Source organism: Syngnathus floridae, chromosome 7 (assembly GCF_059516105.1).
Source record: "Syngnathus floridae isolate MCC-2025c chromosome 7, RoL_Sflo_1.0, whole genome shotgun sequence".
Taxonomy (NCBI): Eukaryota; Metazoa; Chordata; class Actinopteri; order Syngnathiformes; family Syngnathidae; genus Syngnathus; species Syngnathus floridae.
This window is the reverse complement of record NC_142419.1, coordinates 6953054-7093220: the sequence shown is the minus strand read 5'-3', so window position 1 is coordinate 7093220 and position 140167 is coordinate 6953054. Positions and strand designations below refer to the sequence as shown.

Genomic DNA, 140167 nt, shown 5'->3' with positions numbered 1-140167 from the left:
AAGCCTATAAGGACCTGTAGGTTTCGCCAAACTAATTTTTCCAGAAAATGTTGGTTGAAATCCAAATTATTGCAGATTGTGACTATTGAGATTCCATTCTACTAATCACAAAATACTTTTTTGTAAATTGCTTCAAATTGGAAGACCTAATGCAGAAAAAAACAGCTAAAAGCTTGATTTTGAAAGACAATAAGTGTCCATAATTCTGAAGCTGTGTTCTCTTGGTGTTTTTTGTGGTGCAGTTTTCCTTTCGATTACCAGTCTCTATCAAATTCTGTGCCAGAGACATTAGTAAAGCTATGATAAAGTATTAGCGTGTACATGAGCACAATACAATATTTCATCTTACTATTCTTCTTTCTCACCATTCTGTAGAGTTGTTTTTTTATACGGGGAACAAAAAGTTGCCACATTTCTCGAGCAGCCATGCTCTTCTCACAGAGCTGTTGCTAAGAAACTGTTGGAACTGTGCCTGCTTACGAGCATAATGTTGCAATGTTTGACAAGTCTCCATAGTAATGTTTCAATGGGCATGGTTAAATATTTGCAAACAATCACTTATTAGAGCAGTCAAACAGTAAATCTCGGTTGGGAAGGGGGAAAGGCAGGTCATAGAAGGGTTGTGTATTTGAAACGTTAAAAAAAGTTGGGGGGGGTTGTAAATACTGTTGTTGAGATTATGATTATTTTTAGTCACGACCATAATCTTTGTCTTCATCCAACTATATTTCTGTCTCTGGACTATTTTACCATTGTTGTTGTTGACATCACTTTACAGTCATCACAAGTGACTAACACAACACAGTGACTAACTCCAGGATGAGTTGGCCTTTGGGATTTCGTTTTGACATCTAAACACTTCTTTAGCCTGGACTTCAGAAGGATGATGAAAATATGAGACTCATTTCTTTCTAAGGAAATACGTAACAGGGTGATAATCACTGCTAGAGTACTTGCACGTTGAGAAAGAGGACAACACATATATGAAAAAGGAAAATAACAATGAGAGGATGATGTTTGGAAATATCATGAGCAAAAAAACAGTAATCACTACCTTTTATTTTTTGTAAAGTAAATTAAAAACAATTATACTTAATACTTTTATTTATTGACTCCATATTGTCTTCTTGAATTGTGCTATAAATGACTCTTAAGACTTAAGTAACCCAAATGGGTTGATAAAGTTATGATAAACTGGGTCCAAAAGGTCCCTGATGTCCATGTCCACAGTCATAAATCACGGAGCCATTCAATCACCACCATCTTCTTCTAATTGGAATGGTGCATTAAGTTTACCTTATGTGGTTTGTGGAAATTCTGGAATTAAAATTGCTTACTCATCTAGGAAAGTATTCAACTATCTGGCAACAGATAGGTAAGTACCTATGTGTGCGCGTGCATGCGCCCATGCATGTGTGTCGGCCCCTCCCTGTTTGGGTGTAACTGACGCACATTGCATAACAGAAACAAGTAGGGCGAGGTAACCACTAACACGCATGGGCACAGAAATACACATGACATACTACAAACATACGCGCCGCTTCACCACAAACTTCCCGACTTGTGTTCATTTGGTTCCACACCCAGCATCATACTACAGTTACAGAGAGTCCAATGCTGTAAGGTTGAGATTTTGCCATGCTATTTATATCTTGCGACAGTTCTAAATTGGTAGACATGAGGGGCCTGTCTGGCCTCTGTCAGTATGCCCGTCTGTCCATAGGACTGCAAAAAAGACCAATGAGTTACAAGCAAACACTTGTTTAAAACGTATAGAGAAAGGACCTCATACAATTTAGTACTGCATAATCTCAAATCCGAAAAATTACGTGGTAAAATGTTAAATTAGTGATTATGGCAATTCACAAATTTGCCTCAAAATAAATAACTGCTTCAGAAAGAATCACAACTTAAGCAGTTGTATTTGTGGCTTCGTTCAAATTTGTGAGTTACTGTTTGTCATTTTTAACATTTTTTAAAAAAATGATGAAGCGAAAAAACTCTTTCAAAACTATCTTTAATTGCGCACCAATCACACTTGATTCTTTTTTTGCTGACCTTGGATGACTAATCTACCAAAAGGTTCATTTAAATGAGACTGTTCTGGAAGTATGGCTGCTTACTGTAACTGCAACTGAATAAATATGTTGTTTGTTGTTGTAGGGTTACTGAGCTAATTCTGGAAATGATGAACATAGTACATTATGTGTATGCGGTAACCATTTACAAAATGATCAGATAAGAGAAAAACCACAAACATAGTTTAGAAGTAGAATTGTCTACTGAGGGAACTGCTGTCACTTCCCAAAAATGATCTGAGAAGCTACAGAAAAATATCTTTGGTAGTTGTCTCTGCTTTGAAACTGGCAATTAAAAAGCATACACATAGCAAAGAAACCCACTCACCATGATAACAATAATCTTCTGGTAAAGATCTTCAGCTTGAGGGGTGTTTGTTTGTTTTTTTTATTCTTTTTTTTTTTCAGTTTTTTCTAAACAGTCAAAGAAAACAGACCACAGGTTTATTTCCACTTGGCCCATGAAGTTAAATGGGATGCAAATCCTCAACCAAAATACCCTCAAAAATGTCCTCATTGTGGTTCAGTGTGAACAATAAAGAAGCCAAAGTTTTTCTTCTCTGGCTTTTTTTTTTTTTTTTTTTTTTTACCAAATGCTTTAAACATCTGCAAATCAATAGGTGTGTTTGCATACCTCCTGGACTCATTCTGTTGAAATATTCATGATGTGCGGTAATCGTAACAGAAACTGAAATTTGGGGGGGAAATATTAACCAATCTATTCTCGTAAGATTCAACTTTTTCAGCTGAGTGGGTAAGAACACTCAGAAACTATACAGTAAGTGGTCACCTACACACAATGATTTATGACACTTCCTGGTACCCTATGATTAGTCATGAAAAAAACATGCTCAAATGTATCATTACGCTTCTCTGTCAGGGCTTTTGCAATGAAAGTTGTTTTGACTTACTGAAAGTTCAAAATGGCAAAAAGCAAATGCTGCTTAGTTTTATTTGCTTTTTCACATCTGGGTGCTTAAGATGGTGAAAAAATTCACATGGTTGAATCGTCTTATCGCACTCTCGGGAGAACCTCTTATAATTTGTAGGGATTGCCATACAGAATAGGGAGAGATAGTGCACATTCATTGGAAAAACAAATACGCTCCCATTGGACAGCAGGCTAGAAGGGATTTTATTTCAAACAACCACAAAACTGACACAGTTCACGCAGCTACAGTTATCTCGCACGTGTGTGCGTGTGCGTGTGTGTGTGTGTGTGTGTGTGTGTGTGTGTGTGTGTGTGTGTGTGTGTGTGTGTGTGTGTGTGTGTGTGTGCGTGTGTGTGTGTGTGTGTGTTTGCGCGCACATATATACGTGTATATGTTCTGTCTCTTTTGTAAAAACGCCCAACCCTGACCTCACATGAAACTTGAGGTGGAGGGAGGGACATCCGGGAACATAGCAGCGGAAACTCCTCCCAATTTGGGGAGGAGTTTCTAAGTCAGTCATAAAAAGTGCAGCACACCAGTGGACCTCAGCATACTTGGCTCTGGACACAGGTATCAAACAGTGAACAGAGGATCTGAGTTAACTCTCCCGGCCTAAAGGGTACAGCATGTCTGAAATGCATGACAATATTTTGACAAAGGTGAGTTGCTTGTTTCCAGATTACTATTTTGAATTATCTTCTGTCATTTTGGCCTTGGGAAGGTGGCTGTTGTATTACCAAGCTAGTGATATGACATTTTGTTTCAGTTAACTAACCAACTGAGCAATTTAGGGTGTGTTTGAGTTATGTCTTACAGTCATATCTTAAAGTTAAAGACTAAGAATGTTCAGTCGGTACTTTTGGTGTTCCTTTCGTATCTGAAATCTGTACACTCTAGAAAAGAGCAAAGAGCAACCATTGCTGAAAGAAAGTATGCCTTGAGCTTTATTTCCTGTTTTTAACAAATCAATCCATCTGCAACAGAACCTTTTGAACCTGGCGCTTGATGATGCCTTGCTCCCAAGACCGTCTCAGCTCAAAGTCCCAGGACAGGGTCGACTGAACCGATCCACCTCATTCTTCGCGCCGCCCTCCCCACCTCTCTCCGCCAATCTCAGTTTCAGCACTGAGCATATCACTGACGATGACAGCGGCAGCTCGCTTTGGTCATCAAACATCTGGAGCCAGGCCCCCAGTGTCCAAACTAAAGCATCCGCTCTGCAAGGACGCTCCATGAGCCTAACTGAGTCCAGCATCTCCCTACTCTCTTCCTTTGGACAATTCAAGAACCTGGAAGCTTTCCCTTCAGGACCGGTCACAGCTGTGGCTCCTCCACCAGGCTTCCCTCCAGCATCCAACCTACCTGCCCAGGTGCCACCCATGCTATCCTCCAACCGTTACAAGACTGAGCTCTGCCGTGGCTTCCAGGAGACAGGCAGCTGTAAATATGGCAACAAGTGCCAATTTGCCCACGGTGAAGCAGAGCTGCGTGGAATGTACCGCCACCCAAAGTACAAGACAGAGCACTGCAGAACCTTCTACAACTTTGGCTACTGCCCATATGGATCTCGCTGCCACTTTATCCACGAGGAAAAAATCAGTGAAGGCCAACTATCATCTGGCAAATTCCAGACTACGCGCCAACCAACTCCCAACACAACCAATGGTCAGAATCCACGCCACCAACTCCGCCAGAGTGTGAGCTTTGCAGGGTTCCTGGGCTCGTCACGGACCTCCCCGCCGCCTTCATTCCCAATGTCCTTTACTGATCCAAACCTAGGCTTCAGCAGGGCTGCCTCAGTGTCTCCACCTCCACCAGATCTCATGTCCCCAGTGTTTGGTGACTCCCTCACGCGGGAAGTACCAACATTCCACTTTGGCAACCATCAAACCCGCGCCAGCTCTGGTGACATCCACAACATTCCTCTCATAGTGGAGCCAAAAGCCTCGCGCTGCATGTGTGGCCACGGGAACGACTTCTCTGTTTTGCACAGCAACAGCGGCAGAGGCTTTACCAAGGCGACAGATGGAAACCAGCAGGACAGCAATGCTTTATTTGTAGCTTCCAACCTCGGTGGATCGATGAAGCACGCTAGTCTGCAGCGCTTCTCCTCTGAGGACTCCCTGGAAGACAGCTACAGCAGCAGCAGTGGAGGTTCCAGCGGGTCTGAGTCTCCCATCTTTGATGCCTCAGCCACCAAGAGGCTCACTGTCTTTGAACGCCTGTCCTTGTCCGACTAAGGGAAATAACAGAAGAAAACTGTGTCTAGTCTTTCTTCGGAACCAGAACTGATTAGGACAAGTCAATTTGTCCAATCTGAACTTCTCTTGGACAAATTGTCACGATCAGTGTAGCAAATGAGACTTTCTTATTTGGTCGTCTATAGATTTTGACCATACCAGCAATTTGGCTGGTTTGCAAATTTACACTTGTAGTGATCAAAATGGCTCATCGGTTGAGACAATCAATGGTATCGTGCCTTAAATATTCTCCCTGCCTAACAAGCCAGTGCTCCGCAGTGCCAAGAACAGTATGTTTGATTCCGTGGCCTTCATGAGAAAGACCTCATGTGTTTAATTGATGCCATTTTATCTGTGACAAGCACTTTACAGCAAATTTAAGAGGGAGAATATCGTCTCCCGGTAGCATTCAACCAAAGCTTCACTCTTCACTCTACTTTGTGCGTGTGCGTGTGTGGGCCTGTGAGATTGTGTGCGTGTAACCATCGCTTATTTCTGAGACCAGGGGTGCAAGCGGATGCAAGATCAAAGTGTGCAACAGAAAATTATATGTCAAATGTAAATACATGACCCACTTTACCATTTTGTAATCTTTGATGGTTTCTTCATGTCACCCTCCTGTACACCCCCTTTTACGGTCCCCTGTTTGATTGACAGCCTGGTTCAGGGACTTGAACACAGTATTCTTTTGGTTATTGGTTGCCTCGCATTGTTTAACTTAAAGTAATATATTTATTATGATATTTATTGCTGTTTACATAAAAATATGTATTTTGTACTTTATTTATGAAGAATTATTCCAAGGTCTGTGAATTACCAATGTGATAAAAGGGAGTTAAAAAAAAAAGAATCTTATATTTTTAATCGTCCAAAAGTGTCTAAATAAATTTCTGAATAAGAAAACGGGTTTGTGTTCTGTTTTTGTCTTTGGTTGTTCTTGCAAACAATATGTGAGATAAAACACATATAATACACACATTCATTTTAATTTGCATTTTATCTTGCACATAGATATTTCAGTTTGTTTGTTCTTACTAAACGAATAAAAACTAGTACGCAGGGAAATGAAAATTGCTAACTAGCTGATTTTGGCTGAAAGGGGGACGGGGGTTCTCAATGTTACAAGCATACAGTATAAGATTACAGCTGAATATAGGAAATGTCGTCTCTGACTCGTATAAAGTTGACTGATAGAACAGTCCATTTACATTATGAGAGACTAATGGGATGTTTTAGGCATAATGGGCATAAATAGTTCCACATGTGTGACTAAAATACCTATTGTGTACATCAATTAAATAGAACATCATATAATTTCCAAAAGTATTTGTTGATGTTAATGCTAACTGTTTATTATACTGAGGGTTAAACAGAATCATCTGAAATTACTGTAATGTGTCTTTTACACGGCACAATTCTTCACTGGACCTTCTTCCTGTGAATAGTGACATTCAGTTTTTATGTAACAGAGCTGCTACAGATTTGCTGGTACAATACAATAGAAATGGGGCATAAGACTTTAGAATTTTGTTTTAAAACATTTCACTTCTCCTAAAATCAGCAGTGTTATTTGCTTTGCTTGCTTTTCAACCATATGAATCACTGCTTCTGTCTGATCTGTATTGCAATTGTCAGCAAAATCAATCACGTCTCTAGGTTTGGTGTTGAAATTTCATGACAATCCTGTGTTGAAATTTCCGCTTAAAAACTCCCAGTTTGGCCTTGTATTGAGCAAACCATCTCCAAAGCAAAAACCCCAGTTAGATATTGTCAAAGCATTCGACTCTTTGTGCTACATTTTATAAAAACAGGCATAATATCATGTTTATGCCAGTCCTACATCTTGTGCCCATACTCATTTGACAATTTGGTAACTGCGCTCGGCATAAAAACAGGCACATTGTCATTTTCATGCCAGGGCAATGGTCTGGTTCCATGTGTTTAGGAATTTGATAAACACACTACTTGGCTGGATGTACCCTGCCTACTGCATGAAAGCGTTCTGCCTTAGTAAAGTACAATGGTATTATGGGAGTTGTGACCATTACTTTTAGCTAGAATTGGAGAGTCTCATCAATCATCTTTCTGATGTATGTGATAATACCACAGCTTAACTCCAATGTAAGAACACCCAGAATCAAACCTGTGGACCTGGGCTATGGTTGCTAGTATGTGTTGTCTTGACCAAAAGTAAACCCAGTTCCTCTTTGTAATGAAGGCAGGATGTGTTACCATGACAATCAACAATGTGTAGTCCACAATGTGTAAACAGTAAAGGCTGAAAGAATGGATCAGCGCCTGAGTGTTTGTAAGAGCGTTCACTTAGAGCTGTAGATTGTAACAGCAAGTAGAATGGTTAAAGTTCACCAAACTGTGTTCGCACAAGAAGCAATGTTTAGCTCAGCAGTCATTTATAATGTATTATATACACTTTTGACATATTGATTTTTCATCAGGGTTCATCTCAGTTTGTTCAAGGTCGCCTGTACTTTTCATAAGGAAATTTTTCTAACATGCTCTTGTGGCAAGGAAAAAGATTAGAAATGTTAGCGAACAACTGTGAAACTGTTTACGACCTTGAACAAATCCTGACATGAAAGCACATTTGCTACCTTCGCCACGACTCACAAACCTTAGCCAATCTCTCTAGTAAGGGCTCGGTTCTTCCCTCTCAAAATACAAAATTTCATATACTGTAATTAAGGCTACATATCTTTTTGTATATTCCTTCCTTGCTTCATACTACATTATCTAAACCCTGCACCTTATCAACACAGTGCAAAGATTACCAACAGCCGCCGTGGAGCTGTTAATAATCAACCGCAAAGCTGTTACTGTCGAAACCTTTCACCCATGTCAGCTGATCCTTCACGTCTCCACCTACACCCGCACACACATACACAGGCACACACGTATACACACACACACACACACACACGCACGCACGCACGCACGCACGCACACACACGTACACATCTACCAATCAGAAAAACACTAGATATGGTACAAGATATACACAAGTAGAAATGAATGCAATGTCTAATACCCTGAACACGTCTACTGACGATGAAAACAATGATTTACCTTTGAAAACTACGTGGTTAAAATCATGTTAAAAATAGTGAGTCGAATCCACAGAAGTAGCTGAGCCCCACTGTGGTGTCAGAAAATATCAAAAGTGTTTGACAAGGCGGATTAAAGGTACAAGAAAAGGAGATTAGAAAAGGTGAAAGTACACCAAGTCCCCTGGGAAAAAAGCATTCAAGCGTAGAAGAGCATGACTTTGTACGTGCCACCAGGTGAGAGTTCCTCTCAGGAATTCTGTTGAAGCTTTTCCACCCGAGGCAACGAGAAACAGAAGTTGTAAATCGTTTGGGCTTGTGTGTGCCTGTACACATCTGTGTTTTATTAATTTATTGTAGTTAATAACAATATAGCTCGAACACTCCCCTCAAAACATCGTCACGGTTTCTGGATGGGCATAAATGATTGAGCAATTAATCGTCTACTGCCGTCAAACCTTCAGGGAATGACAAAAGAACTTAGGTAACTTTTCCTTTACTCACGAGGTCATCAGACATCAGTTACCTACCATTATTTACTCCAACATATTAAACAAGCGGGAGGTTAATGCACCGAGCACAGTACCTTGCACTTTGACAGTCCCTTTCCCCCTATGTTATTATGTTGCCTCTGCATTTCCATGAAACATGCTTCAGTTCATTCCTTGCTTTCTTCTTGACTGTAATTGGATCATAAGCTGAATTTCACATCCATTGTGCTCTGCATAGTATTTTTAAAAGACCCAGTTTTGCGTAGTTGACTACTTATTTAGAGAAAGATGATGATGTGAGCCAAAATTAAGAAAAAATTAGAAAGAAAGTGCTATGTCAACAAGTTGGAATGGTGGGGAAGGAAGAAGGAAATGTTTGAGAAGTGACATCACAGCAGCAGCAGAGTGGAAGTGCGATCCTTTTTTAGCCATGTTCGCTCCCTCTGCCACATTCCTCGCCACAGGCCTGAGCTCGTCCCGCCTCCTGCTCTCTTCTCTTCGACCTCACTCCTGCGCCAGAGCTGCTGCTGTGACGCAAACCCAGGGAACAGTGGGAGGAGACTATGGGGGAGAGTGGGGAGTGTAAGGGGGGGGAGGGGGGGGTGTTGAGCCGTGAAGTGTAAAGCAGTAAAAATCCCTGAACTCTCCCTTGTTGACGGCTTCACTTTTTTATTTGTGCAGTTTTAACGCTCACTTCCCGGTGCAATTTATGAGATTCCATAAAACAAAACAAAAATCCTTATTATTTTACACCTCTCTACATAACTGGAAACTACACATTTATTGAGAATGTGGTGAGCCATCTGGGCCAGGAAGGTCGTCCCTGCTGGTCTCAAAACAAGTATCACGACCAACATTTACAACCTAATTCTAATATGAGTACCATTAAATTGCGTTAATTTATTCGTAACAGTGAATGCTTATATGTGTATGTGGATGTTGGATTTCTTCTGTCCAGATTTCAGACTCAAAGAGTTACCGTGTCAATCTAATCTGCCCAAGGCCTTCAGTTTAAGCATTGCTGTCGAGTGAAAGTTAAATGATAGCAATCAGATATCAAATTCTTCTCAGAGGGTCCAGTCAATGGCCCATAGCATTCTTCCATCCTTTGATTGGATGAAGTCAAGTCTGTAGCGATTGGCACACAATACCTTTTATAATCAGCATTTGTGGTGGGTATGATTTATTTGATATAACTGTTTATGTGTTTGTCATGTTATATATAATGATTCAGAAGTCTCCACAGATTGCTTGCGTTCTTCCTATTTTGCAGAATGGGAAGTGAAAATAGATGAGAAAGCGCTGTGTAAAAAGCATTACAGCATTTGATATACTTTGCTAGTGTGTCTGTAGTGCAATGAGATTTTGGTGAACTCGATTTGATAGAACTAGATCAAGGTGCAGGCAAACAGATTCTGAGTTTAATGGCTAGGTGTGGTGGATGTCATCATTGTTTGTAAATATGACAGAAGCGTGCAACCCTCTGAATCATTGTGGGAATCAATTCATTGAATGCAAGCATTTTCTTGGGGGTCACTATATCATTTCGAAAATGAATTGAATAAGAATTTAATAATTTTTTTAACTTCTGATTTCAAAATGTATGTAATCATATGTTGGAGTGGTACATTTATATGGTTTCACAGTCATAAAGGCCCTCTGAGGTAAGCCATAACTATACGGCCTCAAAAAATCTTTGACACCCCTGACTTAAGTGGGTGGTTAAGTGACAGGTTTGCACTCCTAAAAAGTACTGGTGTACTTTCAGCTCCTTCACAACCAGTGCTACTTTTTAGAATTCATACACCTTATGGCCTGACCCTCCACGTGTTTGTTTTGACTGCACTTAATTGACTTGTTTACACATTAATTCCACTCCACATCCTTCAGCTTAAGGCTGTCTTTGAAAATGAACTGGATTTAAATATGAGAAAGTTGTTGAGTTGTAACAGAACAGACAAACTAATCAATTTTATCTTTAGTGTGGTCACTTGCAAGTTTGCTGTTGAGCAGCAAAAGAAAGTCCCTTCAGGCTATTTCACAGCTGTTTGCGTTATTAAAGCAGCTCTTTCACAATGGGCCCATACATGTTCACTGCACGCTTCCTGTTCCCCCTCACACTCTGTGCATGCTTCTGCTTTTAGACTTCATGCTTCCTGTTTTTATGTACTTTTCGTAACTTGGTATGAAAATAAATTATTCCCGTGTCGCTACGCTTATTACAAACAGATGTGTGAGAAGGCACATGGGAACACGCCGTTCTGTGCTGACAGCAAAATAACATTCAATATAAACTATGAGGAGATCATCTTATTACAAAATGTTTTAAACTCGGATTAAAAAAAGTCAACGTGTGGCTGCGTGCAGAGATCCTCACCAATGAATGAAATTTACATCCATTAGTCGAGGGTGTGAACTTGTCTGAAAATGCGTCATTTGTGGACTTGAAAATGATTCACAACCCTTTAACAAACTTTACATAACTGATTTAGAAATTACAAACCTCATATCACAGTTAAACAACAAATTAAATGATGCACTCTAGTTAAAAAAAAAAATCCAAAAGTGCAACTGAAAAGAATCCTTATAATGTCACTTTCCAATTGTAGAACTTAAAATTTAAGAGAGTAATTTCTAATCAAAATGCTGAGAGGATGAAATTCAGAGAATTTTAACAATTCTAAATTAAACTACATCTAAAAACAATTAATCTATTAATAAATAGAGAAATAGATAATAAAGGTGTTTTTTTTTTTATCCCATATATATCTATATTCAGTCAAACGTACAGTAGTATTTCTTGTATTGTGATATACAGTATGTTCTTATCCCAACAAAGCCAGACTGCTGAAGCCGTAGTAGCTCAGCTGCTTCCTTTCAAAGAGTTTGTTAATTCAGGTCCACTGCATACGTTTTACGCTAAAATCAGATCTTGTGACTGCCAAGCCAACTCATGACACAGCACACACGTCTTAACCTGGCGGACAATAGACCCCTCTGTTAGGGATCGTTCTCTCACACACACACACGCACACACGCACACGCACACACACACACACACATGAACGTATTGTACACACACAGCTATGTTTAAACAGGTGGATTGAAAATTGAGTGGTTAAAGGTCTGCATGTGTGTGTGTCCGTGTGTGTGTTTGTGTGTGTGCGTGTGCGTGCGTGTGTGCGTATGTGTGCACGCAGTTATGGGGAGAAAAGGAATGACTTTAGAGTATGTGTATTCTTGGCTGTGATCCCAGGAATACAAAGTGACACCAGCACAGTGCAGAGTGAAGCAGAATTCCTTCTCATAAATATAAGCATCATGGAAAAGAAGAGGAGAGCCACATGAGCCAACTTGCCGGCTGTACCTTGTCACACTCAATGGAAGGAGGCAGCTCGGTCAGCAACAATCACATCAGTTGTCTTTTCAAACTTCATATGATGTAAGTCTTCAAAGTCAATGCATTCATTGTACCGTCAAGAGTTTTCATTTGCACCTTGAGATTGTGGTTTGCATTTGTTCACAGATTGCACAGAGGGGCCTTGGTGATATTCTGGTGACAAACTCGTGAGTGATAAATGTTTCCAGGTCTCTAACTGAAGTACCAAGATGGTAATTTCATTAAGTAAATGATTTATAAGGTCTTGCTCTGTCCTAGCCGTCACTCACAATGCTGAACATGAGATGTTGCAAAAGTAACTCATTTCTGACCGATGAATTCAAACTGTGTCGATGAAACAGTTTTGGGGTTTTTGTGGTTTATTTGTTTGAAACATTACAAAGGTTCACTGGAAAGGGCTTTTCAAAATCATTTATCAGTTGTTTAGGCAATATTGTTTTCTTAAATATCATCAGTATATGAAAGTTTACCTTCCAGATTGCAGTTGGGTTGGTCAAAGAAACTCAAAATATATTATAAGAATTATATAATTTATGACAAATTGTCATATGTGTAATAAATCAATTTATTTTAAATGTCGTTTGGCTTAAGACATAATATATAGATTTTGTTGGATGAAAAACATTGATCTGACTAAAAAAAAATATATTCAGTCCAAGTGTTTTATTTATAGATGTCTGTTCATCAGTTATACCCACCGTGGCAGACATTGTTTGGTCACTACTTTTTTTTTTCCTTTGGAGCACTTGTATTTTGGGACTTTAATTGCAGGGTCACCATATGGGTCAAATTTCATGTGAAGTATTTTCAGGTTTCACGGTTTTTGCTCAAGGTAATTGCACTGTATTGCACAGCTATCCAGGACGTTGTTTTCCTCTTTGTGTGTATGGCAAATAACACAGAATCAAAAATTCACATTCACAACCTAATATTTTGTTTCTCATGCTGCTTGAACCTTATTTCATCTGGTGCCCTCAAGATAAGACTGTCCAATAGTACTCCAATTATACACGATATAGGCAAATGTTTGAATTAATCAATCAGATGTGGGGTTGGATTTATTTGTTGCCTGTGTCAATTATTTCCAATTGGTGCACACAGTTTGGAGCATGTTTCTTTCTTCATCATGACTCTGTCCCAACACACAAAGCAAAGTTCATAAAGACAAGCACGGATGACTATATTGTGAAATAACTTCACTGGAATGTGGTCTCAAGCTAATTAAAACACTTTGGAATGAATGACACAGTGGCCTCTGACTTCACAAATGTTACTGGGGATAAAAGGACAAAAATTCCCATAGACACGCTTAAAAACCTTGTAGAAAGTCTTCCCCAAAAGATGGAAGCTGTTATATGTAGTTCCATATCTGTTTTTTCAGTTTTCACTTCTTAAATGTGTTGTGGATGTGTGTCTCAATATATATATTTTTTTTTGTAGGTTAGGGTGGCAGTAAAAGTGGCCTGGAAATGATGGAAACAAAATGTGGTCGCAAAGCAGCATTTTCTGAATTGCCACACTTCATATGGGAAGTGTTTTTTTTAGCGTGATGCTGGTTGTGAGGTACTAACGACTGTAAGAAAGAGGAAGCTGCTTGACGTAGGATCGTTGTTTGGCTTAGTGGTCAAACAATATGTCAACAAGCAAGATAACATTAGTAGTTTGGTTGTTGTTTTTTACGTCCTGCTTGCTTACCCCATTTTGCCAGCGAACAGCACAATGAAGCGCAGTCATCGAGCATGTTGTTTTTTTACGCACACAGTCATCTTTCACAACCACCTAATGTTTGCACTGCAACAGCTAAAGCACAACGCTGAGAAAAACAAACCGGTGACGCCTAAATATATGCAATCGTGTTTTTGAGTTTCCAAGTAAAATAACTTGAACTGTTGGCCTATCCCTGTTGCAAATAGACTAGATAATGTTGGGGGCGTGACTGTATAGTTCCTTTTTTCATGTTAATAGAGATACAATGTTCTGCAGAGGTGTGTTTATAACAATTATTAGACAAGATAATATTTATACTCGTGCTGGAGAGTAGGAGCAGAAAATACTTCTTCCTGGAGGATGTAACAAAAAAAATTGAGAATCACTCACTTACACTGTAGTTGCATTGGTAGAATTGTGTCATTTGAACCATCCATCCATCCATGTTCTATACCACTCATCCTTTTCAAGATAAAAAAGAGGTGGAGCCAAACTCAGCTGACTTTGGGTGAAATGGGGAATTCACCCTGGCCTGGTAGCATGTCAATCATATGGCACAAAGAGACAAATAACTAGTCATAGTCATGTTTACACCATTACAGCAACTGTCCCTAGAACTATGCAGTAGAAAACCATTTGAAAAGGAGGTTTTCGGTGGAGGTAAACAGGTCAGTGAGGCCCACCCAGTCTGAGAAAAAAACTGGCAGCTACACACGTTAATTAAACGTTGCCAAGTCACCGTCCGGTGAAGTAAAAGCCCCACATTCATCAATATACGTCTGATCAAACAGTGATCAATATTATGAATGGTTGCTTAGATACAGTTACATGAGGACAGTGTGTGAATATACACACTGGGAATTGTCGTTTGGCACACACAACTCACTTTATCATACGAAACCCTATTTTCCATCAGAGCTCAGCAGATAAAATATTGTTTAAAGCATTTTTTTCTCCCCAATAAGTAGCAAAATACCCTCCCACGCACAGGTGCATGAATAGATGATAGAAGGAAAAGTAAGGTAGTGATTAAAACTGATTAAAGCTTTCATGGCCAACACGTACAAGGGTTTGAATCTGGTAGGAGTAAAATAGATTTTTGCAAACTTGGTAAACATTCATTGCAGCAGAAAGTTCACTCCCAAACTTCCTGGCTCACTTTTCTCAGGACAAGGACAGGGTCAAACAGTGATAAACATGTGCACGCAAATATGTATTCAGGACGTACTTATGTTGACTGTGTTCTTTTTAATAGTAGAACAGTGCTATTACTCATGTAAAATGTAAAATATGAGTATCTAGCAGCCTTGGTTGCTATATTTCACAAGGAAAACAAACAGATGAATCTTTTATGCCTATTTTTGAAGAGACATGTTTTCACAGTTCCAAGGTCTCTGACATTCATCTGTCAACAAAAGATGAAGAATTATAGTTTTGTACACTTAACATCCACCCTAGTTGATATTCTTCTTCTTGTGGGGGGGCACCGATTTTTACTTGTGGAGCCAACACGCCATCACCATCATAACACTTTTACCTAATGCTAATGCTGCTGATCCGCTTTCTTTGTGGCTTTGACATGCTTTTGTGCAGTCTGGCAGTCGGACTATGGACATTTCTTGGAAATGGCAGATCTTCACCCAGCCTAGCGTCCAGGGCATGGGCTTTGAATCTCTGCTTTTTGTTTCTAAACAATTTAATATAAATAAAAACACATTGTGGCACCTCTACTGTATTTTGCTACCCAAATGTTTTCAATCCCTTCACTTATTTATGATACTGTTACTTCTCTTGAGTCAGTGTTCTTTCTCAATGCAAAACAAATCTGTTTTTGTCCCAATCCTGATTACAGGCAAAAATACAGGGGAGTTGGATGAAGATTGTGTTACTGTTACTGTGCATATTATTTATTAGTTCCTGAGCTGGTTATATGCCTGGTTGTGTAACATGGTCACTCATTAAGTAGACAGAAATCTACATCAGGCTAAGTAGACATAAACCTACAGTGCTATTGGCCTGTTATTGAAACAAAGATTTGTCCATTTGTTTTGTTTTGGGTTTAGAACAGTTCTAAAGGACTGGTTGCTTGAATGACACAAGTTGTATAGCTCACTCCCAAGGACAAGGCTTGTGGAAGTTGTTTGAAAAAAAAATTAGATTCTGACTCCCTTTCATTAACCTCACAGCATGCACTTTTTGAATGTGTTTTGCATTGGACAGACATAAAGAGCTACACTTACACAACCCGGGGCAGGATTTAAATTCACGTTTTAATCTAATCAAATAAAAACGCGTATAGAAATGGGGCAACAGCTCCCCCTGTCATTCATTTAAAACAAAAACTATATTCACTCTTGCCTGCTGAGACGTAAATAAAGTCTCATTGTTAGTTTGTTCACGCAAGTAAATGTATAAGATAATGGTTATTTAATTGGCAATCATAATTCTTTTGTTTTTTTCAATTTTTTCTAATCCTCTTTATTTATTTACTTACTTATTTATTCATTAACTGTTTGTGGGATGAGACTGCAATATAAAATAAACCAACTGAAAGTCAGTGTTGCGATGAAATGACTAGTCCATGGGAGCGCATCATACAAGGCTAGTGTAAATTGTTAAAACAATCATAATAATAACAATCACGTGTCCTTCATGTTCCAGCAGAGGGCAGTATAACACTCTTGCGTGATCTTGTGAACCTTCATTCATGGAATGGCCATCTCAGTCCCATGACCTGAATATTATTGAAAATCTGTGGTGTGATTTAGAGCGTGCTGTCCATGCTCGGAAATCATCAAACCTGACTGAACTGGAGATATTTTGTCAAGAAGAATGGTCAAAAATACCTTCAACCAGAATCCAGACTCTCGTTGGAAGCTATAGGAAGTGTTCAGAGGCTGTTATTTCTGCAAGAGGAGCATCTACTAAATATTTATATCAATTTTCTGTTGGGGTGCCCAAATATATGCACCTGCCTACTTTTGTTCAAGTAATGATTGCACACTTTCTGTAAATCCTATAAATTTCATTTCACTTCTCAAATACGTATCACTGTTTTTGTCTGCTACATGATATATTCAACTGAAATTGCTGATCCGAACAACCAATGATTTATAAAGGAAAATCATGAAAATTATCAGGGGTGCCCAAACTTTTGCATACGACTGTATTTATATTTAGATTTTGCATTATAGTCGTTTCGCATGCATCTGCTGTGGTAGCCTGCAGGTCTGATGATCCCTCCAACAAAACAGATTCCTCCTTTGCTTCTATCCACCCAAACAAATGAGTGATTGGACACCCAGACACACACACCCTTCTCTCGAAAATGCTGCTTCCCTTTTCCACGCCAGTCTCCGTGTTGACATTTGTTGATGTTATCATGGTTTGAAAGCTTCTTTTAACTTCTCTCTTGCTCTCCTCCACTCTCACCTTCTAACCAAATCCACAGGAGAAAATTCCAGTGAACAGCAGAGAATGGGGAAGGAGGGAATGATGTCAGAGGTTAAAGGTTAGGTTGTGAACTTTGCACCAGGAGTAGAAACCTACGGTGCGTCGTTTGTCGGTGTGCCTTATGTGCTTGCAAACAAAAACAAGAGGGAGTCATATACTTAACTTATATTTCTTAACCTGGGTTCGGTGAGTCGGCAGAGCCTCCACTGTGGAGGTCCGAACATACCTGATGTATCGTGTAAATTTGTGATGACGCATATCTGAACTGGTCTCGCAAAGGCAACAGCAGTAGTCACATTGATTTGCAGGTGTGTAATTTGTTGAGTTCATAAATTGTGTTGGTTTTGTTTCTGCACGGCTCATTTTGTGCACCAGTTAAAAACATTGATGTCTTAAATTTGAAAAACATAATTTATTTTTCACTAAAGAGGGGTTCGGTGAATGCGCATATGAAACGAGTGGGGTTCGGTACCTCCAACAAGGTTAAGAACCACTGGTATATATATTTGCCGCGCTTCTAATGACCCCCAGTAGTGCATGTGCCAAATCGAAAAAGTTGTTGAATATGTTTTCATAGTGGGAAAAGTAAAATAAAACAAGAGGTTTTAGAATGATTAATGTACTGTACAAGACAATAAGAGGTCAAAAAGATGTTTGATCCGATGACAGAAAATACAGTAGAACGCATGCTAGGCCAACTGTTGGCAGAATTTTACTGCTTTTCCTCCCAGGTCTCATACAAAAGAGTATTTTCTTTTCATTCTTGGTCATAAGTGAAGGGAAACTGAAGCTTCAAAACTTACTTTGTGAAACAGTTGTATTTTTAACTCCTCTAGATGGCACTGATGGTTTGAAGAGAGAAATGAAGAAATGGCAAGTCCGTGTGCTTTCAGCCTTAGATTGAACAGTGCCATCTAAAGGAGCCTGAAAAAATAACAGCATTACAGCAATATACTAGACTGCTGTGACTTTTTAGTAGTGGCACAATTAGATTAAAAGAATGATATAAAGTACAAAGTTAGCAAACTCTAAATTTTGGGATTTTCAGGCATCAAAATGTGCTACTTTTTTAAATGTGTATTTAGTTCTAAAGTCTGCATAGCCCCTCAAATCCAAAGGCTCTCTGCAAGAAGGAACACTCACACATTGGTGGTTCATTATTGAAAGTTAGGGGGGGTGAAGGGTGGGGGTAGGGGAAAGGAAAAAAGGAGCAGATGTTCATCAGGTCTACTGAAAACCGCCCCACCCCATCCCAACACATGGACCCGACCCCCCCCCCCTCCAGCCACCCTCTTTATTATGTCATTGGTTATACTAGCCTCTTATCTCAAGAATCATTCGTGGGTCTGCAGAGGAATTCCTTCACTTACACACAAAATAATTATTTGGCTGTGAGTTAAACTCAGGAAAGATAACAACTCTGACTCATTTATACATCAGTAACTAATGTTTTTGTCATCAATTTGTGTTCTCAATCCCCAAAGCAGCATTTCAATGTGTCTTTTCCCTACAGGGAAGGAATGCTACAGTGATTAGTGAAAAAAATATTGGGAATATTCCTTCATCATTTCTTCAAACATGATGTCAAAATGAGGCACCCCGCTGCCAGAGATTCGTCTACATCACAGTCACGTCTCCTCTCATCTCTTCTTATACCAAGCAGATGTCAAATAGTCAAGCGCCTCTCAAACAACAACCCGGTTAATCATTTCATGGAAAAGAAGCTAGACAAAGAATACTAATGTACATATCTACTGACACATGTATGTACATCTGCCTGATTCACTCAATATCTACTGCAAAATACTTAATGATGCTTTCCGTTAATTGTAGTCCTTGCGTTCATGATTCCTCTATAAACTGTCCATTCCACAACTCTCTCCTCACAATCTATAGCTCCAAACAATCCCTCTTCTCTCCCATTCACTCATCTGTGTTAGGCCCACTATGTCTGTGCGTGCGTGTGTGTGTGTGTGTGTGTGTGTGTGTGTGTGTGTGTGTGTGTGTGTGTGTGTGTGTGTGTGTGTGTGTGTGTGTGTGTGTGCGTGTGTGTACGTGTGTGTGCGTGCGTGTGTGCGTGCGTGAGTGCGTGCGTGAGTGCGTGTGTGTGTAGGGCTAGCATGGTGGAAGGCGGGCCATTAGTTTGTTATTTGGTTCTGCAGCTCATTGAGCTCATTGTGCACCAAAGGTACTCTCGCCCAGCTGGACTCGACAAGAAGCAAAACTCCCTTTCAGGATTTCTCCTACTTTGTCACCCTCCCCCTCTTCTTTCAGATGCCTCCTATGTACCCAGTAATCCCAAAATAACCCAAAGAGATTTGTTTATAGAATTAAACTCAACTTGCCGACCAAATAGCTTATTTGCAGATAACGTTTGTTTACCTAAGCACATCAGCAGAAGAGCCACTTTCCTCAAGGCACTTAATGTTGTTGACTTTTTGTTAATTGTACATTGCTTGTTAACAGTGTGGTCTTAATCTGAGGCTAAATGCAGAGAAAATGGCTTTGGACTCTGAACTAATTACAGCAGTTTGTTGTTGCCTAACATAATTAGCTGTTGTTCACACAGCGTTTCTTATTGTAATTGTGGTGTAGTGTACAACTACAATGCATCATATTGAGAGCTGGCTACTATTCTAGTTCCCTCATATTTACTCTCGTGAAGGGAATGAAATATTAGAAACACATTTTAGCTCGAGGCAGTGCACTTCTACACCCCTGTAACAATTATAATAAATGTGTGACCTTCCCATGTCTGGATGAAAACAACCATATGCAGCAGTTGCTCTATCTTGGAGTTTTATCAATCCTTTAACTTTTTTTTGTGGGAGAGGGGGGTTGTAAAAACAGATTTGTTTCTCATTGTGTGTCCCTTATTTTGTTACCAAAGTCTACTCACATTTCAACTTTGGAAGAGTAACTTTAGAACAAACTTACATACAAATCCTACACCTGTTGTCCTGTTGGGTCAGACCGCCTAGTGTGAACTTTGTACAACTACATCAATACAATCGTGCGTGTGTATGCGTGCGTGCGTGTGTGTGTGTGTGTAGGAGTGGGGCAATCCCCTCATCGAATACAAAAGCACACATAATAATAATTACACACACGCACGCATGGAGACAATTCCACTAGAACTCTTTGGACTCTACTTTTGTGCCGGACGCAAGTACAATTTAGTGTAATGGCGTTTGCGCCTTTGTGCACCATTGTGGAGTGAAAGTAGACTTTTCCCAGCCAATGCTCATGGCATCTCTCATTTGCATCAAACAGTGTGGTCATAGCACACACCCAAGTATCCTTTGGTTTTGTTTATTTTTGTTTTAACATCTATGATGCTTGCTGGTGAGTATGTGATAAGAGAAACACAGTCAACTCAGATACTGTATTGTCATGGCTCTTTTCTGCAGTGGAATGTTTCACACATTTACTACCTTTGAAATCAAAGACCTCACTCCTCCCAGTCTGTGTCATAGGGATAGGCTGTCTCCAAGTCGTCCCTTCAATCCATATGTTTCTGTCTCACCATTATCTTTCTGTGCTTTGGGCTCTACATTTGCATTTTCAAGCAGTATATTTGTACATCGTCTCCATGCACCCTGCCTAGAAAGTAAAAAGAATACCGCTCATGAGAAGATTTCAAACATCGGTGTCATTCAATATACAGATGCATTTAAATTTACACATAGTTTTGACTGAATTTTTTTTCATAGAGACAACCCATCACTGCAAATTGAGTAAATGTGTAAAGATGCTTAGAAAATTCATGGAGAACAACAAAATTATTTTAGCAACAAAATATAATCTCATTGAAATATATTTTACATGGTGTCTGTTGTATTAATAATTACAAAAACATTTGAAACATTTGGGCAAATAGAGAAGAAAGGTTGCTGATGAAAAGTGACCATTCTCCTATACAAAAAAAGGAGCTCCAAACATCCAAACCCACTTGTGAAGTGCTTTTATTGGCATCATAAACATTTATTTCCATACACTACATGTAATGTCGCATTGGCTCAACTTTTATGCTATCACAATGTGTTCCTGTGGTTTCTTGTGAACTAATATAACAAAAAATGCTACATTAGCAACTGAAAAAAACATGTTTCAACTTCCCCTCCTCTCCTCAGATTAGATGGGAGTATTTTTTAAATTCTCAAATTAGGAATTTATTTTTTACACCATTTCAGGATAACACAATAAGAGACAAATTGTTTTTGTAGTCTAATTTTCTTACCGATGGGGAATACCTTGCGTCTCAATTTTGGGAACTCATCATGAATGGTCCTTGTCTCACGTTCCTGTATGTCACTGCTCTCTGTTTTTATGTTCTCCCCCCCCCCCCCCATTTATTTATTTATTTATTTATTTATTTATTTATTTATTTATTTATTTATTTATTTATTTATTTATTTATTTATTTGTGCTTTTGTAAGACTCCAAGAACTCAATGAGTGAATATTTCAATCAAGGTTTATCATACCTCTTACCTCGGAAAAATACATTCGCGCAAACTCTAGTAACAAAGCACCTTTGCGCATTGCAATTTCCCACCACTGCACGGAAGGCTATCAGAACAAACTTTTTCAGTTCGACTGAAGCGCGTTTACTCGTGAGAGCGATGCATGCAGGGTGTTTCCTTTGCTGCGACGCTCATATATCGTGGAGGTAATTGTAGATGCGTGTCCATTTTGTTGAAGTTAACTTCAAAAGGAGGTGTAGGACTGCCAGACATAGGGTGAACGAAATTTTTGGGCTGGCTGAGGAGTGAATGGACGGCGTGGGAGTGGCCTGCAGCAACCGTGTCCGCTTTTAAACCCACACGTGGTCGGTGTCTTGAGCTTGTTTCGCACTCCACTCACTTACTAGAAACTTCTGATCGACTCATGCCACACACTGGGTCGCGTCCATCGCTGCGGGAGTGGGCAGCAGCACACTGAGAGCTGTGCACGCATCATGCTGTCTTACCAACTCGACCAGTTCACTGGCCTGGACGAGATGATGTGCAAGGTAAAAGACGCACCGACAACAACAATCAATCGAAAGAGGAAGGTTGTGCGTGCAATGGCTGTTTTTGCCATGGCTACTGTTAGCCTTCCACAACTTTGCTATTTTATGTATGTCGGCTTGTTCGGGGTAACTTTATTATCAAGTTGGTAAGAATGTGACTATTGCATAGCGCCAGAATTAGCCAGGCATGAAGCTAACTTATTGTATGTGGTTGCTGGTAAACTGCTCGTTTGCTGGATTTAAACGTAAATATTTTGCACTGGTGCGCAACATCTTTAACGTGTGGGAATTGATGTCAATGTCAAACTTAAATCATGCACCCTATGTTCAAATTTAAGATACTAAACTGTTGATCATGTGTTTAGGGGGCTCTATTTATGTAGTTAGATTGGTCTGAAAATTATTTACAATACTTAAAATATTGCGTGCAGAATAATGTAATTATCGTGCATTAGATAGCATTAGATTATCCTATTTTTTTTCTAATGTAATATTTGGGTCTTTGTGCGACAAAGAGATTTTAAACTTAATTGGTCCAAAATGAATTATTACTCAATAAGAAGATAGTTGAGGGTGTCATTGTAAAAATGTAATTTTGGACTACTTTTTTTTTTTTATTATTTGTAGATTTTGGAAAAAAGGTGATGTTTTTTGTATGAGACTCTTGCTAGTCAGCTGATTGTATGCAAATCCCACAAGGGGGTGAGAGAATGAGTTAGTGCGACAGCTTTAAGTGCACTTTCAATGAAGTAAACATCAACTGGTGTATGGAAAATGGTTTTGCTATATGAAGTTAAGTCGGGCAAATAGAAATATTCTTTCATGACAATGGTGCAATTTTTTTATTCTTTGTGCAGCAATTCCAGAGTCTTGACCTGAGAGGAAAGGACAGTCAGTCGTCAGCCCTCAGCTTAGCCATGAAGACACCAGGGTACATTGGACGGCAACGTAGCTGTGATACGTCCTTGTCTCTCTGCACCGCTCCTCTAGACAATGACGATCTGTCCACCACTATTTGGGGGCAGCGACCAGAGAGCAACCAGGCTTCCCTTCTTCTTAATTCCACCCAATGGCGAAAGCAGCGCTTCCTATCTCAGCGCTCAGTCAGCATGGTAGAGACTTCCAGTATCACAGCAGCAAGTTTTGGCTGGCCTGATTCAGATATGAAGGACCCTCAAGAAGGCATCAGCTCCACACTGCTGAACCCCAGCATGTCTTCATCCACTTCCTCCACCACGACCCGTTACAAGACAGAACTGTGTCGTTCCTTCACAGAGAACGGTACATGCAAGTATGGCGGCAAATGCCAGTTCGCCCATGGCGCTGAGGAGCTGCGGGACCTCAGCAGGCATCCGAAATACAAAACTGAACCCTGCCGCACCTTCCACACCATCGGCTTCTGCCCTTATGGTATCCGCTGCCACTTTGTTCACAACAATGAGGAGGAAAAAAATCATATGGCTCGCTCCTCTTCTTCCTCAAGCTTTGCACCGCTGTCTCTTCCCTCGGCACACTCCCATAGAGTCCCACTGATCAGACAGAGCGTCAGCTTTGCAGGATTTCCCTCTGCTCCCCAACAAAGCCTTCCTCCTCCTCATCCTCCCCCTGCCTCTTTCTCACGAGCGCCATCTATCTCACCTCCTTGTGCCGATATCACCAATCTTCTCTCTAACGTCTTCTTGGAGATGGAGTCTACTACCTTTGAGGCCTCCCCTACCCCCCAGTATCAACCCTTCACTGCTGCAAATCCACGCTCTCCCTTCCTGCCTTCCCCAGACTCCGGCTGTTCCCCGTCTGGGTTATCTCCATCTGCATCTCCATCCCTGAGGGAGAGCCCCGGTGCGTCTGCATTCTTTTCGCGGTCGCTCGGCACAAGATCCCTGTCCTATACCTCCCTTTCAGATCAGGAACAGGACGGGAGCAACTCTCCCAGCTCGCTGAATGGAGCGGAGTCCTGCAGCGGGATCAATGACGGAAAACGCCTCGCCGTGTTCAGTCAGCTCTCAGTTCCTGAGGATACTACTGGACTCAGCCTTTAGGCTGTATCACAAAACACACACACACAAACACATTTAACACAGGCATACCCAGATTTTCCCCTTACTTCCATAAAAATGTTACACTAAGTGCCATATTGCAGAAAGGTCTTCCTAAGGGCTACGAAAACATAGCAAAGACAGATGGGACAAAAGTGCTAGCTAGAAGTCCCATTGAGATTATTTTGTATGTGTGTAAAACCAAAGACCTTACATTTTGTAGTTGAATTTTGTGTGGCAGAATCAGGACCACTATGTGGCCTGATGTTTAAGAAGCACTGTACCGTATTGTTTTATAAGCTGCTCTTTCCATCTAACTGTGCAGTCTGGGGTTATGGTGCGGTTACCGGCCTCAGATCAGAGGCTTTAAAACTCATTATTGTGTTTTTAAACAACTTAAGTACCTGTAGTGTTGCAGGTCATGTTGAACAGCTAGGTGGTTTGTTCCAGAGAGGAGTGTTCAATGCATCTTTTTTTGGGGGGAGGGAGGGGGGGGGGTTGGCTTGAAATATAGATTGCAAACATTCCCAGATTTTTTTTTTTCTTGCTTTTTTGTGTGACTGGCGCACTGTTTTGATGAGCACATCGTCTTATTTCCACTCATTCAGTATTCTCACCGTTATGGCTTTTTGTATTGTAATGATTCTGTAGCTTTTTCCCCCCCATCACTTAAGCTACAAACGAAAGCTAAACCTTTTAGAGATGTCATTAGCTTCTTCTTGTGTGTTAAAGGTAATTAGCGCAACAATGTGATCATCTATTTAAAAGGGTGTTTTCATCAATGTATTTTGAGGCCTTTTTAGTGTTGTAGGTGATACTCTTTAGTAAATTTATTTAATTTATTTTAACCTATTTATAGATGACCAAGTTGTTAATGCTTGTATCAAGTTTAATATATTTGATTTTTTTCATTTTTGTTCTTGAAATAAAGTCAGTTTAAAATAAACTGAGTCTGATGTAATTGAGTTGTAACCAGCCAATGGTGTGTCCCAAATTTAGCTGGAATAGGCTCCACCTCACTCACGAGTCGTAACAAACGAGGACAAGTGTTATGTAAAATTGATAGCCGAATAAATATATTCAAATAAAATTTAATGAATTGGATAGAGTTTGACACTACTCTGTTTTCATTGACACTATTAGATGCATCATTTTAATGTTTTGTAGTTTATGGTCAGTCAAAAACTACTGTATCATACTGAGGGGATATTTGTATTTAGGTAATGCAATTACTAAACATTGATAAAAATGTTACAACTAAACAGTGACTGTCAATCAAAGATGAGCACAAGTCAAACTTATTTTGAATCTTGTTAACTATGCCAACAGTATTTGAGATAACATAATTTTTCAATGAGGTTATAAAACCTAGTAGATTCAGTGTTACTCAGATGATACCTAAATAGGAAGTTAAAGTTACAACAAAGCTGACCTTAGAAGTAATTGTGTTGTTTACGGTACATGTACAGTGCCATTAACAACTGGAAGATGCCCAAGGGAATCCGTTTATGGTCTGAGTGCATTTTGATAAAGCTCCTGTTGTTCACCAGTGATTATATTTAAATCTATGTGACAGCTCTGTTCACATGCGGAAAGTTTGCCAAAAATGAATAGAAGAAACGAACATTCCCCAAGGCCTGCTGGAGCCTGTGTGACAGCAGCATGCTGCCATGGAGATCTCATGCGGAGATAAGAAGTCTTTTGTTTGCGAGTTTAATCTTACAGAGCTTGGTCTCCCACCCATTTCCTTTCTCTCTTAACTCGCCACCAAGACAGTCCAACCCCCCACCCCTTCGTCTTCCCTTTCTTTATTCCAATCCTTCAGTGATGTCCCCCTCACATTGTAGTCTGAGTAGTTTATAGGGCTATTGGGAGCTATTGGCTTCATTAGCACAACACTGCTTACATTATAATGTATTACTGGACTTTATACCCATGGGCGATTCTCTTTTCAGAATTTTTGTTTCATTCTTCATGCATTACATATAGTAGACACAGTGGTCCAATCCACACACATGCACATCTTGGACAAGAAGGAGGGTGCCTTGCTCAAGACACTAAAACAATGCTTCTCTCTACTTTGTTGATCCGCTAAGCAGTGACTGGAAAATAAGCTTGGGATATAACAGTACATTTTTTAAAGAATATCTTCTCGGCAAACATTAACTATATAGTTAAAATGCCCCCCAAAAAATGCAGATACACCAACAGCAGTTTACTGATAACTGCCAGCTATAAATTACTTTCATCCACACTCATTCAAGAACAATTATCACGTCACTTTTAACATGAGGGGTGTCTGAGAATGATTCGTGGCTGTAAAGGGGTTAAAGGCATGTGTGTGTGTCGTGTGAGTGTGTGTGTTGTATTGTATCTTATAGACATTCTCCCACACTCTTGCCCTGTGGGGCATAGGAAAAGGCAGGCAGATGGCCGTATTCAGGTCCACCACGGGTCAACATATGGCCCATAGAGACAAAGTTTGTGCTTGTGTGTGAGAGTGGGAGACTCATTCTCAGTATGCATGAGCGAAGGAGGTTGAATGACAAGGCTAAGGCGGAAAGAAGTCATCTCAAAAGTAAGGGTAAAAAAAAAATGAAGCTATGGAGCGTGAGTGGCATCCCATGAGATCGTTCACACACAAAAAAAGATAGCAACAAAACACAATAACACAATCCTGGGACTCTAAACCTTCCTTTTATTAAGTTTTCAGAAAATGTTGATCAACCAAGATGTTTTGGATTGAGTACGTAAACTTTGGAGTGAGTATGTAAACTCTTGCATGATAGATTATAAATCTGTGCGCATGTTTAGTGAACTTGCGCAATTAAACAAAACATTTGTTTTATGTTGATGCTAATAAAAATTTTGCATGGCACAAGGTACACGTGTCAGCACTTAATTTGTTAAGTGTATATTTTTTTCTTCTTCTTCCTACAGGACATCAATTACATTTTGTCCCCAATTTCCATATAAAGTATGGCGGGAAAATGGAAAGGGTGTTTCAACTTCAGGAGATTCTGACCATGAGGCAATGAAGGTAAATATTAAGGGGCAGATTCAGTTGACTTCCTATTTTCAAATTGCCCTCTCTTAATTCTCACCATCTTTGTTTTTTTCAAGCCTAGCCTGCTCCCTACCACCAACTCCTACCATCTCTTGTGAACTCCCCTTTTTTACATTTCATTTCCTTCATTTCCTGTAGTGGTTTCTAAATCTCTCCAACTCAAGTCTCCTTCTCTCTACCTAATTTCTACAACTCTTGCCCCTGCCTCCATCTCGTTGGCTCTCTCTCTAATCCTGCCTCCAGACATGTTTTATTTTCTGAGGGGATTTGTCTTCTCACGTTTTCAGTGGGTTACAGTTATTTCTGATTTGTTTCAATCAACGTAGTTTATTTTGAAAGTGTTAATTGCTGTTGTTCCACTCATATGACACGGGATGACTTCAACTTGACTTAGATCTCAGAATACTCTTGTTTCAAGGGCTTTAACTCTGTTTTTGCACAATTACAAGCAGAATGTAAACAGGCAATTAAAAACTAAAGTGAGAATCCCAACAATTCACCCGTTTTCCCTGGCAACATTTAATAATACCAGTAAATTGTATTAGGCAGTTTAACATTTTGAATAAAATGATGAGTATAATTATTCTATTGGCTCACAGAAGACTGGATTGACTTTGAATATTCAGGAGTCACATAATTAGTTGTAGTCATAATAACACATTTGTGAATCAAAAACAACGTACTAACATTGGAACATAAAGGAATGAGCTTGAATTAAACTCAGAAAATTGTGATCTTTGACTTGTAAAAGGATCATGTAATCAGGAAGTTGTTCTCGACACACCAGTTATATGAGATGACTTGTATTTTTATAGCTCTTAAAAGGGAGGCCAAGAATACATTACAGACTTTTCCTGGTTACAAGATGAATAACAATATTACTACGAGAACAAATTACTAGTTTGTCATTGTTCAAATGTTTGAAAACAGACTGAATGAATGTACAGAAATTAAGGTTGAGGTTTGTGAGGGCGATATAGATCTGAACAGCATCTGCAGTGCAAGGCTTACATCAGAATAACAGCGCTGTACTTCCCTCTAGTGGTGGCAATGACAATATCCACAATGAGATTCATTGCATTACGGTAGTAAAACGTTTTATGTTTTGTTTTCTTGTTCTGACAAAAACAGACAAAACGATGCACTCAAATGATACAACTTGCACCGACTACTTGTAGCTTTTTATACAGACCATTTGCTGCCCTCAGAGGAGCACATAATTATGTGATTTTTCTTTCATTCGACACATATCTTCCAATGCTAAGCCACATTATTAGACAGTCTGTGATGAAAAGACCATCCAGCATCATTAAGTACTTTAATAAGGACTTCTTCAATTTCAGCGAGCTGCTGGGATTTTACCATTTTGTTTTTAAACCCGAATTTGAGCCACCTGGCTGTCTCATAAGTCAAATATGAATCAAGCATAACATTCAACCCCAAAACCACAGTTTCTGAACAGTTTTAGTAGGTACAGAAATGGATGGAATTTACTGAAAGCATTTTTGAAATTTACTTGTAAACATGATTATGTGGCACAAGCATATCAACCAAACTGAATCCCGTGGTCAGTCAGCTTAGTTCCATGTATTTTCATACAGTAGAAGAAGAATTATTTTGACAAGATTCATCATGTCTTCGTAATGCTATACTTTTATTCAGACAATGAAAATTTTAGTTGTTACCTGCTGACAGTTTCGACTGCTACTCCAGTCTTCCTGCTCTGAGGAAGCTGAAGAAACTGTCAGCAGGGAACAACTAGAATTTTCATTGTCTGAACAAAAGAATCTGTGTATAGAAGAAAAAAATGTTTGTATACAGAATGAGAAAGTCATCAAGGAGAAACTCTACACCTGTATCTGAATTGTTCAAGATAAAATGTAGAAACCCCTTTTAGTCCTACGACTATGGGCATCAGAACATGCTGTGGGCACCTTGGGAACTATTTGATTCTTTGTGGTGTATATGAATCGGATAAGACAATGGCAGCCACTTTACTTTTTGGTAACATCAGACCTTGATGTGAAGGTCAAGGATGCTTGAACTCAGTAGTAAGGTAGGACTTTGTCATAATTTTTGGATGACCACTTGAAATTTACCTGCAAAGATAACAGCACAGTTAATCATTTGTTTTCATTTACTTTTCATTTCATTTACTTAAATCACTTTCATTCCTCACATGAACAGTAACAGTTTGGCTTCCAAGACCTTTTGAAGGCAAATAAACTGAATACTTTTCAATCATCAATTTACCAGCCAGATCTCAACCCAAATACTTCTGGACATAAATATAAATCTTTATGCAACTTCAGAGGGATATTTTTTTAGAAGTTTGCAATTTTGCATTGAATTCAAAATGATAGGTTTCATTGAATTTTCTATGATATACATTAAGTCTGTTGGGACTTACATGAAGGCATGACAGAGACCTCAGCTGTAACGACACTTTCAAGACCTAAATTCGACAGAGCTCCTCTCACCACACCACATGAAAAGGCGAGATACTGAGGGTGGGGACCGGAACACACATTAAAATTAGACATGTTAATCATTTATGAAGGAGGGGAAAGAAAATCATACAAAATGTGTGCCCTGACCTTAGGTGCTTGATCCAGGTACTGTTTACCATTAGAGAGCTGCGTCAGCATATTAAATTTGTTATCCTGCAATACATAGGTGCCCTAAAAAAATGATATAAAGAAACATACGATGTGACACCTCAGAAGTGAACATGAATAAAACAGTTTGGTTTAATTATCACCTGATGGTTTGTTCTGAGATTGTCCACCTGCCTCCTGAAAACCTTTGTCCAGAAGTCTTTACAAATGAATTTCATTACATCCAACTCATCTTTGAAGCAGGGGGAATCCCTCGTCAATCTAGAAGTACAAAAAAGTACAACATAAATATAAAGATAAGATACTGCAAAAAAATAGTAATGACCTACCTCTCAATGAGTCCTTGTCCCACTCTGTAGCCCATCCCCTCCAAAATAGAAACACGGGAGGCTCTGTCCTATATGGAACACATAATACTGACAGTGTCATATGCATGGCTAAAAGTGACTTTAATCATAAAAAAAAAGAAGAAAAAAGTCATACGAATTCTTGACTAGAATAACCAGTGTACACAAACCTTGTTGTCAGTCTCTCCTTTAATGGATTGCAGATCCCTGTATACGTGTGCCACAATCTCCATATGGAGAAACTCAAAGAGAGCGTCGTCTGCCATCCCTGACAACCACAAAATGAGAAACAGAACGAAAGCCATGAGAAACCTTGACAAACGTGTAAGTTGTTGTTATTGAGATTCGGAACTAAAATCATTGATGGAAGCCATAACAACAAGCAGCGAGCCTAGCTTGAGCTAGCTTAGTTATTAGCTGTCACCAAGCATCCCCTTTTCATTGTGCGTTTAGGTTAGTTGACTTTAAATGTGACGCAGATTAAACTGGGGCACATTTTAATTAATTTAAATGTTATCTTAAATTCAACCGAGACAGATGACACGGGTAAAGTAAATTGTTAAACCTACCCAAGATGAATGGCAACTACGAAGGTAAACAGAGACACTTCCGGGGTTTGCTCGTAATTATATTCACAAGCAGTCCGCGAGTACAAATACTCAACTGAATATGGCACAACCTACATTAAAGGGGTGATACAATACAGCGATTCTACTACAGTAAAGAAATATATTACTAGACTTCTATTTGTGTCCAATTTTGTTTGTGTTTTTTAAGCAGAAAGCATGTAGGGGTGAACATCCACGCCAACTCTGCGGTGTACGCCAACAAATTAAGCGTTCACTTTTACTGTCAGGTGACAGCCTCCTGCCGGATTGGAGCGCCGTTTACCACGTGACATACATACTGCATTTTGATTGGACTTTAGTAACAAACTATTTCCTGTCTGCTCATGTGATCGGACACCATTTGAATTGGCTGTTGACAATCTGGGGTTTGTTTTACCTTCTTTTATATTGCATCATTTGGTATTTAATTTCAATGAGACAATATGTGTCCATGTGACAGACACGTTTGACATTTTATCTGGATTAAAATGTGATATGCTCTAATCCAAGTGCTGGTTTTTTGCTCTTATGTGTACAGTGGTCATGTCCAGCAGATACCCGATAGTGGTGCAGGGCGAGGCATCCGAAACAGACTCGGATGATGAAGTTTACATTACCTCCCTGCCAACTTCCCAGACGGCCATTGTAGGAGCCAAGGTAGTTTTGTTGTCTGCGGACATCAAACATAGGTAAACCTCCACCTCTTTCAGAAATCTTGTTGCTTTCCCCAGGTTCAAGGGGAAGCTTCTGAAACAGAGAGCGAGGATGAAGTGGAGACGTCGACCCGAGGTTCTGCATTGAGTCACAAAAGTGCTAAGATACTCAAAAGAGATCTACCTCCGCTTATTGTCGTAAGAGATCACCCAAATATACAATCTGTTGTGGAAGACAGACCAAGTCCTACACATAAGCCTTTTGGTGAGTAATGCCAAATATCAATACCTGCACTGTACTAAATGAAATTGTCATTGTCATGACATTAACCAAAATAATGACTGGACTGTTTTATTCTGGGTGGACTAACCATTTTGACCAAATCCATACTATGTAATTGGTGCTTCACTAATTTATTGTGTTGAATTTCTAGGTGATACATTATTGCAGCAGAAATTGCAGGAGTCAAACAGCCGGCTCTATTCCAATGTGGGGCAAATGCTACGACACGTTTATGGCACTGCCAGCAAGGAGGTACTGCACACTAATTCAAATGAAAACAAAGTGTCCATAACGTATATGACCGGTAACATGCGGTAATGGCATCCAGCACAAGAGCTTGAGCATAGTCTACCTTTTAAAAGATAATCATGTTCTGTTCTGATTGACATTGTCTGACAGGTTTCCGTTTCCAGTATATTATTGTGGCTGTTGTTGCAGTGGTCTAAAACCACACTGCATCATACTAAAAGCTTTTTTTAATGTTTCCTTGTCTGTTCCTTTTAATGTAGCTAAACAAGGTAACAAACATCACCATCTAGATGTGTTATGCTGTTTTACACTACAATCAACCACAATACTAAGATTAAACTAATTCCCCACTGACAAGCACAAATTCACAACTGTGCACTATTTTTTTTGCAAAGGAAGAATTTTATTATAATATAGTAAATGTCATTAGATGCATGCGCGATGGTCATAATAGTCTACTTGGTGTATTATATGTATGACTTAAAGAAAAGACAATTTTTAGCCAGCACGGAGGTATTTGAATTGATAATGTAAAGGGAAGTTAAAACTGATTGAGGCACTTATGATATTAGGCTAATGATATACTGTATGCTCTCAATTCAATCCTTTTAGACTGTTCATTAATTTACCTTATGCATATGTTTCAATGTAGGAAAAAATATTGAAACTCTTTCATTGTGACTAAATGTTGTTTTCAAAGGTGCGCAGTACAACGGCACAGCTTAACACATCACAGAGCGCTATCATCAACGCTTCTCATAGCATCCGGCTGATTTTGGATGACTTGAAGGCTGTGTCTGAGAAGATCGACATCATCACCAGTTGTCAGATATTACCTGACATCAAGTTGAATGATTCAGAGGAAAATAACACTCCTGTATCCCAAAGAAAAGAAGCATAGGTATTATGGATATTAGCAAGTGAAAATATTTTGCAACTTCATTTGCAACAGCTAATATTTATTACTCTCATTTGATATGAATTGATTATTGGAATGTTTATTTAATAATGTTCTTTTGTTCCATCTCTTTTAAATATCAAATCAGACTTGAACTGCAGATTTTTCTCAATGTACATTTTTAAATGTTTTATTCTATGTATCATTCTATATTATTTTACAATGTAAATTTACAATTCAAACCAATTTATAAACCGTGTAAATAGAGGCTCGTAGTGATGTAGTGACCAGTCTTACCACACGATGGCGGCAACAGTACACAAATTCCAACTACAGTGCTTTAGGTTGCAGTACTCTATTACAGTTTGCTTTATACACCATTCGAGCCATATTAATTTTTTGTTCTTACAGATAATTGCTGTATTTGTAGATTATCAGCAAAAAGTGTGTCTCAATAACATCCTTTGCAGCCTTTTCTTGATGTTGATAACTAGAGTTGCACTGTTGCATTGCATTGTTGAACAAGTCCTCATGATAAAAGGAGACTCCACATGTGGCTTTTTGGTTCTGTGTCATATTTATCCTATTTATATCAAGTCATAATCTTGCAAAGCAGCCCTGATCCCCACATGCCCCCACTGTTTAGTGTCACCAAGAGTAAAGAGACATTGATTTCTCTGTGGTGACATGTTTGTTTAAGTCTTGTAATCATCACTTTGTCCATTTGTGTGTGATGGATGGGATTTGACTCTGTTTTTCAGAAAGTGATTCACTCCTTGATGGAGCTGTGGAAAAGTCCCTGGTGATTAGTTCACTGTATGGACACATATACTATCCAGTTTTTTGCCAAGGCACTTTGCTCCTTCTCATTGTGTTTGAAGCAGAGTTGCAGTCAGAATCACAGGAGACCAAAATACTATGTGATACGTGACCCCTTGCTACGATATGTAAATGAGCGTTAATTGATTTAAAAGTCATTCATTCTATCAGATTCTGCGTCGTCAACATCTTTGTATATTTGCATTTCGCAGACATGATTACACATCTCTCATCCTTGGTTTAAGTTTCTTTCAGGGGATAGAAGCACAGCAGAAAGTGAGTAAAGACCTCATTAATGCATTGATCAGTTTCTATGTGATACAGATTGCATGAGTATAATGAGACCTCAGGGACACTGAGGATTCTGGGATCTTAATTGGAGAGATCAGCGTTTCAGCTAAAGAAGCATTTCTCATATCCCATGGTATCTATTATCTCTCTTTTAATGAGAATCTACTACCAGCACGTGTGTGATAATCATCCCTGCAGTGCTGAATGTGTGCCAGGATTCAATTTTCACATGTGGAATTTGGGGGATGGGCACGTGCCAATATAAATGAACTGGATACATCTGGCTATGCGGTAGCTTTTATGCAAAATTGGCATGGTGGTGAACAACATCACGTGTATTGGAGATAGCAGCTCGCATTGTGAAATTCCCACCATGTTGGCCAGGAATATCTCCAATGATGTTTCTTCCTCTTCTTCTGGTCTTTATCAGCAGCCTTATGAATGTCATTTTGGTATGAAATCGGACAAAATTGTAAGAACAGAAAACATACAAAAGTCTGTGAATCACTGAAGATTTTCTTTTAAGGCTAAGTTGATGTCGGAGGGGGTCTGCTCTTAATGCTCAACAGGCTAAAAGGACATTAATTATATTTCAGTTTACATAAAACATATTTCCTTCTTTCAGTGACAGCGCCTTGGGGCTCAAAGCTAAAATTGAGGTTCATGCTTGAGCTGACCTGCGAATGAAAGGCTAAAAAGGAACTCTTCAAAATGAAAGAAAGCACTGAGCAGAAAACATAACATAATGTTAGTGGTGTACAAAGGAACGATACATGAAAGTGTGTTGCTCCCCTGAATTAACAGAGCAATTTTGTCAGATCTGTGCTTCGAAAGACTGATGCGGGTGCGTGTTGTTTGCTTGTGAGAATGTACGTGTTTCTGTGTGTGAGTGCGCGTGAGCTCATGTGTGTGTCTGGGAGAAGGGCATTCACCCACATTAGCCAGGTCATTGGCTGTCTCATGGAGTGCCTGAGGATACACTCTTAGTTTATCTGGCTGGCTGAGCATGGGTGCACACAACAGCACAGGTCTTCCAGAGCAATGGTACTCGGGTGGGGGGACGGGGACTGACGCTCTGTGACTAATACTCTTAGTGCATTCACGAAAGCACTGAATTAAGAAGCATCGCAGAGGTAATATCTAGAAAGGTAACATCTTCTCTATACTTGTTACGTAAGGTCAAATGCAATACTGAGGAAGCTCTAAGGTTAAAAAAAAGTGTGTTCTAGAATGCTGGTCAAACTCTGAATTGTCAGACTAGAAGCAGGGGTGTCAAACTCATTGTAGTCATAGCTTCTTTCGGAGGGCCATTATGACTGTCAACCCAAATAAATGTATGAGCACCTCATATTATATACAGTAAAAGATACAAAACAAACTGACAAATAACTTGTTTTCAAATCAGATGAGTAAAAACTGGACAAATATTTAAAAAGAAAAAAGATATTATTAAAAGTGAAGACAATTTGCAATTCTAGTAATGACACACGAATTTGATGCACAATTTGTCTTCGTGGGCCACATAAAATGATGTGGCGGGCCGTATCTGGCCCCCGGGCCTTGAGTTTGACACCTGTGGACTAGAGGAATCTTTTTCCTCAAAGGAACCAATGACAATTTAATTCAACGTCATACACACTTTATTGACTGTAAAGTTTTAAATAAGGATTGAATAGTCATTGTAGTGTAACGACTGTTAAAACAATACAAATGTTGATATCCTCAGTTTTATTTGTTACTGTATTATGTTTTTTAAAAAAAAAATCCACAGTTGACTAATGTCAAATTGCGGTGTCTTTGAATCGGTAAGAAACAGATGAGAAGATCTGGTGGAAACAACAACAAAAAGAGATTGTGACATCTTACAGAGTAATGAAATAGAAAAAAATGTGCATATGTAATTTTGTCTCATAATTATTATAATTGAGAAAGTGTCTTGTCTGTTTGACTTTGTCTTTTTGTGTTCCTTTCAGTTCCTTCTATCCTTTCTGTTCTGCTATGGATGGCAGCTTGCCAAGTAAACATCATTCATGAGCACCCCTTATATGAATGCTGCCTAGTCAAGTGGCTCGGCAAATATGTGAAGTGAGTATCTGTATCTTTGTCTCTTTATCTTTGTCGTTTAGTAAAGTACTGAAAGATTTTTCTTTTGAGTTCAAAAACACTTATCAAAGTCAATTTGGCATCAAATCAAAGAAATTATCACACTAATATGCATGAAGAGCATAAACAGGAAACATAAAATTCATTATGATGTGAAAAAATATCTATAGATGACAGATGATAGATGATAGATTTCTTACACAATATAACTTATTAATAATGGCTGAGGAAAAGCATGGCCACAATTTTACCCCGTTAGCACCACTGTAAACATGTTAAAAAAAAAAAACTCTGGATCATACTCATGGTTACTTTCTGTCTGAAAGTGTTTTTAAATAGGTTTGTGAATAGCCATTTTATTTTAAAAAGTCAACAACTTTTATATTTTCCTTTTGTCGGAATTCACCAAAACCAAATATTGCCTATATGCGTATTGGTATTTAATTTTTATCTCGCAATGACTTATTTCACTGCAATATTCATTAACAATTACAATATTTCCAGCACTCCCTTTTGCAGATTCTTTTTTCCTCTTCCGTCTCAGGCAGGCTTAGTCCAAGATGCTCTCTCAGGCTGAAAATCAATTCATATCTCATAAATCATCATAAAAAAAGTGAAAATCTAATTATATAGTCATGGCAGGCTCAAACTTGGAATGAACATTTCAGAATACAGATGCAGAATGTGGAAACGGTTTTATATTAATATTTATTCTTGCGCGTGCAGTCCAAGATATGCGCATCTGTTTTTCCTGTGGCAACAAAGGCGCTTTCCATTAGTGGTGTGAACACAAATTCATTTGTAAAAAAAAATAGGCACCAACAAGAACACACGGCAAAAAACATTATTTTAAATTTAAAGTGTGTGTGTGAGTGTGTGTGTGTGTGTGTGTGTCTGTGTGTGTGTGCGTGCATGCGTGTGTGTGTGTGTGTGTGTGTGTGTGTGTACAATGACAGGGTGGCTCTGGGTGTCTGTGGGCACAGCAGATGGCCTGGACCCGTCCGCCGGGCTTTCTGCTTTTATCAAGATTGAGTCTGCAATTTTTTCTCAACCAAATTTAACCAAACTTAAAGTAATCTCAAATTCATGCAGAATATAGGAGTAATATATTTCTAACATACTTAAATTGCAGACCCTGAAACATTGTACTTAGTCATAAAAAAATCATAAAATAAAATACAAATTGTTAATAAATAATATTGATTTTGGCCATGTAACCATTGGCAACAAGAACATCATGGCAATTGCTGTTATTTTATTGTTCTTATTTTAGACTTGTTATATAGGTTCTTCTGGGGCTAATCATCCATCACTGACAACATTGGTGATAAATATCATAGCATTTGAAAGTGAAAATTCTTAGGTTCAAAAAATATTTAATTAGCTTATTTCTAAAAATATATACGTGAACAGTTGTTGTTGTTTAGTGAGAGGTGATTTTTGAAAAGTCACATTGGTAAGAACGCCGCCTGAGCTGGTTAAATGCTTTTCTGTATTTGTTTTTCACAATTCAAGAGGACTTAATTAACCTGTAAGGTATAATACATTAAAGTGACTTTACTGTTGTAACCTTCATTTCTTGAAGCATAGATGTCTACACGCTGACGCTTTTCTTTTCTTATAAGATGTATGAGGATATCATTACAGTTAATGAAGAGTGATGCAATTACAGTATCTGCACTCAGTCGTTTTGTCTTTGTAAGGACCAGCTGAGTGAGGGTATTTGCATGAAACACATCTTGATTTTTATAGATATGAATACATTTATGCTAAGGGTAATTAAGATCGCAATTAACAGTTTAGCAAGCTATCGTTACTTAATATATCTTAGCATTATGCTTGGCAAGTAATGACCATGACAATGTCTGTTAAATCTAAAAAGGGAAAAAAAGACGGACGGCAGTGTAAACGCACAATTAAAGACAGTTTGGGTAATGCTAATTGATTCTCACAACTGAATGGCAGCATTGGTTAATTGGTTGAATGAGAATATAAGTAACTATTTAGTGCCACTGTCTTCAAACACATACCTTGCAGAATTTAGGCTACACAATGTTACAGGTATGTGCGGCACGGAACACAGCAGTGGTTGAGGACCACTTAGCTAAATGACAAATTACAAATGTTTTGCTAGTCAGTCCCCTTGTCTCAAGTTGAATTCTTTCTGTATAAACTTTAAGTAACTACAAATAGAATGTGAAATGTACACACATCTGGCATATTGTCATTTTAATAGATGAACTCCCCCAAAAACTTTTAAGCCTTATTTAAACAAAATTTAATGTCCCAAGCAATAAAAAGGCTAAAGCTGAGATATCCAAATGCTTTTGGAATGTAATGTGACGTGATTTTCAAGGGTCTTGTCAGTCCATCAGCAAGATGCTTCTAAAATAGCATTTGTGTAACATATACAACATATAATTGTCTCTTTTGCTTGAAAAATATGAATAAAATATTATCATGCTATCAGAAGATTTATGACTTCTTGTTTGTCTAGAGATTTGTGTTTGTTTGTTTGTTTGTTTGTTTGTTTGTTTGTTTGTTTGTTTGTACACATACATGTATATTTGAACACATTTTCAATAATGCAGATATGCACAACTGTACAATGATTCTTTCACTGTATTGATGAAAAACTCTTAAAAAAACTTTGAACAAGCCAAAAAGGAAAATTAGGTTGGTTCTGTGATTCATTGTCAGCTTGTCCTCAAAATTTGGATATACTGATTGCAATATAAAAGTGATGTGCTTTACAGTAGAGAGTCATATGGGTCCATTTGACATTATGTCTTCTCTGGTTTAAGCTTGTTGGTAGAGAAGAGAATGATGAAGATCAGATGAAGATTCAGATCTGTCCTTGCTGCTTTCTTAGCCTGTGCATTGTATCCACGCTGGCATGGGCCTCCAGTGGAAAAGCTGGAACCCACTTTCAGATAGTTTTTGGTATAATTCCATGATAAGAAACCACAGCTAGATGATTGAGGCTCTTTTATGTCAAATAATCCCCACTGGTTCAGATCATCTCTTCTGCAAACATCCTGCACCTGTAAATCGTGTTGCAGCATCACACGGTCTTGATTTGTGTGACATTGTCTCATTTTCAAACCTTCACACCTCTGACAGTGCTCCGCGACTGACTCACTAATCCGATTAAAAAGACATGGCAAGAGGAAATAAACTATTATTCTATGACACTGAGCGGGATCTTTGCACTTATGATGAACTGCTGCGTACGCTGACTTGTCAGCACCCTCTCGTTCCATCTTTTTGTGTTTGATGGTTTGAACACGAAAAGGCATAAAGCGCAAACAACATTAATTCAATTACATCTGTCAGCTTGATTAGCACATAACTAAGATCACAAAGCAAGTTTAAATAAACATGTCTCGATGTTCATCTCAACTGGGGTAGATTTATACAATACAACCTGAAGGGTGCAAAACTTCAGTCAAAATATGAGATATGTTGAGAGGATATGAATATCTCATTTTGAGATATGCAGCATAGATTGTTAAACTCAGTGTTAGCTGAAGGATATTTACATGCTTCCATGATATCTGCCATATGCTTAGTATTACATTTTCTGACAGTGTGTTTGAATGAGCCGTTTCTCAACTGGATGTGTATATGTAGACAAAGGCGAGCAGCAAAAGATTGAGCATGATGCCGATGACCCCGAGCACTGCCAGGAATCTCTCCTCTGGTGTGCTCAGGTATGGACACGTTAGGTCCATGGAAATGTTTTTCTAAATCCCACTTAATACAGCAATTGATATTATGCAATAAGATGAGTCCATTAAGTTGCAACTTTTAAGGAGCGGCACAAAGGCCCTTCAGTCGATAGTTCCTAGTAACCTTTTCGTCAGTCTCCTACTTCTGTTTGGGTGAATATTCATCTGGCAATGAAACAAACCTCACCTTATGAACAGAAACACTTACAGAAGCTTATTTTATAGTCTCGTATTAAAAACAGCACATTAAAATCCACCATCGGATAAAATCCCATTTTCATAAAAATGCCAAGTCATGAGTATAGGCAGTGACTGTCAGCAATGATTTGGCAAGTTTTCTTGAAATGACAAGTTCAATATAAGCAGGAAGGGAGAGAAGATGTCTCATGGAACTCCTTTCTGTCGTGACATTTGGCAGGAGTCCGCTGGAAATGGCGAGGGACTATTCTTACGGCAGTGAATTGATACACTTGCAGTTGGCCACAATTCAGGCTGTACACTGCCAAGAATCTTTCTATCTTAGCACATAATGATCTAACCCTCAACGCACATAAATACTTGAAGAGATGTATGGCGGGAGGGATGTTGGGTGGGCGCCAGTCATTCTTATTTTAGCCTATCTCAAGGTCTTAGGTGACAGAAGTGTAGATGTAGACGAAGATGACCACTAAAAGATTGAGAATGGTTCCGATGATGCCCAGCACGGCTAAAATTCTCTCCTCTCGATCGTTCGTGGAGTTGTCCTCTCTTGCATGAGTGCTGCAGATATAGTGGCTGCCGGGGATCATGGTTACCATCACAGAACCCCACAGCCACAGGGCACCACGCCTGGATAAGACACAACATATATGCGGCTGAGAAATCCAATCAGATTTATGAAACGATTTCATGTCTGAAAGGTGCCAACAATCACGCGGTGTATAAACACACACGCACACTCACCCTCACACACAATAGCATACAGTTGCTGTCTCAGGACCAGCAAAGCAGTTCATGAATACAAATGTTTGCTTTGGACAGCTTCAGCACGAGGTGTGACAATCAATGTTTTCACAGGCAACGTTGTGTGTTATATAAAAGAAAAAGTCTTCTAAAAAAGCGTTTATGGAATATGGGAGAAAGCCAGCATACCCTGAGCAAACCTACTCAAGCGAAGGGAAGGACATTTAAATTTGACAAAAGACAGGTGTTGGAACCCTTGATGTGACCCCCTAACCTTGTGCAGAACTTTAATTTACGAATCTCTTGTCCTCTATACTGCCATAAACCCACAGTATTGTCAAAGTTAAATTCATTTCCCCCTTCTGTGTTTTTGAGTGACTTTAAATTGCCTATAGCTGAGTGAGTGAGTGAGTGTCAATGGCTGTCCATGTGATTGACTGGTAATCTGTCTTGGGTGTCATACGCCTCCAGCTTTCAAATGCTGTCGTCCCCCAATTTCCTGCACAGGATAAAGTGCATAAATTATAGATAGATTGAAGAATGGATAGATTTCAATCAAAACATCTAGTCTTGGAAGCATTCTTATTGTCCTCTTTTATTTGTTTGTCTCCTCTTTCCTCTGTCACTAAGCTATGGAGTGACGGAAGATCAGTTTAGCATTGGTTAAAAAATTAACAAATCTCGATGCCGATGAGGGAATCACATGCAGTCTCCAGCGACAGTTTAGGTGTGAATGGGAGAAAAGAAGATTAAGGATAAGGTGTGTGTGTGTGCGTGCGTGTGTGTGTGCGTGTGCGTGCGTGCGTCAGCTGAGATAAGAATGACTTCCAGGCATAGAAAGGCGGATTGTATTGAGCTGTCGCATAAGATCCACTGGTCAATTGCCTCTCCCAGTTCCGTCAATATTGCAGCCACTCTTGATACACTGACTGACTAATGCAGACTTTTACACACAGTGTGCATAATTACAAGGCAATTCATGATCCTATTGTCGTACAAGTACATGGCAGTCAAAATCAGTCACGCAAGCATATAATACAAAAATGATCAGACATGCAAACCACATAAAAATAATATTTCATTTAAAAATGACAGCTGCCCACCTTCCTTTCCAATGATTTCAGCGACGATTTCATTTATTGTGTCTTCTTTGATCCCTTCCGTTTACATAGACTGTTGTAGTAAGTTGTTTACTCGGTTTTCCCTTCCCTTCTCAATGCAGGCTTTTAATAGCTAGCCACTGGTGTCAGGTTAAGTATTTGATCCATAGTTTCTCTCCTGACTCAAAGGCAACACATAGCGGCACACGCTCTCTGCGTTACTGGTCCATCATTATCATTTGTACACACTTTTTAACATTATAGTAGAAATAATTTTTTGACTTATGCATTCATTTATAAAATTACATCGTGCATATGCATAAAAAACATGCAGTTTTCATTTTTTTTTAACCCTGATGATGAATATTGCCTAACTTTAGAGTCCCTGGTGATAACCTTTCGGAATGGCTGTTGCATATACAGCTACTATCTGACAAGTAATCATCGGATTTTTATGTTTGTTTATTTGTGTTTGGTCCACTTGAGCTAACTTAGTGAGGATTCATTTGATTTCTCTTAAGTTTCTTAACAAACCAAACAAATATGTGAATGCTTAAAATGGACCAAAGGTGTGGAGTATGCACAGGGGCAGAGCCTTGTCTTTTGATGCAGCTTAGTCGTTCAGCAGTGTAATTTGATTATTTCCAACCCAATTAAGAAAAATGCAACACGCACCTTAAAACTCACTGGAAGAATAAGTGCATTGATTTTTAAAATGTAATAATATGACACTCACGGGAAATTGGTAGTACGTAGTGATATGAAGCATAAACAATAGCATTGTACATTAATTATACCTTTATAAAAGTAATCCAAAATGTGCGTGGTGCACTGTTTACATTTCATCTTACAGTATGTGCATGCATATTTATTCCATATGTGTAAAAGGAAATTTAGTGAGTCAGTCACTGCACTTGCTTTAGAATGATTAATCACATTGATGCAAAGCCTGCTATCCAAATTAATCACTATCAATAAATTTCCAAGAACAAGTTCTCACTCATAGTGTCCACTCCCTCACCCCTCTCCCCTGCTCACCCTCTTCAAAGTCATACATCTTAATGAGAGGAAGCTGCTCAAGCATAAAGTCAATTCAAATTAACATTTGAATGCAACCCTTCCATTTTAGCAATGTCGTATGTCATTAAAGCACAGCAATACACATCAGAAAAATAGAATGTGATGGTCTTAATAACCGTAATACATTTTTGGGTTGTTTGGTTCTGCATCAAATGATATTACGTAAAACACTGGCATGATTTTAATCCCAAACTGTTGGAAGTATAGTGTGAACAGATTTTATCGATGCCCCCATATATGGTGCCATATAAAAGATTAAACACTTCATGCAAAAGCATATATTCATGGTATCTGATTGATCAAATAGTGTGCTAAGTGCAAACCAAAAAGACATTTTCCCACTGAACGAGCAATGTAAGGTCTGATTAAACTCATGCTTAATATTCATCAGTACAACTGACGATTGCTTCTCTGCTTAGTTCACTGTCAAATTAATTCATAAAGGCCGTGATATGAATTCCCCGCAGATGGTGCATCCGCAATGAAGCGTGCAGTACAGTCAAAGTCAGAATCACTTTCAAGTTAATCTCACAGTCATATCAACACAGAAATAGGAGCCTCTGAGATTCACATCCAGTACATGCAAGGACGAAGAAAATGCTGGCTCCCAGCTGACAAGCTTAAATACACAAAAAAGCGCTATCACTCCTGACAAACAAGGACATGCAGTAAACAAATGAAAGAGTTTTATTATGGACTAATGATAATTGTGAATTTACATGAGTATTGCCTCAATGGCACACTACTGGAATCCAAACACCCACAACTATTTGTTACACCAAAAATCCTCCATGTGATGTAGTAACCTATTTCCAATTCAGAAGAGCCGTCCACCCTCAAAGAAAGGTGGCCTAATTTTTGGGAGTTGCTGACTCTTATCATATTTCAGTGTGCTGAAAAAGACCTCACACACTCCTCCTCATCCCCAATTAAGAGAATGCGTTCCGGAACTCCCCAAAGTAGTGACCTTGTAACAATTGATCGTCCTAACACCTACTGGGAACATGCTGGACGTGATGCCGAGCATACAGACACGGCTCTCTTCTTGATTAAAGAGGTTGACAATAGCTTATTCCAGCACCCCATAACTCATCCACCCTTATCAGCATATGACATTGAGACATTTCCATCAACTATCCCAGCAAATGCTCACACAAAGTTATATTACGTACTACAGTCTAGTTTGTGTTAATTGGAGCCCAATGCCTATGTGGGTTTGTTTTTGTCTGCCTTTAACATGCAGCTGACTTCACATCTACCGTATTTTCCGCACTATAAGTCGCACCTAAAAACCTCCAATTTTCTCAAAAGCCAACAGTGCGCCTTATAATCCGGTGCACCTTATATATGGACCAATATGGATTCATGGATGAGGACTAATTTATTAAAGTAAACTTTACGTGTTTATTTTGTGTGTTGTGTGATATTAACGCTTGAGCAACATTGAGTTATTGATATATTGTTATTATTTTCACTATTTCGAGTGTTACTATATTGTGATTGCATTAACGTTTGAGCAAAGTTGAGTTATTTATCCTATGCGCCTTATAAAATGGGCCATTCATTGGAGGTGCACCTTATAATCCGGTGCGCGTTATAGTGCGGAAAATACGTTACTTCAAATCAAATACGAGAGCATTGCTGTATAATGAAATGCAAGTATAGTATAGTTTCCCCCCCCCCCCCCCCCCCCCCGCTTTAACAGTTATTTACAAGGATCCTGACATTGGCTGCCATTGACAAGGTTCTGCTTTGTGAAGAACAGCTTGTATTTCCCAATCTTGAAAGCCAATATCTTCAACTGCTTTCCTGTTTCTCTACTTGATCGATGGTTGAACGAGAATGACAGATGCAACATTAACAAGAGCTTTACTGTGGAGGACTGGGCTGTGTCTGGTAGCAGGTCATTCTGTAGCGATTGTGGGGGAAAAGTGTATAAAGAAATTGATTGACAATGTCATTGATGACATAATTTGGGGGGAATTTCTCTACATTATTATAGTTTGTGCAGGAATCAATGATGCAAGCTGACAAGCACATCAATATTTTTCTATTGTTTTAGCTTAAGGGTTTATTATTCTTTAGAAGAGGCATAGCATTATATATAAAAAGATCAACATTATATTATCTCATTGCGCAGCTACTATGACACACAGAGTGATGGTGTGGGGACCATATCCGTATGCAACTTAGAACGTCCAACAATCTCATTATGAGCACAACAAGCCAACGCTGCTAGAGTACGAGGCCGGCGGCCATGAAGGGACTGTCACATTTCCTCAGCCACAACTCAGCTTGGCTCCCATGTTAGTGTGCATGTGTGTGTGTGTGTGTCTGTGTGTGTGCGTGTGTGTGTGCGCATGTTGTTACAGTGAGAGTATGAAAGAGAGCATGAGAGGATGAACGAGAATGACAGAGTGAGTATACTTGTATGTACTGTTTGTGTTTCAACAGAAGAGGCGAGATGTTATGTTTGTTTGCAACCAGTCACTTGCTACCAGTCCGTACGTTTAGATTTTTAATGATTGATGTGACAAAATTGACCTTATAACCTGAGTCCTAATTTCAGATGCGCCATTGTTTAATTTTGAACAGCGTAACAGCCCCAATTTTTTTATCTGGAAGTGTCATATTTGGCTACGGTGCAAAACACAATGGATACACGAACATATTGCCTGTAACAAGAGCAGAAGAAAAAGCCACTGAGGCCAAAGTTCAGGAATGGCATGTGTCTGTGTCCATATTGTTGGAAAACTGGAAGCAACATCATGACCTTTGCAAAATGACATATCAGGTACACACTGAACCTTCATTGATATTATTAGCATTGCAGTGCAAAGCACCTAATTTTGATATCGGACAACATCTGGTTAGGAAGCAAATTGATTATTGTGGTTGTTTGCAGTGGTGTAAAAAAGCACCACTACTTCATACTGCGTGGTATTTTTAATCTTTTGTCTGCTTTGTTTAGCTAAGAGTGATTGATAAAATATTACAAATGCCTCTCAGCAGGCTGCAACAGGCTACGACAACAATCAATATAGAATTAATGGAACCTTTCTGGCAGCATTCATTGTGTTGTGGACATGCATTAAGTGAACATTGATGTCAAAGCACTCGCTTTCACCTTCGACTTACCCTTTGACCAACATCCTGAGGCAATGTTGTCGTTCACGTGTCTCTCTCACACACACGCGAACAAACACACTCACATGCGCACTCGTGTGTACTCACCACACATTGCAGCCGGAAACTCTTTTCTTTCTTCTGTTTATCCGAGCATGCTGTCAGTGTTTTCCCATCCTTGCGCCTGTTAATTTCTTTCTCCTTCCTATTCTCCTCCTCCCAGTGCCCCCACTCACCACTGCTGTTCAGGTCCAGCTCTGTTGCTGGTGGGCAGAATCCAGGCAACACATGCAGCCATGGGTGTCATTTGGGGGGGGGGGGGGGGGGGGGGGGGGTTCAGACAGCTGGCTTCAAAGCTTGGCTGGCACACACACGTTTACAACATCACTCAAGCGTGTATAGCAGAGCTCCTCGATAGTCCTGCAAACATTCGTGAAGAACAAGCCAGTCTTTCTTGGGTTCAAGACTGTTTGCTGTCTTGATTTCTTGATGGGATGTTTTGAAGAATCAGATATTCAGGTTAGAACTTGATGACATAAAAACCATCAAAACTGAAATTGTCCATCAGCAGTGATTATTCAGCCATGGAGAAAAAAAAAAGCATTCAAAATTCTTCTGAAGAAAATAAAACCACTGTTGTGCTTCCTCAAGCTTTAAAAGCAGTCTAACTTGGAGCAAATTTAAAAAATCAGACCATTTTTTTCCAGAGCAACTCGGAAAGGTTATATTCAGTTCAAGAAGAAATACAAAATGATGGATCTGACTGGAGTTAGTAACTCTAAGTGAATTTCAAAGCTGATTATACAATATGCAATTGTCTTTAGAAGCCAAGGATTAGCTCACATAGAATAAATAAACCCTATGTCATTTCAACTGTCTCACAAATGTTTATTTCTTCCCCCTTGACAGTCAGAGCTTCATGTCTTCTGCCCGTCGTCATTCCCCTCTCCTCACGCTTGGCTGAGCACCTCCACGAGGCCACGTCCTGGCTAGCGTGACGTGCTCCTGTCTCAATTTGCTGCAAGATGTCAGCATAACCTGACACACTCGCCAACTTGTCTAGTGTAAAAATCCCTCATGATGAAAGCAGTGTTCTTCCCTCTGTAGAGGAGGAAGCAAGTTGTGTCCAGAGTGGCCTGTCAGCATGAATATTTAACAGCAAACTCTTGCTGTGTTGTCACAGTTAAAGTTTCCATGCTGTCCCCGGCTTGGTGCACAGACTGACATGTTTTCTCATCTGCAGCATTTCTATTTTAGTCCGTTTTTTTGCTCAGTGGCTTGAATTCTTTCCCCTTATGTCACAGTTTTAGTCAAATGAAAAACTTCAACATACGATCATCCAGTCTTTGCCTCCTGCAAAACAGTCTTAAGTACCTTTTAACCCATCCAGTTCTGTTCCCAGTGTCCATCAGGCATCAAATCTTGATGAAACTTCCCTCATGCTATCCCCGCCACTTCCTCAAGTCTTGTCCACCTTTCACCTTCTTCACCCTCCAGCTCGGTGATTCACACGACCCAGTGTCTCAAAGTCACTGGCTCTTTCTTGCGTATTCTTTCTTCATCCCTCTCTGACGACTGTTAAGGTCTGCTCTATTTCTTTCCCCGTGTCTCTCTCGTTTCTCCTCTATCTCTCTCGAGCCCCCCTCATGCATACAAAACACACAGTCTTTGAGCCGCTGTGAGTCATACTGCTCTCTCCTCCCTTTTTCTTCCAGGAGCTAATAACTGCCCAATTTTAGAGTCTCCTCCCGAGAACTTGCCCTCAATGCTCAGTATGTTTTTTCATCCCATGAGTGACAACAATGCATTTGTATCCTGCCAAACCATAAGAATTGAGTTTTGGAGGTATGTCTTTCTCTCTGTCTTCTCAACGTTGTTTTGAAGCCTGTAAGGCACATTACAAGTGGTCTCCTCTGTAATCCACCTTGAGTGTGTGTTCAGTAATACAAGCAATCCATCAGGGCCACTTCACTCTTGGGGAAAACAGAGAAAAAGATAGAGCAGTGATCAGCACTCTGTGAACAGTACAGCAGGGAGACTCTAAGAATATAAGACTTGAAGGATGTAGAGATGAATAAAAGAAAATAGAGAGATGCCCTCAGGATCTGTGGAAGTGACTCTATGAGATATGGAAGGGAGGGAGAATTCAAGAGTGCAGGAGGCATGCTCGTGTGGGTGGAATGTTGAGGAGATTGTAAAATGGATATGGAGAGAAGAGAGAGAAGGAGCTTTCCTGGCAATGGAATGAGAGCGATGGATAGATGGGAGAAGGAGAGATGAAGACATATGCACAGAGTTATGGATGGATAGCTGGCTGCTTTTATGAGATCCAAGCAAATCCAGAAAATAACTCCTCAGGTCTTTACTAGTATTCAGCTAGTTTTATATTGGATCAATTTGTTGAATATTTTACCTGAATGGGAGTCCTGCTGCTCTCTTTCGTCATTGCTTCTCTCCATCCTTCTGCCCGCTCTTGCAGCCCCAGTCTGTGCTATCTCTGAAACGCAGCATCGCTCTCCCTGCCTCTGCTGCCCACCCTCTTCTCAACATGTCCCCCTCCCTCGCTCTCAACCCCACACATCCCATATTTGCCCCCCTCTGCCTTTATTTTTTCTCGCCTCCATCCATCCGTTCTCCATCACCCTTTTTTTCCTTCCTCTGTTCCTCTTTCATCACAAGTTCACAACAGAGCCTCAACCGGTCTATATATGTACACCCTTTTGGCTTGATTATTCCACCCGCCCCTCCCTGTGAAGCAAGGAAGCTTCCAGAACAGTGGCGACAAGCTCAGAAAGTGGAAAGCTTTGTGAACATGGGAACACCATTCACAATCCTGCCACATGACTTCAACACTCCCAATACATTGTAGATTATGCATGACTGTGCTGAGTCAACACAAGGTGACAGGCGCTTGCTTCATCTGGCAGTCAAAAACACAAACATTGCAGAAAAATGGGAATGTGGCAAGTGAAGTGTTTGTATGCATACCTGAGCAACATGTATCCCTCCGACACTGTGACGGGCAGCATCGCTAATATACTGTAAGAGGCTTTCCTGCAGCGCGAGACCGCAGCTGTAAATCATTGAAAGAATAAACCAGGACACATAGACCCCATGTCGTATGCTATTATGGGACGCACACAGAGACAGAGTCAAACACATACGACAGTGAAGAGGAAATATTCTCATTTAAAATGAAATGTTGGACAAAGATTGACTGGATCATTGAACCGAGATATGAAATATCGGCTACATTTATGATCTTTGACCAGAGAGTGTGTGTGTCTTTGTGTATGCGTGCATATGCTTGAGTGCTTTTGTATATCTGTGTTTGCATTGGGTATTCTCGTGTGTTGGTTAGAGCGGAACCACTAGCCTCAAGCATCATTCAAGACTACCATCTGTGCAGCCACCCAACCAGTGAGTGAGTGAGTGAGTGAGTGAGTGAGTGAGTGAGTGAGTGAGTGAGTGAGTGAGTGAGTGAGTGAGTGAGTGAGTGAGTGAGTGAGTGAGTGAGTGAGTGAGTGAGTGAGTGAGTGAGTGAGTGAGTGAGTGAGTGAGTGAGTGAGTGAGTGAATGGTGGGGGTGAGGGAGCGAGAGAGAAAGAGAGAGAGAGAGAGAGAGAGAGAGAGAGAGAGAGAGAGAGAGAGAGAGAGAGAGAGAGAGAGAGAGAGAGAGAGAGAGAGAGAGAGAGAGAGAGAGAGAGAGACTAGAAGCAACATGTGCAGCTGGGCTTAGACGCAAGGACACTCCGCACCGGAACCCCTCAGGCCTATGTACTTTCCTCCCGGGTCTTCACTCCATACCTTAACAGCTGCACCTCGGGACATCAGTCGGAAAAAACTATCAAGTTTGCACACGATGGCTGATGCCCTCTTGCAATTCACCTGCATCGTGGAGTCCTTCCTCTTCCTTTGTGTGCGTGTCATCTGCTTCTCTCCATATAGTGGATATAAAAGTCTAAAAGTCCACAGAACACATCCCTGTTCAAATGTCAGATTTTATGTGATGAGACCAAAATGAACTATGTCAAAAAAATCCTCCATTAACATCACCTATAAACTGCATAACCGATTGGAACAATAAAGCCATTGAACTGAGATAAAAAAAAGAGATAAAGTGCATGTTCACACCTTTACTTAAATGTTATTGTATTCTGAATCAAAGAACCATCATGTAAAAGACACAGTTTATTAGACTACTCAACGTCTTACTCTTTCTTCTCCATCCTCCATCTAACTGTAACCTAGTAAATAAATAAAAATACCAACCAGCTGGAATTGTTCAGTGCAACGATTGCATGCTCAAAGCCTGGGAAATTAATTCTAAAATCAAACATGCATCTCTGTGAATGTCCATTCACAGAACAAACCAAGTAGGAATCTGGGTCAAGACGCACTCATGCACAGTTCACAAATGACTGAACAGTGTTGTAGCTCTCCCAAGCGTTGCTGTCTGGGACTGCAAGATGTTGGCTCATGGGGAATATATGCTTCATGTAGTGGTTAGTGGTTCCATGTGGGATGTATTTTGCTGTACTGTGGAAACTATGCAGGGCATGCTTATGTGAAGCATTTGACTCAGCAGAAGTTTATAAGCAGCTCTTGTATTGAGTAATCTCATTATACCCTATGATGCAAGTGGTCATGATTTTATTACAGGTTTGGGTGAATCTAAATGTTACATTTCAGATAGTAAATAAGAATCCACAGTGATGATTTTGACCTGAAGAATCCACAGTGATGATTTTGACCATGATCATGTCAGGTATTTTAGCAGAAATGTAAGGGTTAATTTATTAACTGCATTTGAGCAAGCACACGTTATTATTTATCACTCTCTCTCTTTATTACTTTATGTGCCTTAGTTCTGTCAGGATCTGTCTTTGTTCATTTGGTGTTCATATTTTTTGTCATGTTTTGCCAAGTGTCCCTTTGTTATTGTCTATCCCAGATTATTAGGACGACCTGTACTTATCACCAGGGTCCCTTGTGTCTTCCAGATGGGTCCCTCAACCTTTTGTTTCTTGTCAAGGTTTTCCTCATTGGCTCGTCATTTTGTTCCCTATTTCCCTCTAGTGACTGCCATTCGTTCTGATTCTACTGCTTTAAATTGTATTTTTTATACCAATTTAAAACAATTTAGAATAAACAAACATAGGACAGAAAGAGATACATTTTGCTGTAGTCTTTATTAACATCATAACCACTCTTTGTTCAGAGTGGAAATTACATTCAAAATACAGAATGTCCAGCATTTTCATTTTCCTTGAACTTTGTGTAGTACATTCAATATAACATCTGAAAATCTGCAAAAGATAGACCTGCTGAAAATATACCGTAAAACAAACAAAATAAAAAAAGATATCATCTCAGAAAACAATTGACTGTAAACCAATGGTGGACTTTTTCCAATCTGCAAAGATCAAACTCTCTATATATATCTAGCTGGTGGTTAAAAACGAACTTATTGCATTTTACTGATTCCTACAATTATTGGTAACATATTCGTTATCAGTATGGTATGAAATGCCCTTGGAGCCCTTTCCAGCCAGTGGTGAGCAGTCAGGGGAAATAAGTCCGTCTCTGTTCGCCCCAGAAGCCCTGACCTCCATCCATCCATCCGTTTTTTATACCGCTTGTCCCCACGGGGGTCGCGGGTGTGCTGGAGCCTATCCCAGCCGTCATCGGGCAGTAGGCGGGGGACACCCTGAACCGGTTGCCAGTCGATCGCAGGGCACACAGAGACAAACAACCATCCACACTCGCACTCACACTTGGGGGCAATTTGGAGTGCTTAATTGGCCTACCAAGCATGTTTTTGGGATGTGGGAGGAAACCGGAGTGCCCAGAGAAAACCCACGCGGGCACGGGGGGAATATGCAAACTCCGCACAGTCTGCAGTGGAATCGGACCCGCACCCTCCTAACTGTGAGGCGGACGTGCTAACCAGTGTTCCACCGAGCCCTGACCTACATTCATATAAATTAATTCTAATATTTTTTCACATATTGCAAATAATTCCCAAATAACTTATTCCCAATAAACTATTCCCTTTATTTAATAGTGCTTCTCTGGGCTCCACTGCTTTTAATATATCTACTATTTGGAAGTAGGAGTTTCTCTTCAATAAGATTTGAGCATCTATCAGCTCATAAACAATATTAGCAAAGAGGCTGTTTCGTTAACCAATCAGATTTCAAATTTGATCTCACAGCGCCAACTAGCTGGCTCTTGAAGACGTCAGCATTCTCCCATTCTGATTGGTTGACGAGTAAAATGTGTCGGAAGTGATACATGCACAGTAATAATCAGAATTTCTGGCAAGTATGATGGATTTTTTTTAAATGTTTTGTCATGATATTCGAGGAATAAACATTGTGAATTCCTTAAGATAACGTACATAGCATTGCATAGTATTAATAATTTCTGTAATTGCGATCTGATAGTGGTGGTATTAGGAGGTGCATCAGTCCGGAAAGTCCCCATTGAAGACCCAGGTACCACATGCATGGCCCGTTCAACACAAATATGCAACTACCAATAAAGAATAAAGTGTGACAGTTGTGACAACCTCTATAATATCCACGGCAGTTTTTGACTCAACAGTACTTTTCTCCGGCCAGGTCTCTGTCCTGAGGCTAACCACAGATCACCCCCACATCCTCTGCGTGCGAACAGTTGTGCTTCCCAACTCTGGACCGCTTGCACTCTAGCAGCGACTTCTCCCCGCCCTCACACTCCACGTCATCCAAGTAGATCCTGACGCTGCGATCCGCCTGGCCTAGCGCTGCCCTTTTCATAACAGCGAGCGCCGTGCTGAAGCCCAGCTGTCGACACACTACCGTACCCGCCTTAGTGGTGAAAAGGTCGTCGCACACTGTGCCCCACTCTCCACGGATAAAGATCTCAATTCGGCCTCGGTCCGACAGACCATCTGGGCTTACCAAACGAACCGAGCCAACACGCATCCTTCCACCCGCTCTTACTCTTTTGTAATCGTAACCCCTGCTTCCTCCCCTGGGCCTCTTATTCACTTGGTTACCTTCATACCCTTCTGTGTTGTCTGTCTTCTGTACTAACCCAAGCTTCCCTTCTTCTGTTTTTGTCTGAGTGGTATATATTGGCGGTCTCTGAGGCTTATAGGATGTGGGCTTCGGGGTCCAATAAGATGGCCGCGGCGTTGTCCACCTCCTTGGATAACGTCCAGTGGTCAAAGCCGTGTAGGTTTGCTTTGTGGACAGAGGAGGAGGAGGCCGTAGCAAGGTTAATGTTCGGGAAGCGGTAGTAGGATGGGCTTGAGGGGGTCTCATATATCTTCTTGTCGAAGTGGCCATTGGGGTTTGAGTCCGTGAGTAGGCTGCAGTGTAGAGAGCCGAGCGATAACCTGAGGGAGAGACAGAATCACCCTCTTTACTTTAATACCTCACTGAAGCCATTCAAAGTAGTATAGCTGAAGGGAACAGGTAAAGACAGACACACAAGGATCATTGTCTGATGCAGAAACATTTATTCCAAATAAATAATGCCAAAGTAACGGATTTCAATTAAAGTAGTGCAAATGTTAACATAAAAAAGGCACAAGGTATACAACTTGCTTAAGACTCGTGTACCAGCCAAAGACAGTTAAGTGGCATTTCCACTACAACCGAATTCAATCATAGCAAAACCTTTATCAACATGCACGACATCCACTACAATACCTGACGTTTATAATGAGAACATACAGTAAGTGGAAAACTGCTGAAATTTAATAAATAATTTTAATTTTAATAAAACACTTAAAAATAATTGCGTAAAACTTAATATTTCTGACTACTTAACATTAAAACATTTTAATAATGGAAATACAAGTAGTGTCTGCTGTTTAGCAGAATTACCTATGTGATTGTCTTGAGTTGTGTGCAAAGAAAAAGTGTCAATTAAGTACTGTATTTTTTAAGACCCTGTAAGGAGAATTGAGATATTTGCTACTGTTGGAGTAAAAGAATTTGATTGCCACTTGAGTAGGGTGTGGTTTAGGGGGCAGACAGCAGACCTGCCCATCGTGCCTCAGAAATTAAAGACCAGCTTCATTTTCCATGATTTTGAAGCCTAATTTTATGTTTGATTTTTTTTTTTTTTTTAAAGGCTTGTTAATAACACTTTTCTGAGGGGTTGATTTGCACTTTACTAATTTTAAAATCCATCATTCTACATTACGACATATCAGTTCAACTGAGAGAAATTTAAATCATTAAATTATAGTATATACTGTACAGTAAAACATAAAACTCAAGTTCATTGTACAGAACAAATATTTAACATTCTGTGCAATGTGAACTAAGCATCTGGTATAATTAATCAGATTTCACTCATGATTACTTTAAATATACCCTGAAACACATTAAATTACAAGCAAAAGTAGTAAGCAAAAATAAGGTAGGAAAGGGCCCAATAAATGTATAATTGAAAGAAAATCAGCTGTTACGTAGCTTTAAATAATATCAATCTATTTATAGTAATGCATAATTTACTTTTGAAAAATATCCATGGAATAGGCGTCTGAGATTTGTCTTTCAGTTATTTGTTAGCAAGACATAGCAGCTCGGCTGCAATTGCAAACCCATGTTAAATAACTAGTAATTGCGTATTAAAATGAAAAATAAATTTAGAGTGGTGCCGAAGAAAACGCCCGGTGTGACACTCAGGTGCACGGCTCGACTGGTGGATTGAATGTTGGTCCTAACAATGGACTTGTTTTGATAGAAGGGTGTACCAGTAAGCCTACCGGTGGGTGTAGCTTTGACCAAGGTGGTGCGAGCCTTTGTTGATGGTGTTGTTCTTATTGTTGGTGGAGGTGTCCTTTTGTGTTTTCTCGTAGGTGCAGGTGTTGGTGGTTGGGGCAAGGGTTGTCTTGTTCTTGGTGGCAGTATTGTAATTCTTCTTCTTGTTGTTCTGGTTGGTGGGATTTTTCTTGGGGTTGTCGTGGGCACCGGTGTGGTCGTCGGCTTCTTATCGATCACAAATTCTGACAAAGATTTTAAAAAATATAGATTAAAATTAAATTAAAAGTATCGACTGACCAGTAAATTATACTTTTATATATGCATTAACTGATAAATACACAATTTAGCTTATTAAGATCTGTAGACAAAAGGTTCCAAATCCAGGAATCATACCAGATCAAGAAGAGACATATAATAAAAAAAAAATTCAAATCCAGAAAAGAAATGCAAGACGAAGCAGTGCAACAAATTCAGCATTAAGTTTTCCTATTTAATGAACTACAGAGTAACATGGAAGAAGGCAGACAATTTTGATATCCATCAACTAATTAATAGATTGATCGCAGTGTGCCGAGATTTGCCTTCTTCTGCAACCAACACCAAATTAATTGGTTACTAAAAAGTGGCACGCTTTTAATTTAACCAGTAACAAGTAGGCTGCCGGGACTCTTTTGGAATGTACCTCAATAAAATCAAAAGATAGTTTGGTGAAAAAAAGCAAGGAAGGTGTTTGTGGAGACAAGGGTACAGAAAGGGTGTTGTAGGTTTAGCTTACCTTCTTTGGGATAGAAGTGAAACAATTTCCCCTTTATCTTTACTGGCGAGGGCTTGATGGCACATCGACCTGGTGGAGCTCGCCTATGAGAAAGATCATCATCATATAAACTATTTAGAATGTTTGAGCTTTTGCTCTGTGTTTTTTATCATATTAATTTAGTCGATGTGGTTAAACCTATCACTGAAATTAACAGAGGCTTTATTGTTTTATTTAGTTTTTGTTTTATTTATTTTTTGTTCCTTTTTAAGCACATATTTCAGATTAAAAAAAAAAACATTTGATTTTAATACCATGAACATGATATGCACTGAATGTGCTCGCACAGACTCACAGCTGATCTCTTGATGAAACAAACAACGGCAACAAATGCACTCCATAAGCCTGAAAGTAGAATGGAAGATGTGTGACAGTACTCACCTGGAGGGATCCACTATTTTATAAATAATCCCTGCTCTGGCTGTTGCACTTGGAGCACCCGTGGCAAGAAAGTACAATTCACCTTAATGGATTGAAAAGAAAGAGACAAAATGAGATAAAACATTCCAAGATGAAAAATAAACTCAACCCTAAAATGTATTTACTGTTTGTGTCAATGGTGTTGAATAAGTGATTTACCGAACCACTAAAATTTACTATGACCCAAAATGTTACGTATTTATTTATGAACTAAAGCATGAATTCAGATGCTGATATACAGTATAGAAAATGATAAGACAGATGTAAAATACATCTGAGTCCTTACCCGCCTCATCCTCTGCAAAAGAAATGATGTATTTATAGTAGCTGTTGATGAGTTTGGGGAACATGCAGGTCTGGTCTCTTCCCATACAGATCTCGTTGTACTGCCATTCACCTGTTGCCTCATTCTCCTTCAAGGACATCAGACGCCTGCGGAGCAGTACATTTAACTCATACAGTAGCATATACACATTCAAATGGCTGCACAGACGTTTCGACATGAAAGCACGACAGAAGTGCGCACCCGCTCATGAAGTCCCCGAAGATGTAGAGTCCATTAAGGTTGGGCATCTGGCAACCTCTGTAGATGTATCCCCCCGTCACTGATTTGCCCAACTTGTGGGGGTAGGCAAAGATGGGCAAGATGTCATCTATGTAACATAGAGCACATCTGTCATTAGACAACAGAGTACAATGTATTCAATTATACACAAAAACCAAAAGCGTTAGATAGAAGCAGCATGGCACAGTCTGGACTGGTTGCCATTCAATTGCATTGCAAGCTGGCTGAGTTGAACAATTCTGAGTGCAACTGGACATGTTTTACAGCACCATATATTTGGTAACAATAGAAAACCTCTCATTAGTTTGCGGCAATTTTCTGTGCAGCACTATTCAAGTAAACAACATAAAAAGTGAAATAAAGTCGCCTCACCCAGCGAAGAGTTACGACAGAGTTTGCGATCGTAGCAGCTGAAGCCTTCTTTTGCTCTCCATCCATAATTGCCTCCTTAAAAAACATGGTACTGTCAGTGGAACCAATTCTATAAAATGACAGCTCAAAAGTGACGTTAAATAATGAAACAAATCGGTCAGATTTACAACATAATCATAGGAGCACGTTTTCACACAGATGACTGTTACCTATTTGTCTCGCAAGATCCATCATAAATGCAGAGTGTTACATTTTTAGACAGCCCTCAGAATTTTTCCAAGGTTTTTACATAGGGATGTATCACTCGTATAAAAATGACCGAGGGAACTCTTTCATTGAATATGTTGGTCTGCTAAATTTCTTAAGAACTGTATACATCCACATTTTTTGGAAAGAGATGTGACTTGGATTTCAATGTACCTTTAAGTATGATGTCTATTTCCTCAAATTTGTTCTGCCCTACATCACCACAAAACATTCTGCCTCGACCAACGCCTGTCTTCGGATCTCCACGGTCAATCGAGCAACGCCACATGTTGCGCACGCCGTAAGCATAAATCTCTGCAAGGAGACGTTTACATCAATTAAATCATCGGATATGTTTGCAAAATGAGTATAAGACTGTTGTGCATGTACCTGGGAAGCTACCCTTCTCTCCGACAAATGGGTTGTCTGAAGGGATGCTGTACGGGGCACCATCATCATTATTGTTTATGTCAATCCGTAGCACCTTTCCAAGAAGAGTTGACCTACAAAAGTAAAGTGAGAAAATACAGAATGTGTCTTTGTGATGATTTTGTTTTCCTTATGCTAACTCTACCTTGAGCCACCCTAGCAACAATCAACCCAGGCAAACGGACACATCTCTTCAATTGAATTATCAAATCAATTTCAGTAGATTGTAGCTACCGCTTTTCTCTCTCCCCAAACTCCCCTCCTCACAACCTTCCAAATACCGAAGTGTGGCAGCCCGCAATCTTAGTGTCAATATTGGACTTGGCCAAGTGTATCCTCCTTCATTCCCAACAGAGTTAAACTGCGTGTCAACACAACCACTCAGAGACAGCGAAACTGTAGCTGTCTGAAGAGGTTTTCAGGTCACAATCACCGAACCACTAAAAAGATGCTATATTAATGTCTTTCATGCGAGGGTTTCATGAGACAGATTAGTAATAAAGGAAAATTATACTGCACAAAGATGAAATACGTCTATTTATTTCAAACTCGTATAATTTCAAAAGTAATTCATGACACATACTTATTTTTCTTGCTATTTATGATAAAGCTGTTATGCGACATTAATCTTTGAATACAAACAAATAAGTCATAGCCGCAATGCCCGCTTTTGCTTGGAGAACTAAATGGGAGTGAATGATGACATTTAATAGCATTGGTTTTTAAATTGCATACTGTAACTTAAAGAAATAAAAATAACGAGTCGAATAAAGCACAAGTATTTACCACTTGTACCTACAATAAATATTTCACAAACGCAAATAAATATGTCTCGAAAGTACTTGTGAGAGCTATATTGATACACACGATTTGATACTACTCACTTATTCTGTGAGTTGCCAAATTTTCCAAAAGGGTCCCCGGCCCGACCACCATCACCAATGAAGATGTACAAATATCCGTCATGGCCAAATAAAAGCTGCCCCCCGTTATGATTGGATGCGGGTTCTCTCAGCTCCAAGAGGGTTCTACAGTGAGGGGCAAAAACAAGAGCATGAGTTTAATTTAGAATGGTGCATGTGCAGTCAGCACTCAGTGTATCAATATTGCCCAAAATGATCCTCCTTCTCACCTCTCTGAGTTGTGGTCAAGTTGGTTGTCATCATGTACCGACAGTGTGAACTCGCTGATGCGTATCCTCTCCTCCTTCTTGACGGACACCGAGTAGTAAACATAAGCTTTTCTCACAGTGGTGAACCTGCAAGCAAGCAGATACGCAATCAGGAAGTCTTCTATGGTGTGAGGAAGTTATAATTTTTTTCAACTGTCAGAACTTGAATGATGTGCATAAAAACGTCAGCGTACCAACCTTGGATGCAAGGCGATGCACAGAAATCCCCTCTCGTCTCCAGCCCAAGGTGATGTCAGGACAGCCCGAGTGAGGTTGAGGAATGGCCGATCTATCCTGGAGCCGTTGGGCAGGTAGACCCACACGTAGCCCAGCTGCTCAGCCACAAAGAAACGATGTGTTCCGTCATCTGCGTGGATCATAGCCACCGGGTTCCGGAGCCCGTTTGCAACTTCCTGCAGGCATATCTCTAGACAGCCCTCGGCGTCCTCTCGAACCAAACCCAGGTTAGCGTTTAGTTCTGCAACACAAAAGTGGTGTCAAGCTGTCAACAAAGTGTGTGTATCACAAAGATATTTGGAGATATGTACATCCAAGAAAGTTTTTTAACATCATGAAACAATTGTACTCATTTCGTTAGGAGGCCTTTTAATTCACTGCGCTTTGCTTGTGATTACACTGCGGGAATGTGACAAGATACGTGTTCTGGCATGTCCTCATTCAGTTTCCACAATTCATGTAAGTCAAAACATCCTTGTGTTTGTGTAGCCCTACCTGCATTTGTCAAGACATTCGGGTAGCAGTACTGATTGTCTTTCAGCTCCAGAAATTCACAGAAGAGTCTGTGATTTTCTTCGAGAGTGGCGGACAGATTTGCATACTGCCCAGGGTACCCCTTGTCGTCCAGGAGAAGACTCAGTGTGTATCTACACTGGTTCCAGTAGTCATTGCAGTAGTTGCCACACAGTCCGGGCAAAATGCGCATGGGTGTGTTAGCATCTTCTGCGTCGTACAGGTGGGCAGCATATGGTGAACACTCCTGCACAGGGTGAACAATTTATTATTGCAGTCAGACTTTGACAGCATTTGTCATCGATTTAACTCAATGAATCAACTTATGGACCAAAACAAATAATTCCACGAGAGGTTCACCGACGGCAAACAGACTTTTCGGCTGTTTTTCCGCTAACTCAATGATGTCATCAGTTTGCATCAGAAAACTTGGCTTCATGCTACAAAAACAATGACTGAATGAATGACTTTATTATGCTATTTATATTAAATTGGGCAAACAGATCACTGCAAACAGCTGTGGCAGAGAAATTCCTAAATGTTGATTTTGGATGTTTTCTTTCCACTCGACTGAACGAGGACGCACAAAAAAACGCCAACTCTCAAACTTGAACGAGACATTAAGCACATTTTCGTGTCTTAATGTGGTCAAAGATGATTTCCTTAATTCCCTGAAGAAAAAAAAAATCATATAAATACAATCTGGACACCTTTGTTAGCACAAAAAAATAAGCATGGCAATCGTTTGTAACATACATAAATAGAGGACGTGTGTGTTTATTGCCCTGCAGCTGCCTCATCAAAGTCCAGCCAGGCTTTGGTTATACAGTTGTGCATGTGTGTGTGTATGCGTGTGTGTGTGTAGCATGATATAAATGGATCCAAGACAAGGTTCAGCCGGTTATTAAGTCAAAACCACTCTTTCTACCACACCCAGAAGGGTGAAATAAAGGGACACAAAATCCAAACCATGGTGTGGTTGAGGCTGTGAAGTGAACTTGCCTTTCTGACAAGAAAAGACTATATTTCACGGTTGTTCATCTTGATAGCTGACGCTTATGGTTAAGTGTTTTATCGTATTTATTAGTTCATGGAAAAACTACATTGTATCATCGTCAGAGTGAATTTACCTCCCCAGTTAATTTTTTTCTTCAAGGCAAATGACATCATTGTACTGATGGAATGGGTTGATGTTTGTTTCAAGGATTTTTTTTTGGCAGCACATGACATATAACGGTTTTGTTTGGAACATCTCTGTTTTTAGATTTAGATGTTTTAAGAGTACCAATGTTCTCACATTTTATCAACAATCTGCCCTCTGTTGCTATATAAGTGATACGTGACTGAGTAACTCGACTGCAACTCAGCTAGATGCAGTGGTGATGCAGTAAATGAACACTTTGGTGGGGAATCTAATTTCACAGCAGGCTATGTTGGACAATTACAGTACACCATTTTTATTGTGACATGCTCCGACCAAACAAATAACAGCTAATAACTATTTTCCATGATCACAAACAATGGGGTTTAAGCATTTACTAGATATAATAATCATAATAAAAAAACAGTTTGTGTTTCTATGATACATGCAGTAACTCTGAATGCACCAATCCTTTTAATTTCAGGGTTGGTCGTTTTAAACACACAAACACATGCACACATTCATCCCACCACAAAAGAAAGTTTCTATTTCCGTTGTATCAACATGAGTTTATCTCCTGTGCAGTGTATCTGTTATCTAAGTCAAAATCTTTTCTTTGATTTCTTCTTCATCTCTTGCAGAGGAAATTAAAATATCCTGTCCCCTGGCCAGAAGAGGATGTGGATGTTTGTTTGGTCCGGTTAAGTTTGCGGGGGGATCTCACTCACACTCTTACTGATATCAGTGCCAGGAGACTCCCAGTTTTGCTCTCAGTGCAGTGCCTTCATCAAAAGAAATGTATTCAGGGAGTGGTCAAACTTCAGTTTCCATTGATAACTGAGACAAATGTGGAAAAGAAGTATGCTGTTAATTTGAGCTGCCTTCTTTCTGTGCTGATTTGAGAGCACCCCTGTAGACTGTAATTACTGTAGTGCTAGAAACCTATACTTTGGAAGTCAGAAGATATGTCATTGTCTTGACATCGTGCATTTTTTATGTTCCGTTAAGTCCTATCAGAGTTTTATGAGTCAATCTTTAGCTGCGCTAGGCACCTTTTAATTCACGCTTACGTAGTTACAGTTCTAAGTTGCACAACCAGGATTCAATTATGCAATCGGCAGGCGGGACTAGCTTTAAGGCTCGCTGCCTGTGCCAGGAAGCGAATCGTGGGAGTTTTGAGTGCCAGCGAGGACCGCTGAGCGTAGAAAAGAGACCTAAATGTAGCGAAGCGGAAATGGACAGCTGTTTATTAGGTTTGGAAGTCCTCTGCGAAAAAAGTGCAGCAGACTGGTGCAGTGTGAGTCATTGTTTTCAAAATAGCTTTAAGTGCTACTTATTCAGACCACGTCTGCTGCCTCAGAAGTTCGAGTAGCGTGCATCTTAATGTGGTCATTCCATCCTCTAATGAGAATGAACACTCTTGAAAGGTATTATATTAATACATTATATAAGACACCAAAAGTGTATAATGTGGTTTCTTTCATATAACAATGAAAAGTTACACTCAACTTTATTTAGCTCCTTTGAAAGCTGAAGCGCGGTTAGTTTTGCTTTGATACATTGTAAGTGATGTGTGTTATGTGTGCGTGCATGTGTGTCTATTGTCTATTTTTTTTTTATGTAGTGTGATCGTAGAGCCTATCAGTCAAATCATCTATTCACTAGTCAACAATCACAATATATCAAATTCTTACCTGGCAGAGGATGCTGCGTATGTACCTTCCGCAGGTGACATAACCAGAATGATCAAAGTGCTCCATGATCGTGTAAAACCGGACTGACATCTGATGATCCTGTTCGTCATCACAGCATCCGAATTTGGCGTACTCTTTGCAGAAGAGCAGTGGCTTCTGGGGCTCGAACGGTGGCTTGTAATCTAAACACTGAGGATGACAGCCCCCCCACCCCATCTGGGTGAGCAGCAGCAGGATGGTAAGAAGGAGATGCGGTGGAAAGTCCCATCCTGAGATCTGATGTTGGTTCATGGTGCATTTTGGCATGGTCATTTTTTAAATACAATTCAGTAGGGTTTGACTTAACTTGCTAGTAAAGTGCAGCTTGTGAAAGCTGTGTATGTGATGTGAAGTTAGATGTAAATAAAAACAAAATAGTGTTGTGAATAGGCGTCATGGGAGAATATGCATATTCAACACCATGATTAAATTTATATGAAATAACGTCTGATTGTGAAGCGGTGATGATGTTCCAGGAGTTTAGTGTGTGTACATCAAACACACTGACTGCTCATCACACCTGTTTGCAAAATTGTCCGACAGCTCACTTAGGGTAATTTTGAACAGTCCACCCGCATATCACACCCGCATGACAAGCTTTTGTAAGAGTAACAAAAGAAAAACAAAGAAAAAAAGTTCCAGTGATCCAGGTCCAGTGCTTTCTTTGAGAAAACTGCAGCGCATCTGCTCAGGTGATACGTTGATGTTTCCGCTGCAGTCCTCAATGTCTCCCTAGAATGTGTCAATCCTTGATCCTCAATCTTGAAAAAAGTTCTGAATCCTCATGCCTGTCACATGACAAATTGCCCAAAACATTTGTAGGATGCTGAGCAATCCTTACGAAAGCAGCCACATGGTAAAGATGCAACCCAGCCTCCCCAGAGGTGCAAAGCACTAAAAAATAAAAAAGGAAATGAACGCCCAACGTTGCTTTCTGTCTGTCCCGTTTTGTTTTCTCAGGACATGTGCTCGCTAGCTACGGTGATCGGACAGCTTAAATCTAGACAGCAGGGGAGAGAAAGCTCCTTTCATTTCATTCCGACATGCAACGAGCCACGCTGCAGCTCACTCGAGGTCCCTCCCTCTTTGCGTCTTTCCTCCACCTCCTGTCCGCGTCTCGCTTCTATGCCTTTACTCGCCTCCAAACACACAAGCATTCCATGTGGTCTACGTTGCCCTGGAGTTGCAACTTTCCAACTCCCCCTCCCCATCTCTACCCATTTCTACCCTCCTCAGCATTCCCAGACCACCTCTCTTGTCTCTGTCGTTCCCAGACAGACGCATTCACATAAATGCTTGCGTGACTGCGTACGTGCGTGCGTCGTGCGTGTGCGCGTGTGCGTGTGTCGGGTTGATGAATCAGGACGTGTCTTGGGAGGAGAGGCCTATGGAGTCTTTTCTGCATTAGTTTTGTGTTTTTATCGGGGAAGACTACCATAACAGTTTTACTTTTAAAAGTCGGCTCTTTTCTAACTGCTGCATGGGGTGTGACATTTGTTAGAATTGACAATATTGTAGTTGTGTCTACGGTTTACCATGTTTAACAATATGCATTTGTGTTCAACATGAACTAAAAAATCCTGATTATGTGCAGCTCAGAATCAGAATTTTTTAGTTTTGCAAGACAAAACAGCGTATGAATGCAACTATCATCTGTAGCCTACCTTGAGTGTTGCACTTTCTAGATCAGAGCTAAGAGAATTTATTGGTGTGTGGATATGGCGGGGCCATCTGGGTCTCATTAAGTCACCCCTTAGCATGGGACCCCCATCGTCACCCACCTTCATCTGACAGGATGACAGCCAGACACCTTATCAGTTTGCAGTCGAAAAGCTACTTAATCCACATCTTGGCGGTGACTACATTCAACCGTTCTTCCATGAAGTAAAACTGCATACACCCACAGTTCTAATGAGCTCATCCTTAGTCAGACTGAGCTGCTGAGTAAGTGTTTTGGAAAAACGTAATACGCAAAATACAGCTTAAAAGCAATTGTCGTTGATTTACCGCTGTGATGAATCCACATGAATGTTGCATAGTCATTAGGTTACTAAACTCAGGAGGTTGTGCAATAAATAGTCTTGCCTACTTGAACATTTACAAAACGGCTTGTTAACATCTAATAGAGTGGTCATGGTCATTAATAGACTATTGAATCAATGTAAGTGGATTACTATAATAAATGTTTTTAGAGTGTGATCAGCCACTAACAGTGGAATGGGTAACTGAACTTCATTTCATGCAGCTATTCTCATTCTCATATTGGTTACAGTACCATTAGATTGCAATAGTGGCCGATAACGCACGGTTGGTCCTAATCCTGCATAAAACAAAAACGGATGTGTTGCATTACAAAGTACTTTTTGCTCTAAAATTATCCCCCCCAAAACTAATTTGAATGAGTCTCTGGGGCGACCTCTTGCTAGCACAAGCTGAAAGTCATAACAATAAGATTGCACATTTATTTCAGTCTCGAGGTTTCAAAATCGTCCTTCATTTTGTGTTTCATATCTGCACCTGCCTGGCATTACAACCTTGAATGCAAATTGTTGCGTCTTCAAGATAGCGCAAATAGTTTGTGACAGCTACAGCCTGCTCACGGTCATCAGCTGCTGTTTGGAGTACATTTCTTGATGTTTGTTACCAATGGGGTCCTGCTACCTCTTTACATTGAGGGGAGAAATTGTAATTACTATCTTGAAAGTGGTGTTATCCAGATACACACGTTATTGTACTTTTTTCATGTTCAACTTTATTGTCCAAAAAAATAATCTGGCTAAAATGCAGTTGAAATTTATTTCAATTCACTTGTCAGAAATATTTTGACTTTGTTGGCCTGATAGCTAAAATATTTAGTCTACAGCCATGTGGGAATGCCGGAATAAGAAAAAAAAAAAGAATAGAAAAACTATTAATTGTATAATTCCAGATAACAGCAGTTTCGAACCTTAAATTTTCTCTTCCATTTTGGTCATTTCCCTTTCTGTTGATCACTTCGACCCCTAAAGAGTGAATAAAGGAATAAAACAAAATTCCATTTTGCTTAAGGGATGTCGTGTACTTCACAAATTAGTCTTGTTTGTCCTTCTTTGTTATCTATTCTAGATTTATGTTTTACTCACCTGTGGGGACACAAAAACATGCACATAATTCAATGCAAGACAAAAGACCATCTCGTCTTACCTTGTTATTTTAATTAAGTTATTTTCAGTGATTCACAAAGTGCGTTGTCAGTAGAAAGAAATCTCAAGGTTAAAGCCCCCCCCTCCGCAAAAGTTTGATAATCATGCATATTAAATGAAATGCAATAAATGCATTATATTAGTAAAAAAAAATACATTGTCACAAATTACGTAATATACATTAACATTTAGGGTGGCTCGGTGGCGCACTGGTTAGCACGTCCGCCTCACATTTAGGAGGGTGCCAGTTCGATTCCACCTCCGACCCTCCCTGTGTGGAGTTTGCATGTCCTCCCCGTGCCCGCGTGTGTTTTCTCCGGGCACTCCGGTTTCCTCCCACATCCCAAAAACATGCTTGGTAGGCCAATTGAGCACTCCAAATAGCTCCTAGGTGTGAGTGTGAGTCCGGATGGTTGTTCGTCTGTGTGTGCCCTGCGATTGGCTGGCAACCGGTTCAGGGTGTCCCCCGCCTACTGCCCAATGACTGCCGGGATAGGCTCCAGCATGCCCGCGACCCCCGTGGGGACAAGCGGTATAGAAAATGAATGGATGGAGATTAACATTTACTGTATATTTAAAATAGTTTAATAGTTTGTGCGGCTCAATTGTGCAATGATGCTGCTGTCAGGGTTTTTTTTTTTTCGTGAACGCGATTCAGCCATTTGAAGAAAAATGTTGTTTCTTGTTGTACTGCCAGATGACAATGTGTTCCTTGTTCCATCTCATTTAAAGGGGTAAAAATATGTCTATGGTCCCAAATAGTTCTGTGAGGAGTTGTTGACACCATGCTCAGACCAACTTCATGCATGGAGTCATTCTTTGTCAAGACCTTTTTGCTGGATATCTGTTAAATAAGGGAACAAGATAATGATGCTCAGTTAGTCCCATTAGGAAAGTATTCATTGTTGAGTTTTGCTAGCTGAAAATACAAAATGTTTGTACATAGTTTTTGTTACAATGCGGACAATGACATTTGTTAAAAGGTAAAATAAAAAGTAAGTGATACATTATTTGATGTACGTTTAATGTTCTGAAGATCAAACTGACAAAATTCCTTATGAGTGTTCAAGCGTAAGAGAAGAACCGATTAACTCCCACTGCTCCCCTGTCAGCTTGAGTCATTCAACTTGTTATGCTGCCATCTTGAGTTGACATCCACTCTGGATCTTCACTTTTCTACTGACATTCTGCATGTGATCTTTGGCATTGGGACGTCTTTGTATTCACGAAGAAATGATATGACATGCAACACTTTATCATAAATCTAGTTTGTCACACCGTCAAAAGACAATCGTGTTACAGAGAGGCCACCATAAATTAAGTCACTAAAGATGTTCTCATCTTCATCAATACATTAATACCAACACTGAAGAGAAACTAGAACAAGTCACTGACCATGGAATGGTTCACTCACCAGACTTGTGTTCATTTCCCACCCAGATGATTGTAACTGTGAAAGGTTGTCTGTCACTCTGTGCCCAATGATTTACTGGCAGTGGCAACCAATCCATGGTTTCAACAACCCCTTGTCCAAATCAACCCCGGTAGGCTGCCGCTTTCCGCACCACCCCTGAAGCGATATAGAAAATGGACGAATGAATGGATAAAACAGAACATGCAGGAATGAAAATGCATATACAGTTAGTGTTCACTTGTCATGTATTTATAGTGGCAAATCCTGTGAGCCTTTACTGAGAAAATCAACTCACGTTTCTTTGTGCGTAGGTCGGCCTGGTGCTGTCTTTCGTCAAAAGATAGTTAATAGTTTTGGAATTTTGAGGTGGGTGTAATGTCCCCAAAATTCAGTTTTATCCATTGACGTCCGTGTGCTCTTCTTTGTGGAATCCACAGGGCTGGAAGTTCTACACAACACTTGACTTGACACTGACTGACAGGCAGGTCATGGACAATGGCCTGACCTTTGAATAATCACAAAGCTACAAAGTCACTGTCCAAGGCCCGTTGTGCATTTATAAAGTAAAGGAAAGCCGAACTATTAATAGGCTCTAGAGTAGGGCCAGTGCCTGCGGAGCTGCCTGGTTGCTCAGAGGACTGCTACAAATATTGTGTAACAATACAAACAAACCCTTTTGATCAACTCTGAGAAATACAGAGGGAAAAACAACGTTAAAACTCTTTTCTTGAGGCATCATCTAGCAAATTCCTGCTCTCCAACATGTCATATCGTATTCCATCATCTTTTTCACGTGTTTCTCCTTCTGACCTGCCTTCTTATGCCTCAACTTCGAAGTGATTACCGACTGACAGTCTGTCAGTCATTCGTCACGCGTGTTGAACTCATCATCCCTCTCTTTTTCTTAATTGCCCCTTTTCCAGGATGATTGCAACCTCATCTCAGCCCATTTCCTTTTACTGCCAGCTCATTTTTTTCTTTGAAGCAAGCTTGGTTCAATTCAGTCTGCAAACTCATCCAAGACTAACATCAATGAGACAAGTTCAAATCCTCTCTAATGGGCTCCACGGGGAGTCTTCCCTCGAGCACACTACAGGAGGGAGAGATGGAGAATAAAACAACATCAGAAACTGAAGATCCGAGAATAAGAGCCATGCAACAGATTATTACGCTGTAGAGAGCTGACAGGATACTGGCAGAGTTTACACAGAGTTTCAACTCAACTGAGTTGGATGTCTAAGCACATAGCCACGCTGTGCATAGTCAATTTACATTAAATTATACCAGAATGATGCAGGAAATTGCTTATGATTTTAATCTTGGCAAATATTCTGGCCTGAGTAAGTGTTTATACAGTATTAACCACTGAAAATTTTTTCCTCTTTTAAATTTTCTTTCTACAGTATTTGTCCTTTGTCATTAAATGACAAATACGTTAATTTACAATCACTTACCGACATCTAGAGGTCATAACTACTGTGGCCACTAGAGGTCCACATACACAGAGTCAAAAAGACTATAACGTGACATTTGATTCTGTTTGGGGAGACAAACTGAGAGAGATGTGAAGTATATGTTTAACTTGGATTATCTTTTGTTGCTGTAAATTTCAATGACCACCCTCATTTTCGGACCTCCGACCTACAACTGACATAAAATTCGACCTTGGTATTTGTGACGACTGTATTTTTTAAATTATTCATTTGTGGAAAAACAGATTTGAATTATGCAATATAGAAGTACACTTCTATTCGGGATACAACATTTTATAGCCAAACCTGCAGCTCACAGGCAATGCTTTTTCATTTTTTTTGGTATTGTGTGTATTACATTTGAGTTGATCCAAGGGTTTGCTTTAAATTTTAGTCAAGAGAGAACCATGTGTGACATTTGCTGCAGCCCAAAGTGAGTTTCATTTCATATCCAGTTTTCTAAAAATATACCTACAGGAGAAAAAAAAAATCCAGAATGTTTGTCACTGTGGAAAAAAAGTAAGGCTATTATTTCTCATTCTAGAAAAAAAAAATCTCAATTATATTCAGGATGTGCAAGACTCCCCGTCCTGGAAAATTCTTGCTCCGCCATCCCATCTTGTCAGAAGGCACAGGCACAAACAACAGCCACCACCACTATGTTGCCGATGGTTGCCAGGACAGCAACCCACAGCCAAATTGTGTCACTGGATACTTTGCCATCATCTTCCGTCTCTGAGGGTCGGGAGTAGCCGGCATTGAGGTTGGACGTCGACGTCTGCAAAGACGTGTTGCCATTATAGGGAGAATCCATGAAGGCACCACTCACAGCCGGGAAATGCTGTCAGGACAAGAAGAAGGGAAATTTAAATATTTTCATTTACGGGTTCTGAGCTCATAAACACAATACAGTGATAAGAACAACATGATTGAACAATAAAAAGCTCTTTTCAGGGGCTTCTAACCTCACAGCTGCATCGGGTTCAGGAAAGCTCTGCTGTACAGTAAACAGCAATCTACATCTCTGTGGGTTTAATTCACAGAGGATTAACAGTCTGCCACATGTTAGAAAGTTTTGCTTTCCTCACGCACAAACTAGCAGAGAAAGCCACTGAGAGAACTAGTGAGGCAGGAAATGAATCCCAGTTTCTTCAGCTGTTGAGTAACATTTATTTATTATTTATTATATTTTTTTTAACACAGCCTCTGCAAAAAGACTACACGACAAATGCAATCTGTTGGCAATACATAACACACGGCACATTCAGTCACAGTCTGTTCAGTGACCATTAATAACTCAAGCTTTGACTTTTTAACTTGGGGGTGTTTCAGCAAGTTAAAGCCCAAAATTCAACAGTATGACTATTATGAAAGTCAAATCTAGATTTGCGTGGTTTGGCACAAGGACAATTTGGAAATTTTGTTGTCCTTCTGTGGGACATTTCTGGGGGCCACAATGATCAAACATTAGTCAGCACTCAGAGTGTGAGTGGGGTCATTATTCGTTTGTCTACAAACACGAACAGTGTTCACTCGGCAGTGTCTCAACTGAGTCAAGTTCCTGCTTTAAGCGGTCTCTCGTGAGTCTACTTTTGTGCTCAACCTCAGACTGGAGGGAAAATTAAGGACACAGTGATGTGACGACAAAGACAGCAGTGTCATTCTTGTTATCTCCAGATTTAACAAAGGAAATGGGATGGATCATATCCAGTGTGTCTACTATATTTTTTGCCTATTCTGGCCCTTTTTCAACTGCACACCTCTACAAAATACCAAAAGAAGGAAACCTCAGCCCGCCTATACAGTTGGACGAAACTTGCACTTGGCAGTGCCTTTAGTGTTATAGTAACACGCAATTACTGAATACTGTGTTTTCTCAGATTAACAACGTAACAAGGCCATAGGCATGTGCCCATTAAGAGTATGCCCGCAAGTGCACAACAAATGAATGACAGCTCTTAAGTCATGCTGTCTGTCATTAATTGGTGTTTTTCACATTGGAAATATAAGAAAGGCGAGAGATGGCTGACCTTTTTCACAGCACATATTTATCACATACTTCTGTTAGGCCATATTGACAATCTTAACCATTATGATTTTCTTTTTTGCAAACTCCTCCTTTTAGTGGCAAATAGAAATAGATAATGAAGGACTTTGTGTATTAATTGGCAGATGACTTTCTGGGTAATAATCGTGTTGCCGTTTAACACATTTTTTTTAGGCTGATTCCAAAAAAGATCTTTACTTTTTTTAGCAAATTGGATTTCTGAGAGATTTTCATATATTGTATTCTTTCATTCTTCTTTCCTGAGAAAAAAACATGTTGTATTTCGGTGGTTAAGATATGGCACCAATATTTAGAAGAATAAATCAAGAGCATTCCCACATCTGCTGCTTATTATTTGTATTTAATACTAAGTGTCTCAGAGGGTTTATCAGGTTCGTAGAAAGATTTCAGGGAGAGAGACCACAACGTCGAAGCTCAGATGTCATTTGACAATGGTACACTAGAAAACATATCAACTGCCACAGCGCATATGTGAATCAGACTTCACGCCAAAACTAGACAAATGTTTCTTAGCAAGACAGCACTGAACTTTTTCCCCCTCTCATTAAAACGTCTCAGCCTTGCGGCTGTGTCTCCTCCTGAAGAAAAACAGTGCCGACATGGCATCAACAAAAACAAAAGAGAGAGCAACAGTGTGAGCACAGCACGAGTGGGATGTTCATATCCTTTTCAGGGAAATTAGAAAAATCTAGTTAGACCAGCGGGATATCTACTGATACTGACGTGGCCCCATCACGCATCGTGTCATGACACCTCATTACACCAGAATGTCCAGAATGGCACAGAATGCTCTGCCAAATTTCCATTCAGGCGCAACCAGGCTTGTGCCCGCATGAAAATCAGGATAGGCAAGCATGTCCACATGCCCCGTCTACTCTACGAAAATAGATCCGCAAATTTTCTGGCTGCAAAAGTTACTATCAGGAAGACTCATTCTCCCGCTGTCCATGCAAATGCAATTAGACATTCATAGCACTTGGAGCAAAGCCTTAAATTTCTTACATCTGCCTCTTCTCTCTTTCTAAACGCTACGACTGGCAAGGGAGATTCTCCTCAGGGCTTCTTTGTGCACCACTGTTTCTCATACTTCTTTACACTTTTCATTGTCTGTTTTCCGCACAAGTCACACATATCATATTGAAGCACATATGATTAGGGAACACACACGCACGAGCTAGATGAAGGGGTGAAAAGCTGTTCATTCACAGGAAAGTTAGAGTTCCATGAGACTTTTGGAACATCTTTCAATACCTGTAAACTGACACAGATAGAACAGGGTCATTGCGATAATTTTGAATATTGTGAAAGAGTTAGTTCAGGAGTAATATATTTAAATAAATCATATAGAGATTCATTAAACATATGGGAAGATATATTTTTTGCACAACTTTCCCCATTTATGATGCATGTAAAAATATGATTGTTAATGTTTGATTTAATATTATAATTCCTTGAAATGGTGGATTTTGTATTGGCTATAAAATAGCTGATAAATTTTAAAATATAAAAGTCTGAAATAATCTATTGTGTGTGGTGAATCTATATATGATTTTTATTTTTTAAATTGAGCTACTAAAATGAGTTTGTCATAATCCATCCATCCATTTTCCGGAACCGCTTTTCCAAACGGGGGTTGCGGAGTTCAATATTATTAAGTATTTTTTTAGGTGCACCTGTATGTCTTTTGTGTGTCCACAATTGCCGAAGGCCAATCAAGTGAGGGCTAGACGAACAGCATACATGATAAATACGTTAAACTAATAATAACTATTCTATGATATGCACCGTAGAGTAATTTAAAACATCTATAGCAGACCAGTCATAAAAATAACATGAGACCATACAAGAAGGGCTTTTTGGAAGAGGAATGAGTAATTTTCATCTGAATTCACCTTTCCAACCAATATACGTAGACCCAATATTCAACACTTGAATTTAGTATTTAAAATAAAGTATTGTACCTATACTTTGACATATTAAGAAATAAGAATGCTCTTTAATATTTTTCACTTTTATGAAAATTCATAAGAACAATAATCCTGTTATCATTACCAATTCTATGTGTGAGATCTTCTGCATACTTGTGTATTAATCATCACAGAAATACAGAATGCAAAAAAAAAAAAAGTTTAGTTTGGGTAGCCGTGACCTACATTGGTAAGAAATCATTTGAACAACCAATGATACACAAGTAATCATTGAAATGATAAACTGATAATTTACTTGTGGAATTGTTTGCTTTTAAATCAATATTTTTAATTTCACAGATATTTAATTGAGATTGAAACAGTGTTGTGCTAATAACAAAATTATTATTTGGACATGTATTCATTAGTCTGACTTTTCTAGTTTAACGTATGAATCATGGTCATCACTTTGTTTTCTCTTCTAGCAGTCAGACCAAGTTACAGAGCAATGACACCAGCTGCAGCAGTTGCACAGCGTGCACATTTGATAACACGGCCAGTCAGTTAAGGACGATCAAAAGGAGAATGTTCAGTGAGACGTTAGCAGTCAGCATTAAAGAATAAAGTATAATTGCACAAAATGAATTATGTAAGTGAGGAAACTCTTTTAGTGTTGATGCCGGAACAAAGACTCGCAGTATAGCAGCATCACATATACACTAGCATACACGATTATCAGACTGCAACTATGTAATAAATTTACGCAAACATTGAAGTTGCAAAAATTTCAAGACAGTCATTTAAATCATTAACAATAGGTCTTATTTATCCTTAAAATTGCCTACCTCTTCTGTATATTGTTACAACTAAAATCAATACAGCAGGACAGTCGGAAAACTTCTGTTTACGGTTGGAAATACAGTCACATTTTTCATCAGGCAAAAGTGCAGCAAAAATATTAGGATTTGGAAAGGGAAGATCGAGGATAAGAAGTGAAAGAAAAGTTGTACCTACAGGGGTTTAAATGTGACGTAATAAAAAAGCTCCCCAATGTCCTCCTGCTCTGCACTCTGACTAAAACAGAGAGCGCACAGCAAAAGATCACTTTAATGAGACCTTGCTCAATCTAAGGAGGAGAGAGAGAGAGAGAGAGAGAGAGAGAGAGAGAGAGAGAGAGAGAGAGAGAGAGAGAGAGAGAGAGAGAGAGAGAGAGAGAGAGAGAGAGAGAGAGAGAGAGAGATGATCATGCACTCTCTAAGGGCAAAGTGTGTGGACAGCACGCCTGCGATGTGTATGCATGTATGAGTTGAAGGGTACAGGTTGTACTTTGTGATATAAACTAGGACATAAAAGTGATCAGACACAATGTGATGCGGTGGGGGGGTTGTGTCCGTCTCAGGTGTGAGTCCACCTGAACAGATGAGACACCCCTCCAGGTGGAAACTGAAAGCGATGTCAGAGGGGAATACACCTGATAAACCAACAAAAAAAAGAGAATGAAAGAGAATGAAAGGAAATGTAAAAGTGAGGTAGAGGACTGGATGTAAAGAGATTAGGTCGGAGCATGAACTCATGATGATGATGAAATAGATGTTGTGATGAGATGTAAGGATCAAGGAATGAGATAATATGAGATGTTATGAAAATAACAATATTATGAGCTACTGTAGAAGTTAAAGTGAAGTAGGATTATGACAGATCACGGGGATGAAGTAGGAAGATGATGGGATTGTAAGAGAATGGATGAGGTAAAAATTGAGGTCAACTCGGGAATACAACTACAGAAGTGGCCATACAGAAATGAGGAAATGAGGAATAAGAATGAATGGCTGATGGGATAATGGAAGACATGCGGTAAGGATAGGATGGCAGTGATGACAAGGTGGGAGAAAGAAAGGAAAGAGGTGAGGAGGGGGAGGAGAAAGTGGGACAGGGAACAAATGATGGAATGTATGTATGCATAAGGTAGGAGGACGATGATGATGACAAGCTCCGGAAAGGAGAAGATGTGAGGTAGGCGGCTCAGCAGACAGCAGTGATGTAAAGAAGAGGTGGAAGGATGATGATGATGATGAATGCCAAACAGACATGAATATGATGGATGAACTATTACTTATAAGGGATGATATATTGAGATGAAGGGATAATGTTGAGGGCCAATCGTTTTTCTAGTTTTCACCCTGGCCTCAAACTTTTAAGCCATCCTCTATGCTCGTCTCCTGCACCGTTCCCGCACTGTGACATCACAGGCGACTCTATCTCCATGTCATATGTAAATTATTCAGCATTACTCTCATCATCGTGTCCAGAGCTAGAAAGTACTAGTTATTATATTAGAGGTCCCACTCATTTTTCAAAGGAGTTGGGTTTGTCAAAGAAGCTGAATGTTGACATGCACACATTGCTCATCGTAGTTTGATCGCTATACAAACCAGTTATAATCTCGTTGTTTTAATGACATCTCTAAAAATCCACTAGTTGATTGATTGGTTCAAACTCAAATTTGTATTCCAATGTACAAAGGTGACAATAGTGTTAGCAAGTTGTTTGTACTTAATTAAAAGGAACAATCGTTCTGTGAACTCTTACTTCTTTGTTGTGAAACGTGGGCAACCCAATTTTTACAAATACAATTTTTAAAAAAAATACTGTAGTTCAATTTAAAACAATGTAGTTAAAATGTTATCAAAGTTTGATGCCTTGGAATTTTTAGTTCAACTATTTGTGTGTTTGTGTGCGTGTGTGTGTGTGTGTGTGTGTGTGTGTGTGTGTGTGTGTGTGTGTGTGTTTGAGCGTGCATGTGTGTTGTCAGGCCTACATAACAGTGCAGTTTCGTTTCATTGGCTTTTCATTCATTTAATAACCCGGATTTCAATTTGAGGACATCCAATTTCACATCACTTGAACCATGTAATGTAAATCCACCCAAAGCCATTTCCTGAATAACACAGATGCAAATCTTCAAGAAGTGCTCATAAATTCAAAAGGTCGCTGTCGGCATCTTTTTATTCCTCACTCTTTGAATGTGTAATGTAATCCACCAACATGTTTTTTTTTCCTGTCTCTTCTTGTTTGCTGCACACATCCTGCAAACTCTCAAGCCATTGCTCTTATCCCGATTGGACGCATTCAGGATATCCTGGAACAGCATGCAGTGCTGCGTGACCTGTTGGGATTAAAGAGAAACATCACTTCAATCCTCAAAATCTGATGAGAAGGAAATCCTTGTGTCATGGCACCTCAAGAACCCCTGACAAATTTGATACCTTATGAATGACATTTCCGGGATTAGTTACATAATATTCTCGTAAATTACGAGGGGATTCAGATTCACACACAACACAAACGTATATGCACACATGTGGCACCAACACACATTAATATCTGTATTTGAAAATAGATCACAGTCGTTTGTTCGTTCATCAGAATTTACTTGCTTGAGATAGTTGGATGCTCATTAACGCCCACCTTATTCACAAACATCATTACCAAGAAAATCTGTCTTCGAATATTGTAAACAAACCCAAGCCACACAAAAAATCAGATCTTAGGGCTATAAATGGGATTCTCTGTCTGTAACTGCTGAATTGAAAAGAGAGCAAGAGAAACGAAGGGAAAGGAGAAGGAACGAATAAACTGCCCGGCCGCAGCCAGCTGTTCCTCTTTCCTCTAAAACATCTGTCGGGATAGGAAAAAGACAGAAAGGGAGGAGATGAAGAGAAACAAAGGATTGAGAAAATGGCAGTGCAAAAAAATGAACGTATAATTCACAGGACACTATATTAGGTACACCTGAATACAAAATAGTGAAAATTTGCATGTATTTGTCACACACATACTCTTCAAAACACTGAAAACATTCAATACACAACTTTTAAAAAATATCGGAATTTATTCTGTAATCGAGTTTTTATGATTTTGTCTTGTCAACCACCACATAAATTATGAATAAACAAATGAAGTCAATTGTTCCTTTTACTATTATATATTATTATTATACGTATAAATGCTACCATCCACCCTCACTGTGTTGATGACTTTCACAATTATTGTCATGAATAAACAAAGGGATAACTGTCTGCCATAATGAGCCAAAGGGGGAAAAGTAACCAAAGAAATCTTCCTTGCTAGCAGCGACTTTCAGAGACATGACATCACTTTGTCTTATTTTCTGGGGAAAACACAATTGAACTGACGTCATTCAAATGAGTCCCAGGATGACTGTTTTCAAATCAAGAAAAAAAATGACATCATAATGTCTTAGTTATCGAGCCATGTAATGACAAGAAAATACAACATCTTGAGCATGTCTGGAGGCAAAATAAGGCAGACTGAACTTATGACAGGAAGGGAGGGTGCAAGAATAACAGAGCAGGAGAAAGTGGATCGAGAGAAGCCTGCAGAGTAAGGTATGGTGAAGAAAAGTGCAAGGAGTACAAAAGTGACAGAAAGTGAGACACAGAAAGGCGGGGTTGTGTTCCATGGGTGGCTGAATCTTTGCTCATTTTTGCTAGAGGTGCTCAAGCTGACAGACGAGCAATGAGCACCATTCACTGACATCACGGAGTGACGTTGTCCGGCTTTCATACGACTGCTTCATATGCTCTCAACATAATCACGCTGTACTGTGGATGCACATGTCGGATGCATCCGGGTGCACACATATACACGGGCATTCCGTCAGAACACGTTTTAGTGGGTCAACCTACACAAGTAAGTCCCAAGGTGGTCATGTTTATTTCTGCTTGAGGTCTTTAATCATATGGCGTCCTCTTCCCTTCTGTTCCCCATCTGTCTCCTCACACTACATAAATAGTACTCACTTAGCATCAGTAATCCATTGTGTTCCAAGCCATAGCAACATTCAGAACAAATTGTGAAAAACCTACCAAAGTAGCAAGTACACCAACACCATTTAATGATCTTATGAGATCCATTAATTATGCATACAGCACCATAATGATGAGAGGTAGGTTTTGGTTGGTTCGTGTTGTTTTTGTCACGAATCGGAGTGGAAATGGAGTGTTGTTGTTAGTCACCTAAATGTTGAACAGAGGCTGTGATTTACCGAAGTCAAATTCCTTGTTTGGCACGCTCAAACATGGCAAATAAAAAACTCTTGAATCTTGAATCTTGAAGTGCAGCTTGGACCAGGGTTTATTGGCGGAACTCAAAATACAGACTCGGTAAACTGACATAACTCACTAACAAAACCTAACAACAAGACTGACCGAAAAAGACGTGAAACAAAACGACAGGGTGACATTACCAATGACAGCAACGGGAACCAAAAAGACATCATGACATTAATACACAATGATCCGGCAGGGAGTGACACACAGACAGGATTTAAATACAAGACGGGTAACAAGAGGCAGGTGACTGAGATTACAATGATTGTGAGGTAACACAGGAGGGGAGGGGCGACGCGAACAGAAACCATGGTAACAAACAAAGCAACCCCGGACGAGTCGTGACAGTTTTAAAGGAATTTCACAAAATACAGCAATTGGTTCTTAAAATGAGAGAAAAAAAATTATGTTGGCTGTCTACATGTCTACATGAGTATCTTTAGAATCTAAAAATGTAAGGCCATTTTAGACATGCAGAAGCATGAGTAATGGGGAGAAAGCCACATACAAATTAAGGAATATTTTTGGTATTTTTTTGTCTCCTCGAGATGGTGCTCTGTTTAACATTGACGAAAGCACTCTGAATTACCATTTCTAAACCACTTTCATTAAAACAACCATTTCATCAAGAGGGGTCAAAAAATGTTTCACGAAGCAAATTTGAAGCTTCATTTTCCCCTCACTGGCTTTATCCATAATATATGGTTAAAATGTAACTATTCAAAATGGCTGCAAATGGTTCCCATATATTTATTGGGTACATTCTATGTTCGACCACACGCACAATCACACTGTCACTGAACCCACGATTCCTGCATATTCCTGCACAACCGTGATATAATCTGCCTGCATTGGAGTGTGAACAGTCTCAAAAGAGAAACACAGATATGCGTGCAGGTAGAACACACTACATACACGCGCCTCTTAAAATACTTGTGTATGTCTCATGCACTGTTAAGCTCATTTTTATTAACTGTGTGCTCCACTGAACAGACGGTATCTCTATTCCCGTTGCATGTCAACCTGGAGTATACACCTCGGCTTTACAAATTTAGAGTTGATATTCCATAAAACTGAACATAAATCCTGTACTCTAATGATCAACACAAAAGGTGGCTTGCCGAGAAATCAAATGTTCACCTTGACCATGGAATCTTCTTTTATTTTGCCTGCATCAACAGCCACCCTCACCTTTATATCCTGTTTCAATAGATTAGACTTGCACATCGTAATTTCCAACAGTCGCAAAGGTTTTGTGGTCAGTGCCTTTCGTAAGACTAAACAGTTTCAGTAGCGGGCTGAGGATTGGTCATCGAAGACCTACTCATCAAAACGACCTGCTCGGTTTTATGGTGCTAACCACCAGGCAGTCATAGGTGGATAAAATCAATCTGAGCAAAGTAAAAAACATCTTGGAAAGTGATAAAATATAGTTTTGAAAATACAATCACTATTGGCATAAAGGTATCATAGTTCTCTGTTGCCATCGTTCCAACGGGATTATTTGTTTGTACACGGAAGCACCTTATGAAATCCAAAATTAATGACATTGCGGACTCGGATTATCCTAATTCTCTGATATTGCAAACAACAAAACACTTGACTGCTGTAAAGAGATTATTTTATAGAACAAAGGTGTCCCAGTGGTATTCCAAGTGTTCATCTCAATTGTACAATACACATTTCAGTCGGGTGTGGTGATGATCCTAATGCAGGCAGCATGGGTTCAATTCCCTGTCCAGTGACAAGGTTACTATAGCTCACTAAAACTAATGAAATTATTAACTTTGAAAACATATTTGATAACTGAATAAAAATATAAACAATAGCACTTGAAAAAAGGCAGTTAAGTGAAACTTTTATTTACATTTATAAAAGTATAGCAAACAATAATTGTAGCAAAATATCCTTTGTTTTGGTCTTTGTCAATGACCATGGAGGATAAGTGGTATAGAAAATGGATGGATGACAGTCATGTGGTTACAGAGGCTTAATAATAATATCAAGGCATAGTCTTACATGAAATGATGAAGTGTAGTGTCTCTAATTGTACCACATCATGACATTGCAACCCCAAAAACTTTAAACGTTGACTGGCCAAGTGATGTGTGAGCTGAAAATTGACTTAACTTATGCGTATAAGAGACATGCCATTGTTTCTGTCCATGTGCATGTGATGATTTTGTATGCTTCTAATCTGTCATGCTCGGCCCCTCCTGAATGAATAAAGCATTATGGGGCTTATATTATGCGTGCCATGACTCATGAATCATTCGCCCATGTGCCTAATGTGTTCAGCAGTAACGTGTCCTCAGGTTATCACTATAGAGGTTGGCTCAACTCTCTTTGTCGGTATGATGACAGGCACTGTGAGCATACAAATTAAGTCTGAAGTATGTGCATAGATGTGGCAACCTTGACAAAGGCATTTACAATTTGAATAGTCTCCAAATGATAACTGAATGGATGATGTCTCTGTTGGCATGTGCAGTCAGAACTTGGAGTGTTATCTTCCTACCCTAGCTTGAAGCCCTACTGCCAAACAGCTCAGTGGCCTAGTGGTAGAGTGTCCCCCCTGAGACTGGAAGGTTGTGGGTTCAAACCCTGGCCGGGTCATACCAAAGACTATAAAAATGCGACCCATTGCCTCCCTGCTTGGCACTCAGCATTAAGGGTTGGAATTGGGGGGTTAGATCACCAAATGATTCCCGGGCGCGGCACCGCTGCTGCCCACTGCTCCCTTCGGGGATGGGTTAAATGCAGAGACAAATTTCACCGCACCCAGTTGTGTGTGTGACAATCATTGGGACTTTAACTTTTTAACTTTAACCCTGATTTGAAACCCTACTTCGATACCCTAACCCTAGTTTGAAACCCTACTTCTAAACCCTAACCCTATTTGACCCCCTAGCCCTGGTTTGAAACCCTATTTCTAAACTCTCCACCTGGTTTGAAACCTTACTTCTAAAGCCTTACCCTAGTTTGAAATACCAACCCTAGTTTGAAACCCTACTTCTAAACCCTAACCCTAGTTTGAAACCCTACTTCGATACCATAACCCTAGTTTGAAAACTTTACCCTAGTTTGGAACCCTACTTTGATACCCTAACCCTAGTTTAAAACGTTACTTTTAAACTTTACCTCTAGTTTTAGACCCTAAGCCTACTTTGAAACCCTACTTTGAAACCGTATTTCAAAACCCTAACCCTAGTTTGAAACCATGGGTTTTTTACCCTAAACCTAGTTAGGATGGCTCGAAATGGTGCCCAGAAGTAAAGTCACTAATACAGTTATTATTTACATTGCTTACTTTATTTATATGTTTGGCACTTGGATTTTTTCTTTGTTCAACTATTCAGTCAGAAGGAAGATCTCAGCTGCAGCTATTACTGCAGCAGCATCTGAAAAAAACAGCCGGTAACAAAAGTGGCTCTCCTGTTTATGTTCACATTTGCTCTTTAGCGCTAGATCATTCATTTTCTTTCATTCTGCTCAATAAAAATAAGACATTTTAAAAACTGGAAAATTTAAATGAGGCGTTGTTCTATATTCGAAATTTTGCAAAACATTTTGTCTCGTCTTTTTGTGAACTCGATCTCGTGAGACATCTCATCTGGTGGGGTTTGTGTCCCGTCCCATTACTAATAACAAGCATTGCCCTCTGGCTCTCTATCCCCAGTGATCATCAAAGGACAAAGGGTGATGAGAGGAAAAAGAACAGGCTGAAAAAAGAGAGCTGTTTACCATCAACCAATGAAATAAAAAGAAATTCATGATGAGGGTAGATACAGATATTTGCCTCCAAATGACTTCTCTTTGAAACAATAGCCTTAAAAAAACAAAGAACCCACAAGATGTGACCTCACACATGACTCACTTGTTTAAATAAAGCCCTTGCCTCCATCTCTCCTTGTGGAAAAACTTCACTTGAGTTATCGCTGTTTGTACAGTACACATCCATCCATCCATCCATCCATCCATCCATCCATCCATCCATCCATCCATCCATCCATCCATCCATCCATCCATCCATCCATCCATCCATCCATCCATCCATCCATCCATCCATCATCTATTTCTAATAATGCATAAAGCAATGCAAACAGCAAACTAAGCAAGTGATTTAGAAAGCATGACTTCCTGTTATGTAAAGTGATTCACTCTTTGCTTTTATTCCCAATATGACCTTGAGGTGCTCCTAATCACTACTATTGTCCTTTGGTCTGAACAAAGTTCAATGGAGAGCTTTTGTTTGTGTGGCTCCCTGACTTTGGAATTCCTGATGTCCCGCTTTGATTGTGACTTTTTTTTTCTTTTGTCATTTCACCATAATAATTTACTGAGCCCCAATACTTGATGCCATGCGTTTGCATAAAGTTAAGGATTGCATTATTCAGAAAATGTTCACAAATTTGAGTTAAAGTAAATTTGTGTTTGTTCAGTTATCTTACATGAATTGTCAAAAGACTTTATGAAGTTATACATATTTGTAACAAGTGCCATTTTTATTTATTTTCTAATTATACTGAAAATAGTTTTATCCCATTTCTCATTTCAACTTTTTGAGGACATACAATATTTATGATATATCATAAATCACTTAGCTAAGGAATTCACAACTACGGTCTGATGTTCCTATAGCTCTCTATGCTTAAAACCGATGCTGAAAAACTAATTTGGATAAAGACTCAAAATCACTTCAAAATTCCAGTACACCTCCTTTCCCAGATCCTTGTCTGACCATTTTCAGTCAGTGTTTGCTTGCTCTCCTTACCTGTGCAGCCATCAGTGATAACTCCATCATCCCTGGATCGATGGTGGCCAGCCTGGAGGCGGAAAGATTCACTTAGGCAGGAGACTGAGCAAAGCACTGGAGGAGGGAGAAGAAAATGAGGATGAAGGTCTCTGCTGTGTTGCAGATATGCTACGATAAACGCTCTTCATGCTTGATGGAATAGTTGATTCATTCAGCACATGAGCAAATACACCCCCACCCATTGCCCTGGTTGTGTGTGTCCATGGGGGATTCTTGTTCCTCTAAGTGTGCAAAACTAACCTTGCTCAATTACTTGATCATGTGTTTTTTTGACTTTGCATTCCATGAACATCTAAACCAGGGGTGCCCAAACTTTATATATATATATATATATATATATGTCATCGTTAGCGCCGTTGCTTGTACACGCGTCAAGTGCGAAAAAAAATAAAAACATTTTAATATCACGCGATCGACCAGTAGTGGCCTGGCGATCAACCGGTCGATCGCGAACGACGTATTGGCCACCCCTGAGCTAAACCATATCTTGGGGGAAACTGCAAACATTGTGGTCTGTTGAGTCATCTCCTTTGCAAGATGAACATGAAATTTTAACGATACTGTAAAAAAAAAAAAAAAAAAAAAGCATAATTTTCAATTTGGGCTTTTTCCCATCGTCAGTTTGCTGAGTTTAACGCATCAGAAAACTGTTTTAATATAGTAAACATTACTTCCAATGTTGACTATTTCAAGTCATCTGCCCCCAATATAAATATCAAACTTACTAAGGTGTTTTGTATATGTTTTCATTACAGTGTCTGAAAAGAAAATAACCCTTCATCTCTGACCTTTGACCCTTCACCCTAACTCAAACAAATGACCATGTATAGTAGGTTGTTTTGTTTGTTTAAAAAATGTCCATATATATATAATAAGGCTTTTCTTTTAAATAAAAAAAAGACCATGCATAGTAAAGCTTTTTTTTTTTTTTCAAAAAAGTGGCCATTTATAGTAAGGCATTTTCTTAAAAAAAAAAAAAGATTAAAATGTACAGGAATAATGTGGTTTGATTCTTAAAAGTATGGATGGATACAGTATGTCCATTAGATCACTGGAACAGAATTAAAGTGCATCACAAACATCAACAAGAACAGAGACTAGCACTTGCTCATTACTTTTTTTGCTTGGACTAAGGTGACCTGTGTGGTTGAAACAAATTCCCACAGACAGACGGGTCTTCTAGTTTCTCAACAAAGCAAACAGCAGACCAACAGTCGACATGTGCGGCCTTTACAACAATTACTACTGCATGAAAAACGACAGCCTTTGTATGCCTTTAAAGTAACAGTAGGAAAAGAGGCACATGCATGCATGCACATGTGACACAGAGGCAACGTGGGCTTTTGGGGGGGCACGAACAGTCTATTTGAAAGGGAGAAGCTTATTTTCCCTGAGGTGCACTAAGTCCAGCTGTCAGCACTGACAATGAGATAAAGTCACCATGGAGACATTGAGTGAGAGGCAAGTGATGTCAGACTTTAATGGAGCGCTGAAGTCAATTACACAGTAAATTTCAAATCCTGATGATTACAAGTAAGTAGAGTACTAAACCGATCTTTCGGACGAGTTTAAATGCAATAATTTGTACAGAAGGTTTATATCAACACACAAAGCAGAGTCTGAGTTATTTTTTCCAAACTACAAACGTACACCTCAATAGATAAGTCGAACCTGGACGTGACAAAGTACGTACAAAGATTAAACGTCACGAGGACACAAAAGGGGTGGCGTACGATGGCGCCGCAGCCGCGTGTGTCCGATCGCTCGAAACAAATAAGACGCAAATGAATTGCGCTTGTTAGGAGACCGTGTTTAGTGAAGCTTCGTCTTCAGAACCCCAATCGTATCTTGGTCATAATCTAAATGGCAGACACTGTAGAAGCAGCACCGGAAGAAGGTGTCAAGAACCTGGCTTACAGCTTCCCCATCGTCAGGCACACGGACATGCCCGATGAAATGAAGGAGGAGGCAATAGCGATGTGCATTTCAGCCTTCGAAAAGTGTGCAAACAACAATGAGACGGCAGCAAAAATTGTCAAGGACAACATGGACAAGATGTTTGGCACAGCGTGGCACGTTGTGATCGGAGAAAGTTTCGGCTTCGGCGTCACTCATGAGGCGAAGCATCTGCTTTACATGTTCTACGGAGGGAGCTTGGCGATTTGTATTTGGAAGTGCTGCTAGCCCCGCCAGTTGGTCCTCTTCCTCCTCATCGTCGGGCACAGACTACTTTCGAACAATGAACATGTGATAATCAGAAACAATTTTGCTGAAAGAAGGTCGCAATGACGACAACTTATTTGTTTCCCGTGCAGCGTGGTTCTTCACTTGATTTCCGAGTGGCAGCATTTGTTTTGTTTTCTCATTATCGCCATCTATGGTCTGGCGGTTAAGGTAGAACAATAAAAAACTTGGCAATGCTGTGACCACATGCAATGCGGTTGTTTCTTTACTCTTTCTTTGTATAACGATGTTTTGTACATATACTATTTATTGGATGGAACACGAGCGCAGCCTCTCTTTGTAGCAGAACGTCTGTGTCCAATACTAACCGTGACTTAAGTTTATTCACTGACTACAATGTTTCAATTCCCATTAAATGACATGCATCGAGTTAAATCACAGTCAAAATAGCTTCAAGTCGGATGGTTTGATGCACATAGAAAATAAGCGTTTGATTTGGGAATCGTTCAAATGCTGCCACCTTTGGGCCACTGACAGCTGTTGCTGTTATCAGTCAGAATATGTATACTGAAATGACATTCGTTCTTTTTAAAAAGAAAAGAAACCACCAGCGAGTTGTTTAACAAATAAATTGTTGATTATTTATTGTTTATTTTATATTTTTCAATAATAAAACTCTAAACAAGAAATATGTTTTCTGCGACATAGCACGGCCACAATTAAAAATCTAAAGTATTCCTTTTTGTGTTACCAATTATAAATAATTGTTTTCATGACATGGAACGAACTCGCGCGAAGCAATACAAAACCTATTTAGTTTGCTATATTCAGCTATGATTCCATGGGTTTCCGTAGTGTAGTGGTTATCACGTTCGCCTCACACGCGAAAGGTCCCCGGTTCGAAACCGGGCGGAAACACTTTTTGATTTTTAAGTTGTTATTCATTTCACGGCATAGTACTCGCGCGTAGCAATATAATACCTATTTTATTTGATAAATTCGCTGTTACACCCAAGGGTTTCCGTAGTGTAGTGGTTATCACGTTCGCCTCACACGCGAAAGGTCCCCGGTTCGAAACCGGGCGGAAACACATTTTGATTTTTATCTTGTTATTGACAAACCAATGTCCTCAATACTGTATATCAGTATCAACATGTTTTTAAGTTAGGGTGCGCAAAGTATTTTCCATAACTTCTGATTTCAAACTATATTTGTTGTTAAAAAAAACAAAAACAACAAAGACATCAAGTTTCAATCATATCCGCTGGAGGGCAGCATCGTATCCATTCACCAGTCTGTGCGCCAGAAAGTGAATAGACGAAGAAGTTGCCTTGTGCTGGTCAAGCCGTTAGTTTGCTGGAGCTTGCTGACTGGACCTCGCTGACTGCATCAGTGACAGGTTAGCAGTTGTCCAAAATGGATTATTCTGCAACCCAGAAAGGTTTCCGACAGCGTAAGTTACGTACGTGGTTTTCTTGTTCAAATTGTTTCCTAGCTGCTTTCATGTGCCAGTTTTTTACTGGTCAATGAAGGAAGAGAAGATTGAATGGGAGGGTATGCTAGCTCCTAGCATCACTGCCAATACACCAAAATTTTGATAATAAAACTGATAACATCATGCACTTGATAATTTGACAACAAATATGAAGATAGCACGCTTTACTTGATAATGCACTTCTTAGTTTTTGACTTGTCAATATATAACACATCATGTCCATATTTATTGTTTTGCAACGTTATAATGGTCCCAATCAACGTCTCAGCTCATGGAAGGGTGTTATTTGATACTGAGTGAGTGTCTGTGTCAGAGGCAAGTCTGAATTAATTTTCAAATACCGTAGTTCAACTTTAGTTCTAGCGCACCAGTTTAAAACAGTGGTTCCTCATAATGTTTTACTCTCGTGACGATGTGATCAGAGATACCGCGGGATAGAGCGCAGAAACGAGCCTGCTCCCGCAGCGCTCAGGTCAGTAAACAAGTGTCAGCTGAATACAACAAATGTGCGACTAATGCATGGTTGTTACTGCCCAGCATGTGCTTGATTTATCAAATTATGCCTGTCAATAATATCAAACACAACAAAATTTTGCTCTTCTCTTCATCCAGAGCCCAATGTACGTCTACGAAATGATTTGATGGATGGTTCGGATGGCAGCCAGTTGTTTGAGGACACAAGTGGCTGCGCTTCACCGACATCCCACCAGAGGTGAGGCTCGCCACACAGGTTCAACATTAAACATCTTAAATTAGTCCGCGTGGTTTACATTCACGTTCACATTCTCTAATCCCTATTGACGACAGTTAATGTGCGTTATCGTTGACAGGAATCTACATAGCGGACGTCAGATGGCAGGTTTCCCGGGCGAATCCATGCTGTCGGACCCCGTGTCTAACTTTGCCATGGCTTATGGCAGCTCACTGGCATCTCAGGGGAAGGAAATAATGGACAAGAATGTATGATTGACTCACAGATCTTTGTTTCGCTTAAAGAAAGAAACATTTGTAGAGGGGGCTATTGTGTTTCTGTATTGTAGCTGGACAGATTCATCCCGATTTCCAAGCTGAAATACTACTTCGCTGTGGACACGGTGTATGTGGGAAAGAAGCTGGGTCTTCTAGTTTTCCCTTACATGCATGAGGTAGGTGGACTAGATTTCAAGTATCCTATTTTTAGAGCTGCTCCCCGGATACATCTGGTTCCTTCTGTAACCTCATTAGGTGTCAACATTTTCGAATTGACGGCCTACGGATCTGCCTTTGCTTGAAATATTCTTATACAAGAGTGTCTCGTTTGTGTTGGAGCTTACCATTAAGGAATATTTGCAATGACATGCTGACGATGACATTGTGTGATCCACGTGGTGCAGAACTGGGAGGTGAGCTACCAACAGGACACTCCTGTGGCACCGCGCTTTGACATCAACGCTCCCGATCTTTACATCCCCGCCATGGGCTTCATCACGTATGTGCTAGTGGCTGGGCTGGCCCTGGGCACACAAAACAGGTACATGTGAACATACACTTTTAATGGGCGAGCCGGTGGTTTTCAATGGCACAAAACTATTAAAGTGTGTGATACCCCCGCCCCCATATACTGTATGTCAAGGAAGTGAAATGCAGTTCTGACTGTCCTTGGAGCTAAATTGCTTCCCACAATAGTTGTATGGAAAATGGATGGATGCTGATTTTATTATTTTTTTATTTTATTCATTTTTTTTATACCCGTCCTCTTTTGTGGCGCTTCAGGTTTACTCCCGAGCTGCTGGGGGTTCAGGCAAGCTCGGCGCTGGTGTGGCTCATAATGGAAGTTTTGGCAGTCCTCCTGTCACTATACCTCGTAACCGTTAACACCGACCTCACAACCATTGACCTGCTTGCCTTTGCTGGATACAAATATGTCGGGTATGTGCCTCACTCTCCATTTATGCACATTCATGTCATGGTAGTTAGCTGGTCTTTAGTTTTGCATTTTAAATATTATGCAAGTAGCTTAAGGTTGTAATATTCATTCATCCATTTTCTATCACACTAGCTCATTTAGTGGCGAGCTGGAGCCTATTACTGCTGACTGTAGGTAGTTTGTTTTTCAAATATTAATTGTCGTGTGTGTGTGTCCTTTTCTCAGAATGATCATTGGTGTAGTCGCAGGACTCCTATTTGGGAGGCCAGCCTACTACGTCTCTTTACTCTGGTGCTGTGCTGCCATTTTTGTATTTATGGTGAGTAGCAGTCCTGTTCACAAAGGCTCCTACTAACAACAAATTACAGGCATTGCAGTGGTGCGTTCATGTGGAACTAGTTGGTGCTGCAAAACATTTTGGGGAGCCCTGCATTTAAGCAAACGTGTGCTGCTTAGCTATTACATACTGAATGTTTGCATGAAATAATCACCACTTGAATTTGCAGACCCGCACCCTGCGTCTGAAGCTTCTCTCCGAAGCGGCAGCAGAGGGAAGGCTAGTGAGAGGAGCCAGAAACCAGCTGAGGATGTACCTCACCATGTGTATAGCGGCGGCCCAACCCCTTTTCATGTACTGGTTCACCTATCACCTCATCAGATAAACGCACCCGCACTGGGGGAGAAGGAGACACGCACACATGCCTTCACCTCTCACAGCACAGCTGGTATTTTTTTGTACTGCCATGTAATTGTCCTTAAAACATTCAACTAAGTTGTTTTTCTACACTGTGTAATTACTTCTTAATTATTTTTTTGTTTTTTAGCAATATTTAAATGTATCCTGTATGTTTGTTAGACGCTGCATTTGTCTGCATAAACGATTTTTCTGAGCTGACGGCACATACAACTTAACACGCTTTCTTTATAATCAGTGAAAGCAAAAGCACACTCAAGAGTAGCGCACAATTCTATCAAATGTCTGATCCTTCATCAATTAATCGGGACTAAAATGTCATTCTTCCAGTGTGGTTGTGCTCTTAAGCTTTGCGTGCTTGGTGACATGGAGGTCCTGGAGCAATGATAAATCTCGGCAAGTAACAGTGATGATGTTTTGATATCCTTTTAAGAAACAATGTAAATTATTTGTTGCATTTCATATTGAAAGTCAGGTGGAATAAAGGAAAATATTAATACTATGTGACATTGAACCATCAATATCTCATTTAGGTGCTTCATTTTTTTCATGATGTACGTACTTTTTTTCATTTCACGTCAATATGAGACTAAAACAACTAACTTTGGAGATAAGTATATCATAATTCATTTGGGAACACAATTTTGTATTTACCGCAGTACTTTTAGAAATTATTTCAAGAAGAATTAAACCTCAATTCAGGACTTTTATCGGCTGTGGTGTCATATAGTACAGTGGTTCTTAACCTTTTTGGAAGTACGGAACCCCATCAGTTTCATATGCGCATTCACCAAACCCCTCTTTAGTGGGGGGGGGGATGACATACCAGCAAATCAGTGTGACTTCTGCTGTTGCCTTTGCAAGACCAGTTCAGATATGCGTTATCGCGAATTTACACGACATTCAGGTGTGTTTGGCCATCTGCGGTGGGGGGGAATGACATGCCAGCTCTGCCGAACCCCTGAAGCCGACTCACATTCGGTGGGTTCGATCGAACCCAGGTTAAGAACCACTGATATAGTCAGTTCATATCTGTAGTAAAACAATAATTCAAGACAGCACATAAGTCTCGTGAGTCTAAGGCATCTTCTATTGCAAAACTAAGAATGATAATCATTTTTTATTCATTTTTACAATGTTTACGATCGGAGCTTAATTTGCCATGGTGTAGAACTGAACTGCCATATAAACTACAACCACAATAATAATCGTATGGTGTCCCAAAAAATGAACTTACTCTTTCAAAGTCTTCACACAATAAAATGTATGTTAATTGCGACATACATTGTTACATACATTCTTCTTCAGCGCCTAAGTGGAATTTTCAAGGTTTTTTTACTCATGTATATCGTTGTCCTAATAAGCACATGATGAACTGTAGTAGCTAAGGCCATGTAATATTGGGTGTTTCTAGAGAAAAACACATCAGTGGTCCCACACTAGAACAGCAGCCTTTCATCTGACTCCCCATTTTGTTTCTCGATCTACATGCATTCTCTTCACTAATCAAGGACCCTGAAATAGAATACACACCTACAGACCCATCCCGAAAACCCACAAACACAAACTGCTGCCCATGCATGAGCAGTGTCAATGGATCCTTACACAAAAACACTCTGCCTATTTTTTCTCCATCCGAGAGTTGTACCACGGTGAGGACGGGATGCGTGTGCTGGGAACAGGTGCAACTTTGGCTTGCACACTGTGATGTGTAAGCAACGTAACCTCCCATTTCATCCAAGCAGGCTTGCATTACACAATACTCAGCTTTCAAAGAGCACAGTCTGACCTGGGACACATCCAGGAGGGTGATAGCATCATTATCGATAGACAATAATGCAAAGCTCCCGTTGGACGTCATGTGAAAGTTTTGTGGCTGACACTTAAATGTCCCCGGTAGCTCAAAGTGCCTGCACACCGTCTCATCGGACATCTTCCAGGTGTAAATCGCCCCCGAGGCAACGACCACGACCACAAAATCGGCATGCTGAGAAAGCGTGCCGAAAGCAACGACATCTTCAGAGCTTTCTACTCTCGGGAAGGTCTTGCTGATAGTGCCCGACCACAAACTGGCAGCCAGCAGGTCTCCGTCATGGAGGCCAATGAGAAAGGTGCTCTCGGGTGACACCTGTGCACCAGAAAGGTACACGTGAATAGCACATACGACACTCCCATGTGCCATTTTCCAAACCCGAGAAAGTCCTTGCTCACAAATGCTAACGCCAAAATTACAACTGGGCGTGATAAGAACATCCGTAGCGTTGCTCCCACCAATACGTAAGATATTCTTCCCCGTTTCTGTATGCCAAATGTAAATATCTTCACCTGAAAGTGTCACAAGGGTCATGCTATCCTGACTAAGACGTATTATTTTCACAGGGTTACCATGCAGGAAGTTAGCATGCGGAAGCCCTGTCTCGAGGCTCCAACTCCACACCGTATCTGTCCCATCTGCAGTGTAGAACCATCTTCCAGTTTGCTCCACCACCACGTCTTTAACCCCACATTTCATTTTTGGAGCTTCACTGGCAGCATGAACCATTTCAGAATCCCACACAAGAAGGCAGCCATTGTCAGTGACGCAAACAATACCTGAGGTGGTTTTGAGGAGTGTATGAGGCTGTGTGTTGGTCTCTAAGGAGAGAACACACCGTCCTGTGCAAAGCCTCCACACCAAAACCCGAGGACAGGCCTCCAGTAATGCCAGGAAATGGTGTCCATTCTGGGAGAATATTGCCTGAATAAAAGTTTGACCCCGTGGAGCCAAGAAATGGTCGCACTTGTCCCAGTCACACGTATCCCACACAGTGACCTGGTTGCAATGACAAATCAGTAAACTGTCAAATTCATCAGAGTAATCAATACTGAGCACGTTGTTGAAGTCACTCCCAGTAGAAACTTCTTTAAGCAATCTTGGCGGTTGCGTTTTGGATGAAACATTCCATAATTTCACATCTCCTGACTTTTCAACACAAGCCATTTCCAGTTTGTCCTCACAGAGGATTATCGACGCAATTGCTCGGTGGTTTGAGTGTGAACAGGAGCTAAGGAGGTTGTGGTTGGCTACATCAAATATTGACACGGTTCCTTCTTCTTGACCGCAAATTACGTGAGCACCATCGGAGGAGAAAACCACACAGGTCACGCAGCTCGGACAACAAAACTCTTTGACAGTTGTGTCGGAGGCATCAAACAGTCCCACAAGGGTGGCCTTCTTCCACCACACACATAGCTGTCCTCCAAATGTCACAAAGCCCTCTAACATGTTCAGAGTGTGTGAAACTTTGACCTCCATAAGGATGTCAGGAGCACCAACATCCCACAAAAACAGTTTGTTGCATGAGGTGGAAAACAACATGAATCGCTGGCTGCTTTTCACGCCTACAAACTTAAGCTCCGCCTCCTCATAGCTTAGTGATAATCGCACCACACCAAAGCTCGAGCCGTTCCATATCCACGCCGAGCCATCACATATGACCTCTGCGATCGTCCCACACTGTGTCCCGGCAGCGGTAACAGCAAGCCGTTTTGATCCACAGTTGCAGTTTAGATGCCGAAGCAAGGCGACAGTATCAGGAGAAGGAGAAAGCGCAACTGTCAATCGGCAGCCTCTTGTACTCATCTCCCTTCTGATCTCCCCGACATAAGTTTTGAGAGCAGGAAAGAGCTCCATATATGGGAGGAGGCTGACCTCCATCAATGTGGGAAGCTCCAATGGAGAGATTTGCAACAAACAGGATGAAGACGCCAATATGCTCGCAAGGAGTGTACGCTCCCTTAGATTGCCCCAAGAGCCCTCTTCCTGCCTCAACATGTCCACGAGATCTGTCAGGAGGCTGGCCTTCACCAAAACATGATGGAACCTCCATGACATCAACACCTTCCATCTTAACTCCAAACTGTTGCTTTCTTGCAAGTGATGAACCAATTCCACAGCTTCTCTCCCATTAACGGCGTTTCTGAGTGACGGCTGCTTTTCGACGGGTTCCCTCGTTTGCGCACCGCCTTTATTTAGGCTTGGCTTTTCAAAACATGCATTCCATTTGTTCATGAAATAATCGGCCATCTCCGAATGAATTTCTCTCCTGGCCTCACATGTATGGAAATAGGTTCTCGCAATGACAAGTCCAAAATGTCTGCTCACCCAGAACAAAACTTGACAACCTATTACCGTCCTCCTGATGAGAAAGCCATTCAGGTCAAGGAGCAGTCTCTCCACATTTACTTGTGAGATCTGATCAGGATGAGCCTTGGACAAAAGATCTGCAAGTTCTGCCTCTCTGAGTCCTACTCTAGAGAGAGTGATGTAAGAGACGGCACAAGCCACCACCGAGGAAGAATATTTATTCTCCAAGTGATCCAGCAAGACAGCAATAGATGAATGGACGCTGCCAGGAAGATGGGACTCTGACATTTCTGAATCTAACGAGAGACCAACACAAACACATGAGAGTAAATGTAAGGAAAAACACACTTCATTTTTGGGTTATTTAACTGTACTGTACCTGAAGACCAAAGTGATGCATGAGCATGTAGTAAGCGGACGTAGAGGGGGAGACAACATGAAGTCAGTGCCTGGTTCACCAGTGCAAGATGTCCAGAAGTCACTTTCCTCCCAGAGTTGCTTAGAAGTGATATCAGAACCTTCAGACGTTGCTTCCTCTCCACACCACTCAACAGAACATGTATATACCCTGCCTTTTTTTTACACCTCTCTGAAGCAAAGCTAGGTGCACTGTACTCTGGGTAACGTCTTTCGATGACCCGCATCAGTTGAGTTTGGTTAGTGGAGACGCCCAGGATGATTTTGACTCCGGGAGGAAGAGGTGAGGGCAGGCTTTCGATGATTTGCTCAGCAAAGTTATGCCCTAGCTGGTGTACCCCATCAAGGATCAGGACTAAAGGTTTTTTATAAAATGGCAGCAGGGAGAGAAGGGAACAGAAACATTCTGATGCTTCAGAAAGACTGATGTCAGGTTTTCTGATAGCCCTAAATGCAGCACTCAAGTTAAGGTGAGTGACGTCCGATCGATTGTCTCGAGGCTCGGTGACGCCTTGGTAATCGGCATAACTGAAGTTGAAGCAGCTGTCCTGGAAAGATGAAAAGTGGCCATAACTCTTGAAGATTTGATAACACAAGCTGGACAGCAAGCGCTCGGGGGAAGCCAAGTGTGGCAAGTTGGTGAAATAGGTGACCACAGCAGGATTGGTGTCATGCAGCCAGATTTTCATCTACAGAGAAGATAAAAAAAATGTTTCAATGCTGATGACGACACTCAACATTTTTTTTCCTTCCTGAAGCCATTGTCATCTGAGAAAAAGCAACATAAAGGCACATGTCCTTCAAATTAGTACCCCAACACCACGACCAACAAATATTTGCTTCAATTTATAGTAGTACTAAAAATTAGCAAGTATTTATTCATGTACCTGGTGAGCACAGTGAGCTAGCAGGACAGTCTTCCCAGCACAAGGACCTCCTGTCAGCACAAGCGGACCTTGGTGATCACTTTGCTGAACATAGGCTCTGACCTAGAAAAAGTTAACTGTCAAGCTGATATCTTTTCAAGCTTCATTAGAATGTCAGTGTCGTGACTTTAAGGTATTATTTCACGTCTGACCTCTTCCATCTCCGGCCTCGTGATGACGTAAAACCTCGACAAGATGCCACACAGTTCCTCCTGTTCCACTTGCTCCCGTGCTGATGCATCGCTGAGGTCACAGCTTCCAAATCCTCCAGACTCCACAATGCTGTCAGTCAACCTCACCAGGTCGGAATACACCTGACAGCAGAGTAACTCTGCATACACCCGCCTCTGAGCTGTAGTGTAACCATGGCGACGGTCACACTCTGTGGTAGTGATGTAAGCCTCAAGCTGGTACGGGTCGATGAGGCTTCTCAAGAAGTTCTCAATCAGATCTGAGAGTAAATTCTTTGCGTTGGGTGATGCTTTTACTTGATTGGAGTAAAGAAAAGTGCCCTGTAAGTACAGTGAGGATGTGCAGATGTAGCTGTGTGAAAATTAAAAGTCAAATTGTATGGGCACTGAAAATGTTGTCGCACAACTCTTGTGTGGCTAAACAGTCTATGCGCTGTCGAGGAGAGGAACAGTAAATGGTGGTCACCTCTTCCTCTTCCTTTGAATGTGTGTTTAACTCAAAGCAGTCCATCCCTCTAGCTTCTTGTTCCACCTTTAAATTGGTGATCTTGTGAACATAAACAAGACAGCGTCTGATGACATCATCACGAGGACGGTTGTCCAGGGCAAAGTGTAGATCGCTATCAAGGACTAAATAGCCAGAAATAGCATTAAAGAATGTAAAAGGGAAATAAACGTGTGATGTACACACACAGAACTAGTTCACCTGATCTGCTAAAAGCAAGGCCTTCACCTTCAGTCAGAAGCTTCTTGTGCACACACAGAGTCACAGCAGTTGCAAACACGTTCACCAAATCCTCCATGTGAGTCTCCTCCTTTGAACCAATTAAGTCGATGACCCTCATATTATGACACAATAACACAATTCTGATTACAATAATGCATCACGTCTTGGAAACCTGAGACATGCACGGGCGTCTCAAGCAGAACGTCGGTGGAACGGTGTTCTCGTCTCTGGAGTAGACTCTCTCCAGCTCCCTGGTGCTGAGGCCCATTTGTTGGATCTGTTGCAGCAGCAGGTGAAAATGTGGCACCTCCACCTGGGCAGGAAGACTGGCCTTGCCATACTCATGGCCTATCAAAGCCTTGCAACACCACCGTGTGGACAGAGAAGGAAAAGCAGTCAATCTTGGCATCAGTAGTACAGTAATTTGACCGAATAGACTAGTCTACACTAGACTAGACTAGACTAGACTAGACTAGACCAGACTATATCAAACAATGTCCAGTATGTTGTGAATGCTGCTGATGTATTCACCAGTATAAAGGGTCCAGCAGAGTTTTCTATGCATTCTTCTATCAGCTCTTTTCTGGTCTTTTCACATGGCCAGTGGCTGCGATGAATGGACTCATGTGGGTCAATCACCTATACATAAATGCACACGCGCGCACACACACGCGCACGCGCACGCGCACGCACACAGGCACGCACGCACACACACACACACACACACACACACACACACACACACACACACACACACACACACACACACACAGATTCACTCACTCACATGCTGCTAAACCAACACTGAGGTTGTAAGGCTTCCGACACTCTAATTAAATATACTTCTGAATAGAGATTGAACAATGCTGGTAGCAGCACTCAGGGGTGAGCTGACACACCCAAACACACAGTCTTTCTGTACATTTTATCAGACAAGTGAGAATGTAGACTAGATATAGTAAATGAAATCATATATAATTTGATAATAAAAAGAGCAAAGTACATACAACACAGAGAATGAGATTGAATACAACTGGAAAGATGCCTTTAAAGTGTGAGAAGTGTGTATTCACCCTGAAGTCCACTCCCAGGTTGTGCCTGCAATGCTCTCGTAGTTTGGGGAACACAACCTCCCTCAGAGCTCTGCGCTCCACCACGCTGTCTGTAACATGACATAATTGCACATGAATGTCACAAAAGGAAACAACCATGACATAAAAAAATGGCTATGAAAATTCCTGGGAATCATCCAGAGCCTTTCTCAGCTTACCTGCAGGGTTTGAGCACAGATAAAGCTTAACACAGGTGGAACGGAAGCGGCACTTGGAAGCAGCTTGGTCCATATGATCTTTTAAATGTCGACTAAATCAGGGTTAAATTGTCTCATTGTCTGACTTGGCTCACTGGGCTGGTGTTGCTCTTTTCCCCTCTATCTGTGATCTGACTCAGGAAATTCTGCACTTGGTTATGTACAGTCTGAGGGACTTTGATCACACCCACATTTTGTGCCTGGTACACAACAGGAACACATTTGTTAAATATACACAATTGTTGAGTACATTTCTAAGACCCATGGTTCACACGCAAATAAACATGGGAAGGCAAACACGGAAGAACAAAGGATGGCAGAGATGTGCTGTTTTCCCAATATTATTTTATTAATTAACATTTGTACACAATAAATACAAACTTAGCTTTTTGTACAGCCAATAACCATATGCAGAAAGAGATTTGCACCTGTTCTTATTATTTGTCACCATGGCAACAGTCCAACTGGAGAGAAGGCCAGTGGTTCTACCATTTTATTACTAATTAAAAGGAAATGTGCTGCTGATCCAAACAGGTGGACGCAACAAATAAAAGAATTCTACAAATATCGAATGGCCTAACACTATGGCAAAAATAAAACGACTGTTCAAAAAAAGGGATTTTAAAAAAAAGGGTAAGTTTCTCAAACGTGGAAACTGAAGACAAATCATTTTACAATAGACTGATTGAGTCTTTAAAGAAATGAATTTCCCAGGGACGCCGATGTAAACAATAAACTTCAAAACAAGTTTGAACATCATATACGTGATGAATTAAGATCTCAGAGAAATCAAGGAGAGGCTGCCGTTGTCGTTGCCTTGACCACACCCCTTTCGTGTGATCGGGATTACTTCTAACAGCAGGGGAATGACATTTTTGGATCTAATAATATGACTAATTCCAATGTGTATGAAACTATTGATGATCACAATGGATGCTACATAACATTATGATTGTGTGTGTGGGGCGGGGGGGAGTATTTCGATATCCAATTTCTGATGGTAGCATATTTGACTTACATTTGTCCCATCCCAAGTAGCTATACTATCCATTTGTTCATTGTAAAAACAAAACAGATATGGACACTCTCAATCAAACACTACAAAGTTAAATTTTGTATTCTGGATTTACAGTATGTATTAATATTTTCTTATGTGAACTGGTTCCACATTTCGTTGGAGAAGCATTTAACAGAACAAGTTTGAATGTCACAAATTAAGTCTTCCATCACTATTAATTTTTTTTATACAATATACTGTCCTGTGTCTCTTGATGGAAGAAGCTGTGTCGATTGAACACAAGCAATCTAAAACTTATCTGAAAAAGAAAAATGCTTCAAGATTAATCACTAATAAATTCCACCTAATTATATTGATCATTATCCCCACCTATACATGTAAACGCAAGTGAATACTGTATTTCATTAGTGTTCTAAATGTTAAGCTACACTCTCCAGATACAATTGTGTGGAACTGTTATACAAGAAAATATCAATTTAAGTCTATGTTTAATTTTTTTGGGGGGATGTAGAGAAGTAGTAAGATCTTGCATCTTGAAATTCTAACAATTTCCTTTGAAAAGCAATCACTCTGGTGTCAACAAAAAACCTCACTTTGCTATCTCAAAACAAACAATCAAAGAAAACACATTCTTTGCTGGAAACATCCTAACAGTACACATCCTCTTTTAGAGTTAAGCAAACCCACAAATTTCAATGCCCACAATGCCTCAGTCTCTTTTGAAAATATTGAAATGAAAACAGTCAGTCACGCTGAAACCAAAAAGTCACCTTAGATTCTTAATGAAGAAATTTGACTCTGGCATCAGCTCTGGAGTGGAGGTGCTGCTACTTTGCCGGAAATGTAGGAAAAAAAAAAAGTGCTACGCTACCATTTGGCGAGTAGTTTAAAGGCTTGAAGGGTATCTAATTAAAAGTTTGGAGTGAGACACAAAAGAGAATTAAACTTGCCACCCTTTGAATATTATTTGCATCTGCCCATTCAGCGCTTCTGATCTTTTTTCACAAACACTGAACAAACACAGGAGGAAGGTGTATTAGGAACGATGAATTACGGTGCTTGGTGCGAACACACAGATTGTCAGGTAAAAAACCAATGCAATGCGAAGGGAGTTATGGGGGCAAATGCGATGGAATGACTCATCCTGATGAATCGATCCATCAAGCGTAAAAAAAAACAAAAAAACATAGTAGACCTTTATGCCAGAAATATTGTCTATCCGTATAATTAACATGACAACAAATTCAATACCAAATCAGTCTTTCGGTGCTTTTAACGTCAATCAACGTTCAACCAATCGGCGACGCACACAGAAGATACAATGTGTGTGTGTGTGTGTGTGTGTGTGTGTGTGTGTGTGTGTATGTGTGTGTGTGTGTGTGTGTGTGTGTGTGTGTGTGTGTGTAATATGGCATAACTGCATACAGTATGCTTATGTGAATACAATGACAGCCCCCGAGTCGCACTCACTGCCAACTATCAGTAGAGAAGTAGAAAGGATGAAGAGTTGGAGGGAAGAGCAGAAGGGAGGATCCAGCCTCTCCTTTCTCTCTTTCCAATTTTCATTTCCTTCCAGTCCTCCTTCCAACTATATTTACAATGCCCTTTCAGAAAAAAAACATCTTCTGTTCATTTAGGCGACTCTTGTAATATGAAACTCTGCGTTTAACATTCCTACGACAACAGTAATGTACTGTACTAATACACATGAAATACGTACTGGAGGATGACGAGAACTGTAAATGGCAAGCGGTGGGACGTCCTTGCTTACTCTCATTAAAGCTTACTTTTTATGAAGCCTCTGGAAATTCACTAATGACTTGGAAAAGACTTTGCATTTACCACCAATCAGCTGATGAAAGAAAATTTGACCTTGTTATGGGCATAGAACTCCATATGCAACCAATTTTTTCCCAATGTTTCCGGTGACACGTCAACATTTGAATGTCCTGCTGGTTAGCTTATTTTCCGGGAAAAAATATTGCTCACAGGTTGAAGGTTGGGATTTACTCACCAGACAGGATCCACAAAAGTTGCTTTTTGTCCGGCAGCATCATTAACATAATCAGGTGTGTGGTACAGCGGTGTCAATTGATATCAACACGGAGGGGCAGTGAGTCTCAGGGTGTGAAACTTAACAAGAACTCAAACATACCCGATCATGTTAATTAAGTGTTGGAGCTCAAACATATTCCACTGACTGATTGGTGATAACGTACACATTTTTTGCTCAAGTCACATATATTTATGCATCAAAATAAAAGAGCATTTGTTAAAAAAAAAGAGAAAAAGTAAGCTTAATGAGGTCATAAAATCTTGTCCAACACTCCTTCCCTCTGCAAACATTCTTCCTCATCCTCATCCTCCTCTTCAGTGTGCACTGGGTCCCCACCCAATGAGGTGAGGTTTTAAGGCAAGAATGGAAGGAGGTGGGAGGATGCACAAGGGCCTCTGGGGATCCTACTACTGCACTTCATTAGGAAGCAAATACAGAGGAAATTTGAATGGATCTCCTGCCTCTCTCACACTCCTCTCTTCCCTCTTCCACAACTTGGGGATTAAAAAAAAAAAAAAAAAGAAAAAAAAAAGAGGGCGAGCTGAAGTGGGCGACGAGATTGTTTGATATGGTTCCGTTCCGTTCTCATCAGTTTAAGATCAGAGACGTGCTCGTGGGATATAGGCTGCCATCATTTAAGCATGTTATAAATTGTGTCAAACCCCGTGCCATCTTGCGTCTCGGTTACACCAGTGTGATCTCCACTTCCTCGGCCTTGTCGCTCTTTCCATGTGATCGGCGAGACTGCTGTTTGGGTGGGGGAGGGGCAGCACGCACCTGAGAGACAAACAGAGAATGAGATTTTGAGGATGTCGTTAGCCTGAACCTTAAAAATCAATTGCTCTTGAGGTTATACTACAATACGTTTGACCCAAATATTCTAGAAAAATGACTTTCGTGAGTGGGCATGATGTCACAGAAGCAAATCTTGTAATATGAGACATTCAATAACATCTTTCTAATCTCTTCAGCAAAAATTTGGCAGCCTTTTTGCTTCGTCATTCAAATTTACAGTTAGATGCAATCTTGTGCTGCTACCTAGTGGTCAAAATGGAATGATGTGTTCTTTAATTCCCTTGTTTCAAAATTGTTCCAGCATTGTTTCTACTGGGCATACTAACAGGTCGTAGTTTGCCTGGACCTCCTTCAGGTGGGAATCGAGGCAGCTGTGTTTGAAACCCAGGTGACACTGAACTTCTCCCAGAATTTTGATCTAAATAGAAAAGGGAAAGGCCATTACAAAAGCTGTCCTGGTACTTTACTGCAGAAAAAGTGCGGCTTGTATTGCTTACTGGTGGTGCTTAAAGATCCCTTGTGTGATGAGGCGGGCAGTGGAAGCTTATGATCCCCGTTGAGTGCAGCAGAGGGTGAGCGAGGGAGAGACGGCGGGGTAGAGCTCTCTGGGCTGGTGAAAGGGCTTATGGGAGGTTGATCATACAGCGGAAGAGGTGGAAGCGATGATGGCAGCTTCGCAGAGGGAGAAATCTATAGAAGGACATCGGGTTACAATCAGGAGTTGCTAGATAATAAACATCACATTTCATTGGTTTACTGGAAAAGCCATGCGGATTTTTTCATTGTTGTATAAACAAACCACTGACTGGAGACACATGCAACTAATGAGATCAGATACTTAAAAACAAAAAAATTGTAGTTTGCCGTGGTGGAAATGTTCTTTGCAGGTTTTGCGTTGAATGCTATCAGATTGTGCAGGATTCGGTGAGCAAATTTCCACTCTTGAAACTTGTTGAGTGTTATGTCTAGAGGCATCTGGGAGGGGAGAGGCTGTATCCTTCCTGTCACTCTAATGGGCCAGTGCCACAGATAAGAGTCTCCAAGATGTGATTGCAGCGCTAGTTTTCTTTTCATCAGAGCACGATAGCACTAATGCAGTGTTGGTGAATGTCTTGCTGACAGAAATAACAAACATTGATGATGGAAGCAGATGGCACAGTAAGATAAGCTCCTAAAGACTGACAAACCACCTTCAGTGGTACAAAATCGAAGCATGTTGTCTGTGATATTTAGATTGAACGATTACTGCATGTGACATCCCATTTATGTGTCACCTTGACGTACTTTAGAATAAAACAGTAGAAAGTATTTACTGTCATTGCCATTGCCTGTGCAGAAAGCCTCAATAACCTTACTGACACAAAACAACATGCAGGCAATCTTACCTGTATGTCATTGGTCCCGCCCACTCCGGTCTCTCCATTCTCTGTCAGGTCCTCCACCAAAACTGATGGGAAGACGCCAACCCTTCCATTAAGCTCGCCTTCCCAAAAACCATCATCGGTCTGAGTGTCACGGCTTAAAAGGCGGATGACTGCTCCCTCCGAGAAAGAGAGTTCCTCCTCCGCCTGGCCTTCGTAATCGTAAAGTGCTCGCACATACACCGCTGTGGGGAGAATAATGGACAGCAATTAGACACACAGTAGGAAAAACGATTCCACAGAGACGGAGCATTGAATCTTTTTATGACTTGTATCTGTGCAAACACGTTGTTTCAGATTTGAGGAATTTCTTTTCAAGGCAGCATGTTTCAGCTCCTACAACAGATGTTCGATTGGATTTTGATCGGGGTTCATAGCGGGCCACTTCAGAGTAATCCAATGTTTTGCTCTTCGCCAATTTGGGGTGTTTTTAGCTGAGTATTAGATATTTTTCCTTATCCTTTCTCAGCAGCAAATTTCTTTCTTTCTTTGCCTTCTAAGGTTTTAAAACAGTGGTTCTTAACCTGGGTCCCATCGAACCCTAGGGGTTCGGTGAGTCGGTGTTAGAAAGACCAGTCGGTCTCAGGGGTTCGGCAGAGCCTCCACTGTGGAGGTCCGAACACACCTGATTTATTGTGTAAATTTGTGACGACGCATATCTGAACTGGTCTAGCAAAGGCAACAGCAGAAGTCACATTGATTTGCAGGTATGTAATTTGTTTTGAGTTCATGCATTGTGTTGGTTATGTTCTTTGAACAAGGTGATGTTCATGCACGGCTCATTATATTAATAAACATTGATGTCTTGAATTTGGAAAAAATATTTTTTCACTAAAGAGGGTTTCGGTAAATGCGCTTATGAAACTCGTGGGGTTCGGTACCTCCAATAAGATTAAGAAACACTGTTTTAAAATGCAATTGTAGCCCATAGAATCAAGGCACCACAAGCCACGTAGCACAGCAGCCTCAGAACAGAGCCTGCTTTTGGTTACACAGTCGACATAGTAATGTTCCTTTCTTTGTAGACACAGCACAGACAAAATTGTTGGTGCACTTTTGTTTAAAAAAGAATAAGCCACAATCGTCACAAAAACATTGTCCCAGAAGAACTGTGGCATGTCAATATACATCTCAGCAAATTCCAGTCCCATTAGTTTCAAGGTAAGTGATGACTGTGTTTTTTTTTTTTTTTTTTTGCCCTCTATTGTGTTGCATTCATCTTTTTGATGTAGTCATTGACATGCTGTATAGGTGATGCCATGCAGTTACTATATATTAGTTACACACTGTGGTGGAAACACAGGCCTAGTCGGACGAAACATAAAATGCAAAACTAAAATAAAATGAAAAACCATCATTGGCAGGGATACGTTTTTGACCCACTTGCATTTTTATACAGGTTTACCCCACCACACTTTTTTTTTTAATTGAAACTTATTTAAACACATTGTAAACATATTTGAGAACACAAAAACTGCCTCGGGTGTTGTCAACTCGTGAATGTCTCCAAGTGTGTGTGCTTATTGTGTTTAATTTTTATTGTTCTTGATTGTGGCTCTCATTTCTCACACACCAGGGCATTACATTAGGCAATAAAAAACTAAAAAAAGGTAGATTGCTGCAATATAATGGGACTTTCATAATAGACTAAAAATATTGGCAATGTTAGCTGGGCTGCAATAGGTGAACTGTAATCTACTGTATGCCAAATAAGCATTCAGGAAAAGTTCATCTTAAAGGTATAATTGAGCAATTCAAAATGAATAAATCAAAAAATGTTGTTATTAACTTACTGTTAGCATCCCCGTTGACACAGCCAGAGTGCAACTCTGGTTCGGTTGAATTGGAAGAAGTGTGTGACCGAGCGTCCAGTGTTGCCAGTGACTGAAGCATGCTCAGCAGACTGTTGGACGCAGGAAACTGGAGGTATTTCTCAGGAACATAACCTACTTGACCCGTCTTATTGCGAGCCTGTGGAGGACACATAAAAAAATCTATACTCAGCAGGTCTACACGACCCAAGCACCTAAAAAGTTAGCATCTTGTTTGTTGTTACTGCAAGTTTGAAGCTCATTTGTGGGAACGTTGCATATGTGCTCACATACCTTGACCCAATCCTCCATGTCACCATCCTCAATAACCTCCAACATCTCCTGTTCATCAATGGTTAACTCATCTGGTTGAGAAGCCTGACACAGACAGAGGTGTGTGATAATGTTTAGAGCTACATATAAAAAAAAAATTCTGTTTAGTTTAGTTTTAAGGGCTTTTATGCTTAACATTTACACATTTACTGCTCTGCACTAAAACCTGGTTCCAGAAGGAAATGACTTTTTTCTTTGGAGCATTTTGTATGTTCTCCAGCATTGTTTCATACCTTGTATGAGAAGAGGACCTTGCAGGTCAGTGGGTAATTGCGAAGGGTTCCTGAAGGGCTGGAGCTGCTGTCGTCAAAAACCTCCATATTCTCTTCACACTCGTCACCGTCCTCACGCTCCAAGTCAACTGTACCCTGTTACAAACAAACAAAAAAATAAACTATTCAGGTGACATGTTGTCGTTTCCCCCTAAAAAACTGCCTCAGCTATTCCTTCCTGTGAAACATGAACTTTTTGACACAGGTGGTAACAGATGAATATGATCAAGCCCCTCCCACTTTTGCTGTATGCGCATTTGACTGGCTTATCTAAAGGTCATGTGATCTTTTGGCAGAAGGCGCTGTCGCAGCACGCTGACCTTTCCACAATAATGTTTGTGTTTGGTCATCAGATTTCTGTTGACACAGTTAACATAATACCTGAGTGTGTATGGGCCACTTTAACTCAGAAAAAAAATGATATAACGAGGTACTTTTTTTTTTCTTAAAAAAATGACGATAGTACCATGCATATCTCAAACACATCAATCACAGCATTCAGTATTTTTGTGTAAAAAAAAATCTGCTTTGCATATGTTGACTTGGCAACATTTGCACACTCTTCCTTGCACTAAATCCGACCAAATTATGTTCTTACCCAAGTCATTTTTGATTAATTTTATTTATGCTTGCGGTCATTGTCAGGCTGAAAGGTGAACCTGCTCTTGAGCTTCAACTTTCTAGCTGTGATCAGGAAGCTTTGAGGCAAAATTGACTGCTTTTGAGAACTGCTCATAAGTCCCTCCCGCCTCTTGTCTGAGCTAAATTGTGAAAAAAAGTGATGGCATTATTAGACAAATGTTGAACTTTACCAAACACAACTCCACAAGGAATGTTTAATTGCTAACAACTGTGATCTTTAGTGTTGACTAGCAAGACACAATTGCATGAAAAAGTACATGAGATATACTGTACCTTAGTTTTTCAGTGATGTAAATGAAGCGAAATAATTTGCACTTCATGCATCTAATGGCCTCTTTTTTTCTCACCTTAGCATCTAAATTTATATTTTCATTATCACTTCACCTTTATCACCTTGCCACTTGACTTCCTCTAAAGCGTCCATCTGAGTCTCCTAATTCTGCAACTGTCATCAGTCATCCACAGGGTTTCTCTTCATCCTTCTGTTGAGGATCACTTTGGTGTTTGTACTGTAGTGTCATGTGAGCTATTTCAATGTTGGCTGAATGTATAACTTTTTAATCTATAACTTTTTTATGACTATAAAGAGATGATCTTGCCTTGTTGAGTTTGCTATGAGATTTAATATTTTTGTACTTCTTTTTTCTTTAATAGGCTGGATGGTCAGATTGATAATTAGGTCAGGCGGAGATCAATCAATTATGTTACACTTTGCATCATTCAAGAGGTGATTTGTCAGGAGAGCTATTCTGGCTGGGTAGTTCATAATGAAGTCATAAAAAATGGAAGCCTCTGGTTGACACTATTTCTGAACATTTCAGAAAATGAAAAGTTAGCCGGAATTGAGGCCAGTTCACCTTTGACTCAAATAAGGAAAATACGATAGAAAATGAATGGATGAACTTCAGATGGTTCTCTACATGCCATAGTGATATAGACATGCAGTTCTGTGGTGATTATGTTCAATACTTCCCTGAAGGTGTGAGATTAGCTCATGTAACCCTTTAGACATGTTGACAAAATCTCTGCCGTTTAAAAATATATTTTTTAAAAAAACCTCAGCTTCAAACACAAGTGAACATGCTGTTATGACAAAGAGAGCAGCAACACAAACGTGAGGAGTTGTCTCACCGACAGTGAGGGATCATGGGAAGTGTAGTTGGCCCAGCGCTCATTCTCAAGCTCCTCCATAACCTACATGCACAGAGAGAGTGAGGGCATTCACACACGGACAAAAAAAAACCTTCATCGTGAAACACAGCATTCAAGCAGTCGTGCATTGACCTACGTCGCATACACAGAACGACTGCAGCTCACTCGGCAAGAATCTTCAACGCACATTTAGGACAGAGTTAAAAATACCTGGTTCATGGCGCTCTTCAGCCAGGTGTCCACAGCTACGCCCACTTGCCGCAGGAGGTCCAACCGAGCTTCTGCTTTTAATTTTATTGTCTTTAGGGAAAGAAAGGAAACTGGTTAAACTCATCCGACATGTTATTGACTACAAACTACACATAATTTCTAATTTCTTGTTATGAGCAGAAAAAAGTTCTAAATTAATAACGTGACGATTGTTTGAATGAGGTTGTTGTTATGAGCAGAAAAGAAGTCCAGAATTAATATTGTTTGTTTGAAGATTTGGAAGAATGTTAGACAAGACAAAGTTGCAACTGGTAAATGGCATCCACTGACATACGATATAAACCATGATCCTTGCAAAATAAGAGTATTTACATTGTTTGAAGATGAGTCTGAATTGTTTGAGGATGGTGTTGAATTTTGTGAGCTGTGCATATCTGCCTTGGCTAAAAATGTCTTATTCTAATCACAATTTTGTTCGGTTTAATATGCTTAAATGTTTTCTTTCTATAACATCATTAAATTAGTATTTGTGATGACTTTCAATAATGGAGTTAGACAAATTGATTTCAGAAACAAATGCTCCTGTTACAGCTATGCTCGATGTCTGAAATTAACAGAGCTATTGTTTTGTTGTTGTTTGCCATTTAAAGTTCAGCTCTGTCCAACAACTTGTAATCAGTCAAAGTCAAATTTTCCATAGGGATAAAGTATTAAAATCAGACAGCTTACTTTAATATCCCAACTTACTTTTAATGAGCTGCCAGGACTGGATATGTGCTGTCTTCTTTACGAATGAGACAATATGATGAAGCTATAAACAGATTATGAAATCCCTGCCTGCCTGCCTCTCTTCTCTCCTTCATCTCTAATCCTCTCGTCGTATTCTCTGCATTTTCATTGCTGTCCTCTTTCATTACCTGCTCCTTCAGTTTGTCTCATGCTGACACTGCACAAAGACTGTTGATAGATCGAAATATGTCTGACTGCATACAAACACTGACAGTTTTTCAGCTCTGTTTAAAACACACAACAAGCCCTCAAGTGCCCTGTCACTTTCTGGAGGAAGGGATCAAATCCGACGCAAAAATGTGGGGCCATATTAACGCGCCCGACGCAAGTCTGGCGCAAAGAGTTTTCTTTTATTTGCTGTTTTCATAGACGGGTGCAGTTAGAGAAGGGTGTCTGAGCCGTTGTGGGAGTAAACGCAACAGACTTGATTCCCGACCAATTGTAGCAGCTCTTCTTATTCACTTTAAACTCAGCGCAGGTATTAAATGTATTTATCTGTTACAGCTGGACCCATAAGGAAATTTATTTCTTTAAAACAGTAGCCTTTAGTTTTTATTTGTCATTTATTTCCTCAAACGTTGAATGATGATAAGACGCAGACAAATTATCATTGTGGTTCATTTCATAACTATTACATTCATAATGATAAGGATGCATGGTTTAGGTACAAAGGAAACCTCTTAGATTTTGTCATAATGTAGAGTGACAAGCATAATGTTTAAACACTGCTCATTGTTCCTTTTCTTACATGATCTTCCTTCTATATTTTATGATTCTGTCTGCAAAGTGAATATTATATTGTGGGTCCAAGAGAAAAGTGCTTCGACTACTATGCGCATAAATCTATGGTAAAAAATGGATTAATGCAAGTAGCACTATTTTCATTTCCTTTATAATGCTCCGATAAGAGCTTTACAATGCAGACGTTTCATTAAATATGAATAAGCTAAATCAAAGTAGTGCTGACCTGGTAGAGCAAAGGATAGTACAGAGAAAAAGTAAGCAGGAGACATTGTGAAAAGGGATGTGATTACACAGCCGGTTCTTGCACCACCTGTGTTTGCATGACGTCGAAGTGCATGTTGTTAATAGTGTATTCTTGATGTGCGAAGAAGACATATTTGTGAAAATCTGCCAGCAGAGGGTGTCAGACGTGGGAACTAGCCGTGAAGGAAAATATAGAAATGAGCTCAGCAAAGTGAGGTAGACAGCAACGTGACAATGTCTCAAGGGTGAAAGAAACTTGACTTTAGCCTGTTCTAAAATGTAGCCTTTATTAGGTCAAGGAACTATATCTGGTAACCTTAACCTTATAATGTATATTATGCTGCAATGTAATTTCTGACTGTAGGAAACCTACGGGTCTTTTTCAGCCCCCTCTAAGTAACTAAACCAGCTGCATCAATGTTTGAATATCATGGGGCGTTAAGTGTTGGTCTGAGGGAGAAAAAAAGGAAAGAAAGTCACAAACCTCAGCTTTGCGTATGTTTTCTTTGGATTCCTCTATCTTCATCTCAAGATCTGCTCGGCCTTGTTCAGTGGGGGGTAGGCCATGACTCTCACACTCCTCCAGTGACTGACCAAACACATACCCCAAGTTAATACATATTTTTTCTTTTATATACAATATATAATTATTCTTGAGTGATTTTTGTATTTAGTGCAAAGGTATCTTCTGGCTGAAAACGAAGAAAAAAGCGAACTGACCAATAGTATAGATGTGTGGGGAAAAAAATAGAAAATTGTGACATGGGAAGTTTTAGCCAGCGACTTCGATTTAGACTTAGGAAGAGTAAAAATTATTTGAGAGATGTAATGTTTTATCAAAATAATTAATTAAATAATCATATAATTAAATAATACATAAATAAATAGTAAATTAATATCTCTTGAAAATCTCAGTCTTTTGCCAGTTTTTTTGTTATTTCCAGCTAAACAATATATTTTTTTAAAATACAAACTTAACAGTAGATATATTAAAAATAAAACTAATAATTTATTTTATACAATCGGTATATTGCAATGTCTCACTCTCTTGTAGTGAATGATATTCTTGTGTTCTCTGGCTACTCGTGTCGCCCATTTCCTGGCCTCCTTGTTCAGACTGTGCTCCTCTGTGGTTCCCATCTCCGACTCCAGCTGACGACTCTAATAAAACAAACACACACATAATCGTGCAAGCATAAGTAAACAAACGGGAAAATACACGGCCAAACATATGCAAACAGAACACAACTGAAAGAAAATCAGCAAAACCGAAACTGGGTTTGTAACATGCAGAAGCTGTTTAGCTGGAGTCAGAAAGAAACATTTCATTTTCATACTGTAAGAAATTAAGAATGTGCTGCAAAGCTCAGCAGTGTTTATGCGTGCATTTTATTGACAGAGTGAGTACACATCAAATGAAATGCTACTATGAGAGAGCAGACAAAAATGTCTCAATAATGATGATCCACGGCTTTTGCTGGCAGTTATGGCTACCTGTGCCAGGGTCATTCTCATGGCACTGACGGGTGAAGGCTCAATGTCCACCAGTTGCTGCACCGAGCTCAGAGTCTGGCACATGCAGCCAGGAGCAGAGTCACAACCAAACAAACACAAACACAAGGAGTAGTTAGTGGGAAAGTGTCAGGGAAAAGTATTAGCAAAGGTTAAGTAGGATCAGGAGAATACAGGAAAGGAACAATATGTATCGGGAGCTCATCTGTTTTCTAGAGATGCCAAGAGAATAGTAATTGAAAGAAATGTATTGAGTGGTAATTAATAAATTTGAGGAGTGCTACATTAGAGAGACTTCAGAAATAAAAGTTGTCGGAATAATGCAACATTGGAAACTTGATCTATAGACAACAGCACGAAAACCCCAAGCCATTATTTATAATGACAATAGCAATTGTCTTCACAAAGAAACACCTATTTCATGAAAAAGAAGTCAAATGGGGTTCTTTTTCCATACAATAAGTGTATCACCTTAAAAACTGCATATCGGAGTTTCTATGTATTTCAAGATGAAAGATGATGTAAGGTATTGTATGCCAAAAGTAGAATGAAAGAAAAAGGCATGTGTCAAGACTGCAGATTTACGACTTAGTGAAGGATGTGTGCATCCGTGAATGTGTGCCAGCAAGATGGATTTGAAAGAAGAAAAACCAAAAGAGTCCTGCTGTTTTAACACGATCATACAAGCAAGCACATTAGGACAACGTTGTGTTCACTATGTCTCACCTTGTCACATTCGCTGGGCTGGAACTGGAAGTCGTGTGCTTTATGGAACACTGGGTTCTCTTGCATGAACAACTGCTGGTTGAACTCCTGCATTATCTAACAACAAGACATGAACATTTTGCATTGTAAAAAAAAAAAAGCTAGTGGGAGGAACAATGATGAGATCATTTCCCCCCAAATGATTTGAGCAAATTTGTTACTCAAGAAGTGCTGCTGTCTTGATCTATTATGATTATCAACAACCTTGATTTCATGTAAGAAACAACTGCTTATTTTTAACACATACTCTGAGAGGTCAAAATTGATTGATATTAGAGAGCATTTTTTTGTACTTTTTTTGCCTAAATTCTCCTGTTATAAATGAGCGAACGATGCCTTCTTACTCACCCTGGTAGATTTGTCTAACAGGAACTGGAAGGTGTTGTGTGTCGCTTGTGAGGCTTCCAGCTCGGTGCGACACAATGCTATCAGGTAGTCTTTCACATGCTCATAAATTCTGCCATCCAAGGCCTGGATGACAGGGAAAAAATAACAGCATGGTTATATACTTTGAATGTACATCACCCTTAAAAATAGGACACATTTTATTCATAGGAAGCATCACTCACTCACCAGTGTGCTTAATTTAACAGATGATATTATTATTCAGGCACAGATCTTGTGAATAGAGTATGACCCTCTAAATTAAGTGTCAGTGTAGTTTCCATGTAGCACAGACACTCTCCCAAACCATACACAACAAATGAAAACAAGGAAGTGATGGAGAAAAAGAGGAAACGTGGAGATTTTGGCAGGTATAAAACTTAAATGGTGAAAGCAAGCAGATATAAACATCAAATGTGTGTGCGTGCATGTGTGTGTATGTGGGTATGTGTGTTTTAGATTTCTTTCTTACAGCTGCAAGAGGAGGTGAAGAGGTTCGTATGCCAATTCACAACAATCCGACACACACAGGCACAGCGCGCAGTCACGCACAATACACACACACACAAACACGCGCACACACACACATGCACACACACACACACACACACACAAACACACACACACACACACACACACACACACACAAATTCTCAAATATTCCGACATGAATAATGCCAATGTTTGTCCACACACAATGGATTATAAATGAAATGCAAGGCAACTAAAGGAAGTTATGTCATTATGGGTGGGCTGACTTCATTCTAAATGTTTCCTTATCTTGATGCTTTTCCCCGCTTTCTTCTCGTCCACAACTTTTTTTTTTTAAATCCATTTGCAGTTGCGCTGAAATGAAATGAGTCAGTTTCCAGGAAAAGACCTGTATCACAGCCAGTGAGTTGGTGTGTTTGCTTATGTGTGTGTGTGCTTGGTCTAAATGCATGCATGTGCGATAAACATGGTCCAAAGAAGCAGAAACGGAGCGGCTGTGAGTTGACTTGTGTGTCTTTGTGTCTAACAGATGAATCTGAGGACACATCGGGACAGAAGATGCGCTCAAGTTGGGGAGAGAAAGAACTAGCAGATTGGCTTCCTCTGGCACTGTCCCGCATTTGCTCATATGTGTGCACGTTCTTGTGTTTGTGTATGTGCACAATCCCCTGCAGCTTTGCGTTACTCCGAGCTGCTGATTTATTATTCAGGAGTGCCTCATAGTGTCGATGCTCATGGGCACTTCAGGCTTCAGTGTAGTATGTACGGGGGCACAGAACCAAATGGAGGGTACAGTCAAATCCTACTGAATGAAAGATTTGAAGAGGATGGTAAATACCAAGTTTCAGGGCCAAAATATTCATTTACTTTTTGTCTATACTAGTGTTGCAATTTATTTTTATCTTAATAGGGGGTTTACTAGGGGATGTCGCTAATCTTTTTCAAATAGCTTGTGAAGCCCTTTCAGTTGCTTTTATGATGAAGGGCTCTAAAAATAAACTTGACTAAATAGAATCCTGTGATGGAATGGCTAATGGAATGGAATGTCTAACTTCCTGTTACTCGCTACAATTTTGGATTCATCACTTGGGTATTTGGATATTAGGGTTGGTATGCTTCACAAAAAAAACGACTCCTTCCAATTTTTCCAATGCTCATGATCAGCTCTGCTAAGCTCTACTAATGTTGATCTAGTGCAGTCAATTTCTACATTTGCACTGCAGGAATCAAATCAGAAACCCAAAGATGTCATGTCATCAAATTGTTTTGTTGGATGTGGGACAATTCTCCTGCAATGTTGAAAGGATAGTGACTTTGAACCTTTATTTCCCTCAGATTGGGTTTATTTCTAATTGAAAAGTTTTCTTTCCTGGAAATTCCCTCGAGACATGAGCCATGACTAAAACTCTTAAGCCACACGTAATGAAAGAACCTTTCATTGTAGTAATACCGTAGCTGCCTTGAAGCTACTGTTAACACAAAGCACAGATGAAATGAAACATGAAGTGCGTGGATTTAAGAAAACTGAAACAGGAGGTCCAAGGTGGAATCCCTGAGACTTTGTATCTTGAAATCATTTTTGCCCGATACCTGAATGCAGTGGAGCAGGTCCGTGTGGTAGTAGCGGTCATGGTGAGCGTTGGCAGCGGCTAATGTTAACAAATAATCATTCCTGGCCTGTGTTGCTTTTGAGTTGCAGTCGCTCCTCTTTGCTTTCAACTGCAAAAACAGAATCAACAGACACCATTTCAACTTCGTGTTTAATCCCCATGTATTGCAAAGTCTTAGCGCTCATCGAAGAGGTAAACTTCAAATGTTGCATAGCGATTGACAGTATAAAAACCATCTTACCTTTACACTTGCTTTTTGCAAGCTAATTCTTGACTGAAAGAGAGCTAGTTTTGACCTAAAAAGAGTGCAACATAGAAAAAACAATACATTAGTTTTGACCTAGCGTAATTTAGCATTTTTAGTTGCCTTTGTGCTTTCCAATATAATCCAAACATTTTGGTGTGTTAATTCTGAATGTGAATCTTAATGGTAATTCAACACAAGTTATCTACTCAGAGGACAGTATCGCAATCGAGGCCTGAGAAGAAAACATCTGATATGCCACACAATAAGAATTATGTCAAAACTGTGGTTAATAATGAAAATTTATCTCAAGGATGCAGTGGCTTGACAGCCATAATTCTCAGCCCAATGCAGCCATCATAATTCATCCAACTGTCACATCAAACAGAAATGATAACAGAGTGTGTGCTGACTCTGTGTTTTGTTCTTCTTCCTTGAACAGATCCAATTCTCACTTACCGAAATGTGCAAAGCATTTCTCTCTGAAATGTAAACATGTCTGCCTGAATGCAATATACTATATATTTTTAAACCCAATGAGGTAAAGTGAGGTAAATCTTTAATTTGTCCAACAATGGGGGTACGTATTGGGGTTTTTAAAGCAGCAAGTAGAGCGCAGCAACACACAAGAATACAAAAATGAAAACCAAGTGTTGGTCCTTGTGCTAGGCCGTGACGAACACATCACTCTTTTTCTCAATTGAAATGAAATGGCTTGGCAGAGGAGTAGCTGTAACCTTCTATTGAGTGGCAGTGAAGAGCTGAATGGTCAATCGATGCAGTCTACACAATATGGCACTGTGACTCACCAAATAAACCTGCTGGCAGCTAATTCCTCTGCAGTTAGTGAGTGAAAAATAACCTTAAGCCGATACTATAAAAAGATACTTGGGTTTGCTGCTGTTTGGTTAAGAAGTATGCTGTTTGCATACTTCTTCTATTACACACAAATTACACACACTTACTTGGCTTCTATATCCGCCTTTTCTCGTACTGCGTGGGCAACCTGCTCGCAGTCGTAGTATTTCTTCTTGGCTTTTGCCAGTTCTTTTACCGACTCCTGCAGCTCTGCCTGAATGCCACTTAACTGATCGATGATCTTTGTCAGGGGAGAAGAAAGGGGTAAGTAAGGGAAAAGAACTTTTTATGATAGGGTAAAATCATTATGAAAGCATATCCTCGCGTAATAGCAAAGATCTTCACATTTTAAACGGCCACTTACAGAGCCTCCTTGTAACTACTTACCTTTTTTAGTTGCTGCTCCTTGAAGAGTCTGACAGTTTTTGCAGGATCCGAAACTTGACTCTTGTAGTCGTCACACACGTTGAGTCTGGACTGGCTCACCTGCACTGTACCCTCTAAGTAGGACCGCCACACTGCATACACATTCCTGCTTGGACAGAATAAGCACAGTTACTCACACACTAATGAGAAATAGTTAGGTTATCCTGTATTTAAATTTTATACATCACTATAAGGCTGTGAATCAATATTATAAGCTGATGCATGATCCTGTATTAAAGCTAAGGTCTAAAAATTGACCACAGAACAGAAATTCAAGTATCATAAATAATAATTCTTCATGTTTCAATGTCTTTTTATCAAGCAAAGAGAAATGACACCAAGAAGACCTGGATTTGTTTGGCTGTAAATGCAATCTGCACATGTATGAGTAAATTAAATTAGTTAGTAATTGAATAGACACCCACTGACCTGTAGTCTGTTCTCTGGTCATCGGGATTGATTCCAGGCCAGTCTCTCTTTAGGTATTGGCTTGCTAACTTCTGTAGAGCCTAACGTGAAACGTATAAATAATGCAATTATTTCATAAAACACGTTATTCACACCATTTTTCTACAATGTGAACAAATCTGACAAAGCTGGATGGAAGGCCCATTGAAGCAAGCCCACTGATTCTGCACTGATCTACTTTGTCCTGTCTTTGTTGAGATTGTTAATATTGATTCCATAATATAGCCCACACATATGCAACAATTAAGGCACAGTTAGATTGTACAGTATACACATCAGTCAGAAACTGCAGAGGGCTGCAGAATGTGTAGCCTACATCCACTACAGTGGGTCACTGTGTCAGTAGTGACAACTCAGCCATACACGCACTGGAAGGAAACTGAATACAATCATATAATGTATTGTAGCTTCAAGGTCATTTCCTACTCTCACTAACATTCTAACCACTGCTCATCTCTGTTTTCTACTGTCTGGATTTTTTTTCACGCTTCCAAAATTAGCTAATGTCAAGCAACAGCATGATATTACTATTTTGTAAATGTTCACCATCAATCACCCTAATGATTGTACTATGGGTGTTTTACCCTCATCCTCAATGTGACCCAGCCCTCATTTTTTCAGCAACGAACCTCCTCCCACCATCCTCTTGCCAACGCTAACAACTGCCAGTTACCTCAAGTTCCCTCAGTAGCCCATATATGGCCTTCCTGTGTGGTCATGCTAAGGTGGTATTCATTTTTACGCGCACCCATGTGCACCTCCAACACACACACACAAACACACATCCTGTTTTGACCAGAAAGACTGTGTATTCAGACAAAGACGAGAATGTGCAGCCAAATAGAGAATAAAGTAACATTACATTTCACACATTTATTATAATCTGTCACCCTTACATGTTACCAAAATTATTTTGTTTCATCTCTACACAGTTAGTTTTTTTCGTCACTTTGCATTTCCTTTGAGATTTTTACTGTGGCACTTCTTGGCAATGCCAAGACAAGACCGCATGCTGTGCGGATTTGCTGGATTTGCACTGCAACTGCAGCCAAGTTGGCGGTCATAATGTGCAACCAACAGCAGCCAGTCCGAATTGAGCCCGTGTCTTGGAAGTGCCAACTGCAAGGTTCACATGTATGTAACAGAATCTAGTTGAATCACAACTTGTTTATTCCTTATATAGGCATTGTTTCTGTGACCCAACAGCCCTGGATGGCCAGACCTACAGGACCTGTTACTACTCAATATTTTAACACCTCAGAAAACATCCAGAATGATCTACCTGACCACCGGCTCTCATCAAGGATGCGTCCTGAGCCCGCTATTGTTCATCCTGTTAACCCATGGCTGTCGAGTCAGATCCAGTGTGAACTACATGTTTAGGTATGTGGAAAAAAACAACAGCGGTGTGCCTCATCAGAGATGACAATATGGAAGCTTTTGAGCAGAGGTGGAGCAACTAGTGGAGTGGTGCCACTCCAACAACCTGGTCATCAACATAAAAAAGACAAAGGAAATGATTGCTGACACCAACACCACCAGACATTATCACACTCCATGTCAACAATAATGCTTTACGGACAGTCAATAGCCAAACGCTCCTGGCCGTGCAGATTATGAATGTTCTTGCTTATGTAATTACAGAACACCACAGCTCTTGTATATAAAAAAAAGGAGTACTAGCAGCTGCAGATTACGATTGTTCTTGCTTAGTCACAGAACAACACAGCTCTTGCAAAAAAAAAAAGGAGTAGTGGTGACTGAACGTCCTGTGTGAGCTAAGGGCATACCTCCCACCTACCTTCCTCACCACCTTCAGAGAAACCATCAAAAGCATGCCAACCAGCTGCATCTCCGTGTGGTCTGCTGGCTACAAAGACACAGAGTGCAACCTCTCCAGACAGTGGTGAGAAACACAAAAAAAATAATTGCAACTTCTCTTCCCTCCGTCAGGGATATTGCAGACAAACGCTATGTGGCCAAAAGTGCCCATGTTCAACAGGGATGCAACACCCCCACACCATGAACTGTTCAGCCTGCTGGCCTCTGGCAGGAGGTTTTGCAGTTTCCGATGCTCAACAACCAAATACTGCAATAGCTTTATCCCACAAGGTAGACAAACACCATAATTCAGAACTCTAGTTTCTATCACAGCAAAAACTTCTGCAATCATGGGACTCGTGCACTGCAATACATTTACTCTCCTTCATAGGTTCATGTGTAATACTATATTTTTAATACATCTGCTTACATTTTCTGCTACCCTTTATAGTTCTATGCATCTAATGTCTGTCTAATGATCTCATATCAAATATTTGGAAACCATGATTTCAAATAGGGTGTTTATACTGACATCATCTACTGCTCTGAAACACCAGTAGACACCACCTTAAGCACGAGTCATTATGTAATGGAACGCTAAGCCAAGGTAGTATGAAATAAACACTCCATGCTTGTCTGCTACAAGCCTAGAACCTGTCTCGTCATCCTCTTGAATCGATAAACAGTACTTGATTTCCTCTCCGTTCTCTACTGTGCTTCTTTATGCCAAAGCCATATGGCTTTTATGTGAGGAGCTACATTGTGTCTGGTTGGCTAAAAGGGAGCAATCACGTGACTCCACTCAGCCACTCAAGAAGCAGCCACAAAGCATGATGGCCTTTTTGGGCAGTACAGTCCAAAAATGACCCCAGCCGAAAACTATGCCAGTAATGTTGATTGTGGGAGGGTAATACAGGAAAAACAAATCTTCCTCTCTCTGTCTCTCTCTCTCGTTCTCTCTCTTTCATATAACTGAAATAATATTAGAAGCAAAATATATTTTGAAAGATTTTAAAAATGCTTCAAAAGAACTTAATTATAAACAAGAGGATAACAGAAAGGTTTGCAACCCCGACTTAAAAACACACTTGGGGCTTACTTCAATTCTGTTGGCAGCTTATTTGACACCTAAATGTTGCTTCACCCTGTTTGGCTTGAAGTCTGGGCTTCACCATGGCCTTGTTCAAACTCCCGAATCTGTTTTTTACCCCATTCAGACTGTAACTGAAACACTTCGAATGGCTTTTTTGTACTCTGAACAGTCACAAAGCCCTTTAAATTCGAATTCTCTAATGATCACACCCCTGGCCATATGTCATTAGATCAAATTCAAAACTTTCTACAGCTTCTTTGTCACTAGCCTCAAAGTGAGAGAATATCTAACACGTGGAAGACTAGGATTAAAAGAACATCTTCTTCAATAACTTTTTTGCTCTATTTTTGTTCTCGCCACATCCGTCCACTGTCATTTTTCTGTTTGAAAATGCTCGTGCCTATTTGTCCCTTACAGATTGCATCCTATTAATCTGTCTCCCCTTTCCCTCTCACTTTCTCCCATCTCTCTGACTCCATCTGTCTCTCAAGCCTGCTAATCGGATGAATTTGTCTGTGTTGAGTATAGTTTGTATGTGTTAACAGGCAGAGGCCAACTAGCCGAGCACTGTGATGAGAGGCACAGGGGCAACATGGCATCATTAAATTGCTCTACAATAATATTAGGGTGCATGTGAGCACTTTAAAAAAAAATCAATGTCCTATTCATCACCTGCTTAAAAATACAAGGTGCATGCGCCTGTGTTCATCACACAAACACACACACACACAAAATTAAGAAAGCAATCCATTGAATCCCGCAAGGGCCTGTTGCTAGGCAACCACTATTTCTAAGGTTAAAAAGACAGTGCTGAGGGAGAAAGGTGTGAGAAGAATCAAGGCAAAGAGGTAGCAAGGAGTAGACACACTGACCCTGTTCTGAAAGCAAAGGTGAAAAGGTTCATTTTAAAAAAATCTATTCTGGGGAATGTATGAGGTAATCTACAGCAAAAGGCAGAGTACACCTTTGAGTTAGTTGCGCGGTGAATAATACGGATAGATCAGCACTCTCATTTTGTCTCTCTATAGAATGGCACTAGATACTATTTTTAGCAGCACCTCGGCCGAGGCAGCCCTTTAAATTAATGTGTCATCTCTGCGACAAGACTGCATTTACGAAATAACACCGTGTTAACAAATCGGTGGTCCTGTTGTGATAAACCGCCAAACCCCGGCAGTGAGAAAGTATGTTGTCAGGATTAATTTGGATGTCCATGAAAGAGCGAGGATGGCGCAGCGGCTCATGGAAAAAGTCAGAGCTGTTGTCACACACCTGCTTTGTTCTGTTCTGGAATATTAAATGAGACGCAGTGGTGACATTACGTATCCTCCTGTGTGTATATATTTTTGAGGCAGAGTGTGAAACCCGCTTACAAAGCTTGCCGAACTGAGCTATCGTGTGCTCCGATCTCACACCATATGCTGACATTTCTCGTGATGTCATCCATGACGGCGGTGCATCTTTTTTAAGATGTGTTGCAAAGAAATAAATTCAAAAAGTCACAGAAAATGAGAACACAAACTTAATCCTTTGACGCTGGCTGAGCTTAAGTCTCATAATTTGCTGACATTTACACTGCCATATTTTGTTGTTTCAACATTTTGGGGGGGTCTGGAGGCTAAAATAAAAACCTTGTATATCCCCACTCATCAATAACCTTGAGACTTTGGCTGGCAATGTTGCTCTTTATTCCTTCCGTGCAATTAAACATCAGTGAGTTGTACCTGTGCATAGTCCCTCTCAAGCTGACCCTTCTTCAGACTGTAGCTCCTGTAAATAGAAAAAAAATCCACACACTTGTAAACATACAGTAGGCATTAAAACAGATAACCATAATCTATTTAGGTTCAATTAACGTAAAATGATCGTTTTTGGACTGTGGGAAAAAGACAAAGTGCCAGGAGAAAACCTACGCAAAATTGCAACGTTAGTCTGTGGAACTATGTGTGTGTGCTTGCGTGTATGTCCGTGTGGGGTGAGTGCGTGAGTACGAACTAGGAAGATATAAGAGTGGAGAGGATTTAGTAGTTGGATTGAGGACACCAAGTTGACTGCCCACGTCCACAAACTCATCATGATGCTCACTGTCACTCTTTAGCTTTCTTTTATCCCCCCTCTTAAGAGTTTTCCACCTAAAATGCACTAACGGCGACAGAATTAAATAGCCTTTCAGTCTAGCTATCTGTCTATTGATCTATCTGTCCTTTTTTCTTCCTTTCACGTTACTTTCATAAAAGTGTGTGTGGGAGGCCTAGGAGGTGGGGTTGGTGTTTGAGTGTGTGTAAGCGTGTGTGTGTTTTGTGAGTCTATGCTGATTAAATCCAGCCTGTGGATTAATTAGGGTAAATAACCTCAGAGCAGCTTTTTGGATTTAAGAGTTAAAATCCAGTGTAGGCTTTACGGCATGCGTGTGTTTGATTATGATTCAGTGGTGTGAAGTTTGAAAGTTACTCAGCAGCCGAAGCCAGGTCGGTTTTTCGTGGATGTAAGGAATGAATTCAGACTGACTGACTGTTTGCAGAGGTCACTGTAGTTACATTGGGTCAGAGGCTTGAAATTTGAAGCTTTCTAAACAAGGATTTCTGTGAAGGCGAGTAGCCCAACAGCAGAAATAAAGACCCAGCTGAATCCATATAGCAATCTTTTTTTTCTAATCACTTGGCGTCATCATCTTCACAGAGCTGACATGAAAAAGTTTCAAGTTACACAATATAAAAAATCACTTTGCTCTGATAATTTTGAGCAAGCCAGCCAGTGCATAAAAGCCAGCTTTTGATCTGACAATACAATTGCTGGCTTTTCACCGATGATATCAAAAAACATTTTATTTTTTTGGATGGCATTCATGTCCATATCTCAATGACTGCAAGAACAAAGTCCTGCCATGGATATTACTACAGCACACGGTTGCTGGCATCCCATTCTTTTTCATCTGATCAACACAGTGTTTGTGGTGTCAGAAAGCTAGGAAGTATATCCATCCATTTTCCGTATTACATCACGAAGCAAAAAATGTCCCTTTTTGGTTTCTCAAGTGAGAACCGCAGTGCGATTGCCCAATGGCATATACAGCAATTTCAGGGAAGCATTCATCCCAGAGTTGTTATGCTAGGAATGTGACTTCATGATTCCTTTTGTACTTTTGTTGACACTGACAGGAATAGCAAATAATTGGCAGAAAGTTATGAGTAGGGTTACATTTCATGAAAAAGCAAAATAAGTACACAGGTAGAAGGTAAACGTACTTAAGCACAGTATGACTCATCTAGTGCGAATGCCGCCTTAAGTGTACTCCATAAGTGTTCAATTTTCATAAAATATTCTAATATACAAGTAAGTGCATTGATTTTAATGAATATTTTATCAGGAAGACATTGTGGATGTATCTTTTTCTGACTGTGTAAAATATTTTATTAATGTCTTCTGGAACATTGACTTTTAAAGGGAAAGCCAAAATTGCCTTTACAAGAATATGTTATATATGTCCCCACTATTCTAAACACTGCATTCCGATTAATATTGTGTTTGTCGAATATGAGTTAAGGAGCAAAAGTCACCCTTTTTTATCCATCTCAGGGGGTGCCTAATATTTCATTGTAGTATGAAATTTCGATTGGTGGAGACAAAACTCAAATGGATGCTAACCTGTTATACCCTTTAAAGGTCTCTTGTCTTTTATTGGAGTGTCAGCACAGTGTACTGATACTGTAGCACTGATATTGGAACTGTTCAATTTAGCATGCCCTGAAGTGGTTTGGATTAGTCAAGTCTAATCTGGCCTGTTTCTACTATGGGTCATGGAGGCAATATTTGTGTGGCATGCTCTATGTAAATAGTGTAACAACAGAGCAGTGTGACACAGTGTAACCCGCTAATGAACAAAGACGAGAAATGCATCATAGTAAACAATGGACAATGGTGGACTTCCAGCATTTTGTGTTGTTGTTTGTATTGGGCTGCTGTTAAACTACACTAACAAGACAAGCTTTTATGCTTCCATTCCATTCGTCACACAAAAGTGGTGATTCTTTGACTATTTTTACGATTTTGGTATTGCAGTCTCTTTGGCATTTGGAGTAAAGAGTGGTTTTATTTTCATCATCTTTAGTTTTTCCCACATGATGCTTTATTCACACCCATTTGCATCTTGCCTGCGTCTATGTTTGGCATGAGTGAAACAATGTGAGAAAATGAGCAAAAGAAAAGGAATGCAAACAGAGAGCAAGTTGATTAGACTGAGCTGCCATAAATTATCGATTCTGCGTCCACAGACAAAACGAGAGCGTGTGAAGGAACATGAGCTTCGTCTCGGTGCCAAACACACAAAAAAAAGACAGGAAACAGACGAGAAGAGATGGTGAGAGCAAATGCGACAAAATGAAACTAAAGACTAGGCGGGAGGGTGACACGAGAAAATGACGAGAGGCATTCGGGGAACAGGAAGAGGGCAGCAGGAAATTCCATCATTTTCCTGACCCTTTGTCCTTTAAAAAATAGAAAAAACCTCACAGTGGATTGTGGTGCACATTATGATGAGATCACTACCTCATGTCTTCAAGTAAGTCGCATTCAGTCTGATTTTTAAAGTGCAGTCTTGTCAACTGGTCCGTGTGCGTGTTCTTCAGCTCTTGTGTTACTTTAACCTGGAGGGGAGAAAATACACATGGACGAGTCAATTAATTTATCTGCCTGCACACTGCCACACTTCTCTTGCTTTCTGGTTAACACTATAATCAAATAAAAATGTTAAGAATGTAATACACAAACACATAATGCTTTAGGGTGTGGAAAGCAGGGTTTCATATTCACATTTGGTTTTCCTTAGGGGTCCTCCATTTGATTATATTGTCTGAAGAGTTATGAGGGAAAAGGAATTGAATTGATCACAATTAATCAACAATTAATACTACACAACAACTTTGCATATTTTGTGTCTCTATGTAGTTTATGTAGAATACAAAATTGCAAATCTTTCAAACACAACAATGAGTTACTTTCTAAGTTTTGGAGTCATGGGAGGGAATTGTTTGCACATAGCAGATGCTATGCTAAAAAAAGAATATTTACGAACACATGCACAAACACACGCAAACTCCTGTCAATGCCCAGGAAGTCACTGCGAAGGTCATTGTGTATTGTCTGGTGAATTCCACTCGCTAATCACTGCATTAAAAGTGGGCAAAATTGTGAGTCGTCTAGACAAATCAAGCAAACACACAAATACTAAGGCATCTTAGTCACACACATACACACACTGCAGAGGCCCTCTCTCATCTGCTGCGTCTTTGAAGATAAGGAGGGCGAGGTTCATTACTTCATCGGGACAAAAGTGACTTGATTTCCCCTCTATCGTGCAGAGTAAAGCACAGGAAGCTATGGGGATGAGGAAGGGCGAGTTGGTGGCACAGACAGAGGGAGGAAGAGTGGCTGAAGGCAGGCTGAGCATAAAAGCTTGCTGGGGAAGAAAATGGCAGGTGAGCAGGTGATAAGATGGACGGAGGGGGGTGAGAAAGGGGAGGTGACAGAAAGAGGGGGAGTGAGAAGGAGAGACAGAGAGAGAGAGAGAGAGAGAGAGAGGGGGAGAGAGAGAGAGAGGGAGAGAAAGAGGGGGAATGAGAGAGGGAGAGGAAGTCAGAGAGGGTGATTGAGAAAAGCGCGGAGGGAGACAGAAAAATGAGTGAGTGAGTGAGTGAGTGAGTGAGTGAGTGAGTGAGTGAGTGAGTGAGTGAGTGAGTGAGTGAGTGAGTGAGTGAGTGAGTGAGTGAGTGAGTGAGTGAGTGAGTGAGTGAGTGAGTGAGTGAGTGAGTGAGTGAGTGAGTGAGTGAGTGAGTGAGTGAGTGAGTGAGTGAGTGAGTGAGTGAGTGAACCAGTGTGGATCAGTACAATTCCACATCACTGCCAACTTTAAAGCAGATTTACAGAAGGTACATTTCTGCAAACAGATATCAGTTTAAGTAAAACGAGGGGAACCGTTGAAGGAACACAAACATTGCATTGCAGCGCTACTTAGGGCATGACATTTTACAGTAATTGCCTGCTGTTGCACTTGTTTTTCCTAATACACAAATGGATATGGCGGTGTGAGGATGTTGGTCTCTGACTATAAATGACCTGAGGTTAGCGGTCAGCTGGAATAGGCTCCTGCTCCCTGCAACACTGAACAGAATAAATGTGTATATTTTTATAAATGACAGTCATCTTTTATCAGAATATGTGCATGAGTCTTTCTCACCGTGTAAACATGGGCTGACACATCAACATGACACTTAAATGGCGTAGATAGGAGACAGTGGTGTAATAGTTTCCAACAGACTTCATTGCATGGTGCAATGAAGTTGACGCACATTATTTGTCATCACAGACCACATAAAGTGAGGCAGTGGGCTAGATCTGGCCATCGAGCCTTGAGTTTGTCACCTGTGATTTGGAGTGTGCAAGCTTCATGGTTAAGTGTTTTGCAGACCTGACATGACACATTCAGGGAAGGCAGGAACCGAAAGCATAAGTGGCACATTGGGAATATGAGGTAATTAAGAGGAAACTGTGCACTGGTTCACACCAAGGTAATTGCCTCTCATGCAGCTATTTCAGGACAACACACACTCACACCGACAGTTCAGTGTTCTCAGCAGCCCTTGCTGAATCAATACAGCAGTCGCGCGTGTGTGTGTGTGTGTGTGTGTGTCTGTCTGTCTGTCTGCGTGTGTGTGACCCCGGACATATGAAGGTCTTCCCTACAAGACGACGGGCATCACATAAAATGTTGAGCAAGTGGTGCAGTCGCTCAACACTACTGTATACAGTAGCTGACCACATAACACACTGATGGATGCATCGCTAGCTAGCATCACGTTATCAGCTTGCTAACCTCACGAAAAGGGCAAATATGAAAGCCATTCATGATTTTTCATATTGTTACGTTGTGTGTGGGTGCAAAATTTGTCACGTGCATAGTAGCGTGGCTCTCTGTGTATTGAGACAATATACGGGAGCACGTACTGTTTGTTATCTTGACGGCTGGACAAATGAATCATCATCACCATCATGTCATAAGGTTAATATTTCGGAGCTATAACACGCCGCTTTTGCAGGCTGGCAAAATTGCCCTTTCTGCAATATGCCCACTTTTACGAACATGACGCGTTGTGTGCGGTTATCTAGACTATTAATGATGTTGCTACTGTACATTGTTTTCCATCCGTCATTGTCTCAAGTCAGGCTAAAAAAAACATCAATAACGGGATGTAGAAATCACTCACCTTCCTCGGCGGCGGCTGCATTTTGGGGTATTGACATGAATGGTATTTCCCCAGTGAAATGTATAGTTATTCAAAAAAGAAACCGAATAATATTTCTTCCTCCAACGATCATAAAAAATGACAGTAATCCTCCCGTCCACGCGACAGGGAGGAAAGACGTGGAGTTAGATTTGTACTCCGGCGGCCATGATTGGTGGCAAGCGGGCTGGTTTCTACGAAGCCGAAAGTGAGGCTGCACTGCGAGGAGAGTGTGTGAGCACTTTTGTGTTGCTTGCTGCCACTGCTGGATTACTGAGAGTACAGTACTGTACTGAGCAGAGCTGAACTGGGGAGGGGAGCGGAAGAAGCAGTGGGGAGGAAAGGTGGATAATAACGGGGAACCCCATCAGCTGCCAAGGGCAATGGCTTCCCCCAGTGGTGGAGTACGGTAACGCATCTGGTGTCAGTAAAGGGGGGCGCAGGAAAACGTGTCTTAATTTTCTCCAGATGACTATTTTCCTGTCTTTCGCTTTACGTCGCCACAACAGAAAATGTTCGAATGCGTTATTGTCTGACTCGAGTCATCTGTCCGATCAAGAAGTACACCCTGCGAGTGACAGTTTAACTTGACTTTACCGCAGAGGCAGAGCTGCATAGCAACAAGGGAACGCAGTCGAGCGCAGAGGAATCGATGAGCCGCTTTCAAATGTCACGTTTGGTTTCGTTTCACGCTATCAAATCGCTAAGTATATGTATGAAAAGCCGTTTGGGCGTTTATTTGATATTCATTGTCAAATGGATTTACATGATTGCTCTTTATCCTTCGTGTTTGATTTAGTCTGGCAACTTTGACCAGAAAAATGGGGTGGGCAGCTGCAACCGCATGAGACCCACGCCCACACTAATAACAATAATGATTTTTAAAAATGCATATTCGAATTGTTTGTGGGCAGGGGGGCATTTCCTCTACTCCAGTGGACTGCTGCATATTTGCGTGGCTTAATGGGTTTGCAGATTTTTTTGTCTTTTTTTTTTGTCTGTTTTATTTGGGGGGGACTACACTAATTTTGAAGATGTGTGAGAATTGCAATGAATAAATAAATAAATAAATCCATCCATTTGGCAGCGTAGATGTATGCTAAATTATGTTTCCCTGGCCAAGGTTAAGGAACTTTTAATCATTAATACAACTAGTTTCAAAAGCAGGTGAGACATTGAATGTTCTTTCTCACCTTCCCTCGCTCAGTATCAGCCACAACCTTGCAATGATGTGGGAGAAATGGCCAAGAATAATTGGTTCGGGTTCTGCAATTATAGTTTTGGTGGTATTTTTTTTACTTGCATTCCTTGCTGTGTTGAGGTAAGAGATTTTATTTGAAGAAACAATAACTAATTATTGTAAATGAAAATCTAGCATCAGTGGTTTTATTCTTGACATGTCAAATTTACCACATTTTGCAAAGAGTGGCCTGCGATTCTTTATGTGAAAAACAGCCTCGGGGTCTCAAGCACATGCAGGTTCCAGCTCGACCGGCTTCCAAGTGTAATTTGCTATACTTTGGGCCAATAACCATACGCACACAGACAACCTAGGAATATCAGAGAGCTGCTAGAAGACAATCTGCCTGTGTCAGGTATTTGTTGCCTCTTGTACTGACGTTCTATTTGTTGTGTTTATGGAAAGGAAGAGAGGAACAAAGAGAATGACAACAAGGTAATGTTTTGATTAAACCTGAAAGGAATGTCATGAGAAGGATTTTTACTTGAGCAAAGTGAGTGAAATGAGACAAGAATGTATAACTGGTTCAACAGATGTTTAAGTAAACGTCTCCATGAGTTCCTAGAGGTCCAAGATGTGTCTTGGTAGCCAGGTAGGTAGGTATAGTAGTTGGATATAGTAGGTGAGGACCACAAGGCTGTTAAACGTACTCATTATAAATCACATTTTATGTTTGTCCTCAGGCACCCAGTTATGATAGTGAAACAACATAAGTGTAAAAAAAAAATGCTACTGCGTAATGGTGCACAAAGAAAATCAAGACTTGATCTGTACTTTAATTTTATGATCACGAATTCGTTCACATTTGGTACTGGAAGGGAACTAAATGCTAAACAGCCTGTTTTGTGTAAAAAGTTACAGTTGTTACAATACTTTGAAATGATATATCATCAGCTTGTTTTTTTTTTAATGTGCAAGATAAAACATTAATAGTTTGTCTCTTTTTTCATAAACATAGGAAAGACTATCAATAAGTGCAATGGTAAAAGTTTGAGTGTAAATCATGATACTTTCAAAACACCATTTGGCATTTGTCACATTTGGCTCAGTCTGAAGTCGAAGCAGTTTAAATGCCTCCAGGCATTGCTTTTGTTCCGCACATTTTTTTTTCGCATGTTGCATTTCTTTGATACTTTTTCAGAAAAGTTAACGAGCTTGTCATACCGTTCTACCAAAAGCATAGCTCGAGCTACAGCGTCTACAAGAAAGCATGACATATTCACCCGTGTATTTGATTATTGTAATTTTTCCTAGTATTGAACAGAAGGCTTTTGCACATTAGTTTAAAAAAATGTGTGAACTTTGTTTCCAATAACTGCATATTTCACAAATTTAAATAAGGACAGCGAAAATGTTGGAAAGAGCTCTAGTCCATGGAGGGTTCTACACCAAAGTACAACCAAAATAATACCCATATCTTTAAATTAATGTGAAAGAGCAGTTTTGTTTTTCTAAAGACATCATTTACAGTCCAGATATCATGTTCCATCAAAGTTGTTAAGTTTATGCATGCCCTGTGCTATGTGAAGCCCTTTGAGACTGTTTGTGATTTAGGACTATACAAATAAACTTGACTTGACTTGACATGCATGCCCTGTGCAAATATTTGAGTCCAGTACTTTATCTGAAGTGTTAGTAGTGAATATTCATGTTGTCTGTTTTCCTGTAGGTGGGCTGGTTAACATGAACAACACTGCTCCAGGCAACGTCAGCAACTTCTACTGCCATTTTCAAGAAGATTTTAAATACATTCTGCTTCCTGTCAGCTACTCCCTGGTGCTCGTGTTAGGCCTGGCGCTGAATGCGACGGCGCTTTACGCAATGGTTTTTCGCACAAAACGCTGGAAACCCTCCACTATCTACATGTTCAACCTAACGATGTGTGACACGCTCTACATCCTCACGCTACCTTTCCTAATTTACTACTACGCGGATAAAAACGACTGGCCCTTTGGTGAACCTCTCTGCAAGATCATACGCTTCCTGTTTTATGCCAACTTATACGGTGCGATCCATGATCAAATGCCGCAGGATTTTTTTTGAAGGGGGAAAACTTATAATTTTATAGTTGTATTTAATAGTTTGGAACTAATGCACAGGTGTCAAACTCAAGGCCCAGGGGATAGATATGGCCCGCCACATCATTTTATGTGGCCCACGAAGACAAATTGTGCATCAAATTCGTGTGTCATTACTAGAATTGCAAATTGTCTTCACTTTTAATAATAACTCTTTTTTTTTTATATTTGACCAGTTTTTACTCGTCTGATTTGAAACCGAGTTATTTGTCAGTTTGTTTTGGAGCTTTTACTGTATATAATATGAGGTGCTCATACATTTATTTGGGTTGACAGTCTCAATGGCCCTCCGAAAGAAGCTATGACTACAATGCGGCCCGCGAAAAAAATGAGTTTGACACCCCTGACCTAATGGTTGTGTGTTTTTTTCCCAAATAGACATATATATATATATATTTATATGTCTGTATTGTAAAAAGGAAACATAACTCACTCGCTACTTATATATATGGACCACTAAAAACTAGTGGGCAGGCCACAAATGGCTCCCCGGCCATAGTGTGAACACCACTGGTGTACAGTATGTAACTGCGACAACTTACTTTTTTTTTTCTAGGTTCTATTCTGTTCCTGTGCTGCATCAGTCTGCATCGCTTTGTGGGTATCTGCTATCCAGTCCGGTCTTTGAAGTGGATGAGCACTCGTCGGGCCAAACTGGTGTCTGTGGCAGTTTGGGCCTGTCTTTTATTCTGCCAGGGACCTGTTCTGTACTTCTCAAGAATAAGGTGACTCCACCCTCATTTATTTCTCATTCGTCATATGAAGCACAATGATAATCATAGAATCTTTACATGTTTTGTTCAGGGATGTAGCCACGGAGAAAATTTGTTACGACACAACCAGCCCAGAGTTCTTTGATGACTTCCTGGTGTACAGCTCAGCTGTGTCGGTGGTATTGTTTGCTTTGCCCTTCATGGTGCTGATGGTGTGCTACAGCCTGATGTTGCGGAAGCTACTGAAACCCAGTTGGGGTGCTGGTGAAGAGGGCGTGGGAGGGGGGCAAGTGACCCACCGCACCAAGCAGAAATCAGTGAAGATGATCATCATCGTCCTGGCAACGTTCATGCTTTGTTTCCTTCCATTCCACCTCACCAGGAGTGTGTATTATTCCCTGAGATACATGAGGCAGATCAACCCCACGCAGGTGAGGACAACAGGCCTTTCTCAAACATGTTATCACACGTCCAAAAGTTTAATGGTAATATTGCTTTCTCCAGATAAGCTGTAATATGCTTGAGGCGTCCAGTATTGCCTACAAGGTGACCCGTCCATTTGCCAGTGCCAACAGTTGCATGGATCCTATCCTTTACTTTTTGGCTGGACAGGACGCCCGTAGTAGTCTCAGGAAGAGATGGCTCCACAGATGAAAAGTTGTGAGCAAATGATCTCTCACAGCAGAGATTACAGAAAGAAGCTGAACACTATCGATTCTAATACTATTTGACGTCTGCACTGTTCTGAGTTTTCCCATAGGACAAATGCAAATAACATGAATCTGTACAGGGGTGAGTATGTTAATATTAGAGGAAATATTTTAAATACCATTATTGTAATCAAGTAATCTTATATACAACTGTAAAGTATATGATGAGTTTTTTTATTCAACTTTGAGAGCATTGTTGAATATTACTTGACTCCATGCATTATGCTTTCACATTCCTGTCATATGCATATAAATAGAATAATTCTGTCTTGCAAGTTTAAAACAAAGCTAACTGTTATATATTAAACTTCAAAGACAATTTTGTACGTATCTTTAATGGTGCGAAAAACACTGAAGAACATGCAGACGGTGAGCGGGCAAGGTCAACTGTTGTGATTTACCGCTAGATGGCGATACAACGCAATCATTAAAACATTTGGTTTCTGACTCCCAGCTCACTTTAGTCATGCAAGCAGACTAAGTCAAAGACCTTTACTAAATAATTGTTTTGGCATAGTCGGCAAGACCTCTCTATTAACCCTCTATTTAAAAATAAAAAAAGACAAACGGTATTCAAAATTCCCTCCTTTTATTTCAACAGCAAAAACATACATTTAAAAAAAGTGACACTGAGATGCATTTTTAATCCAGCAACAGTTCAGACTGACTACGTGTAAGGATGACAGATTAAAAGGATTATCCTCATAATCACGTCCCATTCTTGAAATTCTTTGACATCTTATTTGTAACAACGTGATAAGTTATAAAAAAAAAATGGTTACCATAAACACCATATAGCACAGAATTTGAAATTCAGCAAAATGTCAACTAAAACCACTAAAAACTCAGCAACCAGTTCATAAATATAAAGTACGAGGTCTTTTGAAGAAGTGAAAATAAATTATGAGTGGAAATAAGTTAACACACCATTTTCTTCTTTAATTCATATTTTTGGATAATGCTGCACACTAAGTGACTGAATGTTTACCTCACTTCATACACACACATTGCATTTGTATGTTTTCTTTCCACCATAAGGGTGTCATTTACACAGGGAGGAAAGACGGTTTGTTGCGTAAGAATGACAGCGAGTTTACCTGAGCATGTTTCTTTTGTTATAAATGTTCAAACACTGGGGCGTATTCTTCCTCTCACCTGCCCTTAAAGTGCAGAGCAATGACAGCTGCTAATCCAATAATTTTCTATAAACCTCTCCACTCTAAGTGCTCATACACATTTTATCTTTGAATTAGCTTCATACTGTTCATTGTTTGTTTCATTTTGCTCATCGTGAACAATCCTCTTGCAGCGGGGTTGACCGCAGTGGTTATACGTTGGTGTCACGCCGCAAACATTTTTACAAACAAAAACTGGTCGACAAGAGGGGATCACGATGACAATCTGTTGTCGTACCTTATGAGACCCGCTAATGAAGAGGACGAAAATTGAATCCCACCAAAAAAGGATTCACGTTGCTCATGGGATGGTGTCCTTGTTTCCTCTATGACCGGTTTATATTCAGGAATCTGAGCCACTTGAAATCTGTTGAGGAATAATATATGAGCTTACAAGTATACTGTAGCTTTTAGGGTAACTTTTCTTTCTAACTAACAGATGTAAAGTGAATGCAAACACGGCTGTATATGTGGCAACGGATTTTCAGGGGAAAAGCTATGTATCCATGTTGAAATCAAGCTAAAGTCTTGGAAATATGACTCAGATGTTGTGCAAAGGAATGATTAGATATGTATTGCATGGCAACAAGAAATCTCACCTTCCCACAGACAGAACTTTCAACTCTGTCCATTCCTTTCCCTCATTGCCCTTTACGGTCTCCTGCACAGTATTTGGCACCGGGGGTTGTGTACACTGAGTGTTAACACACATTCCTGGCAGCAGGGGGTCCCTCTTTTGCTCAGTGGATGTTTTCAGGGTGGGAAATAGGGTCTGCGGGGGATTCAGAGGATCTTTAAGGGAATCCAGAGGGGGTATGAGCACAGCGGGCCATTTCTTCTGAGCACAACGGGAGCAACGATAGCCGTGATTTGGTCCCAAGTCGGAGAGGCCAGAGATGGTGTGAAGGTGCGACTGATGAGGGCAAAGTCTGGGGAGGGAGCAGAATGAGGACAAGGGAGGCAGCATTGGGAACCTGAGTGAGGGAAAACCAAGAGGAGGATTTAGTTGGAAAAAGAATGCATTGTCTGACAACAATGTATACCAACAGCGGACATCTACCTATTATGTTGCCACCCAAAAAAAAAAAAAAAATCAGGTTTCAATATTATGGTTGGTTCAGATTAAACTCATTATGATTGTGATGATATAGCCTGACTAAAATACATGTGGATTTGTGACGGAATGTTTCTAAGTGTGTGCAAATGTGTGCGTGTGTGGACCTACTTGACTGATGAGACTTTGCTCAGGGCCATCTGTTTGCTCTCATATTCCTGCAACAGTTCTTCTAATGCAGCAGCATTTTCTGAAAACCGAACATTTAAATATTGGTGCAAACATATATATTGTAATTTCTATAATACCACTCCCACCTATGTAACACATGAAAAGCTTTAACAGTAAGGTAAGCGATATTTTTTTAATCTATTTTGAAAACCACTCAAGTTAAATATGTTTGAAAAAATACATTAATCAATACCAATAAGTGGCCTGTTTTAATTAAAAAAAATTAAAAACTATTAATCAATACAAATAAGTGGCCTGTTTGAATTCACTGAATTAATTCTGTTTGTGTACAAGATGTGAAGAATCAATATCACCCACCTTTTTTCTCAGTAATTAGGCGAACAAGAATACCGATGGTGTCTTCATTTAGGTCATCGTAATTATTACCTAGAGAACAGAAAAGTAAGAGACAAATTTTAAATTTTATGCCCTGCAGCGCATAGTGAATACGGCTGGTAAGATTATTGGTGCTTCGCTCCCCTCCCTGAAGGACATTTACACCTCCCATCTCGCCCGCAAGGCAACCTCGATTGCGAGAGATGTGAGTCACCCGGCTCACTCTTTGTTTGACCTTCTGCCCTCTGGGAAGAGGTACAGGAGCCTGCGCTCCCGCACCACCAGACTCGCCAACAGCTTCTTTCTCCAGGCTGTTAGGACCCTGAACTCGCTACCCCCTTCTGCATAGCGTGCGGCACTGTTGCGCTACTTTCTGGAATGTCTGCTGTACGCTCACTTGCTTCTTTTTTTTGCTCCTCTTATTTATCTGTTGTGTTATTTATTCATTATTTATTCAACACGCTGTTGTTATACTTGTTTACTTGTTTGTCTGTTGTGGGCCATGTCTTGTCACCGTGGGATAGGGGGGGACGAAATTTCGGTTTCTTTGTATGTCTTTGGCATGTGGAGAAATTGACAATAAAGCTGACTTTGACTGACTTAAAGTGTGTACTTCTGTCAAGTACAGGCACATACACTATATCAATCGGTGTCATTTCCATCTTATTAGGCAACTTGTGAGGACTTGTCATTTCTCAAGTGTACGTCAGCATTGCTGTGCAACAACTCCAACACTTACTATATTTACATCTTGTTCTACTAGTCCTCAAGTCAGCTTTAACACTGTAGCACATGTGATTTTATTTTTGCAGAACTGAGCTCCCGGCTTCAAGTCCTCCTCGTGGGCCTTCTCCAGTGACTGGAGTTGATGACATACAGTATGTGCTGGAGACTGAACTGTATGTTCTGCACTATAAACTAAAACAAGGATAAACAATGTGACGAGGGCTGTCACATAACAATGACAAAAGCGAGAAGAAAAATGCCCAAACATTCCCTCTCTCAAAGCTACCAGACCTGATGCAGACTGGAGCAGCACAGTTCAAGAGAAGGTTTAGTACTGTAGATAAAAGAGGCAACATAAAGCATGAGGTGAGCACCTAATTGAATTATTGATCCGGCTGGGAAAAGAGACGAGCGAAGGATGGCGTGTCATGTTCACATGAGGCTGGCGTGTTGTTGAACGAAGTGCAGAAGGACAGAGAAAAGAGGTAATGGGATTGGGGCGTTTCCATTTAGTGCAGGCTCAGGTTTCACAACAGGAAGAGAACAGGGAGATGTTTCTTTGGGTGTGAAGCTTTTAAAATGTCTTGCCTAGCTTGTTAAAATCACAGTTTAATCAATATCTCATGAATGACAATGATATCTAAAAGGAGCAGTCAGCGGTCTGCTTCACATGTGCGTGAGGAAGACATTAGTGGAGAGCAGCTGTGCTCTGGCTCTGACGTCCACATAAAAAAACAAACGTATGGCTCATCAGCTGTCACGGCTTGTGACATCAGGTGAAAGAGAAAAGCCAGCTGAGCTTAGTAAATCTGTTTACTTGCGCACAGCAACTACCTGGCCTTTATGTTACTGCTGTGATATTGGACTGAAGTGACACACACTAGCCCCTTCACAGTTACAAACAGCTTTTCACAGAAAACCATCAAGGAAGCATAACTCCTCACAACAATTGAATCATCTTGAACAGATGACTGGCGTTTAAATGGTGTGAAGTAAAAGATCGAACCCACATAAAGCCAAGTGAGATCTCAGCATTTGTGAGAGTTCAGTTCCTCTCCCATCCATAGTCCCTCAGAAGCCTGTACACTCTTCCTAACTTATTTTCTCTCTGACTCCCTGGTGAGTTGATAGGAATGTTTTTTCTTGCTTCTCAGATAAAAAAATAACTATGTGCTCAGAAAAAAATGAAGCATACATGACCCCTAATAAATGAGCCTGGGTTAAAGTTCAAAACATTATCACAAACATTCAGAAACTTGGAATTGAACTGATTACGGCGCTCATCCTCCCCCTTTCGGCCTTTTAGGTAGATTTCTGTCCAGTCCTGTCTCACCTTCTCTCTGAGGTGTGGCTGCCTCTGCATCAACCCCATCCTTCTCAGCATTGCAGCGGAATCCTTTCTTCTTCAAGAAGTTGCAAATCACGATACCCAGCAGGCCCGTCACACAGAAGATGGGCACCAAGGCGAACACAGCATACTCGGCCATATTCTCCTCAGTGCTGCGCACAACGGTGTCATTGACTGGACCTCCAGCGCCACTTATCAAGTCTTGCCCCACTGTGCGTACGCTTCTGCTGTGCACAGTCACTGGGGGGAGAAATCAGAATCAGAAAATTTCCACTCAGTTTTAATTTGGCCTTTTGAGTCATCAAGTTAAAGAGTTTGGGTGTCGAATGCAACAGTGGGGAAAAAAAAACATGCTTACTGTTTACACAGGGGTTTTTCGTTGAATAACTTCCCACCCTAGCTTTGAAGTTTAATCTGTGAAAAAATAAAGAACATAGCACATTTGACAGAATGAAGAAAGACGAGACAATGAACAAGCAATAAAAAATTCCCTGCAAGCTTCCTGACAACTGTAGTAAATAGTGTTTTGTGTGGTTTCAACTAAACAAAATTCAAATTAAAAGATTCAACAGAAGCCTGCAGCTACAATGTCAAGTAAATGCGTAAAGGCACACAGGAAATTGTGACAAATGTAGACAAAGACTTGGATTAATTACCCAGGCAGACAGTCGCCACACACAGCATCAGAGTTCACAGTCCCGGGCGATATGAGTTTACGCCCGAGAAGCTTGCAGGAGGAGTGTAGATGACACAATTCAGAGTCTAACAAGTCTGAAAAGGTTCCCGTCCGGCATGGACGACACTGCACTTCTTCTGCCTGACTGTGAATTTTCCCACAAGGCTGGCGAGACATAAACAAATACATAGATCATAATGTTTCTGAAAGCGGTCATGAAAGAATCTATTTAATTTGAAATCTTTTACCAAATGTCATTATGCAAAATGCTTCTGCGTGCTCATACAATGACAAAACGGCCATTGAAAACAATGCAAAATACAGTTTCTCAAATTGTAGTGGGTACATAATTTTGAAAGTGTGGCACTCAAGGGGCCAATTTAAATTAATGTTATCTGAGAAAAAAAAACAAAATCATGTGTTAACACAATACCATTTTGACATCACGCAAACGAAAACAGCTGCTACTTCATCAATATGAGTCAACTGTCTTCCGATTTCTCTTTTCACAAAGATGTCTGACTCACTCGAGAAGGCTCTTGGCCGGCGGGGCATTCAAGACACACGCACCCTTCTCCTCCCCACTGACACTGCACTGCTGCAGTTCTCCAATAACCAAACACCTGGAACAGACAAAACCACCGGCTAAATCGTAAAGCATTGAAGCCTTTACGATTTTTCTTAGCATCATTAGTATTTTGAAATGTAAAGGATTACCGTGACAAGAAAGATCGCTGAGCGGCAAAGGTGGTTCCTCCTCATCTTCAATGTATTCTTGTACATACATAAGATCTGTAGAAGAAATTTTTACAAAATGTGTTCAGGGTAGGTCCACACTTTGTCGAAAAATAGGCAGAATCAATAATCCCATAAAACGGCTATTATACTCAGTTCAAAAGCCTTCTGATGAAGGCGGAAGAAACCGCCGAAACATGTCAGGTGAATAACCTAAAACAATTTGTTTGATATAAAAGAAACCAGTGAAGTGATAGGTAATACATTTAAGACAAATACACAGTTTCTGCCAGTAATTGTAAATTAATGTGTGAAATTTCACCAGTGTTGACAAACAGCTCAGAAAAGTCTATTTAAATTAAAAGTTGCAGGTTCAGACAGGATCGATTAGAAGCAAAAAATTCCTCAATTTCACCTCCTGATGCATACCATAAAGAGCAGTCACCGATGACTCCCTTAAATGTATCACAACATGCTGACTAGAGACAAAATTACAGCTGATGCCAGACGTTTTTGCTTGATATTCAAATTCCTTGCTAGTTCATATATGAAGGGCTATGTAGTCTCAAATCACGCAAGCGGTGATACTGATTACCGAACCTCAATTTCCCATAATGGAGATGTGAAAGTAGAGGAAAGGTTGCACAGAGGGAAGCAAAATAAAAAATAAAGGAGAACAGCAAACTCAGGCTTGACTTACAGATGACCCACTTGCAGAAAAAACACCCTGAAGAAGCTTTGCATATACTGTACAGCAACCTGTGGTGAAACCTAAAGGAAGACTCAAGTATACTGCTGAGTGGATCTGTCAATGTACCTGCTTGGGCTTTATAATGTCATCCTGACCTGCGATACAAACCTTGACACACGCCCCTTCACTAACAGTGAACACACATGATGATGGATCAAATGTTCAAAATGTGTTGGGTCATCACGGTGCACTTTTACCTACTTAATGTCACTGCTGTATTAGTTTGGAGTTAGCATTAGGTTAACAGTTAGCGCTGCTTTGACAGTATTGTTACTTGTCTTATTATCACTGCGGATGGTGAGGAACATTATTTCGATTTCTTTGTATGTCTGGTACAAGTGAGGAAATTGACAATAAAACAGACTTTGACTAACAACCAATGATTTAAAAACATTATCTCAAGACTTTGCTTCATATAGTTGATTTAACTATGCACTTGTGTTCTCTTGCTATAATGCACAGGTGACAAACTCAAGGCCCAGGGGCCAGATACGGCCCACCACATCATTTTATGTGGCTGGCGAAGACAAATTGTGCGTCAAATTCATGTGTCATTATTAGAATCGCAAATTATCTTCACTTTTAATGAAAACTTTTTTTTAAATATTTGACCAGTTTTTACTCGTCTGATTTGAAAATGAGTTATTTGTCAGTTTGTTTTGTACCTTTTACTGTATATAATATGAGGTGCTCATGAATTTATTTGGGTTGACAGTCATAATGGCCCTCCGAAAGAAGTTATGACTACAATGCGGCCCGTGAAAAAAATGAGTTTGACACCCCTGCTATAACGTATTGCACTAGGTAACACACTGGCAGCTATTTGGGAGCTGAATTTAACAAACAGGCCACTTCAAGAGTTTTATCTTCCTTACTGTCATGCTGCCACTTTGAGCATGAGGGACAAGAAAAATGAACAAAATGTATGCTTGGCATTGGGGTCAATTTTCAGCGTGAACTGGTCAAAATTATCCTCAGAATGTTTGTCCTTAGGACTAGACATGTATGATTCTCTTTTTATTCAGTCATGTTGTTAAATGATCCGAGAACATTTTTTGAGCTGTCTACACCTGCCAACCACTTCCTGTGTTGGTTTCTAATTGCGCATTTCATACATGACTGCTTAATGTCAATCAGGTCGTGGCGCATTCACTGTCTTCTGACCTTGGATTTGCTGGCATGCTGTCAGTCGTCAGGTTTTCCAGTGGACTGGTATGTCAGTACACACACGTTTCCTGCGCACTGTTAGGATTAGAATTTATCACGTTGGAACGCAAAGAGGTCAAGTTCACTGACCCGCTTGAAGCTGCGGAAAACAGAGATGACAGCGGCCTCATTTGGGCGAGCTTACAGTACATTACAGTTGAGTGTAATGTTGCCATAATGTCATAATGTTTGAAATTTAACCACCCTGAAGTAGGATCTTTTCATTTGCACTAACATGCTTAAACACAGCTTTTATAGTTTTTTCGATGGTGAAGGTATGTGCATTGTCAGGATAAGAACAGCATGAGCACACACGTTAAAGAAACAGCACAGCCCTTTCTACTTTTAAAGAAATATTTAGGTAATTATCATTCTAGTAATGGGAACACAACCCACTTATCTAACGAAGTGAAAAGCCTGACTCATTTTTTCCTGGCAAATTTCCACCTTCGCTCTTATGGGAAAGCTAAAGAAATGCAAACAAGAAAGTGAGTCTTATTTTGATTTATGAATACAAAAAGGAATGTGGAAGGGGAATGCTACAGATTATAAAAATGGGCAATGCAAATAAAATGAAAGAGTTTATGTCCCTTGGCAAGAGGGCAAAAACGTGTTTTCTAAAGTGTGTTTGATGGAAATATTTGTCATAACCTAAAACCAAAACAATGTAACAAAGTGCACCTTACATTAATTTTACTATTATATTATTTTCAAAAATTGTACTTGAATCTGATGTCATGAAAACAGCAGGCTATGGCCAAATGTAATTGTCAGTTCTCCTCATAACTGTTTTTATTGCAGAGAAGGCTACAATTTCCATGACCACTAGATATCATGCTACACATTTTAGTTTAGAAAATAAACAGTGCAATGCAGCAGCCTATTTTTTCGAACTAAAATTGACACACACTTATATTTGAATTCAAACGAAACGGTTGAGTTGCACTGCAACTTACAGGGAAAGATGCAATACCTGACAAGAGGTTCAATTTCATGCTTTGTGGGCTTCATTGTCATTGCTCAGCAGTTGTTTTGTAACAGGCTCATGTCTCTATCACCACTAGCACGAGGGACTGAGTGTATCCTTTGCAATAATACATGACACACGCGCACACGCGCACGCGCGCACACACACACACACACACACACACACACACACACACACACACACACACACACACACACACACACACACACACAATCAGTCACTTGTGCCTTGTCACAAAGAGATTGACCCAGGCCAGGCTGGCGTTGTTCTGTGCACTGGCAAGTTCAGCTGGCGGCCGGTTAAGAGTGTGGGATCACGGTGCTGACAGTGACGTCATTGAGTCGGCTACCCACTGTTGAACGTTGGAAGCCATCATTTCCAGACGGACTTGAACACACCACGGTGACAAACTTAACTTAAAAGAGCTGCCTCTTTGTTCAACTTTACTAAGAAAAGATCGTACACTACATGACAAAACAGAGTAGTCACAGCTCTTAAAACTTATTGTAGCGGATGAAAGGCAACCAAAACTCCGCTTGTAATTAATTCATCATGTGGAGAATCAAAACCCCAACATGAACCGTGGAGTAAACGCAGCGATCGTCCATTCAAATACAAGAGTCGTCCAACTTACCGGTCTCGGTGGATAAAAGTGGTTGAGATGCAGAGTTCGGACACGAACATGACCACATACGGTGAACCAAGTTAACGTGTTGGCTTTGTTGTGGTTAATAGGCACGACGCCGGTTAGAGTCCTCCCTCTCGATCCCGGGCTTTCCTCTCTTGTGGGCAGGAGGCTCAAGCTCAGCCTGCGTCACAGCCAAGCGATGACGCCACGCACACATCGGCAACGGATCCTATGTAGTATATACTTACAGCAGTGCCAGACTTTGTGGAAGAGATAAAAACACTTTCATCATAGATAGTTATACAAAAAAAAAAAAAAAAGATAATAAAGGTGGATTCTGGTCATTTGTGCGGGCAGGCATTCAATAAGACCAGATTCAGAGATTCATTATGATCTATTATTAGTATTATTATTGAAAGAGCTCTGTATATAATG

The 140167-nt window shown here is 40.2% G+C and overlaps 11 protein-coding genes, 3 long non-coding RNA genes, 2 other non-coding genes and 2 pseudogenes across 32 annotated transcripts; 11 read left to right on the top strand and 7 right to left on the bottom strand.

Moving 5' to 3' along the window:
• Positions 1-3516: 3516 nt before the first annotated feature.
• On the top strand, positions 3517-6153 carry LOC148394950 (mRNA decay activator protein ZFP36). The gene is made up of 2 exons (XM_088381515.1): positions 3517-3669; positions 3994-6153. The coding sequence occupies exons 1-2, from the start codon at positions 3637-3639 to the stop codon at positions 5248-5250; spliced, it is 1290 nt and encodes a 429-aa protein (XP_088237641.1). The 5' UTR covers positions 3517-3636; the 3' UTR covers positions 5251-6153.
• A 15786-nt stretch (positions 6154-21939) lies between these two features.
• On the top strand, positions 21940-25358 carry LOC148394949 (mRNA decay activator protein ZFP36L2-A-like). Its single transcript, XM_088381912.1, has 2 exons — positions 21940-22376; positions 23234-25358. The coding sequence occupies exons 1-2, from the start codon at positions 22323-22325 to the stop codon at positions 24413-24415; spliced, it is 1236 nt and encodes a 411-aa protein (XP_088238038.1). The 5' UTR covers positions 21940-22322; the 3' UTR covers positions 24416-25358.
• Positions 25359-28266: 2908 nt separating this feature from the next.
• trappc6bl (trafficking protein particle complex subunit 6B, like) lies at positions 28267-31273 on the bottom strand. The gene is made up of 7 exons (XM_088381494.1): positions 31014-31273; positions 30615-30712; positions 30427-30494; positions 30241-30358; positions 30077-30160; positions 29890-29983; positions 28267-29578 (listed from the first exon to the last, which is right to left on the bottom strand). Exons 2-7 carry the CDS (start codon positions 30708-30710, stop codon positions 29547-29549), a joined length of 492 nt encoding a protein of 163 aa, XP_088237620.1. The 5' UTR covers positions 30711-30712; positions 31014-31273; the 3' UTR covers positions 28267-29546.
• A 39-nt stretch (positions 31274-31312) lies between these two features.
• bloc1s3 (biogenesis of lysosomal organelles complex 1 subunit 3) lies at positions 31313-33691 on the top strand. Its single transcript, XM_088381493.1, has 5 exons — positions 31313-31438; positions 31591-31709; positions 31784-31970; positions 32140-32240; positions 32938-33691. Exons 2-5 carry the CDS (start codon positions 31596-31598, stop codon positions 33136-33138), a joined length of 603 nt encoding a protein of 200 aa, XP_088237619.1. The 5' UTR covers positions 31313-31438; positions 31591-31595; the 3' UTR covers positions 33139-33691.
• Positions 33692-35260: 1569 nt separating this feature from the next.
• On the top strand, positions 35261-38229 carry LOC148394946 (uncharacterized). Its single transcript, XR_015859537.1, has 3 exons — positions 35261-35393; positions 36219-36330; positions 37305-38229. It is a non-coding gene; the product is annotated as an uncharacterized LOC148394946 (long non-coding RNA).
• On the bottom strand, positions 37038-49425 carry LOC148394945 (protein TUNAR pseudogene; annotated as a pseudogene). Of its 4 annotated transcripts, none has more exons than XR_015859534.1 (3): positions 49316-49425; positions 46436-48300; positions 37038-40907 (listed from the first exon to the last, which is right to left on the bottom strand). The product of XR_015859534.1 is annotated as a protein TUNAR pseudogene, transcript variant X2 (transcript). The 4 variants fall into 4 exon arrangements; XR_015859533.1 differs by lacking the exon at positions 49316-49425 and adding an exon at positions 48741-48865; XR_015859535.1 differs by lacking the exons at positions 46436-48300; positions 49316-49425 and adding an exon at positions 42125-43115.
• A 2074-nt stretch (positions 49426-51499) lies between these two features.
• On the bottom strand, positions 51500-63935 carry LOC148394944 (HHIP-like protein 1). Its single transcript, XM_088381029.1, has 14 exons — positions 62697-63935; positions 59844-60108; positions 59310-59589; positions 59073-59198; positions 58825-58968; positions 57902-58014; positions 57686-57826; positions 57266-57340; positions 56855-56981; positions 56615-56760; positions 56290-56371; positions 55870-55952; positions 55097-55336; positions 51500-53713 (listed from the first exon to the last, which is right to left on the bottom strand). The coding sequence occupies exons 1-14, from the start codon at positions 63006-63008 to the stop codon at positions 52968-52970; spliced, it is 2880 nt and encodes a 959-aa protein (XP_088237155.1). The 5' UTR covers positions 63009-63935; the 3' UTR covers positions 51500-52967.
• On the top strand, positions 59552-66590 carry LOC148394943 (uncharacterized). Its single transcript, XR_015859467.1, has 4 exons — positions 59552-59626; positions 59710-59807; positions 61644-62429; positions 62839-66590. It is a non-coding gene; the product is annotated as an uncharacterized LOC148394943 (long non-coding RNA).
• Positions 65910-85071, bottom strand: LOC148394942 (uncharacterized protein C14orf132). The gene is made up of 5 exons (XM_088381030.1): positions 83842-85071; positions 82685-82780; positions 67627-69644; positions 67332-67487; positions 65910-66761 (listed from the first exon to the last, which is right to left on the bottom strand). Exons 2-3 carry the CDS (start codon positions 82712-82714, stop codon positions 69426-69428), a joined length of 249 nt encoding a protein of 82 aa, XP_088237156.1. The 5' UTR covers positions 82715-82780; positions 83842-85071; the 3' UTR covers positions 65910-66761; positions 67332-67487; positions 67627-69425.
• Positions 84136-85157, top strand: LOC148394941 (dynein axonemal light chain 4 pseudogene; annotated as a pseudogene).
• Positions 85158-85755: 598 nt separating this feature from the next.
• On the top strand, positions 85756-85828 carry trnav-cac (transfer RNA valine (anticodon CAC)). The gene has a single exon. It is a non-coding gene; the product is annotated as a tRNA-Val (tRNA).
• A 99-nt stretch (positions 85829-85927) lies between these two features.
• Positions 85928-86000, top strand: trnav-cac (transfer RNA valine (anticodon CAC)). Its single transcript has one exon. It is a non-coding gene; the product is annotated as a tRNA-Val (tRNA).
• A 203-nt stretch (positions 86001-86203) lies between these two features.
• On the top strand, positions 86204-89507 carry yif1b (Yip1 interacting factor homolog B (S. cerevisiae)). Of its 2 annotated transcripts, none has more exons than XM_088381388.1 (8): positions 86204-86363; positions 87018-87117; positions 87236-87365; positions 87446-87550; positions 87779-87915; positions 88158-88313; positions 88537-88630; positions 88818-89507. In XM_088381388.1, the coding sequence occupies exons 1-8, from the start codon at positions 86327-86329 to the stop codon at positions 88971-88973; spliced, it is 915 nt and encodes a 304-aa protein (XP_088237514.1). In that variant the 5' UTR covers positions 86204-86326; the 3' UTR covers positions 88974-89507. The 2 variants fall into 2 exon arrangements, with proteins under 2 accessions (XP_088237514.1, XP_088237513.1); XM_088381387.1 differs by having other exon boundaries at positions 86212-86372.
• Positions 89508-90111: 604 nt separating this feature from the next.
• LOC148394937 (NACHT and WD repeat domain-containing protein 2) lies at positions 90112-96814 on the bottom strand. Of its 4 annotated transcripts, none has more exons than XM_088381382.1 (10): positions 96663-96814; positions 96466-96554; positions 95924-96031; positions 95565-95750; positions 95372-95480; positions 95132-95295; positions 94627-94986; positions 94436-94537; positions 93511-94237; positions 90112-93427 (listed from the first exon to the last, which is right to left on the bottom strand). In XM_088381382.1, the coding sequence occupies exons 1-10, from the start codon at positions 96733-96735 to the stop codon at positions 90390-90392; spliced, it is 4956 nt and encodes a 1651-aa protein (XP_088237508.1). In that variant the 5' UTR covers positions 96736-96814; the 3' UTR covers positions 90112-90389. The 4 variants fall into 4 exon arrangements, with proteins under 4 accessions (XP_088237508.1, XP_088237509.1, XP_088237510.1 ...); XM_088381383.1 differs by having other exon boundaries at positions 95399-95480; XM_088381384.1 differs by lacking the exons at positions 95565-95750; positions 95924-96031; positions 96466-96554; positions 96663-96814 and having other exon boundaries at positions 95132-95212; positions 95372-95506.
• Positions 96815-97029: 215 nt separating this feature from the next.
• On the bottom strand, positions 97030-125471 carry fchsd2 (FCH and double SH3 domains 2). 2 transcript variants are annotated; one of them, XM_088380577.1, is made up of 22 exons: positions 125120-125471; positions 122406-122503; positions 119585-119630; positions 114908-114987; positions 114440-114584; positions 114160-114293; positions 113192-113246; positions 112931-113059; positions 110813-110935; positions 110426-110521; positions 109682-109756; positions 109232-109348; positions 108672-108776; positions 106412-106501; positions 106181-106243; positions 104369-104503; positions 104097-104180; positions 103785-103962; positions 101956-102176; positions 101068-101260; positions 100897-100988; positions 97030-100552 (listed from the first exon to the last, which is right to left on the bottom strand). In XM_088380577.1, the coding sequence occupies exons 1-22, from the start codon at positions 125138-125140 to the stop codon at positions 100460-100462; spliced, it is 2373 nt and encodes a 790-aa protein (XP_088236703.1). In that variant the 5' UTR covers positions 125141-125471; the 3' UTR covers positions 97030-100459. The 2 variants fall into 2 exon arrangements, with proteins under 2 accessions (XP_088236703.1, XP_088236704.1); XM_088380578.1 differs by lacking the exon at positions 109682-109756 and having other exon boundaries at positions 125120-125470.
• Positions 114017-117411, top strand: LOC148394936 (uncharacterized). Of its 2 annotated transcripts, XR_015859395.1 has the most exons (4): positions 114017-114316; positions 115568-115671; positions 116130-116329; positions 116900-117411. It is a non-coding gene; the product is annotated as an uncharacterized LOC148394936 (long non-coding RNA). The 2 variants fall into 2 exon arrangements; XR_015859394.1 differs by having other exon boundaries at positions 116130-117411.
• Positions 122264-131306, top strand: p2ry2.1 (purinergic receptor P2Y2, tandem duplicate 1). Of its 6 annotated transcripts, XM_088380584.1 has the most exons (6): positions 126356-126458; positions 126593-126732; positions 128047-128382; positions 129012-129180; positions 129260-129599; positions 129673-131306. In XM_088380584.1, the coding sequence occupies exons 3-6, from the start codon at positions 128061-128063 to the stop codon at positions 129820-129822; spliced, it is 981 nt and encodes a 326-aa protein (XP_088236710.1). In that variant the 5' UTR covers positions 126356-126458; positions 126593-126732; positions 128047-128060; the 3' UTR covers positions 129823-131306. The 6 variants fall into 6 exon arrangements, with proteins under 6 accessions (XP_088236707.1, XP_088236713.1, XP_088236708.1 ...); XM_088380581.1 differs by lacking the exons at positions 126356-126458; positions 126593-126732 and adding an exon at positions 122264-122418; XM_088380587.1 differs by lacking the exons at positions 126356-126458; positions 126593-126732 and adding an exon at positions 124217-124423.
• Positions 130451-139930, bottom strand: relt (RELT TNF receptor). 2 transcript variants are annotated; one of them, XM_088380579.1, is made up of 10 exons: positions 139739-139930; positions 136142-136216; positions 135952-136047; positions 135405-135589; positions 135107-135162; positions 134734-134988; positions 132657-132725; positions 132279-132357; positions 131653-132027; positions 130451-131420 (listed from the first exon to the last, which is right to left on the bottom strand). In XM_088380579.1, exons 2-10 carry the CDS (start codon positions 136205-136207, stop codon positions 131267-131269), a joined length of 1335 nt encoding a protein of 444 aa, XP_088236705.1. In that variant the 5' UTR covers positions 136208-136216; positions 139739-139930; the 3' UTR covers positions 130451-131266. The 2 variants fall into 2 exon arrangements, with proteins under 2 accessions (XP_088236705.1, XP_088236706.1); XM_088380580.1 differs by lacking the exon at positions 139739-139930 and adding an exon at positions 139090-139678.
• Between the last annotated feature and the right edge of the window lie 237 nt (positions 139931-140167).

Excerpts from the sequence above, each read along its gene's own strand:
- relt (XM_088380579.1), bottom strand. The coding sequence starts at position 136,207 with ATGTACAAGAATACATTGAAGATGAGGAGGAACCACCTTTGCCGCTCA. Across the intron at positions 135,590-135,951 it reads CCGGCCAAGAGCCTTCTCGA|CCTTGTGGGAAAATTCACAG; the intron begins GTGAGTCAGACA and ends ATGTCTCGCCAG. Across the intron at positions 132,358-132,656 it reads CCTAATTACTGAGAAAAAAG|AAAATGCTGCTGCATTAGAA; the intron begins GTGGGTGATATT and ends TTCGGTTTTCAG.
- bloc1s3 (XM_088381493.1), top strand. The coding sequence starts at position 31,596 with ATGTCCAGCAGATACCCGATAGTGGTGCAGGGCGAGGCATCCGAAACA. Across the intron at positions 31,710-31,783 it reads CGGCCATTGTAGGAGCCAAG|GTTCAAGGGGAAGCTTCTGA; the intron begins GTAGTTTTGTTG and ends TGCTTTCCCCAG. Across the intron at positions 31,971-32,139 it reads TCCTACACATAAGCCTTTTG|GTGATACATTATTGCAGCAG; the intron begins GTGAGTAATGCC and ends TTGAATTTCTAG.
- fchsd2 (XM_088380577.1), bottom strand. The coding sequence starts at position 125,140 with ATGCAGCCGCCGCCGAGGAAG. Across the intron at positions 114,294-114,439 it reads AGGAGCAGCAACTAAAAAAG|ATCATCGATCAGTTAAGTGG; the intron begins GTAAGTAGTTAC and ends CCCCTGACAAAG. Across the intron at positions 109,757-110,425 it reads AGCCCAGCGAATGTGACAAG|ACTCTGAGCTCGGTGCAGCA; the intron begins GTGAGACATAGT and ends TGCATGTGCCAG.
- LOC148394937 (XM_088381382.1), bottom strand. The coding sequence starts at position 96,735 with ATGGACCAAGCTGCTTCCAAGTGCCGCTTCCGTTCCACCTGTGTTAAG. Across the intron at positions 95,296-95,371 it reads CCTTGCTTTTAGCAGATCAG|TCCTTGATAGCGATCTACAC; the intron begins GTGAACTAGTTC and ends CTGGCTATTTAG. Across the intron at positions 93,428-93,510 it reads TGCATCACTTTGGTCTTCAG|ATTCAGAAATGTCAGAGTCC; the intron begins GTACAGTACAGT and ends GTCTCTCGTTAG.
- LOC148394942 (XM_088381030.1), bottom strand. The coding sequence starts at position 82,714 with ATGATGGAGTTATCACTGATGGCTGCACAG. Across the intron at positions 69,645-82,684 it reads TATCACTGATGGCTGCACAG|CATTTCCCGGCTGTGAGTGG; the intron begins GTAAGGAGAGCA and ends TTGTCCTGACAG.
- trappc6bl (XM_088381494.1), bottom strand. The coding sequence starts at position 30,710 with ATGGCAGACGACGCTCTCTTTGAGTTTCTCCATATGGAGATTGTGGCA. Across the intron at positions 30,161-30,240 it reads ATCTCAGAACAAACCATCAG|GGCACCTATGTATTGCAGGA; the intron begins GTGATAATTAAA and ends TCATTTTTTTAG. Across the intron at positions 29,579-29,889 it reads GGTCTCTGTCATGCCTTCAT|GTAAATTTCAAGTGGTCATC; the intron begins GTAAGTCCCAAC and ends TTATCTTTGCAG.
- p2ry2.1 (XM_088380581.1), top strand. Across the intron at positions 129,181-129,259 it reads CTGTACTTCTCAAGAATAAG|GGATGTAGCCACGGAGAAAA; the intron begins GTGACTCCACCC and ends TGTTTTGTTCAG. Across the intron at positions 129,600-129,672 it reads GGCAGATCAACCCCACGCAG|ATAAGCTGTAATATGCTTGA; the intron begins GTGAGGACAACA and ends TGCTTTCTCCAG.
- LOC148394944 (XM_088381029.1), bottom strand. The coding sequence starts at position 63,008 with ATGACCATGCCAAAATGCACCATGAACCAACATCAGATCTCAGGATGG. Across the intron at positions 58,015-58,824 it reads TTTGGCAACTCACAGAATAA|GTCAACTCTTCTTGGAAAGG; the intron begins GTGAGTAGTATC and ends TTACTTTTGTAG. Across the intron at positions 57,341-57,685 it reads AATAGACATCATACTTAAAG|GAGGCAATTATGGATGGAGA; the intron begins GTACATTGAAAT and ends ATGTTTTTTAAG.
- LOC148394949 (XM_088381912.1), top strand. The coding sequence starts at position 22,323 with ATGCTGTCTTACCAACTCGACCAGTTCACTGGCCTGGACGAGATGATG. Across the intron at positions 22,377-23,233 it reads TGGACGAGATGATGTGCAAG|CAATTCCAGAGTCTTGACCT; the intron begins GTAAAAGACGCA and ends TTCTTTGTGCAG.
- LOC148394950 (XM_088381515.1), top strand. The coding sequence starts at position 3,637 with ATGTCTGAAATGCATGACAATATTTTGACAAAG. Across the intron at positions 3,670-3,993 it reads ATGACAATATTTTGACAAAG|AACCTTTTGAACCTGGCGCT; the intron begins GTGAGTTGCTTG and ends CATCTGCAACAG.
- yif1b (XM_088381387.1), top strand. The coding sequence starts at position 86,327 with ATGGATTATTCTGCAACCCAGAAAGGTTTCCGACAGCGTAAGTTAC. Across the intron at positions 86,373-87,017 it reads TTTCCGACAGCGTAAGTTAC|AGCCCAATGTACGTCTACGA; the intron begins GTACGTGGTTTT and ends CTCTTCATCCAG. Across the intron at positions 87,118-87,235 it reads TCACCGACATCCCACCAGAG|GAATCTACATAGCGGACGTC; the intron begins GTGAGGCTCGCC and ends TATCGTTGACAG.